Source organism: Rhinolophus sinicus, chromosome 8, assembly GCF_057876585.1.
Source record: "Rhinolophus sinicus isolate RSI-liver-muscle chromosome 8, RSI-T2T, whole genome shotgun sequence".
NCBI lineage: Eukaryota > Metazoa > Chordata > Mammalia > Chiroptera > Rhinolophidae > Rhinolophus > Rhinolophus sinicus.
The window spans coordinates 32,751,076-32,895,254 of NC_142508.1; the positions used below are offsets into that span (position 1 = coordinate 32,751,076).

General features: G+C 44.9%; 1 protein-coding gene, 1 long non-coding RNA gene and 2 other non-coding genes across 9 annotated transcripts; 1 reads left to right on the top strand and 3 right to left on the bottom strand.

Annotated features, from left to right (window-relative positions):
• Positions 1–7,954: 7,954 nt before the first annotated feature.
• Positions 7,955–20,649, bottom strand: LOC109437593 (uncharacterized). The gene is made up of 4 exons (XM_088800457.1): positions 20,263–20,649; positions 18,499–18,625; positions 15,139–15,228; positions 7,955–11,096 (listed from the first exon to the last, which is right to left on the bottom strand). The coding sequence occupies exons 1-4, from the start codon at positions 20,293–20,295 to the stop codon at positions 9,472–9,474; spliced, it is 1,875 nt and encodes a 624-aa protein (XP_088656583.1). The 5' UTR covers positions 20,296–20,649; the 3' UTR covers positions 7,955–9,471.
• A 129-nt stretch (positions 20,650–20,778) lies between these two features.
• LOC109437569 (uncharacterized) lies at positions 20,779–61,864 on the top strand. 6 transcript variants are annotated; one of them, XR_012490373.2, is made up of 8 exons: positions 20,779–20,921; positions 34,762–34,916; positions 35,678–35,786; positions 36,213–36,358; positions 38,657–38,771; positions 55,335–55,498; positions 56,535–56,802; positions 57,434–61,864. It is a non-coding gene; the product is annotated as an uncharacterized LOC109437569 (transcript). The 6 variants fall into 6 exon arrangements; XR_012490374.2 differs by having other exon boundaries at positions 56,535–56,767; XR_012490375.2 differs by having other exon boundaries at positions 56,535–56,767; positions 57,569–61,864.
• LOC141567591 (uncharacterized) lies at positions 41,655–49,514 on the bottom strand. The gene is made up of 2 exons (XR_012490381.2): positions 44,964–49,514; positions 41,655–44,187 (listed from the first exon to the last, which is right to left on the bottom strand). It is a non-coding gene; the product is annotated as an uncharacterized LOC141567591 (long non-coding RNA).
• An 80,589-nt stretch (positions 61,865–142,453) lies between the features above and the next one.
• Positions 142,454–142,559, bottom strand: LOC141567755 (U6 spliceosomal RNA). The gene has a single exon (XR_012490584.1). It is a non-coding gene; the product is annotated as a U6 spliceosomal RNA (small nuclear RNA).
• Between the last annotated feature and the right edge of the window lie 1,620 nt (positions 142,560–144,179).

Consider the following 144,179-nt stretch of genomic DNA (forward strand, 5'->3'; position numbering starts at 1 on the left):
CAGCCGGTGGCAGCTCACGCCAACCTCCAGCTGCTCCCAGCAGCCCAACTCCAGGGAGAGCTGTTGTTCACAATCCTAGCTGTAGAGGGCGCAGCTCACAGGCCCGTGTGAGAATCGAACTGGCGACCTCTGCGTGAGGAGCGCCGCGTTCCTACCACCCGTTTCGCGGCTGGCCCCGAAAACTTATTTTTGATTCCTTGAAATATCTTGCATCGTAAGAGTGATTTTTCTGCCTGAGTGTATCAGCCCCACTCTATCAGTTTGACCAGATAATTTATGCTAACATGTGACTCATGGTGAATGGTGGGCTTTGTATACTTGAGGGCCTGGGCTACATTATATCTTCACCTTCTGTAGGTATTGGAGACAACGTCCATGCTTGGTCACGCAGGAGTTGCATGCCTCAATAAAAAACAATCCGTGGACACCAAAGCTTGGGTGAGCTTCCCTCACTGGTGATACTTGAACATGTCACACATCTTTGCTGCAAGAACTGAGTCCCTATATGACTGACTGGGAGGGAACACCTGGAAGCTTGTGCTTGGTGTCTCATGGACTTTGCCCTACATGCCTTTTCCTTTTGGTGAGCTTGATCTGTGTTCTTGTAATAAACTGTAAATGTGAGTATAACAGCTCTTCCTGAGTCTTGTGAGTCCTTCTAGCAAATCATCCAGCCTAAAGGAGGTCTTAGGGAGCAAAGAACCATGAAGGTTTTTCTCTGGAAAAAAAAACACACATTATGATCCAGATGGATATTCTGGTAAAGGCCTCCCTGAGGGATAGGCGCTCACCCACTGGCCTAACTACATAAGGAAGAGCCCTGTGGCAGGTGGGAAAATGAAGGGGAAGGGAAATAGGAAAAGAGAGAAGAAAGGTAAGAGGTGTACAAGAGAAACGGTAGTAAATTAGGCACGTCAAACACCAGGTAAGTCTCCAGGGATGGGCCATGGTATGAACTTGATTTTTCTCCCAAGAGTTAAAGGAAGTCATGAAACACTTTAACTGTTTAAAGTGTTGTTTGGGATGTGGGGAAGTGAAGCGCACCATCTAATCTGAGCTGCCATCTCTGGCTTCAATGTGGAGAATGGGCTGAAGAGAAAGTATGGATAAGCTTGTAAGGTGAGGCAGAAGTGGAGGTAATAGATGATGGCAGTATGGTCTAGAAAGTAAGTAGTGGATTAGAGAGAAGGGGACTGACGTAAAAGGCATTTGAGGTAAAATTGGCAACTCTTTCTGACTGCACCTAGGGGTTGAGGACACAGAGGTGACCATGCTGAGTCAGGGACTTCTATCCTCAGTAAGTAAACACTGCCATGTAGCACTGAGAAAACAGTGTGTCAGAATCAGGGAGAAGTGGGAGACATTTTATGAATCCAAGTCATGTGGATATGGAATTATCTTTGAAACATCCACATGGAAACAGCAAGAAGACAATTGGCAATTCAGGTCTAGAGCTCCAAGGAGAAGTCAGGACTCAAGAAATAAACTTCAATTTCATTCAAAGCAAAGAAGATAACTGGAACCAAGAATGTATTATAGATAGGACCTGGGAAAGAGACCGCAGAGTGAGAAAAGGGCCTGAGTAAAGTCTTTAAAAATTTCAAAATTGAATGGCTGGCTAGAGGTGGATGAGTCAGCAAGGAAGGAAAAAAGAGAGAGAAAGGAGAGAGAAAACCAGGAGGGTGATATTATAGAACCAAGATAAAAGTGTATTTCAAGAATGGAGTGGTCAATGGGATCCAGTTCAGTCTTGAGCACAAGTGCTTAAACTTTATAAACTTGGGAGTGACTGCTTACCTTGGCCAGAGTGGTGTGCAGGGTGGCATTGTAGCACGGAGGTACACAAGGCAGGGAGGTTTGGGAAACAGGGAAGAATAGAGTAAGAGGTAAGTGTGAAGTGGAAATACTGCACAGAGTGGCAAACAGCCCGAGGGGTTCCTCACTTAAAAGCAGAGGAGAAAGAGACAAAGTAGACAATTGGAGAAGCTGAGATGTAGGAAAGATCATAGTGGTCATGTCTGACACTCAAGCCAATGTGCCAGGGGAAGTCAGAAAGGGTGTGGGACAAAAGAGCACTGAGATGAAAAATAGGCTTCTAGATGCCTGAGATGACAGGTAAGGCAAATGTCAGGTTGACACTCTAGATAGGGAGAAAGGGTGGTGATGGCTTAAGTGTGACTCCAGGGTTCAAGGAGACAGTGAAAAGGGAGCATTTCAAATGTGAGAACTCATTTCTGAAAGCAGGGACATGGAATGGAACTAGAAAGAGCCAGAGTAGTCAGCAGAAATGTTGAAAGATGACACAGCTGCCAATGCCTTAAAGGATAAGGAAAGAGAGTGAAGATTTGTGTGAGGATAATCAAGAGAACAATGATGCAGGCAGGACTGGGAGACAGCACACAGAAAGGCATTCTTCCTTTAAACCTCAGAAAATTGGAGAAATGACATAGGGAGAATATCTGAAGTTGTCACTAATGATTTTGCAGCCCTCACTTAGCTATGCTTGGTCCTGGTCAGAAGTGTGGGGCTCTGAGAGGGGCATGGGAAACCATCTTTCTAAAATACGACCCCCAGAGGAAATAACAGATCTAACACTATGGTCCTGGAATTCCTGCTGTCCACTTACCCACCTGTACAGCCCCTTGGCATGGATCCTTTCTATGGCTTATTCCAACTCCAAGATCACATCTGGCCGGGTGCGTTAACATCATTGTTTGGAAATGACATTGGACCTGGCTGGTTTGATTTGCTGAATTCTTGGAATTTATCTCCTTAACGCTTTCAGAGGTGTTTTAAAATGTAGGTCAGGAGACAACTACCATTGAAGAAACACTCAGTTCCCCTAAGAGGGCACGCCGTGTTGTACAGGGAAGCACCAGGGCAGGGTCAAGAGGTAGGAGGGCGGGCAAAGACTGCAATGCCACTTTTGCTATAAGGAATGGGCAAGGTGAGGTAAGCAGGCTAAGCAGGTTTAGGATTCGCTACTTTGAATAATTTCAGTGGGTTCCAGAGTGTAGGAACTGCCCTTAGTTGCCTGGTACCTGGTGCTGTGTGAGAACTTGATCAAGGCAGCAGGTGAGGGGTGTGGGCTCTAGAGCGGTTGCTTTGCATGTGAAAGGCACAGTGACAGGGTGGGGGAGGGGAGCGGAATGGTCCTTTGTTAGCACTAGGAATTAGCTAGCCCTGGGAAGAGGTCTCTCTGCAGGATCAGCAAGGTCCCAACCTCAAACACTTCAGAATAAAAACACATGGATAGCCACAATAAAGGGTAGCAGAGTGGACAGAATTTTCTACTCATCCAGCAAGGAAAAAAATGCTGAGAGAGGCAAATTAAGCTGCCCATTTACAATTTAGCTGAGACCATTCCATTGTGAGATGTGTAACATACCTGAGAGCAAACAGATTACAAATCTTGAACCCTCAAAACACAAGGATGACATCACTGAGGATTCCGGGGATACCCCAGCTTCCCATAACTGAGACAGGGAAGGTGGTCTGGGCCGGAAGGTTAAGTACAAAGGGGAGCTGCACACACTCCCAGAGAGCAGGTTCCCGTAGGTCTCTAGCATCATGTCCCTGTAGAAGGCCCTCCTAGCCTGGGCCACCTGCTCCCACACCTTCCAAGTGAAACTCACACACAGATCTGTGAACATGACTAAGCCTGCAGTAACACACTCCTCAATCTCAAGCACTGAACGATGCATGTAGTTTTTAGTTCTCTGTTGAAGCCAATGGCTAAGATTATCAACAGTGGGAACAAAGAGATGAGAAATTGTTAACATATCTGCTATGGAAACATACAGCATTGATCTGGCCTTTACATCTTTATAAAGGTGAACAATGAGCATGTGTATTTACGTAAAACTAATCACATATATATTAGGTATACACATTTATATAGTACATACATGTGGCCCTAAGTGGTACATATACACATATACATATTAAGAAAAGGCAAGGCTTTTTTCCACCAGATTTTCTCTGTAATTTGTCATCACTAAATTAAATCCCCGCTATTTTGGAAGAAGTCCTACAGTGACTGACTGTTTTGTTACAATGGTTATACTTATATATAAGCCTTCACCTCAAAGTTATGACTCAAATGAGGAGTGGCTCAGTGCGCCCAAGCTTTGTGTGTAAACAATGTGCTTATGCTGAATACCTACTATCCTTCTGGAGGTGTGGAATTTGCTATGTGCTAGAAAGAGTGCCTCCTAAAATCCCTGGGCACTGAGTCTCCAATAAACTTCTCTAGTACACATGTCAATCTATTGTCATAATTTTTTTCTTTTTTAAAGGAGGGCGCAGCTCACAGTGGCCCATGCAGGGATCGAACTGGCAACCTTTGTGTTATTAGCACCATGCTCTAACCAACTGAGCTAACTGGCCACCTCCCATTGTCATAATTCTTAATGGAGCTTAAATTAAGCTCGTCATTTGAGACTTTCGAGACAGGACTATTGAAGATTGTCGCTAGTTTCCTCTGGACGTCAGTCTTTATGCCTTTTCTCTTGACTGAGTTTGCTTTGATTCCTTTTGCTGTAATAAATCATTGCAGTCTTCCTAGCAAATCATCAAACCTGGGGTAGTCTTGACTTCTGACACAATCATTCATTATAACTTGTAGTCTTTATAGATCTGGCCATAAAAGCCCATGAAGATTCTCTTTGCGGTCCACATGTCATGTACTCTACCAACTATTCACATGGCTTTGTGTCAGCACTCTGTGAGGGATCCAACATTAGAATAAAAATACACTGCTGTGTGCGGCCATTCACTAAAACATATACATAAGGAGTGTCTACTAAGGGTTAAAAAGAAAAGGTAAAATGAACAAAATGAAACAGTGACTGGATGCAGGATGATGAAAGAAAAATGACTATGGGTGTCATTCTGGCTTGGACAACATGACAGAAGATAATGGGATTCACAAACATGTTTTTCAGGCACCCCAAACCACAACGCCAAAAACCAAATGCATGCCTCAGCCTTCCTTACCCCCACCCCAGCCTCAAACCCAGACATTGTCTGTATTTTCTATACAGTTTATGCAGCCATGAAAAAGAGTGACTTTGGTTTACCTCACTCAACCTAAAGGGATGGCCACAATGTATTGTGAAATGAGAAACGTAATTTGCAGATAAGCATGGTTTGATCTATTTTAGTAAAATGAATAGAGAGTTTTGTAAAACAAGCATTTGACAGTTGAGGCAGAATTATAACAGTATTCAATATGGCACTCAGTGTAGGAAGAAGAAACACTCAGAACAATTATATTAAGAATAAGGAATGTAAAGGAACCTAGTGGTACTAAGGTTTCTACACATCAAAATGCTAAGTTGCTGATAAAGTTAGACTGTAATGAGTTACGTTTGTACAATATTTAGAGTAACCACTAAATAAGAACTTAGGCACAAACTTAAAAAACATTATAGATAAGTCAAATGCAATTCTAAAAAATACTGAAGAAACCCACAGGAAGGTAAAAATAGAAAACAAAACAGAAAAGCACCCAAGTGAAGAAAAAAAAACATCAACCAGAAAACAACAGAGAAACAATATACAAGAAACACAAAAAAGTCTAATTATAAAATGGTACACTTAAGCCCTAACACATCAATTACTTTAAATAGAAATGTTCTAAATCTACAAATTAAGAGAAAGTGGCAAGATGGACAAGAAGTGTGGCCTGACTATATGCTGTTATTAGAAACTTACTTCAAATGTAACGATATCTATAAGGTTGAAAATAAAACTACAGAAAAATATAAACCATGCAAACATTAATCAAAACATGCAAAACTGACTACATTAATACTAGATAAGGTATGCTTCAAAGGCAAGGAAATGAACAGAAGTAAAAATAGATACCAAATAATGATAAAAGGGTCACTACATCGCAATGACACAGAGATGTTAAATGTGTATGCACCAAACAGAGCTTCAAAATACATGAAGTAAAACCTAATAGAAATTCAAGGACGAACAGAGGCCGGCGAGGTGGCTCAAGTGGTTGGAGCGCTGTGCTCCTAACACCAAGGTCACAGGTTTGATTCCCACATGGGCCAGTGAGCTGCACCCTCTACAACTAAGACTGTGAACAGCTCTCCCTGGAGCGCTGCCGAGGTTGGCATGGGCTGCTGTGTGCTGCCGTGGGCTACCGTGTACTGCCATGAGTGACCGGCACCCAGCGTGAGCTGCCATGAGCTGCTGTGAGCTGACCAACTGGTGACCGACTACCTCAGCGGGGGGCGGGGGGAGCGCAAATCTCATAATACCAGCATGGGGCAGGGAGCTGTGTCCTACACAAGTAGACTGAGAAACAATGGCTTGAACCGGAGTGCAGGGGGAGGCAGAAGGGGGGAAAAATATTGGCCACTATTATCACATTAAAAAAAAAGGAGGAAAAGACAACTCCACAATTATACTAGAGGATACGAGAAGACTTCAACACCCCTCTTTCAGCTACTGACAGAAATAGTACCATGTTTCCCCGAAAATAAGACCGAACTGGACAATCAGCTCTAATGCGTCTTTTGGAGCAAAAATTAATATAAGATTCGGTCTTATTTTACTATAATAATAGGACTAGGTCTATAATATAATATAAGGTTAGGTCTTATATTAATTTTTGCTCCAAAACATGCATTAGAGCTGAACATCCAGCTAGGTCTTATTTTCGGGGAAATACAGTAGACAAAAAAAAATCTGTTAAGTATTTAGAAAATCTGACCACCACCATCAATAGGATCCTGCAGACATTTATAGAAAACTGATTTAACGAGAGCAGAACACACTCTTTTCAAGCAGCCATATAGAACATTCAAGAACATAAACCATATCCTGGGTCATAAAAAAAACCTTCAACAAATTTAAACAATCAAGCCAAATGCAAAATAAACTAGAAATCAAAAACAGAAAGATAGCATGAAATACTACCAACATTAGGAAATAAAACATTAAACTTCTAAATAATCCATGGACTACAGAGGAAGTCTCTAAAGGAATCAAGAAATACTCAGAACTGAGTAAGTTGTAATTAAAATTTATGGAATGAAGCTATGAAGGAAATTTACAGTTAACCCTTCAATGCAGGTTTGGACTGCATGGGTCCACTCACATGCAGAAACTTGCCTTATTCAAGGGCCAACTGTATTTTTCGATCTATAGTTGGGAATCCATGTATGTAGAGGGCTACTAGTTTTATGTGGATTTTCAACTGTGTGTGTGTGTGGGGGGGGTCAGTGCCCTTAACCCCTGCATTGTTCAAGGATCAACTGTACTTAATGCCTACATTAGAAAGGAAAAAACATTTCAAATCAATAATGTCAACACCCATCTCAAAATATACAAATGGCAAAATATAACCAAAGCAAAGTAGAATAAAGGATATAATAAAAATCAGAAATTAGTGAAATTAAAAAATGATATAAAGTACTGGTTCTTCCAAATGATCAGTAAAATTGATGTCTATGAAGATTGACACATTTCCAAAATCAGGAAAATGGGATATAAGTACAGATCTTGCTGCCATTAAAAAGATAAGGAATACTGTGTTTCCCCAAAAATAAGACCTAGCCGGACAATCAACTCTAATGCGTCTTTTGGAGCAAAAATTAATATAAGACCCAGTCTTTATAATATAATTTTATTAATAAATACACTATATTAATTTTATTAATATAATAAATTATATTAATTTTTGCTCCAAAAGACACATTAGAGCTGACTGTCCAGCTAGGTCTTATTTTCGAGGAAACAAGGTACTTCAAATAAGTCTACAAAATAGAAAATTTAAATGGAACAATTACTTACAAACTATCCAATTTATCCAATATGAAATAGGTACTCTCGGTAGTTCCATACTTACCAAAACCAATGACAGTTTTAAAAAAAAACAATGAAAACTACACATCATCACTCAAGAAATTAGAAGAAAACTTGCTCAATAAAATATAATCAAATGGAATGCTTTAATATAGTATGTAAAAAGAATCATACTCCACAACTAAATGGGGTTTATTCCAAGAATGCAAGGCTGGTTCAATATTTACAACACAATTAATGCAATGCCATCATATCAACAGGCCATAGGGGGAAAAATCAGATGATAATGTCAATTAATGGAGATAAAGCATTTAACAAAATCCAATAGTCATAACAAAAGAAAAAATCTCAGCAAATTAGAAATAGAAGGAAACTTTCTAAATTTGATAAGAAAACTATGAAAACAACTTATAACTATCATAGTACTTAATGATGAAAAACAGTGTTTCCCCCAATATCAGAAACCAATCAAGGATATCCTTCCTTACTACTCCTATTCAACATCCTACTGGAAGTCCTAGCTAGTGTAGTAAGACAAGAAAAGGAAATAAGAGATATAGAAATTGGGAAGCAAGAAATAAAACTCTATTTGCAGCTGTCTTTTCTAGGTAGAAAATCCCAAGGATTCTATCCAAACAAATGGCCAATAAAAAATGAGTTCAGGTTGTGGATACCAGAACAATTATATTTCTGTGTACTACCAAAGATCATGTGGAAAATTAAAGTTTAAAAAACAATTCCATTTACTATCACTCAAAAAAAAGGAAAGAAAACAAAAACCTAGGTACAAATCCTAACAAAATTTATCAGAAACAGTATATTGAAACTTTTAAAATGCTAATGAAATAAATGAAGAATTACTTAAGTAAATGCAGTTATATCATGTATGTGTTCATGAGGCCAGTTATCAAATTGATGTACAGATTTAAATCAATTTCTATCAAAATGAGAGCAAGACTTTTTTTGTAAGACTAGACAAACTTAAGCTAAGATTTATATGAAAAGTCAAAGGAATTAGGAAAGTTAAGTCAATTTTAAATAATAAAGAGAAATGAACCACTTTACACACTTTAAAGATTTACAGTACAGCTACAGAAAACAACAGACTGGGATAAAGATGTATTAGGTTTTAAAATCCCATACAGAATGGTTTTTTTAAAAAACCAAAGCCTTAATAGTCCTAACTCATACAATAGAATATGCCCATTCATATGTGTATCCTTATGTTCTTAAATATCTGCCCTCAACCATCTAAATCTCCTGACACTGGATAATAATGAATGTACACAAGACACATAAAGGGTCAAGGCCCTTTACCCCTGAGACAACATTCCCCTTGCCCCAAGTAAAGTAATCCATGACAAAGTGCCATAGGCTTGACAAAGAAGTCTCATTGGATTTTTCTCTTCTAAGTCTCCTTGATTAAAAAAATTTCCTAAAAAAAAAAAAAAAAAAAAATTTCCTGAGATAACACTGCAGTGTAAACTAAGTAGAAAGATGTATGTGAAGGTTCTCCTTGGTGTACAGTAAGACTAGTGTCTCCCTCATGGTTGAATTCTCAGATGCAGAATAAGGCTCTAGGCTGGGTCAATTTCTGAAATGCACCTTCAAATGACAAGTAATGATCCGCAACAAAAGGCTTTCTCACAATGAAGATACTTGTGGAGTTTCTCTTTGGTATGTACAATCAGATGCTGTGGTAGATGTTTTCTCTGGCAAAACATTTTCCTCCGTGGTTACATTCAAAAAGTCTTTCCCCAAAAGGAGTTCTCGGAGAGTGACTGCAGTCTGCCCACTTGTGAACTGTCTTCCCACTTCTGTTACACTGACAGGGTTTCTCCCAGAATGCATCCTTTGATGCTGACTCAGGGATGAGCTGCGACTAAAGGCCTTTCCACACTCATTGCACTTATAGGGCTTCTCTCCAGTGTGGATGATTGCATGTCGAATGAGGTTTGTGCTCCAACAAAAGGATTTCCCACACTCCATGCATTCATAGGGCTTCTCTCCACTGTGAATCCGCTGGTGCCTTGTGAGGCCTGACCTGCGGTTGAAGGCCTTCCCACACTCACTGCACTCATAGGGTTTCTCCCCCGTGTGGATGCTGAAATGTCGAATGAGATCTTTCCTAGTGCTGAAGGCTTTCCCACATTCTTTGCACTCAAACGGTTTTTCCCCAGTGTGGGCCCTTTTATGCAAGATAAAAGTGGAACAGTGGGTGAAGGCCCTTCCACACTCAGTGCACACAAAAGGCTTTTCTCCTGTGTGTATCCGCTGGTGTCTCTTGAGGTACGACCTATGGTTGAAGGCCTTCCCACACTCAAGACACTCAAAAGGCTTCTCCCCCGTGTGGATGACATAGTGGTGAATGAGGGCTGCACTCTCACAGAAGGCTTTCCCACACTCACTGCACTCATAGGGCTTCTCCCCCGTGTGAGTCTGCTGGTGCCACATGAGGTATGATTTATGTTTGAAGACCTTGCCACATTCGAAGCATTCATAGGGATTCTCGCCATTGTGGATGATGTGATGTCGAAGAAATCCTGGCCTATGTCGAAAAACTTGCCCACATTCTTTGCACACAAAGGGTTTTTCTCCAGTGTGTCTCCTCTTATGCAGGACAAAATTGGAGCGGTGGGTGAAGGCCTTTCCACATTCATTGCACTTATAGGGCTTCTCTCCGCTGTGAATCCGCTGGTGTTGTGTAAGGTATGACTTGCGGTTGAAGGCCTTCCCACACTCCATGCACTCATAAGGCCTCTCTCCCGTGTGGATCATGTGGTGTTGAAGGAGGTGTGTACTCTTAATAAACGTTTTCCCACACTCTGTGCATTCATAGGGCTTCACTCCTGAGTGAATCTTCTCATGTCCAGCAAGAAGGTGTTTCTTATTAAAAACTTTCCCACATTCATTGCATTTAAAGATATTTTCCTCTTCCTGAACCATGGGATCTTTACCTGATTTACGTGAGTCATGGTCAAGAACGGCACGTCCTGGAGGGACTAGATCCTGAACAATCCTTGAACACACACCATCAGCTGTCCCTAAGCCATCATGTTCAGGGTTCCCAGGGACCTTCTCCTTCTGGAGGGCTATCCCTGATGTCATGTGTCCTCTCTTCAATTCCAATGGCCCATTCCGATCCTTGGTTTGGTCCACCTTGGACTCCCCTGGAACTTTTTGTGTTATTTGTTCCTGAAGTAAGGCTCCCTCACACAGGACTGGCTCACAACTGGTAAGTTCTGTGGTCTTGAATTTCTCTTTGTCACCTGAAATACAATACAGTACACAACAGGACCTGTTAGTAATCTCAACACATAACAAAATCAGCATCTCAGTTAAAAAAATAAAGATGAAAACAGTGCCTCTGTGCCTGCTATGTTTTGCTACCTCTGAATCCCAGGACTGCAATTTCTTTTTGTCCTGGTTCCTGGACTGTTGACACCGTGAAAATGGAAAACCAGGGGAATGGCTGGATGAGAGGACAGTGGATCTGAAGTAGAGACACTGCCACAATTCCAGACTGTACATGGCTAGAAAGAATAAAGATGCTGTGTGTTGCAAGTTTCCTCTGGACAAGGACATCCCACTTGCTACAACAATACTAGGAAAGGGCACCTAATGCAGCCCCAGTGGAAGACAGGAGTGTTTAATGCAAAATTAACATCCTCACAGAGAAGTGTGATCTTTGTCCCAATGCAAGGAAAGAACCTCTAAATTTTGGTTATTTCCAGAGTGACAAGAGTGTCTTTGTTATTCATGGTGAGCCCCAAGAAATGTACCTGCTAGTTTATGACAAAAGATAACTCATTATATGCCCCTAGATAGTTTATGATAAGGAGATGACTCAGGGTAAGGTCTGGCCACATCAGAAAGACCAACTATGTAATTAGAAAGTTGGGGCTTTGAGCCACAAGATATCATCTGGGCCCCAGCAATGGGAAGCTGGGCTGCAGACTGAGTCCCACTCACAAAGACTGGATCAATTGTGCTTATGTGATGAAGTCTCAATGAAACCTGAATACCGAGGCTCTGGTGAGCTTCTTGGGTGGGCAATACTCTATGCACGTCAATGCGAGGAGGTAACGAGCTGCTGAGGATACAGGGGTTTTGTGTTTGGAACACTTCCAGCCCCATATTCCGCATTTCTTCTAATTTGTATCCTTTGTCTATAATAGACACGACAGTGTGTATAATAGGTTTTAGAGCATTTTCTGAGTCTTTCTAGCAAATCATCAAACCCAAGTGTGGTTTTAGGAAATCCCTGAACTTGTAGCTGGTGTCAGAAGACCTGGGCAGACATGGCAGTCAAGAGTTCTGTGTCCTTAACCTTGAATTTGGCTAACTCTGTGAAGGCATAGGAGACACAGCAGCTTGGTCGTAGAAAGACAGAATATATATAGTAAAAGGAGCTGGAAAAATTGGTGACACTCTGGGAATGACAAAATCACATTCCTATCTCACACTGTACTCAAATGCTACTTCAGATCAAAGAGCTAAACGTCAAATGCCAAGTTTTAAAACTGTGAGAGTAAACAAGAATATTTTTTTGATATTGGGGGTACAGCAAGATTTTTACGCAAGACAAAAAATCATTAATCATATAAGAAACGTCAAAAATTAGACTACACTAAAATAAGAACCTCTCTTCAACAAAATATATTTTAAAGAGAGAAAATAAAATTTAAAAACAGAAAATTGTATCTGTAGCATCTACCGTGTTTTTCCAAAAATAAGACCTAGCCGAACAATCAGCTCTAATGAATCTTTTGGAGCAAAAATTAATATAAGACCCGGTCTTATTTTACTATAAGTAGAATATGTAAGTAAAATAGTATAATAACATATAAGTAAAATAATAGTAAAATAAGACCAGGTCTTGTATACGACTGGGTATAATATAACATGACATGACATAATACCTAATGTAACGTAATGTAACGTAATGTAATGTAACGTAACGTAATGTAACGTAACGTAATGTAATGTAACGTAACGTAACATACTGTACTGTACTGTAATGTAATAAATATAATATAACATAATATATAATACCGGGTCTTATATTAATTTTTTGCTCCAAAGGATGCATTAGAGCTGATTGTCCGGCTAGGTCTTATTTTCAGGGAAGCATGGTATAACTAATAAAAGCATAAGGAATGTACAAAGAATCCCTACAAATTAAAAAAGCAAACAAGTCAATAGAAAAACAGGCATTTATCATTAAATGACATTTCAAAGACAAAAATACAGCTTGGTGAACAATCCAATAAGATGCTAAAGACAACGAGATACAATTGCATGTCTACTTGAGAAGCAAAAATTAAGGAGCCTTAAGACTATCAAAGAGTGGACAGGATATTATCAATAGAAACTCCTATTCTTATTGGGAGAATTGTGAACTGGTATAGCCCCTTGAGAAAACAATGGCAAGTATTGTGTAAACTTGAAAATTTTCACAGCCTGTCATCCAATCATCCACTCCAAGAAACATCACGGACACCCCTAACCATGCGCAAGGTGACCAGTAAATATGACTGCTTTTGGCAATTGTTTATGAGTGAAAGGATGCAGAAAGTTAAACATCCCAAAGAGTGGATGAATTCAATGTGAGACAGAAGCATTTTATAATTTGTTTTCTTCAACTATAAGGACCTGAGCATATTTTTATGTTGAATAGAAAAAGGATGAAGTTACAAAAAAACCATATAAGCGAAGAATATAAGCAAAGAATTTCCCTGAAAAGGTGTGATCTGAACTCTGGTTCATGGCCAGGGCCAAGACCTCACCACCAGGTGAAAGGAGAAGTCACAGACACGAGAGTAAAAGAACGTGTCAGGGTGAGGGTCAGGCAACAGGAGGAGGTGGTAGTCTTTTCTTTTAATGTGGAAACTGGCTGACACATCTTGTTGACACCCTGAGACATGTGTGGGAAGGAGGCATTGTCTGGATGACTGGACGCAGGCATGGCTGGAGGTGGAGATACGCATGTTGGTTCACTGAGGCAGAGTCCAGTCTCTAACCTGCTTGAGTGGCAAAACCTTCACTGAAACTTGGTGGGAGGAGTGAGCCAGGCATGCTGACATGGGGTGCCTTTGAGGCTTTCAAGTGGAGATTTAGGACTGAGGAAACAGCAGAAGGCTTGGAGTAGACCGGAAGGGCTAATGATGGGCTACGTACAGAAACTCACAGGCTGACTGAGCAGCCCAAAGGACCAATAGAGGGGAGAGAACATGGCACTGCAGTGGCACCAATCTCCATATATCAAGGCCCAATATCCCTAGCAGCCCAGATGTGGGGCAAAGAAGGTCAAATATCACCTTGAGGTTTTTCTAAACAGGAGGTGCAGGAAGACATGGGGACAGGGAGTGCCTGTGTTTCTGGCTGACACTCAGAGGATGGGTGGATGGAGAAGGGGGACAGGCAGAGTAGATCTGGAGAGAATAACTGGGAGAGGAAGAAAGACCCCTCTCCTCAGAATTCAGAGGGAAATGTGAGCTACATCACTCACTAGGACTAACAGGACATGAAAAGTACCAACAACTTTTCATGAACCACTTCCTATGGCTCAGACACTGTGCTGAGCAGTTTTATGCATAAATGCATGATGTGCTTACAGCCCCAAACAACCCCATGACACAGAAAACGTGATTTACTAGCATCTTCCAGGAACACACTGAGTGTAGCAGACAACACTCACCAAACCCTGCGCTCCTCAAACTGGACACACAGCTTCACACTTCCACACACCCAAGTGGGCCTGAATGCCTAGTTCTCGTCAGGGGGATGTGAGGGGAACCCGATGTTTGTGGGAGTAGGTGTGACATTCCCCCTTCCTCTCTCCATTCTCCTCTGCCAGCTGCAGGATGTCAGGACAACATGAAAGCCACATGTTGATGACAGAAAGGACCTGGGTCCCCGATTAACTGTGTGGTACACAGCTCCCCGCTGACTCACATGGACCCACCTCAGGGGAAGTGAGAAAAACAGTTTCCATATGCTGAGCACTGAGATTCTGGAGTTTGTCTGATCTGGTAGCTAGTTTTAGCTTATATGAACACACAGCGAGATCCTGTAACTTCGCTCTGACCACAGAGCTGGGAGTCGGCAAGTCAGGCTTTGAGCCTAAGACAGATCTTAGCTCACACACCTCTGTCCTCCATGAGGTCAGAGGGCCCACGGATCAAAGGGCTACAAGGCTTCCAAACCACCAGACAGGCCACAAGAAGCTTCCCCAGGGATCCATGACAGTGGTCTCCTCGAGGTCTCAAGCCTGCAGGGTCTCCCACTTGCCCACATCTTGGCTCCTACCTGGACAGGTGCTTTGCGAGAGGTCTTTCTTCACTGTCCATAGCTCCTGCTCCAGCTGGTAGATCAGCTCAGGTCTGGGAACAGGACACCCTGTTCATGGAGAAAGAGCACATAAGGATTTCTGTGAAAAGAAACACAACCTGTCAGTCTAGTCAGGGACTTCAGGATGTGGACAAGACCTCAGAATGAAGCTGCTCCCATCCACGCAAAATGCTGGAAACCACAGATATGCCATACTGACATGGAGTTGTTATTCCTAATACTAAACCAAAAACTAATATATAGAGAGTACAATCATATTCCAACCAACTTTAATGAATTATGTCATTTCAAAATTGAAATAAATTTATGGAGTAATTTAAGCAATTGACATATTTAAAATATTGACTCTTTTCATTCAAAACAAGGTATGTGTCTTCATTGATCTAGGTCTTTTTTTAGATCCTAAACTAAGTTGTATATCGTTCTTCCTACAGACCACAGACAACATGAGGATTCTGTATCTCAGGATTTCCTCATAACATCCCAGGAAGTACATACTGTGATCAACACCATTTTATCACTGAAGAAACCAAGGCTCAAGCAGATAACGCGACTTGCCAAAGAGCGCGTAAGTGGTGAGTGGCGGAACCAATATGCAAGCCAGGTCTAGCCATCTCTGCTCTCTGTGCTATAACCTCAAAGCTACACAACTCAGCTCCAGAAGGTGCCGAGTCCAGACACAAGGACCAAAAGAATCTGATGAGAGTAACAGTAGTCGTGGTGGTAGCAGGGTTTTCAGTTGCTAACCTGCACACAACGGGATCACACCAGGTGTTCTGAGCCCTCTGCGTAAGTTACCCATTTACTCTTGCCACAGTCCTGGAAAGTAGATATCATTATCACCCCGTTTTACCAATGAGCACAGGAAGGCACAGACAGGTTCAGTAACTTGCCCAGGGCCACAGTTTTTAAAGAGCAGAGCTGGAGTGAACACCAGGGGTCTGGCTCCAGACCCTTGTCTCCCAAACACTCCATTACTGAGGAAACAGTGAACACCACTATGTGGGGCCAGCAGCCTGAGACCAAGTGCAGGATTGTGGGGAGGCAGGGACGTGAGCATAAAGATTCATCCTCAGAGAACGGGCCAGGGGAGGGGCAGACTCAGTGACTCTAGACTTCAGCATTTCATAACTACTAAAAAATAATAAAACTGAGAATGCTACATAGTGATATGGTCACATAAGGACATTTACAGGAACATCAAATATTATCTACTGTCTTCAACATTTCATTAAAAAAGGATTACTACAAAAAAATAGAGAGGACAGCTTCATGAAATGAAGTGTATATTCTATATTGGGTAAGTTAAGTGGCAATGGCCAAGTTTTCCTGACTTTGCAGCGGCCTGGCATGCCATGAAATTAAATGGGTGCAGAGGGAACAGAACCTGGAACAGGCCTAACATGCCACCAGTGCTCCACGGACCACAAGCTGTGACTATTAATCACTTTTCTTAAAGTGACCCAATTTTTATTTTTCTTAGACTGCTTCTAAAAGGGAATCCTGGGAGCGGCCGGTTAGCTCAGTTGGTTAGAGCGCAGTGCTCTTAACAACAAGGTTGCAGGTTCGATCCTCACATGGGCCACTGTGAGCTGCGCCCTCCACAACTAGATTGAAACAACTACTTGACTTGGAGCTGATGGGTCCTGGAAAATCATACTTAAAGTTTTAGAAAAAACTTAATTGATTTAAATAAATAAATAAATAAATAAATAAATAAATAAAAGGGAATCCTGGGAGGTGGCCGGTTAGCTCAGTTGGTTAGAGTGTGTTGCTGATAACACCAAAGTTGCCGGTTCGATCCCCTCATGGGCCACTGTGAGCTGTGCCCTTCTTAAAAAAATAAAAAATAAAAATAAAATAAAATAAAAATGAAATCCTGTATTGCGCTTAATAAATGGGAAACACTTTCCTTGACATATAAAGAGGTATGTGCATGGGCGCTAGCAAGAAACCCAGCATGACGGGCAGCGTGAGCTCCAGGAAAGCATGTAAAGGGGGTGAAGAGTCAGCAGGGCCAGATGGGGCACCTTTTATTTTAAAACTTTTTAAATATTTAATCTATCAAACTTTTCTAATTGTGTTTTATCTCTTCTGATAGACACAGGACATGATTCCAGTTCTGTAATAATAGGCATGCCTTACCCTGGATTTTCAGCCCTCCATTCCCTCAAGCTGAGTGGTCTGCAGTGACCATCTTTAAGCAGACAAAACACCTAAGCTGGTGTTTCTCGACCTCGGCACTCCTGACACTACGCTGCACAATCCTTTGGCGGGGGAGTGGGGCAGGAGTGGGGAGAGGCTGTCCTGTCCATTGCTGGATTTAATGGCACCTCTGGATCTACCCACTAGATGACATTACCACCCACCCCAGGGCGGAGCAAGCAAAAGTGACTGCACACATTGCCAAATGTTGCCTGGGGGATAAAAATGCCACTCTTAACTGTTCTCTCTTGTGCTAGGAGAGGACTTTGGCCCTGGACTTAGGAAACAAGAGACGATCATGGAGGCACACGAGAATAAAGAAGGCCCATAGCCAAGACCATGTTGTTCGGAACAATACCCGGTAGCAAGGAGGGCAAAGGCCTCCTGGGGGTCTGCCTGCTCACCCTCTTCTTGGACAACATCCCATCACTCACCGCCCTGAAAACTGGCCTGTAGGGGACGCTTGAGCTGAGCAGGCTGGCTCAGTCAGATCCCTCTCTGGAATGTGAAATAAGAACCACAGACAGGCCAGTCTGTGCTGGGCACTGGGGTGAGAGATCCCAGGAAGTATGGGCTCGGATGGCCATTCCTGCCTCAGGGATGCCCCAGGGAGCCCAGCAGCAAAGTAAGAAAAAGAAACAATATAAACGTGCAAAGAAGTACAGACAAGGAATCTGGGGCCACAGAGAGCCGAGACCGAGGTGGCCAGTCCTGTCGCAAACTCAATGTGGAGTAAAAGCCATTGTGAACACAGTGACATGAGCAGACCCAGAGAGAGAAGCCAGAAGAGGAGACCCAGGAGCCAAGACGTAGTCCTGGTGGTCCCCAATTCCTATACCAGTCTCTCATTGGGCCCGACTGGACATCCTGCCTTTGGGTTCTACAGACCACCCCCATTTCCTTCCACCACATTCTAGGAGCCAGAGGGAAATTGTTTCTTGCTCAAGTGAGACCAGGAGACCAGGCAGGAAGGAATGAGTTTAGAAAATAACTGCACCTGGTGGTAGGAGGGAGGGAGGGCTTCTGGGGCCTTCTTGACCAGCCAAGATAGAGCCAGAGGTTAGAATGAAGGAGGTGGCAGGTGTCCCCCATGGCAGAGTGGGGAGGACTTACCCAGAGACACGAGAAGCCCACAGTTTTCCAGCATCACTTCCTGGTACAGGGCCCTCTGGGCCGGGTCCAGCTGCCCCCACTCCTCCTGGGTGAAAGTCACAGCCACATCCTCAAAGGTCACAGACACCTGGAATGTGAAATAGAGGTAACAGAGTTGGCCTTCTGGCTGCTGCATGCAATCAGAGCTCATTCTGCATCATGGTGTAGCTATCAAGGCCCTAATCATCGAACACCTCCTGAGGGACGAGCTCCACGCTGGGCTCACGAGCAAGGTGGACAATGCTTTGGACATAACAGTGTAAAAGAGAAGCCTCCTATGTGGAATCCATTGAAAAGTCACACAAGACAGTGCAAGCGAAGTATGGACTATGAGATGCAGACAGTAAGGACTCTAAGATGTCAGAAAACTGAGGAAGCAATGACAATGATACCAACAATGGTAACAACAGCAACACCTGAATCGGACTGATCCTGCAACTGCCTGCCAAATGCTGAGGGCTTCACATCCTGGTTAAAGCGACTAATAATCTCTGGTGCCTTAGTCTCTCGTGGTTTGCGTTCAAATTCTTGAAACCTGACACTGGCCAACTGTGTTACTTTGGAGACATCACTTCATTTCCCGGAGTCTCAATACAATAATAGTCCCACTTCACCAATAACAGTTGTGAGATGTAGACAGAAATTATTCAATGCTCAATGTGCTTTGGGATTTTTATTCATTCTCTAACAGTGCCTTAGGCAAACATCTCATCACCTCCATGCCACGATAAATGACCTGAGGACAAGAGAGTTCCACCAGTTCTCCCAAAGTCTCACGTGTTACAAACTAGAGACAAAATTTTAGCACAGGTTACTCTCTACAAAGGTGTAATAGAGTAACCCGGCACGTCTCCGTTATCTAAGTGAACACACAGTAAGGAAGCTGTCAAGCATTTTCACCAGTTTTTGCTGTCAAATCTATTCCTGTCACCCCTAAAAATACATCTGTGAACATGGACAGAGGAGCAGAGCCTCACCAGTGACTTCACAGGAGAGGCACCTAAAAGGGTGGCACCTACCTGGGCAGTTGCAGGGCCTGGACCAGCTCCCCACAATCCCTAGGTCTCCCAGACTCCCAGGGAGATTCCACAATGAATCACTAGTGTTTTTCCTTCCTGAATCCTGAGGGCATTTATCGGTGAGACCAAAATACTTCAGGACCAAGGACCACAAATGGCTAAGGATAACACAGACTGTGGCCATGAGAAGAAGTCTTTGACTCCCCATAGTCTGTCCTGCCTCATAGGTGGGGCACCCTGCACACCGTCACCCTCCCAACACAAGTCTCAGCAGCCCCGCGAACCATGGCAACCTCACAGGCCCTCTTGGGCCTCCTTAAACAACCACTATGCCTCGCCTTTGTCCATGCACTTCTCTGCCTGGAAATGCCCCTCTCCTCTAACCCCGTTGTCCAAGGTCACCTGTTGGGAGGAGGACAGGTGGGTCAAAGAGGATCCATTAAGAACGCGGTGGGGGTTGAGATTTATTCTAATTATGACGGAACCCTTGAAAAAGGCGTCACCCATTCTTTCAACAACTTAGCATCTTTCAGAGGCCCAACATCGTTTAGTATTGGGGGGCAAACTAAGTGGCAATCCAACGCCACCGTCCAAAACACAAGACATCTGCGAAGACAAACCAGTGGATGTCTTGGTTCCCAGTCCCGTCGGAAACTGTGTCCACCCACAAAGAGAAGCAGAAATTCCGAAATCTTTGTCCACTCACCTGTGTCTGGTGGGTCGGCGACATCGCCATCATGAGAGCCTGTAGGTCGAGCGAGGCTGGGAGAGGCGAGCACCCGGGCGACCTCTACTGATCGTCGCACTCCGAGCCGCAGTGTCCTCCGCGGAAAGGGCGAACAACACCCAGGGGGCAGCCCTTGGCGACTACGGGGATGAACGGCGGGTGCACAGGCCCCGGGGAGGCCGCGGCCCGGTGGGCGACCTGGAGACACACCCGTTATGGGGAGTCGAGGCCCATACACAGGCTCGGAGGTGATTCCTATCCGCTTTCCCTGCTCGGAAAGGTGAGCCGACCAAATGTCTGGGAAGAGGCTCGGGCCAGTCGGGCGCCTGGAACCGAACCGCAGAGGCAAATGGCGTCCGCTGTGCAAAACCCGGAAGTCCCGCCCACGTACGTAAGCCGTCAGAATCGTCCCTGCCCTGGGCCGTTATTGGCCAGCGTTATTGACCCCCCCTTCCCCCACACACACACGATGCACAGCCTTCTGGGTAATGTAGTCTCCCACTCCAATATCCAACGACGCCAGCGGTGCCTTAACCAGGAAGTCTTCCTCTGCGTAGAAGATGCATGAGCCACCGGCCCGGAGAAATCGAGGCTTGGGAGTCACGGACGTTCGCCCAGTTCACACGGCAAATGTAAAGGTACGGGGTCAGGCCCTCGGATCGCCTGGTGACTTGCCCATTCTCGTTATCTGTTTCCTGCATCCTCTTGGGAGTAAACAGACGGAACAGTAGCTTAAGAACCCTCCTGAGGAGTGCGCCGGAAGTCCCGCCTCCATACGTTGTGCACGTGGGCACTCCCCTGGGCCTTGTGGATCCAGAACCTCCTTTATCTTATGAATGAACTTCTAAGTCACGCAATTGGCCCAGATCACCCGAAGAGGGGGTTTGCCATCCTTTGAGGTGGGGAGGCCGCAAGTGGAGGAATCCTGGAGGAAAACTCAGGACTCCCGTTTCCAGCATGATCAAATTGAAATGTCTGAAACCACAAAGTGTCTGTCACAGGCATTTCAACCTATGACTGAATATTAGCTGGAGCCTGGATATATAATTTGGGGGGTATCTTACACTGTTATTTCAAGTCATGATACTAGATGAGACCATCAAGGGAATGAGTGTAGACTGGAGAGGAGAATGGACAGAGCTTGAGCCCTGGACCAACCCGATTTCATTAAGTGGTTGACGACAAGAAACCAAGAAACTCATGTTAAGGGTTCTAATGTCCACCCAGAGGTATATTAAACAATCTTAGAAGTCACCTTTGGTGGGTTTCCCACAACTGGAGCTTAGAGAATAAAATGTATCTTTCATGATTTGGGGATGCAGAGGGATTGAGAAATGGAATTGGGGGGTACTAAAAAATGCCCTTAAGCGATTTAATATTTTTAAGGTGAGAGAGAAGTATGGTGACAGGACGTTAATTAGGTCAAGGAATGAAGAGTTCTGCAAAGAACTAGTAGGATATACATATTTTATAAATATTTATGTGTATATGTGTATGTACATACATGCACTTATGTATATACGTATACATATGCATGTACATACATGCATATGTATATACATAAAAATCACATATATAGTATATATGTGGGAGATTTATTTCAAGGAATTGGCTTATGCGATTGTGAGCCTGGCAAATCCAAATCCATAGGGTAGAAGGCAGGTTGGAAACTCTCCAGCTAGACCTAATGTTGCAGTCTTGAGGCTGAATTTCTTCCTCAGGGCACTCTTACTTTTTCTCCTAAGGTCTTTCAATTGATTGGATAAAGCCCACCTACATCATCAAAATAAAATCTTTTTGCTTAAAGTCAATTTATTGTAGATGTTAAGTATACCTACAAAATACCTGCAAAGCAACACCTAGGTTAGTTTTGATTCAATAATTGGGTAGTACAGCCTAGCCACCTTTACACATAAAACAAGCCATCATATTCTACCCTTTGTCAATTTGGCACTCATACATACCTCCTTAAACCATATTTCATCTCCAGGTAAAGATAGTAAAAGAGATGTACTTTTATCTAACCAGATCAAACCTGGTATTGGTCCATTGTTACATGTGACAGATTACATATGATGAATGTAGTATGATCCATTTGGAGCTATTGATCTAATGTTAAATTATCTGATGTTGGAATTGCATGCTCCACTTGTGGCTAACAAAGAAATTTGATTGGGGCTTTATACCTTTGAGTAAAGAACAATAAATATTAGATAGCCATCCAAGTTAGGCAGGAAAATCAATCAGAACAACAGAACTTTCAGAGGTTAGGTGTTATTTTTCCAGCTCATAGTCTACATAACTACTTTGTAAGCATTTGCTTGTGCAAGGCTTGAGGACTCTAACTACATCTGCTTTCCTTGCAGCTACCAGGAAATAGGAAATATTTTCTGCCTCTCATCTTTCAGGCTGCTTTTTCAGAAGTTTAAAGGGCATATAGTTTTGAAGAAAAATGTGGACACCCTTCATGTACTGGTCTGGAAATATCTCTAGGATATAGTGTTAGTAAAAATACCTAAAGTCCAAGACTGAATATTCTGTGCTACCTTTTGGCTAATAAAAGGGGAAATTCTAATGTACGTTTGTCTTTGCTCAAAGAAAAGTCACTTAATTTGGCTACTTATGAGTCGGAATAAGTAGGAATAAAACTTCCCACTGCTTATCAAGTCACAACATTTTGTTTTTATGCCATATGCATTTGTTTCCTACACAGAATTGTTTAATTCAAAAAATCAATTGCATTGCTTAAAAAATACCAATTTTTCAAGATTGTGAGGCAGGGTTCCATTATATCTTACTGAAATGTCTATAGTGTGCCTTCTTTGTGCTAGACATTATTTTAAATTTTTGGTTTACAGGAGTGAACAAAACAAAGACCCTTGCCCTCATGAGCGGTGTCTAGAGGGGAAGACAGAAAATAAACAATAGCTATAATAAACAAGTAAAGCATATATTAGACAAAGAAAATGAAAAGGAAGAAAAGAATAAGGTGGATGTGGGTGCCAGAGTTTGGGGTGTTGGTTTGCAATATTTATTAGGATGATCGGGGAGAGCTTACAGAGAAGGTGACATACAAACAAAGTCAATAAGGAGGTGAGGGGGCCATATGGAGATGGGAGGGGAGGAGGAATGTCCTGGCATAGGCTTTGTAGCATGCATGTATTCAGTCAGTGCATAAAACAGGAAGCTAATGTGGAGTCAAGCAGAAAGCAGTAAGAGACTATGAGGACTTTGGCTTTGCTTCTAAGAGGATGGGACCATTGCAGTCAGGGTTTTGTATAGAGGAAGACAACACTCTAAACTTACATTGTGTTACTTTCCTATTGATGTGTAACAGTTATCATAAACGTAATTGCTTAAAACAACATACGCATATTATTTTACATTTTCAGTGGATCAGAAGTCTAGTCATAGCTTAACTAAGTTGTCTGCTTCAAGGTCTTACAAAACTGTGCTCAAGTTGTCAGTCAAGCCCGAAGTCCCAAAAGAGACTCAATTGAGGGACTATACACCTCAAAACACATTCAGGTGATTGCTAGAATTTATGTTCTTGTGGTTGCAGGATTGAAGGCTTCAGTTTCTTGCTGCCTGTTAGTGAAGATCACCCTTAGCTGCTAGAAACTGCCTTCAGCTTCTTATGTGGGCCAATATGACTGATGCTTCATCTGTCTGTGAGGAAGAGAGAATCCAGCAAGATGAGTCTTACCATCTTAGGTAACATAATCACATATATACCTTTAGCATGTTCCATATGTCTAGAAACAGGTTATAGGTTGGGCCCACAATCAAAGAGAGAGGTCATACAAGGGCTAGAAAACCATGAGGCAGGGATATAAGGCCCACACTGGTCATCCTAGAGTCTGTCTGCCACACATTTTAAGAGGTTCACTAAGGCTATTGCAAGAACAGACTCTAGTAGGATGAGGATGGAAGCAGAGAGCATGATTAGGAAGCTATTATAGGAACTCAGAACAAAGATTTTGTGGCTCAGATCAGAATGACTCAAGTAGAGAAAACTCTCTCTCTCTCTCTCTCTCTCTCTCTTTCCATATATATATATATATATATATATATATATATATACATGTACACATATATATGTATGTATATGTATATATGTATATCTATGTATTTTACATGTGTACTTTATATACATATACTTTTTATTTGTAAATAATTTCAAAATTACAGAAAAACACAAAGAAACTCTATACCCTTGACACAGATTTGTCCATTAACATTTTGTCATATTTGCTTTATCATTCTCATTCTCCTCTGGTGAACTAGTGACATTTTGAGTCTCCTGGAATTAGTGTCAGTTCAGAGCCAGTGTCCAGTAGTTTCTAAAAGGTCTGATTTTATCCTTTTCCACCATGTACAGTTATCCTGGTAAAAGATCCCTTTGGGGAGAGCTGGGAGAAAGAGTAACGGTATAAATTTTCTGTAGTGTCTGGGGTCCTTCGCCAAGGGAACCTGGCCTCCGCTTCATAGAAGAGGTTCTGAGTCTGTAAACGGGTTCTGATCTGGGAATTGATTGACCATTCAGGACTCTCTGTTTTTATGATTTGAGTTAGATTTTGTTCACTTAACCTAGAACTTTTCTGTCATACAGATCAAGTAAGGATATATAGGTAATAGTAGTCTCCCTATATATTGCACTTATAGGAACACCATGATTAACTAGCCAGTGCTATAGGGCTGCGCACCTCAGGCTATTCTGATTGCTGCTATGACTGTTGTCCATCATGGTAGCCATACCCACCTTGCATTTGTCAGTTGAGTGCTGCCAGTTGGCCCCTGCTACCCTAGGATCCGATTACTCCTATTGCACTTAGGTTTTCCAATTCCTACTGTAAGATTTGGCCTACAGAAAAGAGGGATCACAGAGCTCTTCAAGGATGCTGGTGCTCCCCTTACAATTTTGTCTCAAAGTATGGGTAAAACGTATGTCTTATGGAGCCAGCTAGTGTGGGCGAGTAGATCTAACATTCAAATATCCCTCAGCCATTAAACATGGAAGTTTGGGCATTTCCAATTCACTCACCTTGGGCCATGTTTTGGTCCGCAGTTTAGCCAACCAACCAACCAACCAAACAGATCCCTTTCTAGGGTCATGAGGTTAGGTGAGAATCTCTTCTTTGTGAGCCCATACCAATATACTCAGCCTGATCCAACTTTATATTTCTTCCTCCATTATCCCACATCCTTAGTATCTGTTCCCACACATATTCCCCAGAAAACTCAAGTAGTTTTTTTGAAGTTTAATACACTTCCTCATGGGTCATACTTTGTACCTCCCATTTAGGGGTCCGCTGGGACTTCAGTATGGTCTAAACGCAGTGAGGAGTAGTGGGGGGAGGGGGTTCCTGAGCAGGAGCAGCATTGTCTTACATGGCAACTGCCTCAGGGAACTGGAATGCCATACCGTTTCCTCAGGCATTGCAGTGTTGATTCCCTCAGAGGTGGAAAGGCGGATACCACTGGGGTGGGGAGGTAGCTTCCACTGTGGAAGGAGAGACCTTTACCATTGGCAAAGAAAACTTCAGAATACAGGGTCTCAGTGTCCCCATTTTCATCAAGTTCTTCCCACACATCCCATGACAACTTACATGACCCCATTATTTCCAGTTAATACCCTTACTTTTATAGTGGCTATCCTGTGAGGCTGGGAGCCCAACTGTTTTGTAAGTCAATCACAGGTTGAGGTTTTGTATTTGATTTTCAGCAATTTCAGCCTTGTGTTTACAGGAGATAAGAGTCTCCTTCAGGGCACACAGAGAAGCTCTTAGGTCACTTATGGGGTGTGTGATTTGGGAATTCAAATCCCTGAGCTCATCCTTTTCTTCCACGCCTTTGTCTAGCAACACTAGAAGCAATCAACCAACACCATTATATTCCTTAGTTTTCCAAAAATGTTTTGAAAATGTCTTATACAGAGTCATTTAACTCCTTGCTTCTTACAAGTGGTTGATTAGATTCAATGGAGATATTTTGTGTATCTTTATAAATGGTTCACATTACGAATGCCCTCTTGACTACTGGAAGTAGAACAATTAGCATTTATAATTCATCCTTCATATACCGGGGTGCCAAAAAAATGTATACAAGTGGACACTTTGGTCAATGTTGCTCAAGCAGTAGTTAATCATAATCAGAAGTGTCTGGATGCTGATGGTAACCACTTTGAGCACCTCTTGTAATTGCAGAAGTCAGACATGACTTGTATTCATCTTTTGTTATCAGTATATGTTGAGTATTACAATTTCAATACAGTTTTCCTTTCTTAAAATGTGTATACATTTTTTGGCACCCTGTGTATGTATATGCATATGCATGTGTATATGTATGTATTCAGAATAAAAATTTAAGACAATATGCACAATTGGGCAAAGAGTCATCATCTGATGAGACTCAATAAATACAGTCATCCCTCAGTATCCTCAGGGGATTGGCTCCAGAACCCCTGAAAATACCAAAATCTGAGGATGCTTAAGTCCCTCATAGAATATGATTTGGTATTCGCATATACCTATGCACATCCTTCTGTATACTTTAAGTCATCTCTAGGTTACTTATAATACATAATACAATGTAAATGCTAAGTAAATAATTGTCATACTATATTGTTTAGGGAATAATGACAAGTATATACATGTAAATCTGAAATCTGATTTTATTTCACATCTGATGAAACTCGATATGTGAAATGTATGAATAAAGGAATGTTCATCTATTTTTCTATTTGGTTGTATGTCTTATTCTTAATTAATTACAGGAGATTTTATGTATTACCAATACTGTTTAATTTACACAGATGCTATGTAATCCTGTAGAAAAATCAGAAAATTAAACTAAACCAGACTGCAAAATTGAAGGGTGTCGTGGGGAAGTACTTACAATCTCACTCTCTAGAAATGATGAGTTTGAGTTGCAAATGGAAAATAAAATAAAGACAAGGATTCTTTGGAATAAATGAGCAAGTCATGATGCAACAGCTTGTCATTAGACTATTTTTTTAAACACCAGTCTTTTGAAAATCGTTGGCCTTCATGTAAAGTAAAATTGCTAAAATCTGCATCTTGTCCTGAGTCAGATACGTTTCTGTTAAAATCCTTACTATTTTATTGGGAATTGAAAGCTATAATGGAGGTTTATTAAAATTTATTTTAAACAATATCTTCTTTTTTTTCTTTCCTTTTCTTTTCTTCTTACTTTATTATTCATACTCATGTTCACTGGGAATTCTAGCATTCCCCTTTCTTAGTTATTTTCCTCACATGAGAAAAAGTTCTTTAGTTGACTCTGAATTTGATGACAATTCTACTCTAATAATGTCAATGTTGGATACTGGATCATTTTCAGTAGTGGGAGTACTGTTTTCTAGTCAAAATTATAAATGCTCCTTATGATTTTTGATCAATTTCTGCACTCATTTTTTCTTCTTTTCCTGAGCATTGTACTAGTTGGCTTTTTAGATGCCATGTATTTTTAAATTTTTTAGTATAAATTTAATATATGTATTTTAAAATACAGTATTTAATTGGAGCAAATATATATAAATATTTCAGTTATATTCATTAACTTAAGTCATACAAATTATATTTAACACCAAAATAGGTGTACATAAAAATTTGTATCAAAATTAGAAATATTAATAAATACAAACAGCAGAAAATTGTGCTCGAGGTTTCCATACAAATTAAGTGAAAAAAATTTCATAACATAACAATTTATCACTGTTTTAAGTCAATTAAAAGGGAAGGTTTCTTGTTAAGTAGGTTATTTTCCTGGTTAAAAAATTGTTTTTCCAGAGAATGTTTGATATTTGATCAAATTATTTGTTAAAAGTCAAATACATCAACAAATAAAATTTATGTCTTACCTAATTGCTCTTAAAACTATTTTTTAAATCACACAAACGTATATGTGTAATAAAACTTCCCATTTTATCCTACAGTACTGTGGGTTATAGCTATAAACAATCAGAAGGACTTGTCAATTTCCCTCAAGACCAATCAGTGACCTTAAGATTGCAAGAGACAACCTTTCATTCCTTGCACAGGAAACCCTCACTTGCATAACTCCTGCCAGTGCAGGGGAGGATCCTGTTTTTATTTACAATTTTTATATTTTTGTAAACGTGAACTTTTGCAATACATTTTTGCTTTTTAAGTATTGCATAAATTATTATTTATCTTGATCACAGAATTTTTAGCATCCCCTCAAATATTGCTCCCGAGGTGAGAGCCTCACTTGCCTTACTCTAATCCTGGTACTAATTTAAAGAACTCTTTTAATTTAATAGGAAAAGTTCATCACTTCGAAAGATAAATGAAGCGCATGAGAAAACAATTTTAAAAAGAATACATAGATATATAATAAACATCGAGAAAACAATGTGTATACAAGATAGCACTCAAAAATCTGTTGTGATGGTTTAGGTAGAGGTTGGTATAAATTATTAAATTTCTATTAACAGAAAAAAAATCCTATCTAGTCCTTCCTAGACTCTATCATTTCCTTCTAAGAAATGACAGAATTAGTCAAACTGGAACTTTAGGATCACCACTAAGGACTAAATAAATGGGAGGGGCTGATCATACAAATTAATGGGAGGGGATTGTCATATAAAACCAGCCTTAACCAGCCACTGTCTCCCGGTTGAAAGCTTCAAGACTATTACAACATGGCCCAAAACAACTTTCCAAACAGTAAGTTTTCCACGCACCTGACTGTGGTTTTCAGTTCTGTTGGTTTGGGGAGGAAATGGGGCTGAACATCTAGCGGGATTGACGGAAGCTGTGGGTTTTCCATTTTTCAAACTTTTAAAATCATTGTAGTGGGGGAAATCCAGTTTCTCTCACGTGATATGAAAATAAGCTGTTTTCTGTGCATTTGAACATTGAGAATTTCATAAAATGCAGACATTCAAGAAATAAAGAAGACAAAATCTTGCTTCAGGAAGGAAGATGGGAGGAAAGAACAGATGGGGAAAAGGAAAAGGAGAGAGACACATTCAAAGGAAGAAACTGGAAGGCATCAAAAAGTTCAGAGACCAGAATGTCTTTGGAATCAAAGTCGCTTCCATATTTCCTTCTTGACTCCGGTTTTTCATAACGTCTATCTAAGCAGGCTGGAAATTCTGTTGGCTTTAATCTGTAAATATTTTAGGAATCTGATTATTTCTCAGTCCACTCCTACCATTGTCACTCTGGGTTTTCGAAAGGTCCACCTAACTGATCTGTTTCAACCTGGCCCCTCATTCAATCTATTTTCAACACGGTAGCCTAAGTGATCTTATTAAACCTTCAACTAGATCATGTCTTTTATCTATTGAAAACTCTTCTGTGACTTCCCACAGTCCTGGGAGGAAAAGGCACATGGCCCCACCATGCCCCACCCTGAAGGCCTTGAACCTCATCTGCTCCTGGTTTGTTCCCTCTTCAGCATTTCTAGCCTTCTTGCTGTAGTTGAATAGGCCAGGCAGGCCCCCATTTCCTACCCCCAATCCCTGCAATATTCCTCTCCCAAATGTCCACGTTGCTCCCTCTCTAATCTCCTTCAGGTCTTTGCTTAACTGGATCCCACTGAGATCTTCTCTAACTACCGTATTTTGCCATGTATAATGCGCACTTTTTGCCCAAGTTTGTAAGGGAAAAATAAGGATGTGCATTATACATGGGTAGTACGAATTACGTAGCTCTATAATTTTTTAAAAAATTGGTGTATATTGGGGAACTGTGTTTTTCCATGACCCATCAGCTTCATGTCAAGTTGTTTTCAATCTAGTTATGAGGGTGCGCAGCTCATTGGCCCATGTGGGAATCCAACTGGCGGCTTTCTTGTTATAAGCACTGTGCTCTAACCACTGAGCGAAACGGCCACCCTATAAATGTTTTTAATTCTTTTATTTATGCTTATCAGTTAAAAGTGTAACTCTAGAAATCAATAACGATATCCGTATGCAAAATATTTTTATCCACTTTATTTTCCCAACCATTCCTATTCCTTCTCCACCTTGTCCGTAGGCATCCATCCATTCTAGTGTATTACATGTCCTTTGGTTATATATGTGTGTATCCTTGATAAGTACACAGCATTTTTTTTGGTGTGATACATTTTATTTAGATTAGATGATCTTTATTGAATAACTTGTTTTCCTCTAATTTTTTTAATCAAGAAATAACACATTCAGTAAAATGCATAAATCTTAAGTATGCAGTTTGATTAATTTTTATGTGTTCACCCATGTCGGCATATGCATTTTCAATTTATAGAAATAATATTGCACTACATAAACCTCATTCTACGTCTTTCTTGACCTAATACTATACTTTTGGGACCTATTATCTTTCTTCTTTGTCATTTTTTTCCCTCATTGTTTTGGTCTTATGCATAAAGTTTCATCATGGGCATCTGCCACTACCATTCTCCTAGTGATGGGCATCTAGGTTGCTTCAGTTGTTACTACAAACAGCATTCTGAAAAATACATCTTGGAGATCTGGGTGAGAAATGGATTACAACGTTACAATTACTTACTATACATAATTTTAACAAGCATAGCCTGATTGTCCTACAGATGATCTAGAATAAATTACATTCCTGCCAGCTCTCCAGAAGGGTTCTGATCTCCCGACTCTACCCCCATCATTGCAAGCATCTGACTTCCATCTGCTTTTCTAACTTTTGAACTGAAGGCTTCAATTATGGTGTGTTTAGTTCCAGCAATTTTTCCCATTACACATTTTGGTATGTTATTTAAGTCACTGTTTTCTATCTCAGTATAACATAGGTTTGCTTCTACATTATCTTTCATTTATTTTTACCTTTCACCTGTCTTTAATTTGTCACTTATATTATATATCATATATTGTGTGACCCAGGTTCATTTTCCTTCATATAGTAAGCCATTTTTTTTAACCCAACACCACCCTTTCCCTCTGATTTTGGAGGCTATAACTATCCCAAGTTCTCACATATAACAGGCCTGTTTCTTGGCTTTCTGTTGGGTTCCATTTGTCTAATTGTCTGTTTCTGCATCGTAGGGAAAAAAATTGTTTTTACTACTCTATTGTTTTATGTGGATGAGTAAATCTATCATCTTGATCCTTCTTTAACAAAATATCTTACCTACTTTGTGGGCTTTTATTCTCCCTATACATCTCAGGTTGCCCACAAAATACTATTGGATTTCTCCTCAAAAAACATAATCCTAGCCCAATCACGAGAAAAACATCAGATAAACCCCAATGAGGGTCTACAAAATGCCTGCTCAGTACTCTTCAAAATTATCAAGGTTGGGGCGGCCGGTTAGCTCAGTTGGTTAGAGCACAATGCTCGTAACACCAGGGTTGCTGGTTCGATCCCTGCATGGGCCAGTGTGAGCTGCACACTCCACAACGAGATTGAAACAACTACTTGACTTGGAGCTGATGGGTCCTGGAAAAACACACTTAAAATAAATAAAAGTTTAAAAAAAAAACTTAAAAAAATTATCAAGGTCATCAAAAACAAAGGAAGTGTGAGAACCTGTCAGAGCCCAAAGGAACCTAAGGAGATATGATGACCAAATGTGTTTTGTACACTGGATAGGATCCTAGAATAGAAAAAAGGATACTAGGTCAAAACTAAAATAAGTCTGAATAAAGTATGGACTTTAGTACTAATAACATATCAATATTGACTCATTACTTCTGATAAATGTACCATACTAAAATAAGATGTTAAATAAGGGAAACTGGGTGTGGAATATATGGGCACTCCCCATACTATCTTTGTAACTTCTCTGTAAATCAAAACACATTCTAGGGCAGCTGGATGGCTCAGTTGGTTAGAGTGAGAGCTCTTAACAACAGGGTTGCAGGTTCGACTCCCACATGGGCCAGTGAGCTGCACCATCCACAACTAGATTGAAGACAACGACTTGACTTGGAACTGATGGGCCCTGGAAAAACACACTATTCCCCAACATTCCCTAATTTAAAAAAAAAATTCTAAAATAATGTTTACTTTAAAGAGCTTACTGGTATTTTTATTTGGAAACGTGGTTCCCTAGTGAAAGATACTTAAAATGTTCTCTACAACCAACACTATGGTGGTGAATATTTATTTGCATTATCCGTATGCATATGTGTCAAATCTTATAGGGTGCAGACACAGTAGAGGAACTGCCAAGCTGCACCTCGTGCCAAGCTCCGTGCCCTGGAGCCAGAGGTGAAGTAGATCTTGATACAGCTCTCAAGGAGCCTTTTGTATATGGGGATAAAACATGTATCCTGGGTTGAAGAGATAGATCTTAATTTTATCTCTTTGCTTCCCTCGTTTATCTTTCATCTTTCTCTAGCTCTTTCTCATCTTCTCCTCCCTGCCCAGGCTCTACCTGTCAGTGTCTCAGGAACTCCTAACTTGCTTGTCCCCTCTCCCATGCCCTAGGTCTTAAGAGTGGGTACAGTCAAGGACCTATGAGCTGAAAAATGAAGGCATAAGATGGGTGGGGTCCAGTGAGGATTTTAAACCCAAGACCAATCTCAGAGCAGATCACTTTGCCATCAGAAAAATTCTATCACAGACTATTGGAACTTCTCTCTAAGCCATCATTTCTCTTAGTTTCTGATTAAAAGTGTATTGGTTTGGAGTGGGGGCAATTATTTTGCAGTTTTTAGGTAGTTTTAAGGGGTTTTAGATTTTCTTTGTGGGGGGCAGAGTTTTTCAGTAATTCAAACTTTCAACAAATGTTGGAGTAAATATTGTGCCATGCACAGTTGTCCAGGGCTTAGAAGGGGCCTGTGCTTGGTTTAATGCTCTGCTTTTCTATCTTGACATTGTTAACAAATGTTGAACAAAGAATCCAACATTTTTATTAGAATAGAATTTCATTGGAATATTTGCACTGGGTCCCAGAAATCATGTAGGGGTTCCTAATTCTGTTCACTAGGAATTTCATAGCGAACAAAACAGACAAACATGTCTTGTGGAACTTCATACCAGACGGAAAAGTCAGAAACAGGTGAACATGTAAAAGATTTCAGAGGGAGAGAAGACCAGTGAAGAAAATAAGACAGGGTGAAGCCAGAGAGCATGGCATGGAGTGTGGGTGAGCTTGGACTGGCGGGACAGGCAAGGACTCTGATAGTGTCCAAGCTGAGACCTGAGGAATGTGAAGGAGAGAGCTAGTCCATCATTGTGAGAAGGAGAGCATTGTGGAAAGAGGAGCAAGCACCAAGCTCTGGAGTAGGAAGAAGTTGGCCTGGTTGGGGAAAAGAAAGAAGTTAGGTGTGGTGGCTGGAGTACACACTTATTCTAAGGTGTAAAGCCAATTAGATCACCGTATGTGATGAGGTCAAAGAAACAGGTAGGGGCCTGGTTGACTAGTGAGATTCAAGAGAGTAAAAGGGTGATGTTCAAGTTAACCCTTCCCCTTTCAATGAAGTTCAATAGACCAGGAGGTAGTGGATTGGTATGCAATTGCAGATTTAGGCTTTCAGGAGGAACAAACATTCAAAGATCAAACCAAAAAGCACCCTCGTGGACTGGGAATACAAAGGAATTCTTTATTTTGCTGAAGGAATGTAATGGGTAGCCACAGCTGTAGTTTTTACTGGATCTTCCCTTTGCATAATGTGGAGTTTGACTGTCTGGGAATGACCTTAAACATTGCAAAACTGTACCAGAGGTAATAAAGAAATAAGATTGAACTTGTTTTTTATGAGGTGACAGTCAAAGCGACTCAGTACCTTAAAGTCTCCTGTACCTATGAGCATAGCTGTTGTACTTCCAATCGAACCTCTGGCATCCCCAGTAACTTTTCTTCTGCTCTCAGTTCACTAAGTTTAATTCTGCTACAAAGTCATATGTTCTAAAAGTGAATAGCCAAGTTTTCCAGATTTGGCAAATTCAAAGTGTCCCCTATCTAAAATCGTGTCATGTGGTATTTAATCCCTATTTGAAGATTCTACTGATAGTATGGAATTCCTTTTTCAGTTAATTTTGTTATCCCCATAGTGTTTTTAAAAAATATTTTGGGAACTAATCCTTTGTGTCTGCTATTGAGAGCAATGGACTTCAAAATGAATCAATATGCGTCAAAGAATTTAAATCAGAAACACTGAAAGGGGATTAATGGTGTCTGTATCACATATTCATTTGTAGGGGTTCAAATATTTATCATTTTAATGACATTTCATACATTTTCTTTATTCGTGTTGTTCTTGATCCATATGAAGAGTACACATCAATTTTTCATGGTTTTTGAAAATAGAAGGCCTTGACTCCCCAGTGAAGGCATTCAGATGAGCTGCAGAAGTTAAATAATCACCCTGGTGTGTTTAAGAGCTTTATAATTGCATGAGATTTCTTCCTAGTGTGTTCTGGTGGGTTCTAAATGAAGATGAAATGAGACAGTAGCTTGAACCTGAAGTTTGAATGTATGCGCATATAAGCTGACCTGTTAAATGCTTCTCTCCTAATCTTTCCACAGAGACCACAGCAAAGAATCACAGACGAAGCCGCACCAAATTCACAGAAGACCAATTGAATATCCTCATCAAAGCATTCAATCATACACCTTACCCAGGTTATGCTACCAAACAAAAGCTTGCTTTAGAAATCAACACTGAAGAGTCTAGAATCCAAGTAAGTTACAAGTTCTATATCACCAAGACAAGAAGCAGAAATCAGGGTCGGGGGACCATTAATTGAACACATATTACGTAACAGTGTGCTGAGGGCTTTGTGTGGAAATTCATGATCAACACACAGAATGAACTCATAAGGATGTTGCTCTTAGTCTCACTTCACGAATGTGGACACAGCATGAAAGTTCACAGGAGTTAGGAGTAACTGTGTAGGTACACATTCAGAGAAGAGGAAATGCTTGAGCTGGTTATCTTTTTAATGTATTGAAGTAACATTGGCTAATAACATCATATAAATTTCAGCTGTACAACTTTATAATACAAAATCTGTATGCTCCATTGTGTGCTCACCACCCAAAGTCTAGTCTCCTTCCATCATCGTCTTTTTGACCTCCTTTCCTCTCTTTATCCTCCCCCTACCCCTCTGGTAACCAGCATACTGTTGTCTGTGTCTATGAGTTTGTTTGTTGCTTTCTGTTTTATATCCAACAAAGTTATCCTTTGAACTGGTTCTTAAATGTATAATAATCACAGCATCTATTTATTAACATAAAAATATAATTATAGAAAATCATGTCGGGACCAGACTGTGAAGGGGCTAAATACCACTCCTTGACCTAAGACTTAGTTGAATGGGACAGGTATCAGTAATAATCCTGAGCTTAGGCCTGATGAGAATGACTCCCTTTGGGGAAAGGCAGTGATGGAGCTGAGATGACATAGACATGTTTAATTCTCTCGTTTTCTTTCCTCACTTAGATTTGGTTTCAGAATCGAAGAGCTAGGCACCGAGTTCAGACAAGATTAGAACCTGAGAAGGACTTAGAAGCAAGCCAAGACCAAGATCACCCTGAAGAGAAGATTCATGGTAAATAGCCTTCTCCAGTCCCATTCTCCAGCAGAGCCTCTTGGGTGTCCACGAACCTCTCTTCAGTAGTGGAGCCAACTACTATTCTGAATGGGAAAAGAATGTTCTCTCCCTCAGGGCCTCCTGGTCAGAGTCTTCTCCTGGCAAAGGATTCAACATAGCCCCTGAGAATTCTTCCCCACGTGATCCATGGGTTTTCTAAGAATTTCCCCTTCATACCCTCTTTCCATGGAAGTCCAGCAATGCAGCCATATACTGTGTTTCCTCTAGAAGCTTTCTCCTGGAATGGGCTGGGACAAGGCCCTCTCAAGGAAAGGCAATAGGTTCCAAATTAGATGGAGACCATGGGACATAGTTGGGTTCCTTGTCTGACTATGTAAACATCTCTGAAATGTTCCTTGACCCACAATCTTACACCTATCGTAGGTAGAGAAGATAGACGGTGTCGTACCAGCTATACTTCCTCCCAATTACACATCCTCATCACAGCATTTACAAACAACCCTTATCCTGGGATTGATTCCAGAGAGCAACTTGCTAAGCAAATTGGGGTTCCAGAGTCAAGAGTCCAAGTAAGTGATAATGAATTTGACTGTTCCCTCTCCTAGGGGTGTAGACGTATGAGAAGGGAAGCCATGCTGGCCTTGAGCTGTTCATCAGCATGCCAGGCACATCCCCACTCCAAGGCCTTTCATAAGCCGTTTTCTACGTCTGGTAGGTTCTACCCCCAGGAACTCACATGGTCTGCAACTCACATGGTCTGCTCTCTCCACCCGCTTCAGTTCTTTTCTTTTTCTTTTCTTTCTTTTTTTTTAAATGATTTTATTGGGGAAGGGAACAGGACTTTATTGGGAAACAGTGTGTACTTCTAGGACTTTTTCCAAGTCAAGTTGTTGTCCTTTTGATCTTAGTTGTGGAGGGTGCAGCTCAGCTCCCGGTCCAGTTGCTGTTGCTAGTTGCTAGTTGCAGGGGGTGCAGCCTACCATCCCTTGCAGGAGTTGAACCTGCAACCCTGTGGTTGAGAGGACGCGCTCCAACCAACTCAGCCATCCGGGAGCTCAGCAGCAGCTCAGCTCAAGGTGCTGTGTTCAGTCTTATTTGCAGGGGGCGGAGTTCAGTTCTTTTCTGTTGTAATCAATGTTGTATTTCTTGTGCTTTGAACAGTGCCTGGCACATGACACTCAACTTATTGAATGAAGGAAGGAAGGAATATTACTTCACACCGAATACGAGCCAGGCACTTGGCTGAAGTCTTTCTATCATATCCTTCAGCCTTTTTAATTATCCCGAGGTTCAAATTATGTGTCTGCTTTAGAGATTGAACATATAGCTCATCCAAAAAACAAACGAACAAACAAAACGAAACAGAAACAAACTCACAGAACTGAGAACAAACTGATGGTTGCCAGAGGGGAGGGGTGGGGATGGGCAGAAAAAGGGAAGAGGATTAAGAACCACAAACCTCCAGTTATAAAATAAGTCATGGGGATGTATAGTACAGCATAGGGAATATAATCAATACTATCGTGATAACTGTACGGTGACCTATTGCGGTGATCACTTTGTAAATAAATGTTGAATCACTATGTTGTACGCCAGAAACTAATAGAATATTGTATGTCAACTATAATTAAAAATAAAATTGAATTTTAAAAAGCCATAATCTAAGTAAATAAAGAGAAACAAACAACCCCAAAAAAACATTTAGCTCAGAGAAATGTAGCAGCCTACCTAAGGATTCATTGCTGCTGAATCCTAAAATGGAATGTAATTCTGCCAGTGGTGTGGGGGGGTGGGTCTGTGTTCAATACATAAATATGAGTGTTTGTAAAATTACATTATTATGTATAGTATATATAACATAAACATTTAATATGCATATGTATGTATAATTTATGGGTGCAAGCATGGATAGCAATGAATTATGTCTTGTAGGACAAAAAATTGTATGCTGGGTCATGTAAAAAATAGACATTTTTGAGAAGAAGATGGAAAGGATTCCAGGCACAGGGAAGAGCATGGTACTTTAGGGAGAGACCAGCACTTGTAAGGATGGGATTATGGGGACTTTCAGGATATGAAACCCATCACTTGATCATGAAGGTCCTAGGTGCGAGGTTCAGAAATTTGAGCTTTGGGGTGACCAGTTAGCTCAGTTGATTAGAGCACGGTACTCTTTTTCTTTTTTTTTTTTTTAAGGGGAACAGGACTTTTTTTTTTTTTTTTTTTTAAGGGGAACAGGACTTTTTTTTTTTTTTGGAACAGGACTTTATTGGGGAACAGTGTGTACTTCCAGGACTTCTTCCAAGCCAAGCTGTTGTCCTTTCAATCTTAGTTGTTTAGGGCTCAGCTCAGCTTCAGGTCCAGCTGCACTGTCAGTTGCAGGGGGTGCAGCCCACCATCCCCTACAGGAGTCAAGGAATTGAACCAGCAACCTTGTGGATCAGAGCTCACTGGCCATGTGGGAATCGAACCGGCAGCCCTCGGCATTAGGAGCATGGAGCTCCAACCACCTGAGCCACCGGGCCAGCCCGAGCGTGGTACTCTTAACAACAGGGTTGCTGGTTAGATCCCCACATGGGCCAGTGTGAGCTGCGCCCTCCACAACTAGATTGAAACAACTACTTGACTTGGAGCTGATGGGTCCTGGAAAAACACACTTAAATAAGTAAAAAAAGTTAAAAAAAATTTTTTGAGCTGTATCTTCAGAACTGGTAAATGTTCCTACATGTCATATGGACTATCAATTATTTTGGAATTGGGCCTAAAATGAACCACCTCTCTCTTCCCTTTTCCTTTTGAAAAAGAAGCAGTGGTGAGGCTTGCATGACATCAGTTGCTTTAATGAATTTTCTGTTTTATCCACTTAGATTTGGTTTCAAAATCGAAGATCTAGATTCCATGTACAGAAAAAAAGAGACTGTGATGAGCTCTAACAACAGAAACAAGACCAGGAACAAAATCTCTGAGACATGGGAGTTCAAGGTAATCAGCCTGTTGTTCCCATTTTGGCTAAAAGCAGAGCCTCCTGGTACCCAGCCCTTCCATGTGCTGGAGTCAACTCCAACTTTCTCTTGGAGATGAAAGAGTCCCGCTCAAGTGCCTTTTCAGGCTTCATGGAGTCCGGGGATCAGTCAGAATCCATGAAAACTCTTCCCAAGTCTGGGTCCTCCCAAGGAATTACATTGCCCTCTTTTCCAGCTGGATCTAGAAACCCCATCGGAATGTGAATTTTGTTCACCATTGCCTAGTGTTGTCATTGGAATTAACCCCTGGTCGTTCGCAAAAGGTGAACAAATTCACAGACTCAGCCTGAAATGAGGAGAGCAAGGAAGTTTATTCGAGAAGAAAGTTGTCAGCATAGAAGTTACTGGGGCAGAGAACTGCACCTAACTTCAGGTTAGCTTTTTCTTACATAGGAAAGGATAGGTAAATTTCCTTACTGCAGGAGATGTGATGTATAGACTGAGGTAATTTGACTAACATATGTTGGTTATATAACTATTTTCTTTCTGCACATGCTCTTACCCAGAATGCATACAGAAAAACCCACAGTGGTGGAGGGGGACCAAGCCTTAATGTTCATTTTATTTTTTTTCTTAATTTTTTTTTGAACAGGACTTTATTGAGGAACAGTGTGTACTTCCAGGACTTTTTTTCCAAGTCAAGTTGTTGTCCTTTCAATCTTAGTTGTGGAGGGTGCTGTTCACCTTCAAGTTGTTGTCCTTTCAATCTTAGTTGTGGAGGGCGCAGCTCAGCTCCAGGTCCAGTTGCTGTTGCTAGTTGCAGGGGGCGCAGCCCACCATCCCTTGCGGGACTCAAGGAATTGAACCTTGTGGTTGAGAGCCTGTGCTCCAACCAACTGAGCCATCCGGGAGGCAGCTCAGCTCAAGGTGCCGTGTTCTATCTTAGTTGCAGGGGGCAGAGCCCACCATCCCTTGCGGGACTCGAGGAATTGAACTGGCAACCTTGTGGTTGAGAGCCCACTGGCCCATGTGGGAATCGAACCAGCAGCCTTCGGAGTTAGGAGCATGGAGCTCTAACCTCCTGAGCCACCGGGCCTTGACCAATGTTCATTTTATTTTAATTGTATTATAATGAGGCTAGAGTTCAACTAACGGACAGATTTTAACAGTTTGCGCATGTGTGATGAACCAGTTAATACCAGTTGGGTCTTATCTCCTCTTTTTAGGAGTGTTTGGACATTTTGATTTATTTCCAGGGGATGAGGCTGGGTGGTTCCTGGGGAGGGGATAGAGGCCTGGGCAGTCCCCCTTCAGGTTCACTTTTATTAACCCTTTTCTGCCTTATCACCTGGTACATGGGAAACAATAAACTTTTGCGGGAGGTATGATTAAGTCAATGAAGAAATAAATGCTCAGGAGTATCCTGCCAGGGGCCAGCTAGTGCATGGTTTTCCCAGGAAGTAATAGGTTCCATGTTGGACTGGAAAGGTAGGAAAGAGTTTAACTTCCATATTTGTGTCTGTAAAGTGGCTTCATTGATTTTTCTTACCCCTGATCTTTCCTCCTAAGGTACAGAAATTACACCAAATGGCACCAATCTCATTAACAACTGTCTTATTTCTCTGAAGCCAGAACAGAATGGACCAAGAGATAAATTTGATGTCATCAGCCTGGGCTCCAAATCTCTCTCATCCTGGGAACATACCCTTCTAAATATACTGTCAGCTTCTTGAAAAGCTGAGCCTTCTGGAGATGGTAAACAGAACTTCAGGAGGCAGACAGATACAAGGCACCACACCGCCCTATCCAATGGAGCCTGGCTCCACTTCAGCAGATGTCAGAGAAAATGAAAATAAACTTATTCATATCATTTTTAAGTCATCACAGTATTGAGTGATACAGGGAAAAAGCAATGGATGTGTGATATTGTGATTTATAAGAAATACAGGTTTGCTCCTCATCTACAGAGCTAACGCCCTTGGAATTTCCTATGATGAGAGCAATAAAATCGCGCTTGTTATGTTAATGAGTGACTTGGGAAAAGCCCTGAAGGATGCCCAGAGGACAAACCATGTGATTAGAGGGTTGGAATTTTCTGTCTAATCCCTGGACCTCTGGGGAGGGAAAAGGGCCTAGAGATTAAATCAATCTCCAATTACAACGATTTAATCAATCATGCCTATGTGGTGAAGCCACCATAAAACCCAAAAGGGTGGGGTTCAGATTGCTTTGGGGTTGGTGAACACAGAGATTTAAGGAAAGAAAGAGTGGCATGCCTTGAGAGGACACGGAAGCTCTGAGCTCCTTCTCATATACCTGGCCCTGTGCATCTTTTCATCTGGCTGTGGATTCAAATCCTTTAATTTCCTTTGTAATCCGTAATCTAGTGAGTAAATGAGTGTCCTGAGTTCTGTGAACTGTTCTTACAAATTAGTAGAACCCAACGAGGAGGGAATGGGAACCTCTGATAGATAGTTTGTGCCTAAGATTGTGTCAATTTTCCTAAGAGGAAGAAGGATTATTTCTATATTTTCTAAAATATAACATAAAATTACCCATTTCAGTCATTTTTAAGTATACAATTAGTGGCATTAAGTACATTTACACTGTTGTGCAAGCATCACCACCATCCATGTCCATTAACTGTTTTCACCTTGCAAAACTGAAACTCTATATCCCAAACAATCACTCATCCTCTTTCCCCCAACCTTTGGGAACAACCATTCTACTGTGTTTATAAATCTGACTGTTCTAGGTATCTCATATAAGTGGGATCATCCAGTATTTGTCCTTTTGTGTCTGGTTTACTTCACTTAGAATAATGTCTTCAAGGTTTATTCATCTTGTAGTGTTAAGTCCGGGAATCTTTCACCCCTCAGAAAGACAGAGACACACACGATAATGCAAGTCACACAGCGAGGTTTATTTCCAGCTAGCTGGGGTCCCCGTCTCTGCCCGACGCAGCGGGTTTTAACAAGGACCCCTAGCCTACAAAGCTAAGGGTTTTTATAGCAGTTCTAAGGTGCTTAGTAATCACTAAAGTCTTAGGGAGTACAGTATGAACTTCAATTCTCACATAACTAAGACATTCTGTAATTTCTAAAGTCTTAGGGAGTGCAGGTTGTGCTATGCTTCAAAGGGTTTACAATAGATACGCTTCAAAAGCTTCCACATCAGGAGATAAAACATCTGGTCTCTATGCCCACATCTTGGAACTAATAATTAGGCCATTAGGTTGTTTTAAGCTCAAGGCTGTTAATCTTACTCTGACTTTAAAGTAGCAGTTCTCATGCTAACTTGAGCCCAGGGCTGCCAGGGCTGTTAACCCTATCTTAACCGTAAAGCGGCAGTCCTTATGCTAACAGTCTCTTACATTCCCCCCTGTTTGTTGTTCATAATGAGGAATCTTGCTCATTTATGGGCCAGCTGAGGTCTCCAGGGGCGGGCACTCTTTCATGTTGTTGTCTGAGGACCATGAGCTGGACAGTATTAACACGATCTTTTACAAAATTAATAAGCTTGTTTAATATGCAAGGGCCAAATGTTAAAATAAGCACAAGTAAAAGAATTGGGCCTACTAAGGTTGATACTAAAGTGGTGAACCAGGGGGATCTATTAAACCAAGTTTCAAACCAGTTTTCTTGAGCTTCTCTTTCACGTTTTCTCTTGGCTAGCCCTTCTCTAACTTTTGCCATAGATTCTTTTACTACTCCACTATGGTCAGCATAAAAACAGCATTCTTCCCCCAGCGCAACACACAATCCACCTTGTTGGAGGAACAACAAATCAAGTCCTCTTCTATTTTGGAGTACTACTTCGGATAGGGAGGTGAGCGACTTCTCTAAATGACTAATAGAGATTTTTAGTCTTTCTATGTCCTCATCTATGGCCACTCTCAGGGAGGTCATTCCTGATTGTTGAGTAGCTAGGGAAGCTATGCCGGTCCCAGCTCCGGCTATTCCTAAACTGAACAGAGTGGCAATGGTTAGGGCAGTGATGGGCTCTCTTTTACTTCTCACACTTGTGTCACTATCCCAATGTAAATACATACGCTCCTCAGGGTGATAGAGAACACGGGGCAATACAGCTACCAGGACACAGAATTCATTGGAGGCATTGAAGACCGAGGTAGATAGGCATGGGGTGAGGCCAGTCTTTGAACATATCCACCATCCATTAGCATTGGGGATGAACCATTTGATGTCACTTTTCCAACTAGGGGTGTGGTCTATGGAGGCACATAGACTTAGCTTAGCCCGGGGCACTCTCCCTAAACAGGTTCCATTGCAACCTTACTAGTTGCAGGGTTAAGCCAATTTTACGATCCCCCCATGAACACTGAGAGGGGTTCTTACTGTTAGAGGCGGTGTAAGTGGCATTAAGCCTAATTGCCTCATAGAACGGGGGCTTAACGTCATAGCACAACCAACAGGAAGTTGTGAGGTTAGGACTGGTGGCATTAAGGGCCTCATATACAGTGCGCATTAGTTTCCGTAATGAGTCTTCAGTAGCCTGTGTAACAGGGGTCGAAGGAGTTACAGGGGTCTCGGGCTGGGTTCCTTCGACTTTTCTTGTGGTGTCTTTATCCCTGGATATTCCCGGGGTCTTGGTAGGGATAAGAGGGGCCAGTACTTTATTTGGACCTACCTGAGTGCTAATTGTTTCGACCGACAGTCGAATAGTCAGAAGACCGCCGGGGTGGGGGCCCATCCATGCCAACCGACCTATATCTAATTGGAACCCCCAAGTTAATCCTGACAACCAACCACGCTCTTTCTGTGCCGCGTCTTGGTTAAATTGGACACGTACCTGGGGTACCTGGTTGTGGGGGTCCCTAAAGGAGAATTTGACAAGATCTTTATTCCCAACGTCCTACTGTCGAGGCCCGTCATAGGAGGTGACACAACTCCAGCTACCACAATAGTAGCGGTCTGGGCTGCCACAGGTTTTCCAATTGTTTCTGAGGTTCCCCGGACAAGCCCAAAACCCTTGTGTACTATGTCCTTGAGAGGTGTCGATTAAGGCCCGCTTGGACCTGACTGAGTAGTCATACTGCCGTCCACGTTTAAGGCCAAAAATGTCACGCAGGTCAAAAAAACAAGTCTGGCCACCAAGTATTGACTGGGGCAGTATAGGCAGTGCTATTAAGGGTAGTTTGGGTCTGTCCGTCCGTTAGGGTCCAGGTTAGCTTATGGGGTTGGTGTGGGTTGATCCCTGCGTGGCTTTTCTCCCAGATGTTGAGTAGAAGCAGGACTAGCAGCCACTCCATCGTTGGCGGATACAGGGGACTTGACGCTTCCTCGAGGCCTGAAGAGTTGCAGCTTCAGAGGGTTATCAGGGTGCTGCCGCGCAGTCCATTCTTCAGCTTGTGTCTGCTCCAGCTGGTTGGCTCGGCGCACGTGAGAGTGATGGACCCAAGGCCCGATGCCGTCAACCTTTAAGGCAGTGGGGGTAACCAGAATAACCACATAAGGACCTTTCCATCTTTCCTCCAGTGTTCGGGACCTGTGTCTCCTTACCCATACCCAATCTCCCGGAACGATGCCATGTTCCGGGTTTGGTGCGTCTTTAACTTCATACAGGGAACGCACTAGAGGCCAAATCTCATGCTGGACCCCTTGCAGGGCTTTTAAACTGGCCAGATAACTTGGGGCCACATTGGGGTCCAGATCCGAGAGAGTCCGGGAAATAATGGGGGGTGGTGCCCCGTATAGAATTTCGAAAGGTGTCAGACCATGTACATATGGTGAGTTCCGGACCCGGAAAATGGCATAAGGTAAGAGGGTCACCCAGTTTCCGCCAGTCTCGATGGCCAGTTTGGATAAGGTCTCCTTTAAAGTCCGATTCATTCTCTCTACCTGCCCTGAGCTCTGGGGATTATATTCACAATGTAACTTCCAATTGGTCCCCATAGCTTGGGCTAGCCCTTGTAGGACTTTACTGATGAAAGCTGGGCCGTTATCGGAGCTTAAAACTTCGGGGACCCCATATCTGGGAAAAATTTCTTCTAGTAACACCTTAGCAACAACTTGGGAAGTTTCCTCTTTCGGGGGGAAGCTTCTACCCAGCCTGAAAATGTGTCAACCATTACTAGTGAGTACTTATACCCACACCTCCCCGGCTTTACCTCAGTGGACACATTTTCAGGCTGGGTGGAAAAACTCGCGGACCTCCCAACTCCGTCCCGGCGCCCTTCCCCATACCCTCGTACCTGAATGTTGGGGTCCTTTTTTACTGGGTTTCATAGCCTGGCACCCAATGCACCGATCTACGATCTCTTGGATCTGAGCTGCTTGTCGGGGAAACCAGAGGCGGGAAGACTCGAGAATTGACAGCAACTTCTTTTTCCCCAAGTGGGTGGCTTGGTGCAGGTTGGAAAGAAGAAACAGTCCTAGGTGTGCCGGCAGTATCAATCTTCCTTCTGCATCCCGATGCCACCCCTGCTGATCAGACTCCGGACAGTGGTGGCTCTGGATCCAGTGCAGGTCTTCCGGAGTGTAGTCAGGTCGCGGTGGCAGGTGCGGGAGCTCGGGTGTGGGCAGGGTGAGGGCTAAAGCTGATGCTGGTGAAGCCATTGCCGCTATCTTGGCGGCTTTATCCGCTCGCCTGTTTCCTTCAGCTTCTGGAGTCCGTGCAGTCTGGTGCCCGGGGACGTGGACGACTGCAACTGCCCAGGGCATTTGCACGGCCATCAGCAGTCTCTGTATCTCAGGAAGATTGCGCAGAACTTTTCCTTCTGCTGTAACAAAGCCCCTCTCCCGGTAGATGGCGCCATGCACATGGACAGTGCCAAAAGCGTAGCGGCTATCGGTGTAGACAGTCACTCGTCTCCCTTTGGCCCGTTCCAGCGCTTCCGCCAGGGCAATCAGTTAGGCCTTCTGGGCTGAGGTCCCTGGGGAAAGCGAGGCACTCCGAATAATGTTCCCATCTTGGTTTACCACCGCAGCGCCCGCCCTCCGCACACCATCTGTAATGAAGCTGCTTCCATCAGTGTACCATATCAACTCACTGTTAGGTAATGCGGCGTCCTGGAGGTCGGGGCGCATCTGGGTGATTTCCGCCATGATCTCTTGGCAATCATGCAGAGGAGCCTCCAGATCCGGGGTCGGCAGCAGGGTGGCTGGATTCAGAGCGGTGGGTTCAGCGAAGATGATCCGGGGTGCGTCTAGCAAGAGTCCTTGGTAATGGGTTAGGCGGGCATTGGTCATCCACTTACCAGGGGGACATTTCAGGACCCCCTCTATGGCATGGGGGGTCACCACCTTCAGATGTTGCCCGAAAGTGAGTTTATCTGCATCCTTCACCATTAGGGCTACCGCCGCGATAATCCTTAAGCATGGGGGCCAACCTGCTGCAACTGGATCTAACTTCTTAGATAAATAGGCAACCGGACGTTTCCAAGGCCCCAGGTGCTGCATCAGTACCCCTTTCTCTATTCCCTTTCTCTCCTCAACGAAAAGAGTGAAGGGCTTCAGGGGGTCTGGCAATGCTAGGGCCGGGGCTCTTAAGAGGGCGACCTTGAGTTTCTCATATGCCTTCTGTTGGTCTGCCCCCCAGGCCCAAGGGACCTTGTCCTTGGTTGCATCATACAGAGGCTTCGCTATTTCATCATACCCCAGAATCCACAGCTTGCAGTAGCCTGTCGTCCCTAAAAACTCACGGACCTATCGGGCTGAGGTCGGGACTGGAAGTCTAAGAATAGTTTCTTTAATGGCCTCTGTCAGCCACCTAGTTCCTTCTTGCAGCTTATAACCTAGATAGATGACTGTTTGCTTGCATATATGGGCCTTCTTTGCACTGGCCCGATAGCCTAGCTGCGCCAGCTCTTGGAGGAGGTCTCCAGTGGCCTGCCGGCATTCAGCTTCAGATGGGGCCGCCAGGAGCAAATCATCTACATACTGCAGGAGCGTAACTGAAGTATGGCTCTGGCGAAACGAATCCAAATCCTGATTTAGGGCTTCATTAAACAGAGTTGGAGAGTTCTTGAAGCCTTGCGGTAGTCTAGTCCAGGTCAGCTGCCCGGGGGTTCCCGAATTGGCATCATGCCATTCGAAGGCAAAAATGTGTTGGCTGCTAGGTGCCAGGGCTATGCTAAAAAATCCATCTTTTAGGTCTAAGGTAGAATACCAAATATGTGAAGGGGGTAAATGACTTAGTAAGGTATATGGGTTAGGGACCGTGAGGTGGATGTCTTCAACCCTCTTATTCACTTCCCTCAGGTCCTGGACTGGCCTATAATCGTTCCCCCTGGCTTCTTAATGGGGAGGAGTAGGGTGTTCCAAGCAGAATGGCAAGGTTTTAGTATTCCAGCTTCCAGGAGATGGTTAATGTGTGGGGCAATCCCTTTTCGCCCTTCAGAGGACATGGGGTACTGGCGGATCCGGACAGGCTGAGCCGAGGCTTTAAGTTCAACTACTACTGGTGCTTGGCGGACCGCTCGACCTACACCCACTATTTCTGCCCACGCCTGAGGGTACGTTTTAACCCAATAGTCCATCTCATGGGGCCATCCAGAAGGGGGAAGGTTGGAGGGTTTGTCTTGCAGGGCAAACAGGCGATGTTCATCCGCAAGAGACAGGGTCAAAATATGGAGGGGCTGTCCTTGGCCATCTAATACCTTGATGCCATCCGGCTCAAAATGGATCTGGGCCTTGATCTTAGTCAGGAGATCGAGCCCCAATAAGGGGGCCGGGCATTCAGGGATAACCAGGAAGGAGTGGGTAACTTGGTGGCGGCCTAAGTCCACTTGGCGCTTACTGGTCCATCGATAAGCCTTAGACCCAGTTGCCCCCTGCACCAAACTGGTTTTCTGAGACAAGGGCTCTGTATGCTTGTTCAAAACTGAGTACTGAGCTCCTGTATCTACCATGAATCCTACTGGCTTCCCCTCCACATATGCAGTTACCCAAGACTAGGGGAGGGGATCCGAGTCCCATCCCCTCTAATTACTGTCCATTCCCGCCAGCAGAACTCGTGCATCCTGCCCAGTCTGGCCCTGGCGCTTGGGGCACTTCCTCTTCCAATGTCCATATTCTTTACAGTAGGCACATTGTCTCCTATCCAGTTGGGGGCGCGGTCTCCACGGTTGGGCTGGCCCGGCCGGATTCGGTCTTTCCCTGACTGTACCTTGTACGCCTGCCAACAAGATCTTGGCCATCTCCCTCTGCTGCCTCCTATTCTCCCTACTCTGATGTTCTCTGTCCTCCTTCCTGATTCATTCCTGTAATTCCTGATTTTCTTTCCTAATTCTATCTTCCCTTTCTTCGGGAGTCTCTCGAGTGTTGAAGACTCTTTCCGCTACTTTCATCAAATCCCGAATAGACATCTCTCTTAGTCCCTCCTGTTTATATAATTTCTTATATCTGGGGCGGCCTGGTTTATAAAGGACATAATTACAGCCGACTGGTTCTCCTCTGCTAGGGGATCCAATGAGATGTACTGCCTATAAGCATCATAGAGGCGCTCCAAAAACACGGCCGGGCTTTCATTTTCCCCTTGCATTATAGCTTTTACCTTGGCCAGATTGGTGGGGCGGCGTGCCGCCGCTCGGAGACCTGCCATAAGAGTCTGGCGGTAAACTCAGAGACGCTCCCTACCTTCTGCGTTTGCATAATCCCAATCCGGTCTGTTCAAGGGAAAGCGCTCATCGATCAGGTTCGGTAGAGTCGTTGGCCATCCATTGTCACCGGGGACATTCTTTCTGGCCTCGGTGAGGATCCGCTCGCGCTCTTCGGTGGTGAATAAAGTCTTAAGAAGCTGCTGGCAATCATCCCAAGTGGGACTGTGCGTGTGCATGACAGACTCAAACAGGTCAGTTAAACCTTTCGGGTCCTCAGAAAAAGAAGGGTTTTGGACCTTCCAGTTGTACAGATCACTGCTTGAAAAGGGCCAATACTGGTATGCACGCTCCCCATCTGGGCCAGTCCCTCCTAGGGCTCGCACAGGGAGAATCGGCGCCCCCGCGGAGGTGGAGGAGGATGGCTCCTCCTCTGGAGTTTCTTCCCGGTGTCTACGAGACCTCAATCCCCTCGCCGGTCCTTGGACTGGGGCAGGGGGAGCCGGTGTAGAGGGAGCCGTTGAATAAGGAAGCTCAGAAGTGGCAGCGGCCTCAGGCTGGAGTGGCGCCGGCGCGTAAGGGGCGGGGGGGTTCTCTTCAAAATCTAGATCTATCAAAGAAGGATGTATGTTTGACCCTTCCTGTAGGATGGGTTTTTGGGCCGGCTTCTCCGGGGGTTTCGGGCTAGCCGTGGGCCCCGCCGGCTGGCAGGAGGGTTCTGAAACAGTCAGGACCTTGGGGGGATCTTCCGGCTTATCGGGGACAAAGGGTTTAAGCCAGGAGGGAGGACTCTCCACTAAGGCTTGCCATACCAGAATATAGGGATATTGGTCCGGGTGGTGCCGATTAACAATCTCTCGGACCTTCTTAACGATGTCCGAGAAAAAGTCCCCTGGGGGGGCCAGCCCACATTAAAAGTAGGCCACTCTGCAGAGCAGAAGGTATTAAACTTACCTTTTTTCACTTCCACGCCATAATCACGAGCTTTGGCGCGGATGTCAGGAAAATGGTTCAGGAACAGAGTCTTAGGTGTTACTTGAGCCTGTCCCATAATGGTTATAAAGAGAAACCAGGAAAAGACAAAAGAAAGGACCGAAAACACAATGCCAGAAAATACACAACTTCGCACAGGACTTTTCAACACCCGCCGGCCGGTCAACCACACTACATCCACAGGCGCCGTTTCAATCACACCATACTCAGGATCCTTACCCCGGGCCTGTCCGAACGGCATCCACTGCGGACGTCGTTGGGCCACCTTCTCGTCGGGGACGTCTCCCACGACTTCCAGAGTTGGAGCCTTCAGGGTCGTAACCCACTCCTTCCTTCCCGTGAGAATTTTCAAAGAGACCAGACCAAGCAGAGACCAGACCAAGCAGAGACCTGTTTCATCCTCTGGCCGAGGACCCGTTTCAGCCCTCCCTGATTAAGACCGGGGAGCCCTGTTTCAGACTTCCTCCGGTCAGAGGTGGCCAAACCTCTTACCGCGGTTCCCTATGTAAACCTCGGTATCGGGAGTTGTCTGTTTCTCTGAGGGGGGGTGATCCCGGACGAGCCCCCAAATGTTAAGTCCGGGAATCTTTCACCCCCTCAGAAAGACAGAGACACACACGATAATGCAAGTCACACAGCGAGGTTTATTTCCAGCTAGCTGGGGTCCCCGTCTCTGCCTGACGCAGCGGGTTTTAACAAGGACCCCTAGCCTACAAAGCTAAGGGTTTTTATAGCAGTTCTAAGGTGCTTAGTAATCACTAAAGTCTTAGGGAGTGCAGGTTGTGCTATGCTTCAAAGGGTTTACAATAGATACGCTTCAAAAGCTTCCATATCAGGAGATAAAACATCTGGTCTCTATGCCCACATCTTGGAACTAACAATTAGGCCATTAGGTTGTTTTAAGCTCAAGGCTGTTAATCTTACTCTGACTTTAAAGTAGCAGTTCTCATGCTAACTTGAGCCCAGGGCTGCCAGGGCTGTTAACCCTATCTTAACCGTAAAGCGGCAGTCCTTATGCTACCAGTCTCTTACATTAGCAAGTATCAAATTCCATTGCTTTTGAAGGCTGAATAATCCATTATATGGATACGCATATATATTATATATATTTGTATGTATCACAGTACACTTGGGTTGTTTTCACCTGTTGTGAATGATGCTGCTATAAACATTGATGTACAAATATCTGTTTGAATCCCTATTTTTAATTCTTTGAGGTTTATACCCAGAAGTGGAATTTCTGGACCATGTGGCAAAGAATTTTAAAAATAAACAGATGTTACCAACCAGCGTATTTTAAATAGTAAACAATGGCCAAATAAATTTCTCCAAGGAATTTGTTAATTTTAAATATTTAATATTTTAACATTTCCTAACCAATTAATAAAGTTTCATTCTATGAAAATAAATATTTAAATCTATATATATAGATGGAAAACCTGTAAAATTTATATACTAGTATACACAAATGCATATGAAGCCATATGTGATATCTATACTTTAATTTTAAATGGGGTCACATTTTAGTACAGTCCAATAGAAATTTCTGTGCTAATGAAAATGTTCTATATTAGTGCTGTCCAATATGATAGCCACAAGCCACAAATGACTACTAAGCACTGAAAAAGTGGCTGGTATGACAGGAACTGAATTTTTATTTTTAATTTGTGTGTAGTCACATATGGCTAGTGGCTACCCTACTGAACAGCATAGATCTAGAAAGCATTTTGTGAACCATTCGATTTACTGGCTGTGTCTTCTCAATTTAGTAAATGTACTCCACAAACACTGGCACCTATTTATTTGATGGCATCAATAGGTTGGAAAGTGTAATGTAAAACTATAACTAAATCACAACTAAACTATAAAAAAATCACAGCAGAACTGAAACTATCAGGATACATTTTAAGAAAATGTACATGGTCCAAACGAAGGAGCTAAAATACACTAAGGCACTTTAAAAAACATTAATATTAGGAATGGTGGGCCACGTATTCAACTCAGAAGTTAAAAAAAGAAAAAAAAGCATGAATACTTAGGAAAATGTATGCGATGTGGGTGGTTTTGAGGCAAAGACTACTTAAAATAATTTATTCAGAAAGACATTTTCTGGTGAGGGGATATTTTGAACCAACATTTACGGGAGGAGAATGAATTGTGTGAGGACTGAAAGGAAAAGATTTCAAGATAAAGAGTAACTTCAAGAGTCCTGAGGTAGGAAATGAGCAAAAATCAAAGGCCCAGAAGAGAGACTGTCTGTCTGACTGGCTTGGATAAATCTATAATAACATATATCCACCATTATGTCATACAGTTTTTTTCACTGCCCTGAAGATCCTCTGTGCTTTTCACCCCCCCACCACACCCTGGCACCTGATCTTTTTATTGTCTCCATAGTTTTGCCTTTTCTAGGATGTCATATAGTTGAAATCATACAATGCGTAGCCTTTGCTGACTGGTTTCTTTTACTTAGCCTATACATTTAATTTTCCTCCACGTCCTTACATAGCTTGACAACTCATTTTGGTTTTTTAGTGCTTAATATTCCATTGTCTGGATGGATCACAGTTTATTTATCCATCACTTCCTAAAGGACATCTGTGTGTGTGTGTGTGTGTGTGTGTGTCCACGTGTTTGTGTGTGTCCTTAACAAGATTTTTAAAAACTTTAAAAAGATTTTTATTAAAACATGCTAACATACAACATTATATTAGTTTCAACGTACATCAAGTTATCCAACAGTACTCAGCTGGCACTATACATAGTTATCACTATATTATTGCTTATATTCCCTGTGCTAAAGAAGTGATCACCATGATAAGTCCAGCAACCATCTGACATTGTACCATACTATCACAATATTACTGACTACATTTCCTATGCTGTATATTACATCCCTAAGACTTATTTGTTTTATACCTGGAACTTTGAACCTCTTATTCCCCTTTACTTCCCCCCCCCTTTTTTAAATTTTTCAATTATAGTTGACATTCAATATTATTTTATATTAATTGCAGGCGTACAGCATAATGGTTAGATATTTATATAAGTTATGAAGTGATCTCCCTGACTAGTACCCACCTGACACTATACATAGTTATTACCATATTTTTTATATTTCCTATGCTTTACTTTATATCCTCATGACTATTTTATAACTGCCAATTTGTATTTCTTAATCCCTTCTCCTTTTTCACCTTGCTCCCAACCCCGTCCCATCTATCACCCAATAGATCTAGTACTCATATGACACAATGTATAGTCATTACATTATTGGCTATATTCCTTATGCTATACCCTACATCCCCATGACTACTGTGTAACAACAAATTTGTACTTCTTAATCCCTTCCCTTTTTCACGTACTCCCAACCCCTTCCCATTGGCAATCATCAAAATGTTCTCTGTGTCTATGAGTTTGTTTCTGCTTTGTTGTTTATTTTGTTCTTTAATTCCACTTATAAGTGAAGTCATATGACATTTGTCTTTCACTGTCTGACTTGCTACACTCAGCACAATACCCTCTAGGTCTACCTATGCTGTTGCAGATGGCAAGATTCTACTGCATATATGTACCACCTCTTTATCCACTCATCCATTCAGGGACACCCAAGTTGCCGTCATATCTTGACTAGTGTAAATAATGCTGCAATGAACATATGGATGAGCACGTCCCCTCGAAGTAGCATTTTGGGTTTCTTCAGATAAATACCCAGAAGTGGGATTACTAGGTCCTTCTTTGTCCCTTGTTATAGTCTTTGTTTTAAAGTCTATTTTATCTGGTATAAGTATTGCTACTCCAGATTTTTGTTTGTTTGTTTGCTTCCATTTTCATGAAATATCTTTTTTCCATCCCTCTCCATTCAGTCTCTGTGTATCTTTCAATCTGAAGTGCATCTCTTGTAGGCAGCACTTGTTTTCTTATCCATTCAGCCCCTCCTAAAAAAACAAACACATTTATTTTAAGTGTTTTTCCAGGACCTATCAGTTCCAAGTCAAATTATTATTTTCAATCTAGTTGTGGAGGGCGCAGTTCACTGGCCCATGTGGGAATCGAACCGGCGACATTGGTGTTATGAGTACTGAGCTGTAACCAACTGAGCCAATGGCCGCCTATAAATTGTCTTTTAAATATTGGAGGGGTGGCCAGGTGGCTCAGTTGGTTAGAGCACGAGCTCTGAACAACACTATTGCTGGTTCGATTCCCACATCGTCCAGTGAGCTGCGCCCCCCATGATGGGCCCTGGAGAAACACACTGTTCCCCAATATTCCCCGATAAAATTAAAAAATATATATATTGGAAAAAAGCCTAAAACATTTCAAGTCAAATAAAAACATTTTTTTCCTTTTTATTAAGTGTTTTTCTGGGACCCATCAGCTCCAAGTCAAGTAGTTGTTTCAATCTAGTTGTGGAGGGTGCAGCTCACAGTGGCTTATGCGTGGATCTAACTGGCAACCTTGTTAAGAGCACTGCGCTTTAACCAACTGAGCTAACCATCTGCAAAAGCATTTCTTGACCACTACTGTCACACACCTGGTCCACTGCCAAGCCCCAGGTGTGATAGTACCATGCATGTATCTATCTATTTTAAATATATACCCCAATCTATTTTTCCCCCCTTCTTCTGCCTTCCCAATCCCTCCCCACTCTGGTTCAAGCAGTTGTTTCTCAGTCTAGTTGTGTAGGACACAGCTCCCTGGCCCATGGTGGTATGAGCCTTGCACTCCTCTTGGCTGAGGCAGTCGGTCACCGGTCGTTGGTAGGCTGCTCACAGCAGCTCATGGCAGCTCTCGCCGGCTGCGGTCACTCATGATGGCTGCCGGCCACTCCTGGCAGCACATGATATACCCCATGGCAGCCCACACTGACCTCCAGCTGCTCACGACAGCCCAGCTCCAGGGAGAGCCGTTGTTCACAATCTTAGCTATAGAGGGCACAGTTCATTGGCCTTTGTGGGAATCAAATCTGCAACTTCGGCGTTAGGAGCACGGCACTCCAACCACCTGAGCCACCGAGCCGGCCTGATCTATATTTTTTTAAAAATTGTACCGGTGTTTTAAAAACTTGTCTCTCACTTTGTTCTGTGTGCATTTGAAATAGTTTTCATGAAACAGCACAATTAGATGAAGATTCATAAACTGATAAAAATCAGAATTGAGGTAAATTACAGACAATTCTAGGACCAGTGACAAGTTGCATATAGCAGATCCCTCACAATGTTTAAAATTCAGTCCGATGTTGGAATTTGATCCCTATGAGAACAGCAGGCTGGAATATACATGCCAATACAAAATTATCCTGTCTGAGATGACAACATGTGTGTGAGTGGTTAGATGTTTTTGTGAGTATGTGTTTGTGTGTGTGCCAAACACGGCCAACTCTTAGAGGCAAAAAGATTTTCAGTTGTCAACAAAAGAGTTGGCTTCACAAGTGTGATTTTCAACACTTTGGCAGCAACAAAATCCTGATATAAATCCAATATGGCTGAACAAAGATGGGAGCATGGAGTGACCCAAGCATGGAATGGGAATGTGGCAGACAATGCCAGACACCATGGTCCACATAAAGGATGGCTGCTCTTTCCCCAGAGCAAGGAAGGCCACTAAGTTGGGACACGCACTCTTCAGTTTCTACACTTGACTGGTAGGTCAGAAGGAGTCAGTTTAGATATAACTCAAAGAATTTGGAGGCTATTTATTGCCTTATTCTAAGTAAACAATACTTGTGTGGGTTAATGACTGGGGGGATAAGATGGAAACAATTGGGTAGGTCCGAGAGAGGCAGGAGTTAAAGTGATGGGACTGAAAAATGAATGAGGAAGGCAGAGAAAGATGGTGGGGTCATAAGTAAACCTTAAGATTATGACTTGCTAGCAAGGTTTCTCAGCTACAATTTATCTTCTCCCAGACTACAGCACACAATAAATGGTGCCGTAATACAATTCAAATTCAGTTCAGTGGAAACAATTTCCTATATCACAGGCCTCAGGGTTCAGGAGCATCTGTGTACTGATTGGGAATCTGTTGTTACAGGGGAGGGTGACCTCTGCGGACATCACTGTGGACTTCACCCAGGGGAAGTGGCAGTAGCTGAGGCCCAAACACAGAAACATGGACACTTCTAGGACCAGCGACACTGGACAATTTTAGGACCAGGGATGTGACACTGGAGAGCTGCAACAACCTGGTCTCCGTGGGTGAGCATGGCTTCCCAGGCAGGCCAACTCAAAACCTGAAGCCAGAGACTCATGGGTGCTCCCCCGTTTGGCTTCCTAGCTTCGGCTTTTAGGTGGTTTTTGCTTTGCATACATTCAGGGCAGGACCGGCATGATGGGGCATGTGAAGGGCACAGGTGCTCAGTTTAAGGAGCCCTCAGTCTCAGGGTTGTGTAATTATGGAGAGAATGAGGGCCTCTGTCAGTCATGTGGGTGGGCACCTCTCCCTCTATCCTGGTCCTGGCCCTGAGTTTTGGAAAAGCTCCATCCTCTAAGACAAAAAGCAATGCTTTTTGGAGGGGCTGCTCTTGGGTGTTCCGTGAAGCTGTGTCTTCCCCACCCACCCCTTCAACCAGTGGCATATTCTGTCACACAAACACACACCCACACAAACATTCACATACAACATCACACCCTCACAAAACAGCCACACAAACAGCCACCCACACACAAGCATTCCTTCACACACAATACACCCTCACGAAAACATCCACACACTCACCAACACCCCACACACAAACATACAATACCCACACACTACAAACACACTATCACATAAGCACACGGAATGCTCAGACTCCCATAAAATTATGCTCTCACACTCACAGCAGTCATGCAGACACATGCAAATACATACTCACACAGAAACACAAATACTACATCAACCCTCAGACTCACACACACAAACACTGACACACAACATCAACCTCTGGGGTGTTTTCTGTGAACAGGAGGAGAGGACACCATCAAATCTGAGGTGATCCTCTGGTTGGAATGAGGAGTGGAGCCGGGCAGTGGGAGACCTGCTGAGGGGCCGTCCAGGTGTGTGACCAGGAGAGCGCTGGTGGTGGGCCTACGTCACACAGGAGCCACTGAGTTTTGTTTTTTTTTAATGATGAAATCATTTGGCAGTGAGTAGGGGCAGTTGTGACTACCTCTGAAAGCTGAAATAAATCTCCAGGTATTTTTCTCCACATGGCACTGTTCTTTACATTTTTACCTGAATTTTTTTTTCCAGGTAAATTCTATTTCTTAGCTCTGCTCAAGAGTCTCCTTGGGCTCCCATTTTCTCCCCATGGCTAAGTCTCCTTTGAAGAGATCAGCAACCTTTCATCAGCTCATTTCCTTCTGTTGCCTTCACTCCTCTTGGTGAAAGATTTGATCTCCCTCGTCCCACCTCAGTCTCTCCATCATCTTGGCCATGAAACTTCAACCAGCCCTTCTTTCCCTACAAAAGCTGCTGGCCTGGATGTGAGTACTGGCTTCCAACTCCTCCCATCTTCAAGGTACAGAGTTCTTTTTCCCTCTGGGCTGACTTTTAGAGGACCTGGCTTTGCCCTGTTGCTCTAGGTAAGGGGGCTACATAATTTGTGTGCTCCAGTACAAAGTGTGGGGTGCCTTTTCCAAAAAGTAGGAAAAAAGTTCTAACCTTTTTTCTGTGCCACCTCACTGTCAAATCTTGTTAGACACCAGAGAAAAATTCACCACAGATAGGAACACCATGCACATGGGAACGCCACACTGGAACTCTGCAGGGAAAAAACATAGGAATGCCTTCACTTATTGGTTAGCCTGGAATAGCCACCCAGGGATTCATATCGAAATGGCCTGTAATGTAAATGCTGTATCTGAGGGCAGTGAGGATGTAACATACGGAGTTTTCTTTGAAGATTGATTTGGCTCTTGTTTAGCAAATATTTTTACTAAATGTCTTTTTTTTTTTTTTACGATTTTATTGGGGAAGGGGAACAGGACTTTATTGGGGAACAGTGTGTACTTCCAGGACTGTTTTCCAAGTCAAGTTGTTGTCCTTTCAATCTTAGTTGTGGAGGGTGCCGTTCAGCTTCAAGTTGTTGTCCTTTCAGTCTTACTTGTGGAGGGCACAGCTCAGCTCCAAGTCCACTTGCCATTTTCTAGTTGCAGGGGACACAGCCCACTATCCCTTGCGGGAGCCGAACCGGCAACCTTGTGGTTGAGAGGACGCACTCCAACCAACTGAGCCATCCAGGAGCTCAGCGGCAGCTCAGCTCAAGGTGCCGTGTTCAATCTTAGTTGCAGGGGGCGCTGCCCACCATCCCATGTGGGACTCGAGGAATTGAACCGGCAACCTTGTGGTTGAGAGCCCACTGGCCCATATGGGAATCGAACCAGCAGCCTTCGAAGTTAGAAGCATGGAGCTCTAACTGCCTGAACCACCGGGCCGACCCTACTAAATGTCTTTTGTACACCAGGAACTTCTTTAAACATTGGAGGTGTACCAATAAACCAAATATGCCTAAAACCATCATGGAGTTTTATTCCAGTGAATAATGTCTAGTGATATCCATTTCTTTAAAAATGTAAATACTTTCACTAAGTGGGGCTAAAATACACATCAGAAAATGTAACAACATTTCAGTGTTGCCTCACTCATATGTTCTGGATTGATTATATATTTTATCTAGGAACATGTTGTGTTAAGTAAATAAATTTAGAAACTGAGGAGAAATACTAATAAATAATACACATAAATAAATAACACAAAATAAATGAATAACACCTAGATGTCTACAATGTCAGGAAAGGAAGAGAGATAAATAGACACTTCTAACTGTAAAAGTCTCTGTCCTCTGCCCACCTCACTTAGTTTAAAAAAAAAAGAAAGTGTGAATAATTGATCTCACTTGATGAGTAGGAGGAAAAACTCAGGATGGTTGGCTCCAGCCATTCTGAGCTCCTTGATTCCTGGAATCAGTCTGTCTGTAGGATGCATACATTCTTGGTGCTCCCTGCCATGCAGAATCTTACTTACTCCTCCCAAGTGTCACATGTATATGTCTGCTTGAGAAAACCAAGACCATGTGTGGACCCTGGGATGCAAAGTAGACTGGACAATAACATTTTTAGCTCTCCCATCTTTACAACTCTGGAAGGTAAGCTAGATGATGATTAAAATGGGGGTTAGTTAGATCAAGTCTCTCCCATACTCCCTTCCACAGTCCAGCCCTTTGAAGATAAACTCCTTTCAAACTTCAAATTCCAAAATACAGCAGAAACATCTTCTTGCCTAAGATGATACAACCATCCCTCATCTAAATGGAAACACACAAAACCTCTTTCCGAATGGGGAAATAAAAAGTCTTCTGAGTCACTCCATTACTCTCTGAATTATTCCTTCTATATTTCGGCCACTACCTTGTCTTTTTATCTCCCCTCCCCTTTCACCCACCTCCTCTGCCCCCACACTCCGGTTTAAGCCATTGTTTCTCATTCTAGTTGTGTAGGACACAGCTCCCAGACCCATGCTGGTATTATGAGCCTTGTGATCCCCCAGCTGAGGCTGTTGGTCGCCAGTCATTGGTTGGACACTCACAGCAGCTCACAGCAGCTCTTGCCAGCTGCCAGCCACTCACGCTGGCCACTGACCACCCATGGTGGCACATGATAGCCCACAGCTGCACACAGCAGCCTGCGCCAGCTTCCAGCTGCCCACGGCAGCCCAGCTACAGAGAGAGCTGTTGTTCACAATCTTAGCTGTAGAGGGTGCAGCTCACTGGCCCATGTGGGAATCTAACCAGCGGCCTTCGGTGTTAGGAGCATGGAGCTCCAACCACCTGAGCCACCAGGCCGTCCCCTTGTCTTTTTATCTTGTGACCTAGGGAGTGAAATGAACATTGAAACACCAACAAACCACCATATATGCCATAGTAGGGGAAAGAGGTAAGGATAAAGTGAAATTTGGATAGATGTATAGATTGAGTGAGAGGTTGCTATGGTGTGAAGACATTGGCCTCAGAAATGGTGGCATTCCTTCTCATGGCATATAAATGCCTTGAGTTTTAGAGTTTATTGCTTTTTGTTACTTTCTCTGCCTTTTGGTAGTGTCCAAGAAGGTCAAACACACACACAGGAAGTAGAGAGAGCAAAGTAGATAAGGCAACACATTGACAAACATATTATTTTGGAGAGAAAATTATACAAGGTCTGACAATTAAGTTCGCAAACTTTGTTGCACTGATGTTGCTAACTTTTTTTGATATCAGAGGGATTATTCATTATGAATTTGTACCAACTGGACAAACAATTAACCAAGTTTATTATTTGGAAGTGCTGAAAAAGCTGCGTGAAAAAATTAGATGACCTGAACTTTTCACCAACAATTCATGGCTCTTGAATCACAACAACACACCAGCTCGCACAGCACTGTCTGTGAGGGAATTTTTAGCCAGTAAACAAATAACTGTATTGGAACACCCTCCCTACTCACCTGATCTGGCCCCCAATGACTTCTTTCTTTACCCAAAGATAAAGGAAATATTGAAAGGAAGACATTTTGATGACTTTCAGGACATCAAGGGAATACAATGACAACTCTGATGGCCATTCCAGAAAGAGTTCTGGTGTTGGCGTCGGTGCATAGCTTCCCAAGGAGAGTACTTCGAAGGTAACCGCAGTGATATTCAGCAATGAGGTATGTAGCACTTTTTCTAGGTTGAGTTCGCAAACTTAATTGTCCAACCTCGTATATAAACAAATTTATATATGATAATTATGTGTATGAGATTGGAAGAAAGTACACTAAAATAGTAGTAGTGGAATTATAGATATATTTTTGTTTCTTTTTTATAGTTTCTTTTCACCTTAAATGCTAAAATAATTTTAAAAATCTTGTACATATGGTTTTGTTTTTCTCTTTTTCATACCTACTCTGCTCACGTTTCCCCACATTTGATACATCACCAGGCTTTTCTTATCTTTCTGCATCCATAAAGTCCTTTCAATGTTCGCACATCTACTCATATGGCCTACAGACACTGGTACTTTATAGGCTGTGTAAGCCTTGGCCACAAGTTTAGGTTATACATTTATGAAGACTTATAGACTTATTCATATTAACAAACTACTCACCCAGAACACCAGCACCTTATTCAGTGTCTCAAAAATGAGCTCGGGCTGGCTGAAACAATCAAAGGAACTCATGGATGTACGTAATAATACAAATGTCCAATTGGAGGGCAGACATGTGGGATGCAGTGAGGTTCTATCCAGCAGCTCAAGCAATGTTGAAGAGAACTCAGTTTCTCTGCTTCTGTCCACACTCTCCCCTGTGTTGACTTGACCCTCAGTTTCCACCTGGTGGTTTTCCAGTCACCCCAAGTTCTGTCTTCTGCACAGCAAGATGCCATACCACTCCACGTTATCCAGGGGACAGGAGAGCAAGCATCTTTTTTAGAAACCCTAGCGAATGTCTCTTGTGTTCTCATCGATTCTCCCTGGGTTATGTATACTCTCTGGACCAGTCACTGGTTGGACTAGAGGTGGGGTGCCCTGACTAGTCAGACTCAGGCAGGTCTATTCTTAGAGGTGAGCATAGGTCAGTTCTACCCAGAAATCATGGCTGAAATGGAGAGGGACGGTTCCTAAAGGAAATTTGGTGCAATCTCATATTCGCATTCAACTAGTCAGTGATACCATGGCTCCATTAAAAAAATATATCCAGGATCTGATTGCTTCTCAACACTACTATCCTGATTTGAATTACTGTTTCCCCGCCAACTGGATTTTTTAGCAATATCTTCACAGTGGTCTCCTGTATCCACTTTTGCCCCTTACAGACTCAGAACGATGGCCAGAAAACAGAAACAAACCAAATGCCAATCACCTGGTGAATGGATAAATTGTGGTACAGCTATAGGGTGGGATACTACTCAGCAAAAAAAGAATGAATGACTGCTATTCACAACAACATGGATGAATCTCAAAATCACGATGATGAATAAAAGAAGCCAGACACAAGAAAGTATGTATCATACAATAGCCAAGATATGGAAGCAACCTACGTGTAAATTGATAGACAATTGGATATAGAAGATGGAATGTTACTTGGCCATGAGAAAATGAAATCTTGCCACTTGCAACAACATGAATGGAGGTATTATTCTAAGTGAAATAAGTTAGACAGAGAAAGACAGATCTCACTTATATGTGGAATCTAAAAAACAAAATAAACAAACAAACAAAACAGAAACAAACTCATAGATACAGAGAACAAGCTGATGATTGCCAGATGGAGGAGGTTGGGGAGTTGGGTAAAAAAGTAGAAGGAATTAAGAAGTACAAATTGCCAGTTATAAACATAGTCACGGGGACATAAAGTAAATCACAAAAAATACAGTCAACAATATTGTAGTAACTGTGTATGGTGTCAAATGCGTACTAGACTTATTGCGATGATCACTTCATAAATGAGCTCAAGATCATAAGTTATATAAATGTCTCATCACTATGCTGTACACCTGCAATTAATATAATATTGTATGTCAACTGTCATAGAAAGATAACAATTTTTCTCCAAGTACATACATAAAAAAGTTTAGAAAATACAACTAATCTATAGTGTTTTTCTGGGGAGGGGGTTGTGGGGGGACAGGTGGGAGGATTAAAAAGGGGCAGGTGGAAACTTCTGGGGGGTGATGGACACTGTCTTGATTGTGGTGATGGTTTCACCACACATATCAAAAAGCATCGAAACAATCAAATAATATTTTAAAAAAATCAAAATCAAATCAAACTAAAAAACATCAATATAAGGACAAAAGCAGCGATTAAGGAATCAGAAAATTGTGTAATGTGTGCGTACTGGATTTAACAGGACAGAACTCTGGGTTAGACAGGCAACCCCAAACCGGAGTCTAGTTTCTGCTGGAGACGCTTACAAAGACCCTTTTATTAGTTGGCTTCTACCACTACCTAGTGGCAACACAGAGAAACGACCACAGAAATTCGCAGACACTCAGGCTCAAACCGGAAAGCACGATAATGAAATAGTCAAAGGCATGTGCGTCTTCAGGAATGCCGAGTTATTGTTCTCAAAATTGCACTGACATTAAAGGTAGAAAAATGCAAACGTCCCAATGGGCTCATACTCATCCTATATGTTAGTGACTTTAATTCTTCCCTGAACAATGAAAGAAATTATAAATAAATAAATAAATAAATAAATAAATAAATAAATAAATAAATAAAAGAGAAAGGACAAAAAAGGAGAAAGAAAAAAAATGAATATGTATTATTTAGAGCAGAGACTTCTCGGGGTAACGTTCTCAGGCTTCCTAAATCAGACACTCTAAGGGGGGGCCCAGCACTCTGCTTAGAGCCCCAACTTCCCTCCTACCCCCACCCCCCGACTCCATCACAGCATTCTGATGCAACTCAATTTTGACATCCGCTGATTTAGAGCAGTACTTCTCACGCAGAGCCAGCGATTCTTCCCCCTAGTGGGCATTTTGGGGATGTCTGAAAACATTTTTGGTTGTCACAACTAGCATGGGTGGATCGGTGGGTCAGTGCTACTGGCATGTAGTGGGTAGAGGCTAGGACACAGGACAAACTCCTGGGATAAAGAATTACCCAGCTCCAAATGCTGATAGTGCCCAGGTTGAGTAACCCCACACTACAGTATGGAATTTACTTCCACGCTCCACCCACTGCCCCATTCTACTCTTACCTCTGCCAACTTTACTCATCCATAGGACCCTCATCCATGTGCCCGACCCTCAAAATATTTCACAGCCAGTAGGGCACTAACCAATCCTAGTGAGGCCCTAGTGAAACCAATAATATGGGCCCCAGCGGGCCTGTGCCTTCCAGCTGCTCGTCAGCCATGCATGTGGGCATTTGTCTTTTTAACCCTTGCTTAATCGTTAGCATGTCTCAGATTTAGAAGAAAAAACAAACCCAGGGGCACACCATAGCCACAATTTAGGGGAACTCCAGTAAATGACGGGGAGGAAGCCAAGATGGTAACATCCAGATGTCTGTAATATCAGCATCCTTATTTTCATTCCCCTGTTAGACATCAATTTGATGTCAAAAATGCAGGTTAGGCATATGGGTCCCGGGCAGAGCTGCCAGATAAAATACAGGATGTTCATTTAAATGTGCATTTCAGATAAACAACATATAAGTTTTTAGTATAAGTATGTCTCAAATATTGCATGAGACAAACACTAAACAAAAAATTTTGGAAGGAGAACAGACAAGTTTTTTGTACAGAAAATTTCCAAATAATTTATGTAGACACTCCGCCCTAAAGGAGGTGGAGTCTATTCTTTAACAGTGGGCTGTGCCTGGTGAAGTCCTTCCAAAGAGGACAGTGTGGAAAGGCAGAGAAAAAGAGGAACTTCATAGTGGAGAAACCTGACAAACACTACCTTATCCTGGTGATCAAGGTCAACACCAACAGTACATACCCTTGATGTGGTGTGATAAAAAGGACTTTTCCTTTGTGGTCTTCCCCAAAACCCATAACCCCACTCTAATCATGAGAAAAATATCAGACAGTCCCAGTGGAGGGAGATTCCACAAAAATACCTAAGCACTCCTTAAAACTGTCAAATACAAGGAAATACAATGAAAGTTTGAGAGGGGTGTAAATGTCTAACTATTACAATGCTTTTTAACTAGTTAAAAAAAAAAAAAAAAAAAAAAACACAAGGAAAGTTTGAGAAACTGTCACAGCCAAGAGCAGCCAAAGGAGATGTGACAACAAAGTGTGGAGTCCAGGATGGAGTTCTAGAACAGAAAAAGGACATTAGGTGAAAACAAAGGAAATGGGAATAAAGTATGGACTTTAGTGAATGGCAATGTATCAATATTAGTACATTAATTGTGATCAACCATATTAATGTAAGGTGCTAAAAGTAGGAGGAACTAGGGGTAGGGTTTGGGAGCTCTCTCTACTGCTTGCACCTTTTTTCCAAAGCCAAATCCGTTCTAACATTAAAAGTTTATTTAAAATTATTTGTTGTTGCTCTGAAATTCATATTTAACTGGGCACTCTATTTCTTATTCACTGAATCTAACAGCCCTATTCTGGGTTGTCTGACCCAGATATGTATTTTGGAGCCATCAGCATGTTTGTGAACAAAGCCACTAGCCTGCATGAGGTCACCAAGGGAGTGAGTGTGATTAAAGAATATAGTGTCAGGAGGTGGAGACATGGCGAGAGGGGGTGTTAGCTGTTTGAGTAAAGTGGTTGGGGGCATTCATTGCTATGAGCCAGTCTCTACAAGCCTCAGTTTCCTCATCTGTAAAATGTAGACGAGAATTTTGCCTGCTTCAGGAGGCACTTCATGAGGGGTGAGATGACTTTGACAACAATGAAAGTGAACTTATACCCGAGTTTATCAGTCCAATCTTCTTTATGGGTATGCCTCTACATATGTACACATAGACACACACACATAGGTAAGTATAAAATATAGCTCTACATTTTTAAAAAGAGGGTACAAGTAACACAAAATGTTTTATTCATTTCTTGATGACATTGGGGAATTGATTCCAGAAGCATCCCACTGAGCCCTGACTGTGTGCCGGACACCAGGATAAACACTTCTAAATACAGAAAGATGGCAGATGATAGAATTCAGTGTTGTCAAATTTGGATGAAAACTGGTGGACGATGGAATCCAGGGTAATTTGCAAAACAGGTGTGTTTTCAGGCAAATGTGATTTGAAACAGATGTGTCTGGAATACTGTCCCCATTGTATTGTGTCTAAGAGAAACCTTCCCCATCTTAATTACACGGGATGTATATAATTTTTGGAATTCAGCCCCTGACCTTTAGCTCAGTGGAAAATTCTGTTGATTATTTTTTAGCTGAGTTTTATCTGGCCACTGAAAAGATGATAAAATGTCCTGGCTCCTCTTTCTCCCTGAGCCCAAGCTATCTATGCTTTTATTATTTTCATGTTGTCTCTCACTAATATCCCTCCAATTCTTCCTCCATTCCCACTGCCCCAGAATGGTCTACACTGCCCCATATATCCCTTGAATGATTACACTAGCCACCTCACTCTGTCCCTCTTTTTTCCAGGCTGGCCCATGTCAGTAAATGCCACTGAGATGCACCAAGTTGCTCAAGATGAAAACCCAGAGGTAGTTCCTCATTTATCCCCTGGAACCTCTGCATCCAATCCATCTGCAGGTCCCGCTGAATCAATTTCATCTTCTCCTATTGCCTACATACATCTCATAAATATTGTGTACATTTTTTTCTCCCCTAGACCAGATCACCATCAACTGTGTATCAGTCTGGGTTTTCCAGAGAAACAAAACCAATAGGATATATATAAAATATCAATATCAATCAATTTATAATCTAAAACAATATCATATATTTCATGTGATATATTTTGTGTAATATAATGTATTTTATATATATTACAAAAACATGATATGATTTATGCTATATATTTTATACTATTAATATTAATGAATTATATATTACAATAATGTAATATATTTTTTAACCTCCCTCTCTATATACATACATATATATTTTATGTGTCTATGTGAATAGGCTATGGTCCCCCAGTTGTTAAACACCAGTCTAGATGTTTCTATGAAGGCATTTTGTTGATGTGATCAACATTTAAATCAGTAGACTTTAAGTAAAAATAAAGCCAGTTACCTTCCATACTGTGGATGGGCTTCATCCAATCAATTGAATGCTATAAGAGCAAAATAAATGAGGTTACAAGATTGGCCAGCCCCGCCCTGATGACTCCCAGTTTAGGGAAAATCAGATTACTAAGAGAATCTAGGGATGACAATTTACAAAAACATATCACTATTACTTATGTGTTTTTAGGTGTAGAAATGGACACCTCCACAATCTTGTCCCATTCCTTAGTTATATGGGTGTATATCCTGCCTGCAACCCAACCTGGTATTTAGCTCAATGGAAATTCCATGGATTTCTGGAAAGCTGAGGGTCCATCTAGCTACTGGGCCTCGTGAAAATCCTAATAGATTCTTTTTTCTGATCACTCATTCCTGACCAAAAGATGTGGATTTATTTTTTATGTTTAATCTGCCAGAGGCTTTATTTGATTGGAAAATGGCAGGCCCATATCATTAATAAACATAAAAATTCTAAACAAAATGTTGCCATATTCTATCCAACAATATAGAAAAGGATAACACATCATGACCAAGTTGACTCATCAGGAATGAAACAAACAAACAGAAGGTTTGATAGAGTCATCATTGATGAGACAAGTAAAGAGTTAACAGGAGTGGGCTTGTGAGCTGGCTGGATGGGACAGGCAAAATGTTAACATGAGTGAGCTAGTGAGCTAGAAGGAATGAGCTTAAACATTAACTGTTTGGCTCTGACTCCCCTGGCTAGCACTGCATCTGCAAGCTGACAAGCACCTTACGTCGATCATAGATGGGAACAGAACAGTTTCCAATCACAACAGCAACCCCCTGCAAGCTGACATCCATCACAGATGAGAACAGGCCAGTTCCCAGGAGAAGACAATTGTAAGAGCAGCCCCTCTGCAAGCTGACAAGCACCCTATACCCTGGAGGGAAAAATGTAAAACCCCAGCTAAACAGAAACCTGCATCAGCTCTCTCAGACTGCCCTGGCAAAACTCCTTTTGCCAGTATTTCTCTTCCAAACAGAACTCTCTCTGCGTGACTTTCAATAAACCTTTTCTTGCTCTCCTACTTTGTAGAATCTCATGAATTTCTTTACGTTCTGCGAATGACCAGGGGTTAATTCTACACCAACACAATCATCCATTAATGATGAAAAAATTTAGAAAACTAGCAATAAATTACAGCAAACATCAAAAGCAACAGTGAAGTGATGAAAACATTTCCTATGAGGTTGGGAATAAGATGATGAGGTTCACCCTAACCACTTCTGCTAAACATCGCATTCGCCCCTTTTTCCTTCGATCTCGCCAACATGTCTGATTCATTTTAATAATTTATATATAGAACCTTTGGATTCAGAAGTGGATTTCTAACTTCCTCCCTTCATCAACCTCAATCCACCCCATATTATTTCCTTCTACTAAAACAAACAAAAAAAAGAATCTATCCAGCACACTCACCAGCCTTGGGACTTCACCCTGGTCCAGCTCACCATTGTATCCACTTGGATGACAACGACAGTCTCTCAGGACCCCAGCTCCATCTTCCCCATCTTGCCTACCTCTAAATGTCACCACTAAGTCACTCAAGCCCCAAACCCTCCTGACTTGTCCCTCTTCCCTAAGCTCCCAACCCGGAGTCCTGTTGACTCTACATTGTCTGAAGCATTTACTGTCTGAAAGCTCTTTCCAAAAATGTCCACTAGGCTCTCTTCCCACAGACAAGACTGCATTCCTGCTCTAGATTTTTAACTTATCTCCTTCCCTCTTTTCAATCCCCTGACTGATGTTTTGCCAGGTGTGCAACATGTCTGCATTGATGTTCTCAAGAGATTAAATAAGGTACTAGACAGATGTATTAAATAATATTTAAATCAAAAAAAAGAAAAAATTTCCCTTTTAGTATTTTTTGGGCCATTGCATTACAGAGAATAATGTCTTAGTTTGGTTCAAATGTCTTTAGCAATATTAACATCCCTTTTCAACCAAAAAAAGGTAGATATTAGGCTCAGAACTTTGGCTGGTAATGTGGTAAGAGTGTCATTTACATACAGAAACAACATTTTGTGTATTTTCCTTGTATCTCTCTTTATTTTTATTTTCCATTTATGGCAAGTAAACTGGTGCTCCCATTCACAATAGTGATTTAAAATTCCCATTAAAGAGAATATTTATTTCAGGTATAACAGAGAATGATTTTAAAGAAAAAAAAGAATTAAGTGTTTAATAATAGAGCAAAGACACCAAGATGGCAACACTTATCAAGGTGGTACATGAAGGGCTGTGTTTTTACAAATATTATGCTCACCAATCCATTTTCCACACTTATAGCTTGAGTGGCCTTTCTAAAATGCAAATACAACCATATCACTTCTCTAGTCAAAATTCTGTCTTCAGGATAAATCCTACTTTCCCAAACATGACTAATGAAAGAACACACCTAGCACTCAGGTCCTGATTTCCCAATACTATTGTCAGCTCAAGAAAGCCAAGACTCCTTGGAGAAATGGCTGAGTCCAGGGCTGGGCACAGGACGTCCGAGTTGAGCCTGGGATGTCTTGTGCCTGAAAGGAAGGAAGGGCTCAAGAGTCCTTAAAAAAAAAAAAAAAGTCAAAAAGATACAGAAGCCAGCTTGAAAGAATTCCCACGACCAAAACTGGAATAGTTCCAGGGAAAAGTAAATTCTAACAGTAACACATTATAACCCATAGACTAAAAATAGAATCCATAAATCAACATCAAATCAACAAATGTGGGAAAAAGGAAAATACAGCTTTACAGAAGTATGCCAACAAATAAATATAGAACAAGGAGTGAAATTAGAAACTCATTATTTAGCAAACATCACAGTAATAACTATTTCAGGCAAGAATTATCAAAAGATACTATATATAACTCATGACCAAAAATATGAGGAGAAACAGACTATTTACATAGCCTGAAAGGATCTCCCCACAGATGATTAATTACAAGGGGAAACTTATACCTTTATAATGGCAGACACCACTTTAAATAAATCATGAAAACAAACATTATCAACATTAGGACAAACAGACACCATGAGCCCCTGATAGGATATGCTGAGAAAGAAACAAAATCACTCATGCAGCAAAATGCAAATCTTAAACTCATTATGAGGGAACATGAGACAAACATGAACTGAGGGACATTCTACAAAACACCTGTTCTGTATTTCTCAAAAATGTCAATGACACGTAAGATAAAGAATGGCTGAGGAACTGATTCAGATGAAAAGAGACTGGGGTGGAGACTGTGCGAAGGATATAAATGATAAATGTCTAACTATTACATTGTTTTGTGCACCCAAAACTAATAATAATAAAAAAAAATGTTAAAAAAAAAGAAAGAAAAGAGACTGGAGACAAGACAATTAAATGGAAAGCATAATTCTGGATTTTATCCAGGATCTGAAAGAAAAATGCTACCAAGGAAATTGTTGGAATAACAACTGTGTATGAATTTGAGCTTTATATTAATTATGCATTTATATTAAATTTCCTAACGGTAACAATTGCTCTGTGACTGTAAAAGAAAATGTCCTTATTCTTAGAAAGTACATGCTGAAATATTTAGGGGCAAAGAGGCATGACATCTGCAATTTACACAAAAGAGAGAGAGGAAGAGAGAGACAGCCTCAAATGTGGCAACATTAATCTGGGTGAATCTGGATGATGGTTAAATGGGAGTTCTTTGCACCATTCTTAAAACTCTTCTGTCAATTTGAAATTATTAAAAATAAAAGGTTATATCATCTGCCCCCCCAAAATTATATCTGGCCTTGAATAGCTCCCCAGTCTCCTCCCTCATCGCTGTCCTCAATCCATCCTACATTCCAAATTTATCGAAAGAATATCTATTAAAATAATAAGATGTATTAAAAAGCATCTGTCATGGTTAACTTTATGTGACAACTTGCCTGGGTCATGGGAATGCCAGATACGAGTATTTGGCGAAACATGATTCTGGACATGTCTGTGAGGGTGTTTCTGGGTGAGAGTAACATTTGAATGGGTGGACTGAGTAAAGTAGATCACTCTCCCTAACGTGGTTGGGCCTCACCCTATTAGTTGAAGACCTGAATAGAAGAAAAGCCTGAGTATGAAATCATTCTTTCTTTATGCCTGAATGTCTTTGAACTGGGACATCAGTCTTCTTCTGCATTTGGACTTGGACTGGAACTTACACCATTGGCTCTCCTGGATCTGGACTTCTCAGCCTCCATTGTGTGAGCCAATTCCTTATAATAAATCATGTGTATGTATGTCTATATGTGTATGTATATATATACTGGAGGTGTCAAAAAATGTATATACACGACTTGTATTCATCTTTTGTTATCAGTATATATTGAGAATTACAACTTTAATATAGTTTTTTCCTTTCTTAAAATGTGTACACTTTTTTTTTTTGGCACCCTCTGTATATGTATACTTCCTATTGGTTCTGTTTTTCTGGAAAACCCTGACTAACAGCATTTTTCTCTTGTTCCTATTTTGCCTGCAGATTAGCCATAAGCTGTACCTCAAGGTAGAGTTTCCGGAGATAGAGTGTTGGTTTCCTGGTGGAATTGTCCAAAAATTCTGTCTGCCACAGCCTACCGGCCTCCTGTGTGACACAGACATGGGGTTTGTAAGAAGATTAAGTCCCCAGTGAAACTCAGTGGCCACCTTGTCATCACGGATTTCATCACATCACCCAGAAGGTGAGTCTTGCTGACAGCTTATCCACCATTGAGCTCAGTTGAGCAACAAATATCCACAATAGGGTAGATTGTGTGTTTTGGGAGTGGGAAGATCTGCCATTCATTCACAAATAGCCCAGTGTGGGCACAGCTCCGAAGAGTGCTTTGGGCATTACATTTGTTTAGAACAGATAATGTATGTCCTCAATTTTAAGGTGTGTTCATTGTGTACTCATTTTACTCTTTTTTTAAAAAGATTTTATTGGGGAAGGGGAACAGGACTTTATTGGAGAACAGTGTGTACTTCTGGGACTTTTCCAAGTCAAGTCGTTGTCCTTTCAATCTTAGTTGTGGAGGGCGCAGCTCAGCTCCAGGTCCAGTTGCCATTGTTATTTGCAGGGGTCACAGCCCACAATCCGTAGTTGGAGTCGAGGGGTTGAACCGGCAACCTTGTGGTTGAGAGCCCACACTCCAACCAACTGAGCCACCTGGCCACCCGGGAGCTGAGCAGCAGCTCATTGACTTCATTCTAGTTGTGGAGGGCGCAGTTTGCTGGCCCATGTGGGAATCGAACCAGCAGCCCCGTTGCCCAGAGCTTGCGCTCTAATCAACTGAGCCACCCGTCCGCCCTTACTCATTTTTTCCCTATCTTTTTCTGTTTGTTTTCATTCATAACATCGCAGGAATTGGGTTGCCTATTAACAGTCAATGGCATGTCATAATTTATTTGACCATACCTTATTGGAAATGCAAATTAAAATCACAATGAGATACCACCTCACACCTATCAGGATGGCTATCATCAATAAATCAACAAATAACAAGTATTGGCGAGAATGAGGTGAAAAAGGAACTCTTTCGCACTGTTAGAGGAATTGTAAATTGTTGCAGCCACTATGGAAAACAGTATGGTGATTCCTCACAAAATTAAAAATAGAGCTGACATATGATCCAACAACTCCGCTTATGGGTATTTGTCTGAAGAAAACACTAATTTGAAAAGTTACATGCACCCCTATGTTCACTGCAGCATCACTAGTAATAGCCAAGATATGGAAACAAACTAGTTGTCCATCAACAGATGAATGGACAAAGAAGATGTGGTATATATACATAATGGAACATTATTCAGCAATAAAAAAGAAGACATTTTGTCATTTGTGAAAACATGGATGGACTTAGAGGGCATTATGCTAAGTTAAATAAGTCAGACAGAGAAAGATGAACACCTTTTGAATGCACTTACATGTGGAATCTAAAAATAACCAAAATGAATGAATATACAAAACAAAACAGAAACAGACCCATAGATATAGAGAACAATCTGATGGTTGCTAATGGGAAGGGGTGGGGAGATGGGGGACAATTTTTTAATGGACATAACAAATAAAAAATACAAATAAAAGCACATACAGTGGCATGTCTCCACCCCACTTGAGTGGACAGTGTTGGTGTGGGTGTAACTAACAACTTCTGAAGAATTGCCCCTGGCTGATAGGAGGTTACATCATCCCTCCCTCCTATAGGGGGCAGCCAGTGACTGTCAGGAGTACAAAAACTGGGTCCCCTTGTCTTGAGGCGAGACAACTCTGAGGTATGATTTATGCTCCAGATCCTCTCTGGGTCAGGCCCAGCCTAGACTTGACCTGAGACCATGGCATTGCTCAGCAACTTCCCCTTTACTATCCTCAAAGGTTTCTCTTGGCAAGCCCTCCCTCAGAATCATAAGCATCAAATCTCTGCCTCAATCTCTGCTTCTAGGCAATCCAACTGTCTTAGTCCATTCGGGCAGTGATAACAAAATACCATAGACTGGGGCTTATAAGCAACAGAAACATATTTCTCACATTTCTGGAGTCTGGAAGTTCAAGATCAAGAAGCCCACAGATCTGGTGTCTGGAGAGGCCTGCTTCCTGGTTCATAGGCATCCATCTTTTTCCTATACTCTCACGTGGTGGAAGGGCAAGGGAGCTTTTTGGGTTCTCTTTTATAAAAAAAGGATAGTAATCCCATTCACTAGGGCTCCACCCTCATGATCTAATCAGCTCCCAAAAGCACCACTTCCTAATACTATCACATTGGCGATTAGATTTCAATATATGAATTTGGGGATATCACAAACATTCAGTCCACAGCATCACCCTAAGATATCACCCCTGTCCACCAGCCACCCAGGGACCCACTCATGATATGACAGAGACAGTCTATGAATATACACATTATGTATATATTTTATATATCATTATATTACATACTTGAACATATTTCATAATTAGATAATGTTGTATTACATTACATATGTTTATAGGTATTATACGTTCCTTTTCCTCTTTTGGCAACCCTTCACGTTATTGTGCACTTCACTGTACATTTTGCTCTTTCAGTCACTAAAGAAGTTTACACCTTAGAATTTTACACCCCTGCATGGAATTCCACTGAATGCTCTCATCAGAATGTATCCAGCCAGTCCCCTCTTGAATAGTGAGTTTATTTCCAACAGTTTGTTATTATAAACTATGGTACAATAAAGACCAGGGTTGGTAAAAATTTAAGTTTGCATACGACACAAGCAGAGGGATGCCAACAGGAGTAATGAGTATGGTTCAATGTCCCTGGCTAATTATGACTCCTGCATATTCTGTATTTCAAAAAATCTACCAGCATGGATGTTTGTAATTATCTCTGAATTCTTCACTCTCTCTCTGCTTAGGATCATTCCACAAATTCTGTCTGAAGATAAATATTTTTAGTTTATTGTCTGTATACTCCTGCACAAATTCTCCTCTCTAAATCACCATTATCTACTTAGAATTATGGTATTTTAAAGCCAGGATGGCCATGCTTCTGGGGAAAAAAAAAAAAAAAAAAACTGTGAAAAGGCCTATTACCATTAGAAGAAAACACTGATAGTTTATACAGTTTCATGGAAAGAAAGCAAGAAGCATTTGCTAGACCAGATGGTCATGGCTTTATCCCCTGTACCATCTACTTATTAAGAATTTCCCCAGCCATCGAAAGTCCTATTGGGGAGCACCTGTCCTAAGATTTTGAATTGTGATGAATAATTGCAGCATCTTGAAACCAACAACAACCTGTTTCTGACTGCACCTCCCAAAACAATCTCCTTGCCCAAAACAATCTCCTTTCACAATTCCTCCTCACCCAGTCTTGAAAATAATGTAATTTGGGTTACAGTCATGACTGATTCCTCCCTTTCATTCAAGTTGTTGTTTCTTGGGGTGGTTGGGTGCTAATGGGTATCAGACGACAGGTGCCCAACATCTTTTGAAACAGCGATAATTGGAGTCCTCAGACTTGTGTTTCTTGGGGAGGAAGATAAGTGTAGCTTTTGAAGCATGGTTTTCGTTCCTTTGTAAGGGTTTTTGTTTTTTTTCCCAATTATATTCAAGTGCCTGCAATGTCTCGGGCATTCTTTCCACTTGTGTGGACGGAAGAATGAGATGTGGTTGAATGGTGAGAATAGATGATGGATGTGTCACTACCACCTGCGGCAGCTGCTTAACAGGAACCTGTGATCTCTTTAAGAGTCAGCAGGAGTTCGCATTGACAATTTTCTTTTTCCTTTCTTTCTTTTTCTCTCTTCTTCCCCCCCACTCCTTCTGCAAAAAACCCATCCAAATATACCTTTTAATAAGAACTAAAAAAGCTTGAGTGACCTAAACTATATGGGATGGGGAGGGACTCCAGGACTTAACCCTCTCCTGGTCACCCATCTCCAGTCCAGGCTATTCTCATGTCAACCGCTCCTCCCTCTTTTCAAGGATCCTCAACTGACTTTAGTGACAGAGACCGTTGCCATGGAAACTGCAGCTGGAGTGGGGGACAGAAGAGGATAAGGAAGGTGAAGCATGAGACTTGGAGACCAGAATTTTCCAGGCCCTCAAGTCACACAACGTGTGGTTGCAAAATTCTAGTCTAGGCACAGAGCAGGTGGTCAATAAATATCTGTAGTTATTCTTTGTGAATGAATGAAAATATAAGGTCTTTCGTAATTGATTTCGCCTCTCTGAAGCCTCAGTTTACGCTAATAGGGCTGTTAAGAGGATTAAGTTACTCTGCATCTACCCAGGCCTTCCTGCCCATCTGTACCTTGGGGATGCCCTGCCTCAGAATCACCTGGGCAGGTGAAGGCTTGTTGAAATGTAAATTCCTGGGCTACTCTCTAGACTTCCTGAAGCAAAATATCTTGGCTAAAGAGTCCCTCCACCTTCCCACCCCATGACATGGGGCCGGGCCTCACCGTCTGGTCTGGGAAATGCATGCAGACTCCTGGAGTAGTGGGTGCACAGACCCTGCCCCCCTCCCTTCATGTGATTCCCTTCGAGCCTCACTCTCCCAGCTCCTCCTATGTGGCCAGTCCGGGGCCCTGCAAGTGACACCTGACCTGTGGGGTCTGGCAGGTGCTGTCCCCTCAGGGTACAGTGCAAAGGCCTCCAGACTCAGTTTTCCAACCGGTCAGTCACGCCAAGGGTCCCGCAGTCCACACGTCTGCTCTGCCAGCAGCCATCTTAGCCCATTTTGGGGACAGAGCCAGGAGTGCAGTTTCCAGGCTCTCGGCCTCATGTGGAAGGGTGCTGGCTCACGTACGAAATGGCCATTGTCATGTGGGGTGTCATGCGGGGTCTCAGCTCCTGCTCCCCACACAAGAATACAGGATATGGTGAGGCCAAAAAGGAACACCCACAGAGCCATAGGTAGGGGAGTCACACCACTATAGTCTCACTGGAGGCTGGATTCACATGACGTGCGACCTGCTGTCCGCTTTTCTGCCGACTGACTGTCTCTTCTGTCTCCCACAGCCACGGCAGTTATACCAGTGGCCAATGAGCTAACCGGATATAGCTGACGGCCAACTAGCCACAGCCGAAGGCCATCTAGTACCCGAGCCAGCACCTTTCCACGTGAGGCTGAGAGCCTGGAAACTGCTCTGTGGGGCTGTCCCCACAGCCATCAACTGTGATTAGATGGCCATCAGCTGTGGCTAGTTGGCCGTCAGCTATAATCAGTGAGCCACTGGCCACTAATATAACTGCTGTGGCTACGCTAGAGGAAAAACGGGGGCTAGCAAGAAAATGGTGGCTGAGCTAGCAAGAGCGGATTGCAGTTAGCACTGTGGGTTGCAGCCAGCAAGTGAGGTTGGTTGGCTGAGACAAGTGGACAGCGCGTTGCGGAATGTGTGGCTCCTGCTTCCTGTGTCTCCAACTATTGTGTGGGGCAGCCTGCGAGGTCTCAGCTCCCGCACCCCACATAAGAATGCAGGATGTAGCTAGGCCAAAAAGGAACACCCACAGAGCCACAGATAGGGGAGTCATGCCACTATAGTCTTGCTGGAGGCTGGAGTCACACAACGTGCGACCTGCTGTCCGCTTTTCTGCCTGCCAACAGACCGACTCCTTGCTAACTGCACTGCGCGCTTGCTAGTTCAGCCCCCATCTTCTTGCTAGCCCCCATTTGCTGCTAGCTTAGCCACGGCAGTTATATTAGTGGCCAACGGATCACTGGTTACAGCTGACGGCCAACTAGCTACAGCTGATGGCCATCCAATCACAGTTGATGGCCATTTACTACCTGAGCCAACACCTTTCCACGTGAGGCCGAGAGCCTGGAAACTGCACTCTTGGCTCTATCCCCACACCAACCCAGCCTCCAGCGAGAGTATAGTTGTATGGCTCCCCTACCTATGGCTCCGTGGGTGTTCCTTTTTGGCCTCACCATGTCCTGCGTTCTTATGTGGGGAGCGGGAGCTGAGACCCTGCGTGACACCCTGCATAACACTCATAAACAGCTACAGATTGCGCCATGATGAACCCACTTCCACCAGCTTTTCACGTGGACTCTGTCTCAGCACCACTGAGGCATGGCACCGAAGCCTCCCATTTACAGCCCAGGCTCTGAACCCCCAGAGACACCCATTTTGTAGTCACCCCAACGCCCTCCCTCCAAGGACAATGGGTGACCCAGAGCTAGGGGTGGGTGGCCTCAGTCCCGGGTGGGAGGAATGGCACATGCAACAACCGTCTAGGCCCTCATGGTCCTGGAGGATGGAGCTTCCACTGGCCCCTGACCAGCCACAGACCCCTGGATGGGTCCCTTCCTGCTGAATCTGTTTGCTTGTCTCTAAGATAGGAGTGCGGGGCCTGGCGAGCTGGGCATGGCCTCGCTACCTGTTACTTCCCGGTCCCACTGGGGAAAATGAGGCTGGAAAGGGGACAGTCTCCATGGGCAGGACTGGAGCCCAGGCCTTTCATGTCCTGATTCTGGTGGTTAGGAAGCTGGTGCTGCAGGGAGGGCGAGCAGGCAGTTTCGGAAGGGCCAGTGGGCTCTGACCACCTCCCCGATTCCCCAGGCCGACCGAGTTGTGGGGGCAGAGCCCCAGAAAGTAGTTTACAGGCTCTCGGCCTCACGTGGAGGAGTGCTGGCTCGGGTAGTAGATGGCCGTCAGCTGTGGCTGATTGGCCGTCAGCTGTAGCCAGTTAGCCAATTAGCCGCTAATATAACTGCTGCGGCTACGGAGGAGAAGAGAGGAAGAGAGAGGAAGAACGGGGGCTAGCAAGAAGATGGTGGCTGGGCTGGCAAGTGTGGATGGCGGTTTGCGGACAGTGTGGATCCAGCCTCCAGTGAGAGTATAGTGCCGCCAGAGAGAATATAGTGGTATGACTCCCCTACCTATGGCTCCGTGGGTGTTCCTTTTTGGCCTCACCATATCCTGCATTCTTGTATGGGGAGCGGGAGCAGAGACCCCGCCGGACGCCCAGCACGACAAATGGCGCAGCGAGCAGGGTATGGTGCCAGCCAAAACCTACCGAAGCATGGTGGAGCAGTTTGTGCGTATGAACACTCAGTCTGAGGAAGACCAGGAGGAGCAGCTGCTGGAGAGCTGGACCCCCGTGGAGGGGTGGGAGGATGTGGACGGTTCTCCCACCAGCACAGGAAAAGCCATGCAGCTGCTGCAGAGATGGAGCCCCGTGGAGAGGTGGAAAGATGTGGATGGTTCCCCAACCAGCACAGGCCAGAGAAAGCAAAGGTCGTTGCAGCCCTGTGGGCCGGGGAAGTTCCTGCTCAGGCAGCCCTGATGCAGGACTTGTAGTCCCAGGAGGTAACGCTTGCTGAGTCCTCCGTGGGAGATAAGGGTGAGGTCAAGGTCATCCCTCACCCCCAGGACAGCCCTGGTGAATGACTATGGCTATGGGGAATTGCCTTCCATCCCTAACTTAATGGACCGCTTGACTGTTTGTTTGGGAACTGTTGTTAGTGGAACTGGGGGATATTTGCTTTTGTCTCTTGACTGGCTGCCATTGAGAATATGTAAGCACCTTGATTGTGAGTCGCTGTTGTTCCAGCAGGGTACCCTGAGAGGCACAGAGAGAGTGGCAGTGCCCTGAGAGCCCTGGCTGAGTCCAGGAAGTCTGGCTGAGCCGTGAAGATACCCTGGCTGTGCCCAGGAAGTCGGGCTGTTCCCAGAGAGAGTGGCAGTGCCCTGAGAGCCCTGGCTGTGTCCAGGAAGTGTGGCTGTGCCCACAGAGAGTGGCAGTGCCCTGAAAGCCCTGGCTGAGTCCAGGAAGTGTGGCTGTGCCCACAGAGAGTGGCAGTGCCCTGAGAAACCTTGGCTGTGTCCGGGAAGACAGGTGGCACCCTAAGAAGTCCAGGAAGTCTGGCCGTGCCCAGAAGCACTGGTGGTGCCCTGAGAAACCCTGGCTGTGTCCGGGAAGACAGGTGGTACCCTAAGAAGTCCAGGAAGTCTGGCCGTGCCCAGAAGCACTGGTGGTGCCCTGAGAAACCCTGGCTGTGCCCAGAGAGCCTGGCTATGTCCAGGATATTGCATTCACCCCCAGGCTCCTCGCATAGGTCCCCTCGCGGAAGACGCTTGTCGCGTAGATTGTGAGGCGAGAGCCTGTAGGGGTGGAGTGTGGGGGCAGAGCCCCAGAAAGTAGTTTACAGGCTCTCGGCCTCACGTGGAGGAGTGCTGGCTCGGGTAGTAGATGGCCATCAGCTGTGGCTGATTGGCTGTCAGCTGTAGCCAGTTAGCCAATTAGCCGCTAATATAACTGCTGCGGCTACAGAGGAGAGGGGAGGAGAGTGAAAGAGAGTCGTCGGTGGGTTGCAGACAAAACGGACAGCAGGTCGCACGTCCAGTGAACCCAGCCTCCAGTGAGACCGTAGTGGTATGACTCCCCTACCTATGGCTCCGTGGGTGTTCCTTTTTGGCCTCACCATATCCTGCGTTATGTGGGGAGCGGGACCAGAGACCCTGCAGGCCTCCCCGCACGACAAATGGCGCAGCGAGCAGGGTATGGTGCCAGCCAAAACCTACCAAAGCATGGTGGAGCGGTTTGTTCGTGTGAGAGCCCAGCTTCGGGAGGCCCATGAGGAGCGACACAGGGAATGGGAGGCGCGGTCTGCCTGGGAGACTCGAGCTTCCAGCTGGCACACCACCTTCTTGGGCATAGAAGGCGGTGTCCTCCTTTTGTTGGTCTGCTGCGGCCTTAGGATCCGAAGCTTGTGGATAGCTTACAAGGAGGCCTCCACCCACTCAGACACCTGCCACGGTGAGCAAGATTCCGACCAGGTAGGAATGGCGTCTGACTCTGGGCAGGAGGATGTGTGGCCCCCACACAGTGTATGGTGTCCAGTGGCCACTGTTCTCAGGAGTTGGACCCCCAAGGAGGGGTGGGAGGACATGGACGGCTCTCCGGTGAGCGTGGAGAGGGCCCTACAGGCTCTGGCTGAGCAGTTGCCAGAGGAGGAGAAGGCTACAGCCGGCCGCGTGGGCTGGATGTTCCTCACGGCTTTGAGTCTCAACACGGAAAATGTGCTTAATGCAAGGGCCCAGGTGCCTGACCAGGTGTCCCGGTTGGACGCGCTGGAAGCCCGGGTCCGCCTGTTAGAACAGGGGCCCCAAGGTGGAGACTCTGAGGCAGAGGAAGCAAGTGGAGAAAATGTACCTCCCAACCCCCAAGCCCGGCCCATCATGAAGCACAAGGTAAAGCATGAGCAAACTTTGGGCCCCGGGGGTGTTGCTGCCGGCAACCCAGCTGTGACTGAGTTCACTACCTACACCCCATACACTCCCACTGAGTTGCAGGAGCTGGGGAGGCGGTACAGACAGAGCCCTGGAGAGTCAGTCTCAGCTTGGCTGTTACGTTTATGGGATGAGGGAGCAGACTGCATTCTCTGCTCCCCAGGCGAGATGGAAAAGCTAGCCTTCGTGACAGTGCATCCGTCCCTGCGACAAAGGTTACAAAACTGCCATAGGTTGGCCAACAACCAAGGCAACCATTCTCTAATGGCGTGGCTCACGGCTGCGGTACGCACCGTATGGGAACAGGCTGGCGAGCTGCCAGCCACTGTGAGTCAATGGCAGTCATATACAGAACTTACGCAAATAATCCGTGAAATGGGTATGAGACATGCTATTTTTAACCTCAACATGCAGGGCCCAGATGACGAGCTTTTTACTGCCAGCATGAGAGATCTGGTTTTGGACACTGCACCTGCGAGTGCTTTTGGATCCTTGGTTGCTATTCTTACACCGTATGTAGGGCGACGGATCCATGAAGTTACAACTGCCATGGCCACCCTAGGGGATGTTGAAAGCCGGAGGTGAAGGAAGTTAAGACAGGAGGTCTGCACAGTTGAGACCTGGAAGCCCACACCAAAGGTAAAGGGGCGAGGTCGCGGGCCTCAGAGAGTAACACGCGCACAGATGTGGCGTGACCTCGTGGCAGCAGGGGTTGATCAGGAAAAAATAGACCAGCAACCCAATGCACTCCTGCTTGAACTTTGGAAACAGTTGCGTCCGGAACAACAATTCCGGAGAAACATAAAGGAGGAGTCTGGCAAAGCGTGACCCGTGTCCCTCCAGGACTTCATGCAGCCGCTTGAGGCCGACTCCTTGCAGCTTGATTAGGGGTGGGGCCAAGGTACCCCGTCAGAGGGGACGAGCAGGGACCGGACGCCCCACGTGGAACTGTCCATACATTGGTCCCCTTCGAATGTACATAGGGCTTTGGCTCTAGTTGACACCGGTGCTGACTGCAGTCTCGTTTATGGGAACCCAGAACTGTTCCCCGGACCAGCAGTCTGCATTGATGGCTACGGGGGAAAAACTGTGACTGTAAAAGCCGTTTTCTTACCACTGGGTATAGGAAGGCTCCCTCCTCGTACCTACAAGGTTTATGTCTCCCCTGTTCCGGAGTATATTCTAGGGGTGGACGTGCTACATGGCCTCAGCTTACAGACGTCGGTAGGAGAGTTCCGTCTCCGGATCCGGGTGGTGAAAGCGGTGACACGCGGGCATGCTCACCACCCTCCTCAAGCGTTGCCACAGCCCTGGCGCGTGGTTACAGTGCGACAGTATTGCCTGCCAGGAGGACAGGAGGAGATTGGTCGTACAATATTGGAATTGGAGAAGGCACATATTGTGAGGCCAACGCACAGTCCCTTTAACTCCCCAGTATGGCCTGTCAAGAAGCCAGATGGGACCTGGCGAATGACTGTGGACTATAGGGAGTTAAATAAGGTGACGCCACCCTTGCATGCTGCAGTGCCTTCAATTCATGATTTAATGGATCGTCTGACTGTCCGCCTGGGGACATATCACTATATAGTGGACTTGGCCAATGCTTTTTTCTCCATTGACATTGCACCCGAGTGTCAAGAGCAGTTTGCTTTTACGTGGGATGGGCGTCAGTGGACTTTTCAAGTCCTTCCGCAAGGATACTTGCACAGCCCCACTATCTGCCACGGGCTTGTGGCCCAGGATTTGGCACAGTGAGATCACCCATCCTCTGTGGCCTTGTTCCATTATGTTGATGACATTCTGTTAACCTCAGATTCTCTTTCTGATTTAGAGCAAGCAGCTCCCTCTCTTCTCCACCACCTGAAGTCACGCGGCTGGGCGGTGAATGAGGAAAAGGTCCAAGGCCCTGGCTTATCCGTCAAGTTTTTGGGTGTTGTGTGGTCGGGTAAGACAAAGGTTATACCTGAGGCAATCACTGACAAAATACAAGCCTTTCCCCGGCCGAGCAAGGTCTCCCAACTGCAGACGTATTTGGGTCTGCTAGGATATTGGCGGGCATTTGTACCCCATTTAGCACAAATGGCAAGGCCCTTGTACAATATGATAAAAAAAGGGGGCCTCATGGGATTGGACAGAGGCTATAGAGCAAGCCTTCATTGCCACAAAACGGGCAGTGCAGCAGGCACAGGCTCTGCAAGTAGTGGACCCCGGCCGCCCATTTGAACTTGATGTTCATGTAACCCAAGAGGGGTATGGATGGGGCCTCTGGCAATGGCAGGAGCGTCTCCGGTTGCCAGTGGGATTTTGGTCCCAATTATGGAAAGGAGCGGAGGCCCGCTACTCTCTAATAGAGAAACAGCTGGCTGCTGTGTACGCAGCCCTAGTGGCCACAGAAGCCATCACAGGAACGGCACGCCTGTTGGTTCGAACAACCTATCCTGTCCAGGGGTGGGTCCGTACATGGACCCAGGGACCCAAAACGGGGGTGGCACAGACCACCACCCTTGCCAAGTGGGGTGCCTACTTGGAGCAACGTAGCACCCTTAGTTCAAGCCCTTTGAGCACAGAGCTACAACAGGTCCTGGGGCCTGTGGAGCTTGTAGCCCAGGCTGAGCCAAGTGCTCTGCCTAGAGGGGAGGACTTGGAGCCCTTGCCCTACAAAGAAAGACAGTCCCCAGTACCTGAGGATGCCTGGTTTACCGATGGTTCTAGCCGAGGGGCTGCAGCTGTTTGGACGGCTATTGGTGTGCAGCCCAAAACAGACACCATTTGTTTTGATACTGGGACGGGCCAGAGTAGCCAGTGGGCTGAATTACGGGCTGTGTGGATGGTGATCAGCCATGAGCCTGGGCCCCTAGTTATTTGCACTGACAGCTGGGCGGTGTTCCGGGGCCTAACGTTGTGGCTCCCTACATGGAAACACCAAAACTGGTTGGTGGGACACCGTCCACTGTGGGGTCAAGCCATGTGGCAGGACCTCTGGGACCTAGGGCAAAGAAAGGAGGTGACCTTAATGCATGTCACAGGTCACTCCCCCTTAGTGTCCCCAGGTAATGATGAAACAGACGCCCTAGCACGGGTACGATGGTTAGAGCGGGCTCCTGCCACTGATGTGGCCCATTGGCTGCATAGGAAATTGCAGCACGCTGGAAGCCGAACCATGTGGCAGGTGAGCAGACGCTGGGGCCTGCCTTTGAAATGGCAGGAGATAGCAGATGCCTGCTATGACTGTGCCGTCTGTGCCCAGGACAGCCCCCAAAGGCGGAGGCTCCCCTGGGAGACACAGCAGATTACGCGAGGGAGGGTGCCCCTCACTCGCTGGCAAGTGGATTACATTGGACCCCTGCCTAAGGCCCGCAATGCGATATATGCATTTACAGCAGTGGACACTGCTACGGGGTTGATGTTTGCTTGGCCCTGTCCGGCTGCGGATGAGCGACATACAGTGGTCGCCCTTACATGGCTGTGCGCCCTCTATGGGCGCCCCCAAGTCATTGAAAGTGACAGGGGTACCCATTTTACAGGGCAAGAAGTGCGGCGCTGGGCTGCCAGGATGGACGTGCAATGGTTGTTTCACACCCTGTACAATCCACAAGCAGCTGGCATGATTGGACGTTATAATGGTCTTTTGAAGCAAGGTCTCCGGGTGTCAAAACACCCTCCTACGATGCGTGACTGGGCCTCGCGTCTATGGGACGTCCTGAGAGTCCTGAATGAGAGACCACGGAAGGGAGGGCCCGCACCAGTAGAAGCTCTGCTACATCGAACGGCCGCTCCCATTCAATTACAAGTTACCACCAGTGAGACTCTGTTAAAGCCAGGCTACGGCAGAAATGGGAACATTTTGCTGCCAGCACCCACATGCTTGAAAGCAGGGGAACGGCAGCAATGGACTTGGCCCTGGCAGGTCAAAAGCCCCCACTGTCGGTGGTTGGGTCTGATAGCCCCATGGGGGGCCGGTTTTACTCATGATTTGCAAGTGACGCCAGGGGTGGTGGCTGAGTGGCCACCACAAGTGACTGTAGTATACAGAGGTCCCGATACCGGGATGATTTTGCGAGGAAACTATGTGCTCTCACTATGGCCTATTATGGGGTCCCCTGTTCTGTTACATGTTGAAACTATGCAAGGGACCCCAAGCCCTGCCATAAAGGTTTGGTACCATAAACCGGGAAAGGTGCCAGTGGCAGCAACCCTCCTTTCCCAGGACAAGAAGCTGGCATGTATCCTCCCAGATGGAAGGGATTTGCCATTGTTGGTTCCTAAGACTACCGTTTCTTTTCGTCTGTAGGTGTCAGTAGGCTAATATGGCACAGGGACCCTCGCGGAAGACGCTTGTCACCTAGATTGTGAGGCGAGAACCTGTAGGGGTGGAGTGTGGGGACAGAGCCCCAGAAAGTAGTTTCCAGGCTCTCGGCCTCACGTGGAGGAGTGCTGGCTCGGGTAGTAGATGGCCATCAGCTGTGGCTGATTGGCCGTCAGCTGTAGCCAGTTAGCCAATTAGCCGCTAATATAACTGCTGCGGCTACGGAGGAGAGGGGAGGAGAGTGAAAGAGAGTCGTCAGTGGGTTGCAGACAAAACGGACAGCAGGTCGCACGTCCAGTGAACCCAGCCTCCAGTGAGACCGTAGTGGTATGACTCCCCTACCTATGGCTCTGTGGGTGTTCCTTTTTGGCCTCACCATATCCTGCGTTATGTGGGGAGCGGGACCAGAGACCCTGCAGGCCTCCCCGCACGACAGACCCCTATATGGGAGTGGGGGTGCCGTGCCAAGCGGACACTCACCTCCGAGCCCAAGTCCCAGGAACGCGGATGAAGAGGGGCTGCTATGGGACTCACTGCCGTGGGTGTCATCCCGGAGGTCCCGCTGGGTTGGGGAGAGAGATTCTGGTCGCTCATAGGCCAGGTGTGAGACCTGAGCCTCCAAACCAGTGTGGGCCAGGGAGCCGGCATGCCTTTCCTGGTGGCTACTGGCAGGGGGCACATCATGTTGAAGTCCAGGAGATCGCTGAGCGCCTTGTCCAGTGCCCACGGGCAAGGGGGTGTCAGTCTGCCCCCAGGAGCCCAGACCTGAGGCGCGGGGCGTGCCCGCCCCAGGAGGCCCAGGTGCAGCCTGGGCGCTGCCTGGTCTTCCAATACAGCAGTTTTTATTTTATTTTATTTACACTTATTTTTAAATTACAGTTGACATTCAATATTATATTAGTTTCAGGTGTACAGCATTGTGGTTAGACATTTGTATACCTTACCAAGTGATCCATCACTCACCTGGCACCATCAGTAGTTATTAAAATGTTGCTGACTATATTCCCTAAGCTGTACTTCACATCCCCTTAACTGCTTTGTAACTGGCAATTTGTACTTCTTAATCCCCTGCCCCTTTTTCACCCAGGCCCTAAACCCTTCCCATCTGGCAACCATCAAAATGTTCTCTGTATCTATGAGTCTGTTTCTGTTTTGTTTGTTTGTTTATTTTGTTCTTTAGATTCCACATGTAAATGAGATCATATGGTATTTGTCTTTCTCTGATTTATTTCATGCAGCATAGTATCCTTTAGGTCCATCCATGTTGATGCAAATAGCAAGACTTCATTTTTCATGTCCAAGTAATATTCCATTGTATACATGTACCACATCTTCTTTATCCAATCATCTATTGATGGGCACCAATCATATCTTGGCTACTGTAAATAGTGCTGCAGTGAACATAGGGGTGGGTATGTCTTTTTAAATTAGTGTTTTGGGTTTCTTTGGATAAATGCCCAGAAACCCACAGCAGTTTTTAGATCTGTGGTTTCTAATAAGGTAGCCACAAACCATTTGTGGCTATTGAGTGCTTGAGATGTGGCTAGATCCCAACTGAGATATAATATAATTGTGAAACATATACCAGGCTTCAAAAACCTAGAAAAGAACCCATATAATATCTCACCAATTTTTTTTTTTTTACATTGGTGTCACTGGTTCAAATGGTAATATTTTGCATATGTTGGATTCAATAAAACCTAGTGTTAAGATTAATTCCATCTGTGTCCTTTTACCTTTTTCAGTGTGGCTACTGGAAAATTGAAAATTACATACAGTATGCATTTGTGGCTTGTATTATAGTTCCATCAGACAGATTTATAGTCTTTTTTTTTAATTTATTGGGGTGACAATTGTTACTAAAATTACATAGATTTCAGGTGTACAATTCTGTATTACATCATCTATAAATCCCATTGTGTGTTCACCACCCAGAGTCAGTTCTCCTTCCATCACCATATATTTGATCCCCTTTACCCTCATCTCCCACACCCCACCCCCTTTACCCTATGGTAACCACTAAACTATTGTCTGTGTCTACCAGTTTTTGTTTCTCATTTGTTTGTCTTGTTCTTTTGTTGTTTTTGGTTTATATACCACATATCAGTGAAATCATATGGTTCTCTGCTTTTTCTGTCTGACTTATTTCGCTTAGCATTACACCCTCAAGATCCATCCATGTTGTCACAAATGTTCCTATGTCATCTTTTCTTACTGCCGAATAGTATTCCATTGTGTATATATACCACAACTTCTTTATCCATTCATCTATCAAAGGACATTTTGGTTGTTTCCATGTCTTGGCCACCGTAAACAAATCTGCAATGAACGTTGGAGCACACGTGTCTTTATGTATAAATGTTTTCAGATTTTTTTGATAGATACCCAGGAGAGGGATTGCTGGGTCATATGGCAATTCTATTCGTAATTTTTTTAGGAACCTCCAAACTGCCTTTCATAGCGGCTGCACCAGTCTGCATTCCCACCAACAGTGTACGAGGGTTCCTTTTTGAAATAATCTTGCTAATTAATTTCTTAATCATTTTCTTTCTGCATCCTTGTAGGATGGTGAACGTTCTATGAGATAAAGACCCAGTATATCTGTTTATCTTATATTCCCAACACCTAGAACAGTTAAATCCCCATAGCTGATCTCCCAATATATATTTGTTTAATGACTCCTTTGGGTCTTAGAGAAAGTGCCGATTTCTTTATGTTAGGGCTGTGATCCAAAATTGTCCCAGGAGACTCGTTCAGATTTGGGGTTTTGGGGAAAGTGTAGGTACAGCCTCTACCAACCTTTCGTCAGGAATATCCGGTCCTTGTAAGTCCCCTAATCTCCGCTCTCACCTAACATATCTCCTGGCTCATCACTCTCTGTGCCTTACTGCAATATACTACTCTCTAGAGAATGTAAGAGTACCGTATATATATGTATATGCATGAATATATGCATATACACACGAATGCATCACATATATTTACATATAGTATTTCTATATAAGTAAATCTATATATTTGCATTTACCATGTCTCTGAAGGCTGTCTTGGATGCCCACCCAGAACAGTGTCTGGCAAACAGGATGCACTTGTAAGTATTTTCTGCATGAATGAACCAGTCAAATAACTAATTACTGGCAAGAAAAAAGACTGTTTATGTCATTGTGCTGGTGGCCACTGTGGAACAGAAACCTGTGCTTTCTACTCGTGTCAGCAAAGGCAGACACAGACAGTTTGGTTTTTCTCCCCTTCTGCAAAGACACCGTTTTTCATGTGCCCATTTAAAATTGCGATGCACCCAAAAGGCATGCCCCAGTCCCAGATGGGGGTCCATCAGGCTTGGGTCTTCCCCAGACCTCACCCTCTCTCTGTCCTGGCATATCTTATTCTCACTGGGTTTTTGCCTATCACCATGGGAACTGTGACGGGCTGGTGATGGGGAGCCTGCTGACAGGCACTGAGAGGAGGACGCTTTCCAGACTGTGTGAATCTCAGCCTGCTATACTAATGGTTCTTAACATTTGTTGGGGGGATTGAAAAAAATATGGGATCATGGAAAAGTGACTTCACCTTTTTGAGACTCGGTTCTCTAAAAGTGGGGAATTATTTTTTCTGAACCCCTGGATTGTGGTGAGGATTACAATGCTTGTAAATTACTTGGCACTGTGCCTGTCATGTTGTAGCTAGGATTTGTAAAAAATGTGTTCCTTACCTGCATTAGAATGGGGGCAGGGGGAGATGAATGATAAAGAATACAGAACCTGGGTTGCCCTCCAGATCAACGAAGGCAAAAGGGCCCACTCCCTGCTCCCTGCCCTCACTTCTTCACTAGCCTGCATTGGGACACAACAGGGAATGGTGGGGGTGTGTGGCAAAGGGGAGGGTGTTTTGCTGAACTAGGTAGCTGCTAGCAGACACCATCCGTGGCTTCTATGCATTAAATTAAACCTAATGGTCTTCTGATTTTTCAAAAGAAACTGAAAACCCATATTTTTATGTTGGAATCTCCTGGGATTTCAATGCTGCTTCAATGTTCATACGTGACTGGTGGTCATACGAACTGGCACAATCTTTATGGTGGGCAATTTGGCATTGCCAAAGCAAACTCTAAGGGCCTATCCCCTTGGACCCAGCAATCCCACTTCCAGAAGTGTATTGCATGGACACAGTTGTGTGCTCACTTGTGAAATAACATGTGTATACAGCGAGTCAGAGCAGCGTTTTTTGTAACAAAGGGCTGGACTTAACCTCAATATGCAAGAGGAGGGGACAAGTAAAATAATTTATGGGACATCCACAGAATGGGTGTAGATACTCTGAATCTGTATGGAAAATGAGCACACTGCCTAAGAACTGATATGGAACTATCGCCAAGATTTGCCTGGTTTATTTAATGCATCTCCACTCTAGGTGCTTTGCACATATTAACTCCTGCCATCCTCCCAGCAATCCCCATTTCAAATCTGAAGAAATGGAGGCACCAAGAGATGAAGCAGCTGGCCCTGAGTCCCACTGTAACAAGTGGAGAAGCTGGGAGTCAAGCTTAGACAATCGGATTCAATCCAGTCAATGCTTTCAACCACCACACTAAGCTGTCTTCACATTCTATGGAACACGGAAAGTTGCAGGAAAAATGGATGCAAAAATTACTATTCTGCTAAAAAAAAAAAGGGGAGGTTTGGGGAGGCTGACAACACAACGTGCTTAGAGTTACTCATTGGAATGTGTCACAGATGTCACTTCCAGGAAGGGGACAGGGTGCCTTGGGGCAAGGGAGGAGGGTAGAATTTTCATTGCGCAGTATTTCCCAAAAGATGATTACGTTCATGGAATTATAATATAATCACCATTCAAAATATACTACCATTTAAAAAGGGGGAAAAAAGGGAAATTCAAAACAATATTAGCGGCTTTGTCTTCCCAGAGCTTATCCGTGCCTGCCATCATATTATATATTGATTTCCTCAGGCATGCCGCTGCATCTAAGATGCAAGAAGCATCATTAAAGAGGGTATTGCAGGTTTTCTCTTCATCCCGGTGGTGTCCCTGGAACAATGCCTGAAGATTAAAATAGGTATATTAGGCCGGCCCACCCACGCATTGGCTCAGGTTGTTGGAGCACCGTGTTCCTAATGTGGAGGTCGCTGGTTGGATTCCCTTATGGGCCAGTGAGCTGCACCCTGTACAGCTAAGATTATGAATAACAGCTTTCCCTGGAGCTCGGCTGCGGTGGGCTTGCCATGGGCTTGCCAGGGGCTGCCATGTGGGGCGACCGACTGCCTCAGCCGGGCTTGAACCGGATTAGGCGGAAGAAGGGGGAAAAAAGTGCAAAAAGATAAATAAAATAAAATAGGTATATTATTAATACATTACTACAATTATCTATGTTCATCATCAATTTAATCAAATAAATATTCGTGGAATAAATAAGTAGTTTAATAAATGAAAGCATAAATTGGAGAACAGGTAAAGTTTACATCACTGGTTCTTTAGGGCAAGTCGGGTTTCTATCAGAGGCTGCAGAGACCCTCATAGTCCCTTCTTAACCCCCACCCCGTTTTTGCAAAGACCTCTGTCTGAGGGTGCATTTTAATTACCTAAAAGCCATGAGGGGACTAATGGGCACCCTGGCCCCAGTCCTCCCCATCCCCTCACCAGGCTACTTGGGCAGTTAATGGCCTCAAGAGTTGTCGGCAGGCGACATCCGTTGCTATGGAAACCACAGCCAGCCAGGGAACAGGAGGGGGCTGCGAAAGAAGCAGGGAAGCCTGGAATTTTCCAGGGCTCTGTGTATGTGTGGGTTTAAAACCTCAGCCTGGACTCCGGGTTCCTTAGAGGTTTGTGGAGGGGATTACTGGGAGGTGGGGCTACCGGCTGGTGGCTTCTCTCCCCCACTCTGAATCCCTCAATTCCTCACCAGATGCAGAAAAGCAGTAGTGTACCTGGGGCCCTGGTGACAACGAACTCAGCGGGCTATCCAGCATTTAGCCCCCCTCCTACCGGGTCCTGGCCAGTGTTTCTTAATGGGGGCCCTAAACCCCCTCCTGCAGCATCACCAGCCAAGGTGAAGTTTGCTAAAGGGCAAGATTCCTGGGCTCTACCTTAGAAAAAATATTTCTAGACTCTTCCACCGTCCTCACCCCAATCATTTTCCTGTCTTATTTTCTCCAGATGACCTGTCTGTATCTGCAATCTTATTTTTTATTTGCTTGTGAGACAGGTTAGCTAGCATGTCGGTAGGTAGACAGGGAGGTCCCTGGTGGAATAAACAAAGACAGTCATATCCTAAAACTCCGGGTTTTGAAATCACTCTTTTACTCCAGAACATAATGTAACAAGGCCTTGAGGTTAATCATAAAATTCCTTTTGGCCTGACAAATGGAACAGATTTGATAGATAAGAGTGGGTTATTTTGCTAATTCCTTCAGTATGGGCAAGCAGAACAAGCCTGGTAGACGAATTTCATTAGAAGGCATGTCATGCGGGGCAGCCTGCGGGGCCTCTGGTCCTGCTCCCCACATAAGAACGCAGGATATGGCTAGGCCAAAAAGGAACACCCACGGAACCATAGGTAGGGGAGTCATACCACTATATTCTCTCTGGCGGCTGGGTTGGAGACACATGCAGTAGTAGCCACATGATCCGCAGTCCACCATTCACTTCTCTGCCTGCCAACCAACCAACCAATCAACACTGCCCTGCAGTTACATCAGTAGCCAATTGGCTAACGGGCCACAGCCGATGGCCAACCAATCACAGTTGATAGTCATTCACCACCTGAGCTAGCACCTCCCAACGGGAGGCCTAGAGCCTGGAAACTGCTCTCTGGGACTCTGTCCCCACAAGGCACCAGCTCCCCTTCCCCAAACAGGCAAGGGAAGGTATAAAAGTAAGAGCTTGTCATGCGGGGCGTCCGGCGGGGTCTCTGCTCCTGCTCCCCACAAGAGAACGCAGGATATGGCTAGGCCAAAAAGGAACTCCCACGGAGCCATAAGTAGGGGAGTCATACTACTATAGTCTCGCTGGCGGCATCCACCTCTCTGCAATCCGCTCTTGTTAGCTCAGCCACCATCTTCTTGCTAGCCCCCATTTTTTGCTAGCGTAGCCACAGCAGTTATATTAGTAGCCAATGGCTCACTGGTTATAGCTGACGGCCAACTAGCCACAGCTGATGGCCAACTAGCCACAGCTGATGGCCATCCAATCACAGTTGATGACCATTTACTACCTGAGCCAGCAGCTTTCTATGTGAGGCCAAGAGCCTGGAAACTGCTTTCTGGGGCTCTGTCCCCACACTCCACCCCTACAGGCTCTCGCCTCACAATCTATGCGACAAGCATCTTCCACGGGGGCCCTGTGCGAGGAGCCTGGGGGTGAATGCAATATCCTGGACACAGCCAGTCTCTCTGGGCACGGCCAGGGTTTCTCAGGGCACCACCAGTACTTCTGGGCACGGCCAGACTTCCTGGACTTCTTAGGGTACCACTAGTTTCCCTGGACACAGCCAGGGTTTCTCAGGGCACTGCCACTCTCTCTGGGAGCAGCCCGACTTCCTGGGCACAGCCAGGGCATCTCAGGGCACAGCCAGACTTCCTGGACTCAGCCAGGGCTCTCAGGGCACTGCCACTCTCTCTGGGCCTCTCAGGGTACTGTGCTGGAACAACAGCGACTCACAATCAAGGTGCTTACATATTCTCAATGGTGGCCAGTCAAGACAAAAAAGCAAATATCCGCCAGTTCCACTACATGGTGGTATGTTCCCAAACAAACAGTCAAGCTGTCCATTAAATTAGGGATGGAAGGCAGTTCCCCATAGTCCATAGTCATTCACCAGGGCTGTCCTGGGGGTGAGGGACAACCTTGACCTCACCCTCATCTCCCATGGAGGACTCAGCAAGCCTTTACTCCTGGGACAAGTCCCGCATCCGGGCTGCCTGAGCAGGAACTTCCCGGCCCACAGGGCCACAATGACCTTTGCTTTCTCCGGCCTGTGCTGGTTGGGGAACCGTCCACATCTTTCCACCTCTCCACGGGGCTCCAGCTCTCCAGCAGCTGCATGGCTTTTCCTGTGCTGGTGGGAGAACCGTCCACGTCCTCCCACACCTCCACGGGATCCAACTCTCTGGCAGCTGCTCCTCCTGGTCTTCCTGAGACTGAGTGTTCATACACACAAACTGCTCCACTGCCCTTCGGGGAGCTTTGGCTGGCACCATATCCTGCCGACTACGTCATGTGTCGTGCGGGACGTCTGGCGGGGTCTCTGCTCCCGTTCCCCACAAGAGAATGCAGGATATGGCTAGGCCAAAAAGGAACACCCACGGAGCCATAAGTAGGGGAGTCATACTACTATAGTCTCGCTGGCGGCATCCACCTCTCTGCAATCCACTCTTGTTAGCTCAGCCACCATCTTCTTGCTAGCTCCCATTTTTTGCTAGCGTAGCCACAGCAGTTATATTAGTGGCCAATGGCTCACTGGTTACAGCTGACGGCCAACTAGCCACAGCTGATGGCCATCAATCACAGTTGATGACCATTTACTACCTGAGCCAGAAGCTTTCTATGTGAGGCTGAGAGCCTGGAAACTGCTTTCTGGGGCTCTGTCCCCAGAGAGCTTTTGCCTCAGTCACTGGGCACCTCTATTCGGGAACCCCTCCCACTCGGGAGATCTGACCCTTTGCTTTCAATAAACTCTCCTTTTTTTAAAAAAACCTCTTTGCCTCTCCTGGGTCCATGTTTCCATTCTTGGGTCTCACGAGACACGATCCCGGCACTCACTCACTCACTCCAAAGTCCCCTACATCATTTGGGGACTCACAGAGACATATTCCTACTTCACTTGTGTTTGTCTCTCTTTCCTGTTCAGTATAAGTAAATCTGAACTGGGCCATGTCTGTCTTCATTTCCTTTGAACTCCCAGGGTCTTCAATAGTGCTTGTCATATAGTAGGCCCACAGTACAGATAATATGGCTTGAATGAATGAATGACTGAATGGGTGGATGGATGAATTTATGCTTTCCTGTTATCTCACAATCACCTAAATGACTGGAGTGGAGCATATTCTGAATTCTTCTGGCCTCCAAGGGAGATAAAATGTATAATCCTGGCCTCCACCTCCTTCATACTCCTCTCCAATCAGGGGAATCAGATTCCAGGACAAGGGGCACATTTACCACCAATGAAGAGCCTGGATTCTTTTTGTTGTTGTAGTTCCAGCTTTATTGAGGTATCAGTACAAATTAAAATTGTATAAATTTAAGGTGTGCAACATGATGATTGGATATACAACTACAATGCAAAATAGCCATCACAATCAAGTTAATTAACATCCATTATCTCAGTTTTCTTCCTTCCTTCCTCCTTCCCTCCTCTCTTCTTTCTTTCTTTCTTTCTTTCTTTCTTTCTTTCTTTCTTTCTTTCTTTCCTCCCTCCCTCCCTCCCTCCCTCCCTCCCTCCCTCCCTCCCTCCCTCCTTCTCTCCCTCCTTCTCTCCCTCTGTCTTTCTTCCTTTCTTCCTTTCTTGTGAGAAGACTAAAGATCTACCCTCCTAGTGAGATAGAAAAACCACAGGTAGTCAGGGACATGGCTATGGTGGAGGGGATTAAGGCCGAGACCATAACAAAAGCCAAAGGAAATTACTTTAAAATAGCTAACAATTTCAAACTGCAAGGCCCAGCCAGAATAATCAGCCCAGGTGCAAGGGGCCAATCAGCTTGTAGTTAACAGTTTCAAACTGCAGAGCCCCCCAAGGTTAGCTGCCCAAGTACAGGACACCAATCAGCTCTGACTCAGAGGCATTATAGTTCCTACTGTGTTTCCCCGAAAATAAGACCTAGCCAGACCATCAGCTCTAATGCATCTTTTGGAGCAAAAATTAATATAACACCTGGTATATTATATTATTATATTATATTATATTATATTATATTATATTATATTATATTATATTATATTATATTATATTATATTATATTATATTAACCCGGTCTTATATTACAGTAAAATAAGACAGGGTCTTATATTAATTTTTGCTCCAAAAGATGCAGTAGAGCTGATGGTCCGGTGTGGGGACAGAGTCCCAGAGAGCAGTTTCCAGGTTCTCGGCCTCATGTGGAAAGGTGCTGGCTCGGGTAGTAGATAGCCATCAGCTGTGACTAGTTGGCCATCATCTGTTACCGGTTAGCCCTTAGCCACTGATACAACTGCCGTGGCTGAGCTAGCAAGCGCGGATTGCAGTTAGCAAGAAGTTGGTTGGTGGGCGGAGAAGTGGACGGCAGGTTGCGGATCGTGTGGATCCTGCTTCCTGTGTCTCCAACCCAGCCACCGGCGAGAATATAGTGGTATGACTCCCCTATCTATGGCTCCGTGGGTGTTCCTTTTTGGCCTCACCATATCCTGCATTCTTGTGTGGGGAGCGGGACTAGAGACCTCACATGACACCCTGCATGACATCAGGCTAGGTCTTATTTTCGGGGAAGCACAGTAGCATAGCCATGTTCGGGGGTGGGGGGGCATTCCATTTTCGGATCTGCCCTCTCTCCAGAGAGCTTTTCTCTTGTGCTTTACAATAAAACTGTACTGCTTAAACCTTACCTCTCCTTCCGAGTCCGCGTTCTCATTCTTCAGGTACGTGAATCCACGATCTCCGGGAACACACCAAAATCCCTAGCAAATTTCAAGTAAACAATATAGTGTTGTTAGCTATCACCATCATGCTGTTCATTAGCGGGAGATCCTGGATTCTTACAGGTCAGCTTGAGTGCAGGGCATACTCTTACCTCCCTTCCATTAATACTATGCCTGGATTTGAACCTGGCTGAATCAGCTGTGTACCCCAGGGCCAGTCACTTAAATTCCCTAGGCCTCAGTTTCGTCATCTGCAAAATGAAGATAATAATAATAATGCCGATCCAGTCAGGTCATTGTGAAGATTGAAAAGGAAAATGAATTTGTGCTTTCCTGAGAGCTTGTGGTATAACAGGAAAGCACAAACTCATTTTCCCTTTCAATCTTCACATAAGCTCTCAAAGAGCTTTCACATAATGGGGGCTCAGGTAGTGTCCTGTGGAGTTATATTTCATATATATTTTAGTACATAATCAATGATCAATATATTATATATATAAAATCAATATATGTGTGTGTATATATATATATATATATATATATATATATATTATATAAAAACTCAGTTTTCAAAGGGTGATTTTGCCCCTTTTCAAAGGGACAATTTGTGAATGTCTGGAGACATTTTGGGTTGTCACAACTGGCATCCAGTGGGTGGAGGCCAGGGATGCTGCTCAACATCCTACAATGCACAGGACGGCCCCTCACAGCATAGAGTGTGGGCCCCAGATGTCAGTGGTTCGGAGGCTGACAAACTCTGGTGTGTACACATCATTTATAATAGTCCAGACCAATGAGAAATAAAGACATATAACATAATTTAAAATTTCCTAGTATCCTCATTAAAAAAAGTAAAAGAGAAAATGGTGAAATCAATTTTAAGACTATATCTTATTGAACCCAATACATCCAAAATATTATCTTGTAATCAACATGGAATCAATATAAAACATTGTTAACAAGACATTTTACATTCTTTTTTCAAACAACGTCTTTGAAATCCAGTGTGTGTTTTATGCTTTGCAGCACTTGTCAATTTGCACTAACCACATTTCAAGCGCCCAACCACTGTGTTTGGCTGGTGCCTGCCACGTTGCACGGCTCACGATAAACCATTATCACATGCTGAAAAGAATGGCCAGCAGAGGGCGTCATGAGAATATCATGGAGTTCCTTAAAAAATCCTTCCTACGAAAGAAATTTATCCAATTCCAGAGCCTGAGGAAGAAGTCTAATGGGCATAGACTCCATCCTTTCTTCATGGAGGCAGAAGGGGAGCAGAGAGGAGGAGAGGCAGGTTGCAGTCTCCTCTTATGTGTTGTTTTCTCATCTTGCAAGGGAGATAGAAGCAGTTGACAGCAAAGCCTACCATGCCTGATGACTTGGATCCAAATCGCTCTCCTCTCTGTGCAGGCCCATCCACACTACTGACCCCAGCCATGTCCACTCTTTCTGCATGGGTCTTCTCCACGGCCTCCAGTCTAGCCTAGGTGACCTGCTGGCAGCCAGAGTCATCTTGCTTAGACACGTGTCTTGACCATGGCCCTCCCTTGACTAATGTTCATCGGGGGCCCCCTACTGCACACAGGGTAAAATCCAAGCCACTGACTGTGGCCTAAAATATATCTCCTGATCTGGCCTGCACCAGGCCCTCCAGCTTCATCTCACAGTTGCCTGACCCACCCGGGTTCCAGGCTATTATACATTTAGTTGTGTCTCCCCAAAATTCATATGTTGGAACCCTAACCTTACTACCGCAGAATGTAATTATATTTGGAGATGGAGGTCTTTAAAGAGGAGATTAAGGTAAAATGAGGCCATATGGATGTCCCTAATCCAATCCAAAATGACTGGGGTCCTTATAATAAGAGGAGATTGGGACACAGACACACACAGGGGCACGACCATGTGAGGATACAGGGAAGAGACAAACATCTATATGGCAAGGGGAGAGAGGCAGGAGAAACCAACCCTGCTGACACCCGGATCTTGGACTTCTGGCCTCCAGAACTGTGAGGAAACACATTTTCTTGTGTAAGCCCCTCAGTGTGTGGTACTTTGTTATGGCAGCCTAAGCAAATGAATACAATCATTCATTTAAAAAAAATTGTGTCCAAAAAGCAAATAACATTCTGGAATCATGCATGTATAATTAACACTAAAACAAATCATTACTTCACATATTAGAAATTCTTTTTTTTTTTTTTTTTAAAAACCCAGATATGTCAAATGAAAAATGGACTATGGAGACCAATCAGTGAATCCTAACAGAAATGCAAATCAGCAAAGGAGCCGACCCTGTTTAAAATCCTACTCTCCTGGAAGAAGGATCCATTTGTTCACAGTGCTTACATAGCTCTGGGTCCTCTCTGAAGGCTTCTTGCTCATATCCCTCTCACTTCTATTCTGCCAAGACCCCCTCTTTGGAATCGAGTGAGAAAGAACATCTCAGAAAACATCAGCAATATATTCCAAGTGAATTTCGCACAGAAATTCTCAAACCAGCAGCTCTTTATCATGTATGCAGCCTGCCTGTCATGTGCATGAAGTGTTGTGTTTCTCTGGGTGCCTTCATTGTCACTCCCATCGTGAGTCTCAGGACTCACCAAAGAAGCGTGTTCTCCACTTTTCCTCAGCCCATGAGTTCTACAAGGCAAACCTTGGAGATTATGCTTCCCAGAGGCGGACATACCTGAGCCATTTGTCACAGGATCAGCTTTCCTTACAGCTAATCCTCCAACAGCTGTGGGCCCTGGGGCACCTCGAGCTGCCTCTGCCAGCCTTGATCACAGCCAGCTGCTGCCAAATTGTGGACTAGGGGCTCTGTGAGATCTGTCACAGAGGGAAGCAGCAGGCAGACACTCCGTTGTCTAATCTGAAAGGCACCTCATGAAAAGGCAGGGAAATCGTTTGGGACTTCTCGGACGCCTCTCCAACACATCCTGTAGCAAATGAGTCCACCCAATGTAATGGTTTTACAACACACAAGCATGTTTTCCAGTTGCCACGCAGCAGCCTACCCATCTGTCTCCTTGTACCTGCCCCTAAGAAAGGAGAGTCTGTGAGACGGATCCTTTCAGGGACTTTGCTTCACCTTTGTGCTTACACCTTTTATCTCCCTGTTTGGCCCCAGAAAGATGGCTGGCTAGTCAAAGATGGGTATGACTCCCCACGGGGGGGCAACCCAAGCCAGACACAGCCATGTGGGGACCATCTGGGGAACTCGTGGGGTTGATAGAGGTGGGCACAGCCCCCCACCTTCCCCGGGCTAAGGAGAGCCTCTGCCTCTGTGACTTCATTCCTTCCCACAACCTGCAGGGGAAGTGATTCAATAATGTGCTCTCCGTCTATTCATATGCATAAAGGTTTTGTCCCTTGGGGAAGTACTTATCCTGGGACTTATGGTTCAGCTGCCTGTAGACAAGGGTGATTGGCTTGAATCAGTTTCCATTGTAATGTGTGGGATTCACAGATCTTGAGATTGACAAGCTTTACTTCTTTTACTTCCACACCTAACTAATAAAAGCTATGCGTTGGCCTTATTCGGGGCTCAGTCCTTGAGGCTGGAGTCCCTAGGCCCCGTTTGCACTCTATTCTTGTCTGCTGTCTTTCTTAACCTTGTGCCGCCCTCCTCGCTCCCCACAACTCTTGTCATGCTGGACGCAACATTTTTCTAAAACCAGGGGCAGGGCTCAGCAGCCTCTTTCCTGAATGGAGAATGTAGGATTCAGGCGACATCTCAGGTGTCCTTCCAGTAGGACAGAGCCCAGCAGCAGAGCAGAACCATTATAACAGAGTCCAAAGTCCCCAGGCTCCCTGTCAAGAGTGCCTCTGTGGTCTCTAAGAGCGGATCTTGGCTTTCAGTGTGTTCTACCAGTCCCTCCCCAACCATTTGCCTCTGTAACCATTCACCTGAACACCCCATCCATTTCCAAATCATTCTGTGCAGTGCCTGAAACACATGTGAGGAATTCACGCTCCCTGGCCTTTCAGGGCTTCCATTTCCCCACCTCAGACAGGGATAAGGATTGTCCCACCTCCAAGGGTTAAATGAGGAACAGGAGGTGTTGTGCTTAGCATAGAGCCACAGCTGTGGGTGAGAGAGAGTGCGACTGGTGTGTAATTGTGTGTGTTCATGTGCGAGTGTGTGAGTGTGAGTGTGTGTGTGTCTGTGTGTGAGTATGTGTGTGTGTGCATGTGTGTGAGTATGTGTGAGTGTGAGTGTGAGTATGCATGTGTCTGCCAGGGGTAGGGAGGCAGGAATGAATGAGTAGGCGGAGCACAGAGGATGTTTAAGGCAGTGAAACTACTCTGTATGATGCTATAAGGGAGGTGTCGTGCGGGAGACCCTGCTCACTGCGCCATTTGTCGTGCGCGGAGGCCTGCTCGCCACGCCATTTTTCAGGCGGGGCAGCCTGTGGGGTCTCTGCTCCCGCTCCCCACACAAGAATGCAGGATATGGTGAGGCCAAAAAGGAACACCCACGGAGCCATAGGTAGGGGAGTCATACCACCATGGTCTCACTGGAGGCTGGGCCCACTGGACGCGCGACCTGCCGTCCGCCTTTCCGCCAACCGACCGACCGACTCTCCTCCACTCTCTCGACTCTGTTCCTCTCCTCTCTTCCGCTCTCTTCAGCTCTGCTCGGCTCTCCTCCGCAGCCGCAGCAGTTATATCAGCGGCCAATTGGCTAACCGGCCACAGCCAACGGCCAATCAGCCACAGCCGAGCCAGCACCTTTCCACGTGAGGCCGAGAGCCTGTAAACTACTCTCTGGGGCTCTGTCCCCACACTCCACCCCTACAGGGTCTCGCCTCACAATCTACGCGACAAGCGTCTTCTGCGAGGGTCCCTGTGCCTTATTAGCCTACTGACACCTACGGACGAAAAGAAATGGTAGTCTTAGGAACTAACAATGGCAAATCCCTTCCATCTGGGAGGATACATTCTAGCTTTTTGTCCTGGGAAAGGAGGGTCGCTGCCACTGGCACCTTTCCTGGTTTGTGGTACCAGACCTTTATGGCAGTACTTGGGGTCCCTTGCATAGTTTCAACATGTAACAGAACAGGGGACCCCATAATAGGCCATAGTGAGAGCACATAGTTTCCTCGCAAAATCATCCTGGTATCGGGACCTCTGTATACTACAGTCACTTGGGGTGGCCACTCAGCCACCACCCCTGGCGTCACTTGCAAATCATGAGTCAAATCGGCCCCCCATGGGACTATCAGACCCAACCACCGACAGTGGGGGCTTTTGACCTGCCAGGCCCAAGTCCATTACATAGTGATATGTCCCCAGGCGGACAGTCAGACGATCCATTAAATCATGAATTGAAGGCACTGCAGCGTGCAAGGGTGGCGTCACCTTATTTAACTCCCTATAGTCCATAGTCATTCGCCAGGTCCCATCTGGCTTCTTGACAGGCCATACTGGGGAGTTAAAGGGACTGTGTGTTGGCCTCACAATATGTGCCTTTTCCAATTCCAATATTGTACGACCAATCTCCTCCTGTCCTCCTGGCAGGAGGTACTGTCACACTGTAACCACGCGCCAGGGCTGTGGCAACACTTGAGGAGGGTGGTGAGCATGCCCGCGTGTCACCGCTTTCACCACTCTCCTACCGACGTCTGTAAGCTGAGGCCATGTAGCACGTCCACCCCTAGAATATACTCCGGAACAGGGGAGACATAAACCTTGTAGGTACGAGGAGGAAGCCTTCCTATACCCAGTGGTAAGAAAACGGCTTTCACAGTCATGGTTTTTCCCCCATTGCCATCAATGCAGACTGCTGGTCCAGGGAACAGTTCTGGGTTCCCATAAACGAGACTGCAGTCGGCGCCAGTGTCAACTAGAGCCAAAACCCTCTGTACATTCGAAGGGGACCAATGTATGGACAGTTCCACGTGGGACCTCCGGTCCCTGCTCGTCCCCTCTGACCGGGTACCTTGGCCCCACCCCTAATCAAGCTGAAAGGAGTCGGCCTCAAGAGGCTGCATGAAGTCCTGGAGGGACACGGGTCGCGCTTTCCCAGACTCCTCCTTTATGCTCTCCGGAATTGTTGTCCCGAACTCAACTGTTTCCAAAGTTCAAGCAGGAGTGCATTGGGTTGTCAGTCTATTTTCTTCCTATCGACCCCTGCTGCCACGAGATCACGCCACATCTGTGCGCATGTTACTCTCTGAGGCCCGCGACCTCGCCCCTTTACCTTTGGTGTGGGCTTCCAGGTCTCAACTGTGCGGACCTCCTGTCTTAATTTCCTTCGCCTCTGGCTTTCTACATCCCCTAGGGTGGCCATGGCAGTTGTAACTTCATGGATCCGTCGCCCTACATACGGTGTAAGAATAGCAACCAAGGATCCAAAAGCACTCGCAGGTGCAGTATCCAAAACCAGATCTCTCACGCTGGCAGTAAAAAGCTCGTCATCTGGGCCCTGCATGTTGAGGTTAAAAATAGCATGTCTCATACCCATTTCACGGATTATTTGCGTAAGTTCTGTATATGACTGCCATTGACTCACAGTGGCTGGCAGCTCGCCAGCCTGTCCCCATATGGTGCGTACCGCAGCAGTGAGCCACTGCATTAGAGAATGGTTGCCCTGTTTGTTGGCCAACCTATGGCAGTTTTGTAACCTTTGTCGCAGGGACAGATGCACTGTCATGAAGGCTAGCTTTTCCATCTTGCCTGGGGAGCAGAGAATGCTGTCTGCTCCCTCATCCCATAAACGTAATAGCCAAGCCAAGACCCAGGGCGCTGTCTGTACCGCCTCCCCAGCTCCTGCAACTCAGTGGGAGTGTATGGGGTGTAGGTCGGAACTCAGTCACAGCTGGGTTGCCAGCAGCAACGCCCCCGGGGCCCAAAGGTTGCTCATGTTTTACCCTTTGCTTAAAGATTGGTGGGGCTTGGGGGTTGGGAGCTACATTGTCTCCACTCGCTTCCTCCACCTCTGCCTCAGAGTCTCCACCTTGGGGCCCCTGTTCTAACAGGCAGACCCGGGCTTCCAGCGCTTCAACCGGGACACATGGTTCGGCACCCGGGCCATTTCATTAAGCGCATTTTCCGAGTTGAGACTCAAGGCCGTGAGGAACATCCAGCCCGCGCGGCCAGCTGTAGCCTTCTCCTCCTCCGGCAACCGCTCAGCCAGAGCCTGCAGGGCCCTCTCTACACTGGCTGGAGAGCCGTCCATGTCCTCCCACCCCTCCTTGGGGGTCCAACTCCTGAGAACAGTGGCCACCGGGCACCACACACTGTGTGGGGGCCACACGTCCTCCTGCCCAGAGTCAGACGCCATTCCTACCTGGTTGGAATCTTGCTCACTGTGCCAGGTGTCTGAGTGGGTGGAGGCCTCGGTGTAAGATGTCCACCACTCTCGGATCCTAAGGCCGCAGCAGATCAACAAAAGGAGGACAACGCCTTCTATGGCCAAGAAGGTGGTGTGCCAGCTGGAGGCTTGAGTCTCCCAGGCAGACTGCACCTCCCGTTCCTGGTGTTGCTCCTCATGGGCCTCCTGAGACTGCGTTTTCACACGCACAAACTGGTCCACCATCCTTCGGAGAGTTTTGGCCTGTGCCATACCCTGCTCACTGCGCCATTTGTCGTGCGGGAGACCCTGCTCGCTGCGCCATTTGTCGTGCGCGGAGGCCTGCTCGCCGCGCCATTTTTCAGGTGGGGCGGCCTGCGGGGTCTCTGCTCCTGCTCCCCACACAAGAACACAGATTATGGTGAGGCCAAAAAGGAACACCCACAGAGCCATAGGTAGGGGAGTCATACCACCATGGTCTCACTGGAGGCTGGGCCCACTGGACGCGCGACCTGCCGTCCGCCTTTCCGCCAACCGACCGACCGACTCTCCTCCACTCTCTCGACTCTGTTCCTCTCCTCTCTTCCTCTCTCTTCTTCCACTCACTTCGGCTCTGCTTGGCTCTTCGGCAAGCCTCAGCAATCCTCGGCTCTCCTCCGCAGCCGCAACAGTTATATCAGCGGCCAATCGGCTAACCGGCCACAGCCGACAGCCAATCAGCCACAGCTGAGCCAGCACCTTTCCACGTCAGGCCGAGAGCCTGTAAACTATTCTCTGGGGCTCTGTCCCCACAGGAGGTTACATGCCATTGTATATTTGTCTGAATCCGTAGAATGTGCAATACCGAGAGTGAACCTAATGTAAACCGTGGTCTTTATGTGACAATGACGTGTCACTGTAGGTTCATCAATGGTAACAAATGTACCATCTATTGGGGACATTGATTATGAGGGAGGCTGTGCATGTGTGGGTGAAGTAGGAATATGTCTCTGTGAGTCCCCAAATGATGCAGGGAATTTTTGAGTGAGTGCCGGGATCGTGTCTCATGCGACTGAAGAACGGAAACACAGACCCAGGAGAGGCAAAGAGTTTTAAAAAGAGGATAGTTTTATTGAAAGCAAAGGGTTAGAGCTCCTGAGTGGAAGGGTGTCCCGAATAGAGGTGCCAGTAACTGAGGCAAAAGCTCTTACTTTTATACCTTCCCTTGCCTGTTTGGGGAAGGGGAGCTGGCGCCTTTTAATGAAATTCGTCTACTAGGTTTGTTCTACTTGCTCATCCTGAAGGAATTAACAAAATAATCCACTCTTATCTATTAGATCTGCTCCGGTTTGTCAACTGGAATTTTATGATTAACCTCAAGGTGTTGTTATATTTTGTCCTGGAGCAAAGGAGTGATTTCAAAACCTGAAGTTTTAAAATATGTCCATCTTTTGTTTATTCCACCAGGGACCTCCCTGTCTACCTAAATGCTAATTAATCTGTCTCATGGGGACAGGGGGTGATGAGAAATCTCTGCACCTTCCTCTCAATTATGCTGTGAACCTAAAACTGCTTTAAAAAAAAAAAAAGGTCTTTATTTTTAAAAAAGGTAACAGTGAAAACAAAACAGTGTAAACGAGGCTGGCTAAACCAGTGGTTCTTAGTTAGGGGACAGTTGACAATGCCTCAAAGTGTTTTTGGTTGTCACAACATAAGTTGGGGGGGGGACACACCTACTGGCATCTAATGGATAGAGACTAAAGATGCTGCTGAACTTCCTAGAGTGCAAAAGATAGCCCCAAATGTCCCTAATGTGCAGGCTGTGGTCCCCTGGGCCACTTGCTCTTGCCTGCCAGGGACCTGAGCAAAGCTCGCCTTTGTTTAGAAAATAATTAACGAGTGCTATGAGGTGCAGTGCTGAAGGCATGCCAGCCCCTGGTAGAAATGTCCTCTGGAATGAAATGGAAAGAATGGATAAGGGAATAATGTTTATATGGTGAAATCCAATTATCTTTAAAGTGGAGCCATCTGAAATTACATCACAAAAGTTCCATGGGTCCCATATTCTGAGAAACTCTAGGCAGAGAACAGAAGAGTGGTGGGAAAATAGAATTCAGTTGCCATAACCCAAACCAAAGGTGGAGGCGTGGGGACAGGGCAGTGTAAGCAGTGTAGACAGTGGGAGATGACGATGAAACAAACAGGAGTCTGTGATGGGTGGGACGTGGGCTTTAGGGAAAAGGAATGAAAGGAGAATTAATGCTTAAACTGAGCGGGAACAGCTTGGTAGGTGGTGTTAACATTCATGAGAGGGACAAGACTGGAACACGGAAGGGATGGATAGGAGGTGGCTGTTGTCCAAGCCAAATACGCTGGCAGAAAGGATGAGGATAGTGGCACTGGGGATGGAAAAAAGATCTGAGAACCATGTGCACAGTGGGAGACAATGTAAGAGTGACTAGGGTGAGGCAATTGAGGCATTCACCTCGAGTGCAAAATTTAAGGGAACTGCAACAATTAAGATAATATCTTAATGCAGTATTTTTTAAAATAAAAAATAGTGCAAAAACTCTGTGATGCCCACAACAAAAGTTTTACTCGGGACAGAATCGACTCTGAGCCTCACAGGGAAGGCATGTCCCTCTCCCCACTTTACAACTGGAAAGCTTGAGATCAGAGAGTTTCTGACACCAGCAGGAAGGGGCAGAGCTAGGCTGTGGACCAGGTCTGCAGGACACCAAGATGGTCCCCATAACTAACTCACTCACCTCACCCTACTCCCAACCCTGTCAGATCCTGTCTTTAGGCAAAATGTTGATATTTTGTCCATCATCAATCTTTTGCATTAATTTTGAAATTTTAAAGAAATGTTGCCTCAAATATTATTTCTCTTGATAACTGAGATGCGTGCACCCCACACTTACACTTTGTACCTGAGCTGAGCACCTTACTCGCTTTAGCCCAGTCCCGCGCCCTGGTGAAGGGGGACAGATAGAAACATTTTCGAGTGAGAAACTATTAGAATTTTCATGCGAGTGGCCAAAATGGATCCTTGGCTCTCTAGAATGCCATGGAATTTCCATTGAGCTAACGGCCAGGCTCCCTTCCAGGCAGGAAATACATCCATGTAGCTAAGGACCGGAACGGCTCTCTTGGATCCAGCTCGGGACAGACTGCATACTGGAGACAACCTTTTTCAAAACATGGAAAAAACTTAATATGAACCATCTGTTTGGCAAAACGTTATCACTACATTCTGTTTCTAAGCAGTTTTTTTCTCTACAGTTGGAGAACTCGTCAGTTCACATTATTTTCTAAGGAAGTAACATTTTTTTGTGTGTGTGTGGGGATCTAACCGGCAACCTTGGTGCTATTAGCATGACGCTCTAACCAACTGAGCTAACTGGCCACCCCCTAAGGAAGTAACTTTCTATCCTACAGATCCGTCAGTGTGTGTGGAAGCTAGTAGGTGTCAATTAAATGCTTAATGAATTCCACTAACATATGTATTAGAATGAGGAGCGTTTTCATCTGTGTGGGAGTCTTGCTCGCTCTCTCTCTGTGAAGTTTAAAAATATCTTTATGTATGTCTTTATATATATATATATGTTCATAGACACATGGATAAAAGGATTGGATATGACAGCTTCAGGTAATATAATATGTTATGGCATGTGCATAACTAGTGTCAAGCGCTCTGGGGATAGATCAAGTCATTTAATTCCAAGGGCCTCAAGAGCCAGCATTCCCATCCCCCATCCCTGCTTTACAGCTGAGAAGCTTGAGATCAGAGAGGTTCTGACCCCAGCCGGCAGGGACAGAGCTAGGCTGTGGACCAGGTCTGTGTGACGCCACGGTGATCCCCATAACAAAATGTTCATTGCAGCTTAAGAACTGCAGACTCTGTCGTGAGGGTCTGGGGCCAGGAATTCAGGGACTGGCTAGCTGGGTCTCCTGCGTAGGGTGTCACCAGGCTGAAGTCAAGGCGTTTGTCTTATCTTGAGGCTCAGGGCCCACTTGCTAGCACACACACACACACACACACACACACACACACACACACACACACACTGGCTTTTGGCAGGATTCCTTTGTTACAGGTGTACGACCGAGTCCCCTGTTTTTGCTGGCTATCAGAGGGGAACTGCTTACCTTCAGTTCCCACAGGAGGCCCAGTTTCTTGCCACATGCCTCCCTTAGGCAATTCACAATGTGGTACTTACTACTTTTTTTCCAGGCCAGAAGATAGCATGTCTCTGATTTCCTCTGTGACCAGCTGACCAGCCAGAGAAAATGCTGTGCTGTTAAAAGCTCAGCTGATTAGGTCAGTCCCACCCAGGGTACGTCCCTCCCCATGTCTGCCATAGAATGTAACATAATTACAGGAGCAAGATCTCATCATAGTCACAAGTCTCCCTACACTCAAGGGGATAACACAAAGGTGTGTCCACAGCGAGTGGGAACTTGGGGACCACAATTGCTGGTTATTTGAATAATCATGGTGTCAGCCTTTAATTCAGCTGGAAATCAGTTTGGTGTGAGCTGAAAGACTGGACTCTAACTGAACTTTCTTTCACTAGCTAAGATTTTGTGGGTACTCTTGCTCATGACATCTTTAAGTTTTAGAAAAGCTGACACATTTGCACATTAGCATGAGAGAAGGGGGAACAGAGAAACAAATCTACCTTCACACTGGCTCACTTGTCTTTCACTCTCCCCTCCCGTGGACAATTTTGTTGTGTGTCTTCCCAAAGATATTCTTTGAGTGTGTGTGCACATTTATTTCTAGCCACAATTCTTTTTAAAATATATTTATATATATAATAAATAATTGCATTTTCATATATATGCTTTAAGAGCTGGCTTTTACAATTAATTTTGGAGATCATTCTTCAGCACAGTAGAGCGCAGGTGTCCACGGCAACAACCTGAGCCTGCCACCATCCCCTACAACTGGGAGAGCTCTGGGGGTGAATGTGGGCATAGGAATAATGGACCCCCAAAGTGGCTGACTGGGGGTACAGAGAGGAGGCACGGACTTGAGACTTGAATCAGTGTCTCAGGCTCATGTTTAATGCCTGTTAAATTGCTTCTTTGGCCAACAGCTTTGCAGAAGGGCAAAACTGGAATGTGTTTGGCTTCTGCAGGCTCAGAAATCACAATTTTCTAGCAGCTGTGCAAGTGTCTGAGGCATGACAAGTACCTGTTCTCACTGTTCACAAATTTACTCCTCCATCCCTTCACTCATTATACAAATACTAATATCTTCACATGAGCTATTCACTCTTGTGTGTCCCAGGAACAAAACTGCACGTGACCTCCTATTCAATGGCCAAAAAGTCGAAGTAACCCAGTGTCCACCAACGAATTAATGGACAAACAAAATGTGGTCCATCCATGCAATGGAGTGTTATTCAGCATTAAAAAGGAAGGAAATTCTGATTTGTACTACAACACGGATGAAACTGAAGACATTGTGCTAAGTGAAATAAGCCAGACACAAAAAGACAAATACTGTGTGATATGAGGTCCCTAGAGGAGTCAGATTCATAGAGACAGACAATAGAATGGTGGTTGCCAGGGGCTGGGAAGATGGGGATATGGGGAGTTAGTGTTTAATGGGGACAGGGTTTCAGTTTTGCAAGATAAAAAAACTTCTGGACAATAAAAAGAAGGAAAGAAAATTTCTGGAGATGATGGTGGTTATGGTAGCACAACAATATAAAAGTACTTAATGCCACTGAACTGTAAACTCAAAAATGGTTCAGATGGTAAATTTCATGTGATGTGTGTCTAAATTAAATTAACCATGCTTAAATTAAAATACAAAGAGAAACTTGAATCGTTACAATAGATGGGAAAAACCAGTTTCATTTGCCATCAGTGGGAGGGAAGGAGAGATGTGGAGAGTGAAAACGAAAAAAGAAAACAGATTCCTAAATATTTTGATGGGGGAACTGACCTAAAATGCAAAGAGAGAAGTCCCCAGCCTAAGCCCCAGCCCACTTCCACATAACCCCCTCCAAGCCACACCCCGAGCCAATCACCAGACGACACCTACACCTTCCCCAACTCAAGAAGTTCCCAACCCATAAAAACCTGTTCAAAACCTTGCTAGGGGCTCAGTATTTGGGAAGGATCCCGCTGAGCCCGCCGGCACAACAAAGCTGACTCTCCTAACTCTCTGAGTGCCGCTTGGGTTCTTTCCGGTCCTGGTATCCGTAACATTCTTGGTTCCCTGACCGGGAAACCCAACCGCGCTGGCCCCTTGAGCGACCGGTTTGGGCAGAGGCGGGCTGCAGGGTGGCGGGAGAGCCGAGACAGGGCTAGGCGCTCCCTGCTGATTTCAGCAGGCCCGGAACCGGGGACCTCCCACCAGCTCTGGCCTGTGACTCCCTGCTGGACCCCCAGTAGAGAGAAAGGACAGACAGTCAACCAGGATATCGGACACGGTAAGACCCCAGGGCCCAGACCCAGTTAGGCCTGCCTGAGGGCAGAAGGGGAGCCTGATCACCTCCCGCTGAGTTCCACTTCGGACTCCAGTTAGGGCCGTTCCAGTGGAGGGCGTCTTTCCTCCCTGAATGAATGTGTGTGTGCTTGGTCCTGAACGGAATTCTGTGTGGATCCACGGCCTGTCAGCTAAGGAGCCCGAGTGAGCCCCGACCTGCATTTCCGTGGTAGTGTCTTACGGCATAATGGTGATTCACACTCTCGGAGTGCGACCTGGCTGGGGGCTTATACGGGCACACCTTAGCCAAGATGTACCCAAGTTTCCCGCAAGGGACATGGCCAGGCGTGGGCCCGATTGAGACCCTTCCCTTGTCTACGTGACACCGAACATCATGGGAGGGAGTCACGGGAAGTCCACGGTTCTAGACTGCATGTTAAAGAATTTCAGGAAAGGTTTCGGAGGTGACTAGGGGTCAAAATGACCCCCGGAAGTCTCCACACTTTATGTGAGCTGGAGTGGCCAAGTTTTGACATGGTATGGCCCCCAGAAGGCACTCTTGACTTCCCCATGATTCACTGAGTCTACATAGTTGTCACCGGGACCCCAGGGCATCCAGATCAGTTCCCTTACGTTGACTTGTAGTTGGAAATAGCCCGAACCCTTCCTCCTTTGGTACTGTTCTGCTCAAATAGTAAGGGACAGTCCAGGATCCTCGTTGCACGGAACCCATGAGGCCACGCCCAGAAAGACATGACTAGGACCATTTACCAGGGCGACCCTGACGAAGAGCCACCACCACCTCCCTACGCACCACGGCCAACGGCTGGCATGGCCCCGCTGCTTCCAGACACTCCGCCCCAGTTCAACCCCCTCGGACCGACACCCAACCTCCCAAGCCCTCCCCAGGGAGCCCCTGATCCTACACACCAACCCTCACCGGGGCCTGCTAGTCGACTTCGGTCCAAAGACCCGCCTCCCCTTCAGTTGCCCCTCTGGGAGACCAGAGGGCCAGACCAAGTGGGAGACGATGGGACCCTCCAGCCAGGACGCCCCGTCATCTACTACCAGCCATTCTCCACCACTGACCTGTTGAATCGGAAACACCATACCCCAGCTTACTCAGAGGAAGCACAAGCCATGATAGATCTTATGGAATCTATTTTCCACACTCATCGCCCAACCTGGGAGGACTGTCAACAGCTCCTCCAAAAGCTCTTCAACACTGAAGAGCGCCGACGGATCCTACAGGGGGCAAGGCAGTGGCTAGAAGAAGTGGCCCCTGGGGAAGTCCTGGATGCTGCCACCTGGGCGACCGAGGCTGCTCTGGATGCACGGCCTGATTGGGACTTTAACACTGAAGTGGGGAGAGGCACAATCCGCCAATACCAAGATGCTCTCCTACGAGGGTTGCGGGCAGGAGCCCGAAAACCAACCAACATGTCCAAAACAGCCGATGTGACCCAAAACGGCGAAGAAACTCCTGGCGACTTCTATGAATGTTTCTGTGAGGTGTTCCGGGTCTACACTCCATTTGATCCGGAAGTCCCCGAGAATCAGAGGATGATAAACGCAGCCTTTGTCGCTCAGGCAGGCCCTGACATATGCTGAAACCTACAGAAACTCGAGAGGTTCGCAGGAATGAACATCACCCAGCTCTTGGAGGTGGCTAACAAGGTCTATCGGAACCGTGAGGTTGTAGCTAAACGAGAGGCCGATGTGAGGATGAGAGAAAAAGTAACCCTCCTCTTAGCTGCTCTCCAACAAGGAGGGGATAGGCCTGGAAAAAGAGGGCCTCCCTGTCAGCAGACAGGCCCCCGTCCTGGTGCCCCGCTAAAAGACCAATGCGCGTATTGTAAAGAACTGGGCCATTGGAAAATTGAGTGTCCCAACCGTCGGAAAGGGAAGCCTCATCCTCCCCGTGGTCACAACCCAACCAGCCCGGAGCCGACTTCATAGGATTAGAGGGAGCCGAGTCGGACTGAGGGGGACCGGGCTCGTTTGAACTCGGCCCCCACGAGCCCATGGTTGACTTACATGTAGGGGGCCAAACAGTGACTTTTATGGTAGATACTGGAGCAGAACACTCGGTAGTCACCACGCCAGTGGCACCGCTTGGGGACCGCAGAGTCACCATAATGGGAGCCACTGGGGATCTAGCTAAAAGCCGACCGTTCTGCCAGGCTCGGACTTGTAAATTGGGAGGACACACCGTGTCGCACGAGTTCCTCTACTTACCAGACTGCCCAATCCCGCTCCTGGGACGCGACCTCCTTACCAAGCTAGGGGCGCAGATCTCCTTCGAACCATCAGGTCAAGCCACCATGTCACTGCAGCCCCCAACAGAAGGACTTATTCTATCACCACCCCGAGGGAAGAAGAATGGAGGCTTTACAGGACCGGCAGTGTAGAACAAAACCCGGAAGCCTACAGGGCCAATTTCCCAGAGGTTTGGGCTGAAGATAACCCGCCTGGGCTAGCAAAACATAAGGCCCCAGTTTTGGTGGAACTGAGACCGGGAGCTCAACCCCAATGGCTACGCCAATACCCCATCTCCAGGGAAGCTCAGGCAGGGATTCAAAAACACCTCGCCCATCTCAGAGCAGCAGGGATACTCGTGGAGTGCCAGTCGCCGTGGAATATGCCCCTCCTGCCGGTAAGGAAGCCTAGTGGAGAATACCAGCCAGTACAAGATTTAAGAGTGGTAAACTAAGTCACAGTCTCCCTACACCCCGTAGTCCCAAATCCGTACACTCTCCTCAGTCAGCTGCCCCCGGAGGCCGGATGGTTCACCTGCCTGGACCTGAAAGATGCATTCTTCTGCATTCGGTTGGCGCCCCAGAGCCAATCACTGTTCGCCTTTGAATGGACTGAACCTGACACCGGCCAGCAGCTCCAGCTGACATGGACTCGGCTCCCACAGGGCTTCAAACACTCCCCAACCCTCTTTGGGGAAGCGCTAGCCTCAGATTTAGCCACTTTCCCTCGAGAAGAATACCGCTGCACTCTATTGCAATATGTGGATGATCTGCTCCTGGCCTGTGCCACCAAGACCGAGTGCCAAACTGCAATGCGGGCACTCCTGTCCCACTCAGCCGAGACGGGGTAGAGAGTCTCCTGGAAGAAAGCCCAGCTCTGCAGAAACAAGTACAGTACTTGGGCTTTGTCATCTCCAAAGGACAGCGGGCCCTCAGCACTGAGCGGAAGAAAGTCATCATCTCTCTCCCTCAGCCCACCAACAAGAGGGCGCTCCGTGAGTTCCTCTGGGCCACCGGCTTCTGCCGGATCTGGATTCCTGGCTTTTCGGCAATAGCCCGGCCCTTATATGAGGCTCTAGCTGGTCAAGAAAAACCCCCATTATATGGACAGAAGATCAAGAACACGCCTTCCAGCAGCTCAAGAGCTCACTTGGACAGGCCCTAGCCCTCGGGGTACCTGATGCTGAGAGGCCATTCCACTTATTCGTCCATGAAAGAGACAAAGTAGCCTTAGGACTGCTGGCCCAAACAGTTGGACCATGGCACCATCCTGTCACCTACCTCTCAAAGAAACTAGAGCTGGTAGCAGCGGGTTGGCCACCATGCCTGCGGGCCCTAGCAGCCACTGTGATTCTCATCAAAGAGGCAGACAAGCTCACCTTAGGCCAGAGACTCATAGTTAAAGTACCCCACTCGGTCACCACCTTAATGAACAGTCAAGGACCCCGATGGCTGTCGAATGCACGGCTGACTCAGTATCAGGGGCTACTCCTGGAAAACCCTCGGATCTCGTTAGAAACTGTGCATGCCCTGAACTCAGCCACTTTCCTGCCAACGAAGAAAGGGGATCCAGAACATGACTATATAGAAGTTATCAATGAGGTCTACGCCACCAGACCTGACCTCCGGGACAGCCCACATCCTAACCCGGACCTTACTCTGTATACTGATGGCAGCAGCTTCCTGAGGGACGGAAAACGTCACGCAGGGTATGCGGTAACTACCACAGATGAGGTACTTGAGGCAGGGCACTTCCATCGGGATGGTCGGTCCAACGGGCAGAACTATGGGCACTTATAAGAGCCCTTACTCTATCCAAGGGCCAAAACATCAACATCTACACCGACTCTCGGTTTGCCTTTGCAACCGTCCATATCCATGGGGCTATATACAAAAAAAGAGGCCTTCTGACCACGGACAGAAAAACTATTAAAAATAAACAAGAAATCCTTAAGCTCCTACAAGCCATTTGGCCTTCCCGGCAGGTTGCAGTTATCCATCGTCCAGGTCACCAGAGAGGCAATGAGCCCTCAGCAGTCGGGAACAGGCTCCTGACACCACGGCCAAATCAGTGGCGATGGGAAGCCCTAGTGAACTACTCTTGGTCACTGACACCACCACCACGTCCCTCCCGCGGTACACAAAAGAAGAACTCAGATAAGCAAAGTCAGAAGGGGCCACCAGATTGCCACAAGGGTGGTGGCAACTGCCCGACAGAAGACTCTTCATCCCAGCCCTGCTAGGTTCTCAAGTAACCGCTGAATATCACAAGTTAACCCACTTAGGAAAAACTGCTCTCGAGGGCCTCCTAGCCAAAAACTTCTACATTAGCCGGCTGTCAACTCTTTGCAAGTCCATCGGAGAACGCTGCCTCACTTGTGCAAAGAACAATCCAAAGTCCAGCCCTAGCCCCACCCCTGGGATTCAGAGAAGCGGTATCACACCTTTTGAGGACCTCGAAGTCGACGTCACTGACATGACAAACTGCCTTGGTAGTAAGTACTTGCTGGTCCTGGTCTGTACCTACTCTGGGTGGGTCGAAGCCTTCCCCACTCGGACTGAGAAGAGCCGCGAAGTAGCGAAGGTCCTCCTCGGGGAGATTATCCCCTGCTACGGGATTCCACTTTCAATCCACAGTGACAACGGGCCAGCCTCCATAGCAGAACTCCTCCAGATGGTAACCAGAGCCATGGGCATCAACTGGAGACTTCATACAGCTTACAGACCACAAAGCTCAGGGCAAGTTGAACGCATGAACCGTATCCTCAAGGAGACATTAGCTAAACTCCACCAGGAGACCTCCCTAGGGTAGGTGGACCTCCTACTGCTAGCCGTCCTTTGGGCACGCTGTACCCCTGGCAAATCTGAATTCTCTCCCTTTGAAATTATGTTCGGGAGGCCCCCTCCCCTGCTAACCAGCCTCCCTGGCGACATTTGCCAGCTGGAGTTCTCCAGCCTCCAAAACCATGTGTTCGCGCTAGGCAAGGTCCTCACAGATGTACGTGCTTACATTCTGGAAAGGGCCCCCATTTCTTTCGGGGCTCGGTACACCCCTTTACCCTGGGAGACCAGGTCTGGGTCAAAGATTGAAAGTGCGAGCCCCTCCAACCCCGGTGGACAGGCCCTCACATTGTCATACTTGTTACTCCCACCGCTCTTAAAGTTTCAGGCATCGCTCCATGGATCCATCACACTCGGATTAAAAGAGCCCAGCCGGAGGACGACACCTGGATCGCCCAGGCTGACCTGGCCTGTCCACTCCGTCTAACCCTCAAGAAATAGCCTGGATGAGCCTCGCCGTCATCTGCCCAGCCTCCATCTTTGCTGTTATTGGACTCCTGTTTCTAGCCTTTGCTGTTCCTCTTGGCTCCTACCCCTGGCCGGCCCACTCCTCATGATCCTCCCCCTTGCTACCATTGGGCCATGCATAGTTAATGCTGTCATATGTTTCATAGAGACCTCCGTCACCCACTGGGCTACAGCCCGGATCCTTGCCCTACGAGGTTATCGTCCTCTTAGCCAATATGATGATCTCTAAGTTGTTATCACTTACGATCATCAACAGGGGGACATGATGGGGGAACCGACCTAAAATGGTGGCCTGAGCAGAGAGAGAAGTCCCCAGCCTAAGTCCCAGCCCATTTCTGCATAACGCCCTCCAAGCCACACCCCGAGCCAATCACTAGATGACACCTACACCTTCCCCGACTCAAGGAAGTCCCCAACCCATAAAAACCTGCTCAAAACCTTGCTAGGGGCTCAGTATTTGGGAAGGAACCCGCTGAGCCCGCTGGTGTAATAAAGATGACTCTCCTAACTCTCTGAGTGCCGTTTGGGTTCTTTCCGGTCCTGGTATCCGTAACATTCTAACAAATAAAAAGATTACTATTTTACAGAAAAAAATAAACCATGGCATATCCAGTCTGTGAAACGATAAAGAACAGCAAAAGGATTATTATTATGAATGTCAGGATAATGGTTATCTCTGGAGTGGGTGGTGGTGGTGGTGGGAAGCCAATCCCCCTTTATTAACTTGGGAAATTAGTCACAGTCATGTGTGGACCTGTACAAATGTTCTTCATTTTATATCTCACAATGAGAAATGTTATGGAAATTTTAAAAAATTGTGAGGGCTCCCTTGCTGTAAGAAAAGACAATTCCATGACACAAGAAAGAGAGAGAGAAAAAAAGGTGAATATTTGCCTTTTTAAAAAGATGGAGAGAAACCACAAGATGGCCACGGGGTTTTGAAAATGAATTTGGGGAATGTAATCAATAATGTTGTAAAGATTTTGTAGGGTATCCGATGGACACTTGTCCCATTTGGGAGACCACCTCAGGGATGATGTAGATGCCTGATCACTGCACTGTACACCTGAAGCTGAACAATAATGAATGCCAACTATAATTTTATATATATATATATAGGTATATATATGTATGTATATACTTACAAGAAGCGGAGTACAGCATTAGGAATAGAGACAGTGGAAATGTAATGGCTCTGTGCGATGTCAGAGGGATAGTGGATGGGGGGAGGGGGGTTCACACAGTGTGAGGGATATAAATGATAAACGTCTAAGTATCACTTTGTCTTATGCACCTGAAACTAATAAAATAAATAAATAAATAAATAAATAAATAAAAAGCAATAAGAAACCATAAAAGAAAAATAAATAAAAGCAAACTAAAGCAAACAAAACAAAACAAAACAAAACAAGAAACAGAATAAAACAAAAAGATGGAGAGAGACAAAAATAAAAAGACGGAGAGAGTTTCTCTTCGGTGGCAGCTTTGCAGAGCTGTGCCCTGTTGAGAATCACGACTCAAGAAAGATGAGTCACTTCCCAAATTATATGAATGAGGCAAACAGGCAAGGCCCTCAGGTTGGAAATCTGCAAGTGAAAACAGCTCCTAACAGTTCTGTAGAAATGACTTTTTGTGCTCGGTTTTGAGAAATGACATTTAAATGTCAATGTGTTATACTGGAATGGCTCAGCCAAATGGCAATTACTGGGAGGACGACGCAACCCAGACTGACAGGAACAGCATGCGGGGTGGGTGGGAGGGGGATTATACATCTGCTTTATCAAGTCCTATATTTTTTTCTCAATATACTGAATGAGCTCTCATTTCTTTTTTTTTCTCCTCTTTGACATTTTATATTGGAAAATAAAATGCACAGTCTTAAAAGTGCATAAAATGTCAATGTGTGTATGTTATAACAGGCATAAATAAACATACATATGAATATCATCTTGGTTAAGAAATGTAATTTTGCCAGCATCCTCTCTTCCTACCAACATGTATGAAAACATCATTCCTCCTACCCAGAGGTAACTGTCTTCCTGTTTGTTTTTTATTTATTTGTTATTATTATTATTTTTAATTTTTTTCAATTATAGTTGATGTACACTATTATACTTGTTTCAGGTGTACAGCACAGTGGTTAGACATTTATATACCTTACTAAGTGATCCCTCAGGTCCAATACCCACCTGACACCATGCATAGTTATTACAATATTGTCACGTCCAGTGCAACACGGGCAGTAAGGGAGCGAGAAGGCTCGGCGTTAAGTTAAGTTTTAAGAAAGAAAGAAACAGAGACCTGGCGCAGTTAAATCTCAGAAGGCCAGGGCGTCTCACAGCCTGACAAGAGACTGGAGCCCAGAATCAGACCAACTGGTGGCTTTTATTGATTATCATACAAGGAAGTAGCATTGTCTTTTCCACGGTCTGTGAGTCTCACACATCATACCAGAAAAATGATTCAAACCAATCATCCTTGCCTGTAAACGGCCGAAACAGAAAGTCCCATGATGTCTTAACAATGATGGTATGTGCCTCCTTAGGGACAGGTCGCTCATGCTGAAACTTAATTGTAGGGTTAGAGGGGAGAGCTGATATTATCGCTCTCATGACTTCTCTCACAATCAGGTGAGAGGGGAAAGCCAGAGTCAGCAGTGGCTTTTCCCAGGCAGGGGGAAGGGGAGGCAAGGCCCCTTCCAAGGCAGATCATTGGGGGTCCCCACACGGTTCTGCCTGGCTTGAGTTGTTCCCCCCCTCCGTGGGGAATCTTACTCGTCATTGGCTGCAAACCATCTTTTGGGGACCAGACAGAGAGACATGAGGTGTGAAACATCAAGATAAAACAAAGTCTCAAAAGGCACAGTCTCACAGACCCTTTTTTCCTCAAAGAAAGACACGGGGGGACAGTCGGCTAGGCTGCTGTGTGACAACACAATATTACTGACTATATTTATTTTTCAAAGTAGTTCAGAATTGGGATGATATAAGCTACATTCTGGATCTAAAATGTCCTGAGCAGATCGTATTATCTTGGAAGGGAGGCAAGGAGCTTCCGACATCCTCTAACATCTTCACACCTGTAGCATTATGGTGAAGAAGGAAGAGGAAAGCTGATTTCCGTACATGGGAGGATGTGATTTACGAGATTGGACAACCGAGAAGTAAGATCAAATGGAGTGGGTGGTGGTGGTTGTCGTAAATTCCCAAAATACTGATGCGATTTACGAGCTTGGATCAACCTGGAGAAGAAAACCAATAGCTTTCTGGGCCCAGACATGTCAGATTTCCAGGAAGTTGTATGTTAGTTGGTTTAGAACCTACTGTCACGCAAATACAGTTGTAAGTTTGGGGCAGTGGGTCAGAGTGAGAAGTTAGTTATTGCAACAGAAAAACCTTGTGCTTCGGTTAAGAGGTAACTGAAGCCAGATTCTTACTGAAGACATGTCCCTCAAATGTGTTTATCTACTAAGAGGAGTGACCCCATTGATACAAGATAGTTAACATGTCCCTAGGTAGACAGGGAGGTCCCTGGTGGAATAAAGAAAAGACAGCCATATCCTAAAACTTCAGGTTTTGAAATCACTCCTTCGCTCCAGGACATAATGTAATAAGGCCTTGAGGTTAATCATAAAATTCCTTTTGGCCTGACAAACGGAGTTGATCTGATAGATAAGCGTGGGTTATTTTGCTAATGCCTTTAGGATGGACAAGCAGAACAAACCTGGTAGACGAATTTCATTAGAAGGCCCCAGTTCCCTTCTTCAAACAAGTTCCCTTCTTCAAACAGCTCCCTTTCCCCAAACAGGCAAGGGAAGGTATAAAAGTAAGAGCTTTTGGGGCCGGCCTGGTGGCTCAGGCGGTTGGAGCTCCGTGCTCCTAACTCTGGTTCGATTCCCATATGGACCAGTGGGCTCTCAACCACAAGGTTGTCGGTTCAACTCCTTGAGTCCCACAAGGGATCCGCCCCCTGCAACTAAGATTGAACATGGCACCTTGAGCTGAGCTGCCGCTGAGCTCCAGGATGGCTCAGTTGGTTGGAGCGCAGGCTCTCAACCACAAGGTTGCTGGTTCGACTCCCGCAAGGGATGGTGGGCTGCACCCCCTGCAACTAGCAACGGCAACTGAACCTGGAGCTGAGCTGCAGCCTCCACAACTAAGACTGAAAGGACAACAACTTGAAGCTGAACGGCACCCTCCACAATTAAGATTGAAAGGACAACAACTTGACTTGGAAAAAAGTCCTGGAAGTACACACTGTTCCCCAATAAAGTCCTGTTGGAAAAAAAAAGGGGGATGGATATGTGAGATAATAAAATAATAAAATGAATCCATGTGTGTCCACCACTCTGTTTAAGAGATAAAACATTACCATTGAAACCTGCCCCCTCCCATGTTCCCCTTTCCAACCCCAACCCCGATCCTCAAAAACAAAAAAAAAGTAAGAGCTTTTGCCTCAGTCATGGGGCACTTCCCATTCGAGACCCCCCTCCGGCTCGGGAGCTGCAACCCTTTCTTCTGCCTCTAATAAACTATCCTCTTTTTAAAACTTTTTGCCTCTCCTTGGTCCGTGTTTCCATTCTTCAGCTTCACGAGACACGATCCTGGCCCACACTCAAAAACTGCCAGCAGATCCAACATCACCTACATCACCATCAGAGGGAAATTGCTGGTAGAGAAAATTGCCCATTTCTATGTAATCTCGTGACACCATTCATGTTAGCTAAATGTGCTGGTTGATGGCAGTTTTGAGGAGAGGACAGAGGGGACCTGGCATAAAGGCTGCTGTGTGCATGGAGAGGATGGGATATGTCAGGATTCCATGCAGGAGATGCTCCAGGAGCCGTGGAAGTTGTCTAGGGAGAGAAAGTGCACATGAGACTAAAGGTGGTTACCGTGGAGACAGTGCCTGCACTGATGGGTTTCTGTGAGGTATGAATGATCCTGGATGGCAAAAGTTCCAAAGAAGGCAGGACTTTTCAGGCTGAAATTCCTTCCCTGAGTAGAAGCCATTAGAACATTGTTCCAGGCCAAGGAGTGCGCAAGGGAACTTGGTCTAAGCTGTGACAGAACATTCTCCACACTCATGATGAACGTGTGCCGAGAATTCAGTCTGTATATGTATACACACTGCCATTTAATGAACAGGAAGAGGAGGTGGGCTTCACAGAAAAGGCACAATATGCTCAGTATTCAAGAGCTGCCCTCTTCCCAGTGTAAGATTGTGCGGCTGATTGTTTCCATGGATATCACTGGCTGCGATTACATAAAAATAAAGGACAGAGACTGAAAACCTGTCTTTTGTTTTCTAATGCAATGGCTTGGAATTCTGGATGCTGATGGCAATGCTTGGCACAGAATTAGTTATCCATAAATGCTCCTTGCTCTGATTTCTTTTTCTTTTTTCCCCCTTTCTTCCACTCACCGCCCGCCCCCCCCCCACTTGTTTCTCAGTCTAGTTGTGTAGGACACAGCTCCCTGGCCCATGCTGGTATTATGAGCCTTGTGCTCCCTCCCCCCAGCTGAGGCAGTCAGTCGCCAGTCATCCGTCGGAGGCTCACAGCAGTTCTCGGCAGTTCTCACCAGCTGTCTGCCGCTCATGCTAGCCGACGGCCGCTCAGGGCAGCACACGCAGCCCGTGGCATCCAGTGGCAGCTCACTGGCCCATGTGGGAATCGAACCAGCAACCTCTGCATTAGGAGCATCAGCGCTCCAACCACCTGAGCCACCAGGCTGGCCCCTTGAAAAATAAATGAAAGGTATAAAACAACGGGGGGGAGTTTCATTTTTCTTACTTTGTAGCTCCATGTATAAATACACAGAGACACACACATACACACACACACACTCACAGAGATATGCACAGATACACAGTAATGATATTGTTTTCTTTTTTGCAACAATGTAGCATGAGAGTTAAGGTAAAGCAAATGAAGTTTCAAGATATATCCCTAACCTCCCACTTCTTTTGAAATATTGCCTCCCCCAAGTTCCCCACACAGGAAATTCTGTGCCCTCCACCCCGCCCCCCCCCCCGCCCCCCCCAGAGGACACAATCTTCCTCTTTATTGCATGAACAATAGCAATGCACTGAGGGCTTTGGGCTCATTGTCACATGGTCAGATGGTCCTTGGGAAAGGGTCAACCTTGTCTATGATGGGTCCCTCCTCCGTCACCCCCACCTTGTACATTCCTTTTCAAATTGTATGTAGTCGGATTCATTAATCTATTCTTTCATGCTGACGGCTTTTGGGTCATGTTTAAAAAGACCTCTTACATACTTTGATTATAAAAACACTCATCCGTATTTTCCTGTGGTGAACGTCCTAGTTTTCAATTGCTGTGTCACAATAACGACAAGCTTAGTGGCTTAAAATGGCAACAATCTCCATGGGCCAAGGGTGCAGGCACTGCCGAACCGCGTCCCCTGCTCAGCGCCTCGTCCAGCTGCAGTCCAGGGCCAGCTGGGCTGTGTTGTCAACTGGAGCCAGGACTGGGGAAGGATCTGCCTCCAAGTTTACTGCTTGTTGGTAGGATCCGTTTCCTGTGGCTTTAGAACCGAGGGCCCAGCTTCTTCTTGCTCACAGTCCACTGGATGCCACTCTCATCTTCTAGAGTCCACCTGTGGTTCCTTGCCATTTGAGCTCTCCCAACATGGCCAGTTTATGAGGCAGCAAAAAGAGTCTAGAGAGAGTCTGCTGGCGAGATAGTCTTATATGATGTAACGTAATCGTGGGAGTGACAGCTCGCTAGCCTTGTCATATTCGACTTGTTAGAAGCAAGTCACACACCCCATTTGCACTCAAAGAAATGGCTGTGAACACCAGGAGGTGGGGGTCCTTAGACTCTGTTCAATGAAAGAAGGCAAAGCCCTGTTTTCCATCTCAGACATTGTCCTTCCACACACTTCACAACAGGCATTTACCCCATCTGAAGTGGAAAAGAAGATTCGGATGGAAGAAACATCTGACATAAGCTTATGGTGCCCAAGGAGATGCAGTTAGAATGTCAAGACTCAGTCTAGTTGCCGGACAAAAACTCGGCCCGACAATTCCCAGTGAAATTTTCCCCAGAGTGATGAGCTAAAGGTTCAGAGGAGGACTAGGAAAGAAATGTGTTTCCCCAGAACTCAGGAAGAGAGTAGTTTCTCTCTTCAATATGGCCAGTGATGCAGTGCTGTCCATTTTTAAACCATCCAAATATTTAAATTGCAGCTGTCTGCTTTGCAAATTAGGTCCCTAGATGCTGCCGAGAGCCAGTTTTTCCCTAATTTCCTGGGGCCGGCTGTCTTTTCTCCTCACGGTCTGACATAACAGATTCCTGTCCTGCGTGCCTGTAAGCCGGTTCAGCACACAGCTAGCTCTCGTGTGAACACATTTCACATTTCAATCTTGTGATGCAAATCTCTTTTTAGATATGCTCGTGGAAGGAAATTCCATACTGTAGCGTGGGTTTTCTCAGCCTTGGCACTACTGACATTTCGAGCTGGGTCACTCTTTGCTGCACGGAGCTGACTTGTGCGTACAGGAAGTAGTGGGGGCTGGGACAGTCCGGAGGGTAGATGTGGACTTGTGGAGGGAGGTCAGCAGTACACATGGTCCCGAAGCAGAAGGAGACCCTTCTCGCTGCAGTCGCCTGCTGTCTGAGCAGAAGCAGCCATGGAGTCTGACCATGGCCTGGTGACCTCCTGAGAATAATAGCCGTAGTATCCAGGAATAATACCCAACCAGCAGCCCCCCTCAAGTGAGCCCCATCGTGCACTCAACGCCTAGCTGGAGGCTCCACCACAGACTCAGCCTCTGGCCAGGCATGCGCTGTGGTTCTGTTTGAAACCACAAACCACGTTCAGAAGTCTGGAGGTGCCCATTTCTAAACCATGTTTGTGTTTTAAGCACCAGTGGTCTGTGTGGCTCACGTCCTCTTGTGTCCTGTCCATTGTGGTGTCCTGATAGACAGGTGCTTCTTCTGAGCAGCCATCCAAAGCAGGCAGATACAAAGTGAGGAACTGGCAGTCTCCAAAATGCATATGGCGTACATCCCCGTGTTCCTGGGAGCCACTGCGATTGTTTAGCACCCCTGCTCTGTGCAGACATGGATGCACCTCCTGACAGACCAGGGGTTTTAGACCTGGGAGCCCGAGGGCTGTGGCTCAGGCAACTCTGACTCAGTGAGGTGCCCTCCAGGGACGCTACCCCATGTCCACAAGGCAGCCGCCATGTTCCTCAGCTCTTTCCGGAGAAAATACTCTATGATGGAAACTCCATCTCAAGATCAGCCAGATTTGGAATCTGGGCCACGGAGGATCTGCCTTCCTGACCTTTGGGATACTGACTCCCCTCCTTTATTAGTGCTCCTCACAAGGCCCCTCAAAGAGAACAACATGAACCTGACCCAGGGCCTTTGCACGTGCTGTTCCTTCTTTCTGGAATGGTCTCCTCTGAGCATCTTCCCAAGGCGAGCTCTATCCAGTCCACATGTGTCAAAACTCTCTGGGCCACAGTTTACTCACTAGTAAATGAGAATAACTCATTGAGATGTGCCTGTGAAACTCATGAGTTTATAATCGTGCTTAAAATAATAACCAAAAAGCATTGCCATCTGACTTCCTCTTACAGGATTCTAATAAATAGAAATAAGGTTACTTCTATACTGGGATGGAAGAACTTACAAATTTCTGTCCCCAAACTGGGGCAGATTCTCTCAGTTCTGATAAAACATGTGGTAGAGATTTCTCGAGGCTATTCTTTGAATCATTAAGTCAGCTTTTATGAAGGGCCTACTGTGTGCTGAGCCCTGATTTTAAGTATCCCTTTTCCCCTCCCTCACTCCAGCAGTTTTCATGCCAACACCTGAGCCTGTCATAGTTCCCACAGCAGGTCATCACCTCCATGGGAGGATGGGTGGATGGGCAGACATCAGACCAGCCTGGCTGGGGAAGCCTCTCCATCAGAGGTCCCTATAGAACTTTATGAACATTAACGCGTCACAAGCAGCATCTCTCTCTTTGCAGCAGGAAAAACTGGCTGCCCCAGCCTTTACAGACAAGGATAGAAATCTGAGTGTCCCCTGAGCACTGCTTTCAGTGAGCCCTACTCAGTCAGAATATTGATGAAGCCCCTCCTGTGTGCCAGAAGCTGTTCTGAACATGTGGAATAAAAGCAAGCCCCAAAGAGTCCCCTCTGCGTCCCTTCCTGGAGTCCAGGGACTGTCAGGAGAGACAGCTTCACCCTCATTCATTCATTCAAAAAGTCATTCACATCCATACATAGAATATTATTCAGCGCTAAAGAGAATTGAACTGTCAAGCCATGAAAAGACTTGGAGGAAACTTAAATGCATATACTAACTGAAAACAACTATTCTGAAAAAGCTAGACACTGTATGATTCTAACTCTGGGAAAGGCAAAACTATGGAGACAGTAAAAAGACTGGGGGTGGCCAGGGGTTAGGGGGAGTGAACAGGCAGAGCACAGAGATTGTTTAGGGCAGTGAAACTCCTCTGTATGGCACTATAATCATGGATACATGTCATAATACACTTGTCCAAACCCATAGAAGGCACAACACCAAGAGTGAACCCACAGCCACACAGACAACTGGTGCTTAAAAAACATGGTTTAGAAATGGGCACCTCCCATGGAGCATGGTTTGTGGTTTCAAAGAGAACCACAGCGCATGCCTGGCCAGAGGCTGAGTCTGTGGTGGAGCCTCCAGCTGGGCGTTGAGTGCACGATGGGGCTCACTTGATGGGGGGCTGCTGCCTGAGCGGTCAGGAGGTCACGAGGCCATGGTCAGACTCTATGGCTGCTTCTGCTCAGGCAGCAAGTGACTGCAGTGAGAAGGGTCCGCTTCTGCCTCGTGACCATGTCCACCGCTGACCTCCCTCCACAAATCCACATCGACCCTCCCGATTGTGCCTCCCACTGTCCCAGCCTCCACCACATCCCAATGAGTCCTCCTGCCTCCACTGCCTCCTTTCTCCCTCTCCAGTCCCTCATCATCCCCACTGGAGCTGCAATTTCCGTGGCAGCAGCCTGAGCCTAGGCACACTGCAGAGGTGGGCTCCTGAGCTGGAGGGATGAGACGGAGGGGCGACTCAGACTCACGCCGCGGGGGACAGCGCTGCCACACTGTGTCCACACCCATGGTGTGTCTGCATGTTTTGTGTGTGTTGTAATGTGTCATTGGTACCATCTTTGCAGGAGAAAAAAAAAAAAAAGAAATAAAAAAGTGGCCACCGCAATCTCTACCAGTTCATATGGAAATTATGAATCTATTCTAGGCAGCAGTGACATAGCGGTTTTGTTCTCACATTCGCCTATTCTGTATATATTGCTATTGTATGTGAACGTTGACATTAGATGGATAAATACACCTACGTGGATTCATGGAGACACTCTGTCTTACATGCGCTATTCCAGATCTGGAAAATAAAATGGGAAAGGCCCAGTTTCTGACCTCTAGTAAATCATTCCTTCATCCCCAAATTACTCTGCAAATATATATTGAGGTCCCACTATGGATCAGCACTGACTGAAATGTGATACATAAGTAGGAACCCAGGCAAACCCTCCTTATGGATTTTTTATCTATGGGAGGATTTCAATGAATAAATAGGACTTAAATAACAGGGTGATAAGTTCTATAAAGTGGAAGCAGGGAGAGGTGATGGAGAGTGAATGAGAGGGTTCTTTTAGATCAGCTGGTCAGGGAGGTCTTCCTGGAGGCTGTGGTATTTGAGCAGACCTGAAGGAAGGAAGGCTACGATCCTTCAGACTGTTAGGGAAATAATCATTCTGGACAGATGGCTTAGCACGTGGACACATCTGGAAGTGGAGCATGTTTGTCATGCTTGAATAACAGTGAGGAAGCCAGGGCATCTGATGGAGAGTGAGCAGGAGGAAAGTAGATGGAGGTGCATCCAGAGAGGGAGCTGTGAAGAGATCATGCAGTGCCTCTTAGCTTATATTTAGTGAGTAAACACATAATTAAATTTATCATTAAGGTGTTCACCATTTTTTTCCCTTAGAGATGTATTTCCTTTCTTTGTTGGATGGATGGATGGATGGATGCTACAAATAAAATAGACACTCTTTTTCTTTTCCGAGGGTCAATTCTGAGTTCCAGAAGTCCCCCTTGCTTTCTATCTAGTAAAAATAATGACTTTGGCAGGTGTGTGTGTGTGTGTGTGTGTGTGTGTGTGTGTGTGTGTGTGTGTGTATGATATTTGAAAGATAGTCTCCTCTTTGCATGCAAGCACCTGTGAGGTTGGTTGGGTCATATTTTCATATCTCCATCCCCAGCCCCAATCTCCCTCCTGAGTTTCAGAAACATATATGTTCACGTGTTAACTGGAAGTTTCCCTGGGATGATATTCAGCACAAACAGTGCAAATTCAGAACTCATCTAACCATCCACAAACCCAGCCCACCAGCCAAAGGTCAAGGTGCCCCAAAATATATCTCTGCCCCAGGCCACTTCTCCTCAGTATATCTTTCAAGTCCTCCCAGATTTCTCACCCTCCATAGCCACTACCATCTCTCAGCTTAATCAATGTTGTCCAAAATGGGGCACTGTGGAAAGAGGTCTAGCATGCTATATTTCTATTCTTAAATTTTCCTTTTAAAATGATCTATTTCTTGTGAATGTTTTACAACACATAGACCACATTGCTGCAGTAACATATCATTTATACATAACTAGCTAAACCTCCTTGGTGGTTCCGTGGTGAAAATCTTGTCAGAGAGTGGTTAACTCATGTCTAACATTATGGGCTTGTGCCTCAATTATCCCATCTCTAAAATGGGTGTCAGCCCTTAGAGGTCTACCACACAAGGGCAGAGCCCGGGCCCAAGAAACCTGACTGTGGAGTCTTGCTGCCTGGGTTTGAGTGCCAGCCTTGCTACTTACTAGCTGTGTGAATCTCCATAAGTTATTGACTTCTCTGTCCCTCTGTTTGCTTCTACGAGGTCTGACAATTAATTTCGTGAACTCATCCTAGAAAAAGTGCTACACATCTCATTGCTGAATATCAATCACTATAGTCACCTTTGAAGTACTCCCCTTGGGAAGCTATGCACTGATGCCAGTGCCTAGTCCACCCTTCAAAGCAAATTTGGAACTCTTTTTCTAGAATGGCCATCAGAGCTGTCATCGTATTACCCTTGATATCCTGAATGTCATCAAAATGTCTTCCTTTCAATATTTCCTTTATTTTTGGGTAAAGAAAGAAGTCATTGGGGGCCAGACCAGGTGGATAGGGAGGGTGTTCCAATACAGTTATTTGTTTACTGGCTAAAAACTCCCTCAGAGACAGTGCCATGTGAGCTGGTGCATTGTCGTGATGCAAGAGCCCATGAACTATTGGCAAAAAGTTCAGGTCATCTAACTTTTTCATGCAGCCTTTTTCAGCACTTTCAAATAGTGAACTTGGTTAACTGTTTGTCCAATTGGTACAAATTCATAATGAACAATCCCTCTGATATAAAAAAAAAAGTTAACAACATCATTGCAATAAGTTCGCGAATTTAATTGTCTGACCTCGTATGTAATATTTGGATAATATTAGAACATACCTTGAGTGACCATTAAAGTACAAATTTACAAGATTGAATGGCATAGGGTAAATGCCTAGTATTGCTTATTAAAATCACCACACTGTATTTTGCTGTGTATAATGTGCACCCACGTTTTTGGCCCAAGTTTTCAGGGAAAAAAATCTTTTGTTTTAATTTTTTTAAACTTTTGTTTATTTAAGTGTGTTTTTCCAGAACCCATCAGCTCTAAGTCAAGTGGTTGTTTCAATCTAGTAGTTGTGGAGGGCGCAGCTCACAGTGGCCCATATGGGGATCGAACCGGCAACCTTGTTGTTAAGAGCACCCTGTCTAAACAACTGAGCTAACCCGCTGCCCTGTCATTTTAATATTTTAATTCAAATTTTTATTTGTTTGTATTTAGGTACTTGTTTTTTTGTATTATAAAGGAATTTTAACGTTTATTTTTTAACATATTATGGTACAAGAAATTTTATATAACAAATAATTACAAAACACAAGAACAGATACAAGGTACAAGAAATTTTATGTATGGGTAACAAATTTACAATATTTATGCATCATAGAAGGCCAAGAACTCTTCGTCACTGTCAATATCAGAAGTATCATCTTATTCAATTTCTATATTACTAGTGTCTTCTGAAGAGTCACTTTTCTCATCCCGGTAAATTTTACCGTCTTCTGTTCCATCCATTGTGTTGTTGATGCTGCATTTTTAAACGATTTCACAACCACTTCTTCTTGACACCATTCCACGATCTTAGGATCCGATCACAAACCTGGGCGATAGATGCGTTCTTGATGTTGCTTGTAGGTGTTAAATCATTACCAATTAACTGTATCCATGACATCCACTCTCTCTTCATTTGGGCCTTAAAGGGCTTGTTTACTGACATATCAAGAGGTTGCAGATGGCTGGTTAGCCCATCAGGTATCAGAACAAGTTGGGTTTTCAAGTCTGCTGCGATTGCTTTTGCACTTTGTGTAACATGGGCTTTGAAGTGATCAAAAACAAGCAAAGCTGGTTTTTAAAATAATCCTCCAGGCTTTTGTGACCAGACTTTGTTAAACCAGGTTTTCATGCCTTCTTCATCTATCCGTTCTCTTTCATGCACATGGACAATAACTCCACTTGGAATCTTTTCTTGTGGAAATGTTTTTCTGTTAAAGATGATCATAGAAGGTAGCTTTGTCCCATCTGCACAACAGGCTAAAACAACAGTGAAATGTGTTTTCTCATGCCCACTAGTTTTTACAACCACGGTATTTACTCCTTTGCCGCCCACAGTTCTGTTGGATGGCACATCAAATAGAGTGAGACCTCATCCATATTGGCGATTTGGAAGAGCTCAACATTGTAAGTCTTTTGAAGATGGAAAACATAAGAATGAAACGTTTCATTTCGTTGAATTGTTGGCTGAAATTACTTTCATTGCAAATTCATCGTAGGTTCAACAAAGCCAATTACTGTATTCCAGGGTATTATTTTGCTCACGGATATCAGTATTGATTTCTAGAGATCAATAATGGGAACCAAAGCTTTCTTCCCATGGGCTGCTGCTGAAAGTTTTTGGGCAAGTTTCGTTCGTGTCCTCATGCTCCAACCTTCTCTCTTCATAAAGTTAAAGCACCATTTAGGTGTCTCTGAGATATCATCAGTGCTTTTTTTTTCATGTAATCCTTTTACCCTCTTCTTGTATAATCTTAGTTGAAACCAAGATCCCAGTTTGACACTGCTCCAGAATCCAGGTCTCCACCTCCTGCTCCACCTGCGGCCACTTTGGAGGTTTCCTCGCATTGCCTTCTTCTGTCTTGGCATCTGCAGAAGTTTTTCTTCCTGTTGCCTCCACAATCTGATGACACTCTCTGGGGGAGGAGGTCCAAAGTGTCTCTCAGCAGCTCTGTGGCCATGCTCTTTAGCATATTTAGTAACTGTTAGTTTAAGCTTGTAGTGTATGAAAACCGTTTCAACATTTTCCAAGGGATTTTCCAAAAATTTTTGTAAAAATATCAGCTAGATTGCTATCTCCCACCTAAAGTGTATGAAGAGAAATGTACTATTCACCCTGTGGTAATAAAGTCGGCACACCTATCTTATCAAGTAAGAGTCACTTATTCTGTGGACAACAACACGTCGCTCTTCTTTCATTTCATTGAATTGTTGGCTGAAATTACTTTCATTGCAAATTCGTCGTAAGTTCAACAAAACCAATTATTATATTCCAGGGTATTATTTTGCTTACGGATATCATTATTGATTTCTAAAGATACACTTTTAACTCATAATCAGAAATAAAATAATTAAAAACATTTATATAGATACAGAATTAGTACTACCCATGTATAATATGCATCCTTATTTTTCCCTCACAAGTTTGGGCAAAAAAGTACATATTATACATGGCAAAATATGGTAATACAATAAGTCCTCACATAATTTCGTCAATAGGTTCTGTGACTTCAAGTGAAATGACATATAACAAAACCAATGTTACCACAAGCTAATTGATGCAAACAAGAGTTAAATTCCTATGGCATGTCATCACTGTTATAATGAAACAATGCTGAATGAAATGACATTATTCGAGGACCTGATGTGCATAATTTCTATGATTATTCAGTGGGTTCAAAATTGGAATCTGTGAAAACAGTGCCAGGCCTGCAGTAAAGGTTGCCTAAAAAGGTACCACAAATCATCTTATGATAAATGGCAGAGCTGGAAACCTATCCCTGTGAAGCTGTTTATTGTGGTTAAAACTGGGGAGTGGGGTGGCTGGGGGGCACAGCCCCTGTGGAAAACAGTATGGAGGTTCCTCAAAAAGTTAAAATTAGAATCACCATATGGTCCTGCAATTCCACTTCTGGGTATGTACCCCAAAGAATTGAAAGTAGGGTCTTGAAATGGTATTTGCATGCTCATGTTCACTGCAGCGTTATTCACAATAGCTAAAGGGTAGAAGCAACCCAAGTGTCCACTGATGGATGAATGGATAAACAAAATGTGGTCCATCCATACAATGGAATAGTATTCAACCTTAAAAAGGAAAGACATTCTGACACATACTGCAACATGGATGAATCTTGAGGATATTATGGTACATAAAATAAACCAGTCACAAAGGGACAAATACTATGTGAATTCACTTAAATGAGGTACTTAGAGTAGTCAAATTCATAGAGACAGAAAGTAGAATAGTGGGTTCCAAGCACTGGGGGAAGGAGGGGAATGAGGAGTTATTGTTTAATGGGGACAGAGTTTCAGTTTTACAAAATGAAAAGAGTTGTGGATATAGGTGGTGATGATGGTTGTAAACATGTGTATATATTTGTTACCACCTAACTGTATGCTTAAAAATGGTTAAGAGGGGGCTGGCCCGGTGGCTCAGGCGGTTGGAGCTCCTTGCTCCTAACGCCGAAAGCTGCCGGTTCGATTCCCACATGGGCCAGTGGGCTCTCAACCACAAGGTTGCCGGTTGGATTCCTTGACTCCACACGGGACGGTGGGCTGTACCCCCTGCAACTAAGATTGAACACGGCACCTTGAGCTGAGCGGCCGCTGAGCTTCTGGATGACTCAGTTGGTTGGAGCGCATCCTCTGAACCACAAGGTTGCCGGTCCATGCCCCCTGCAACTAACAATGGCAACTGGACCTGGAACTGAGCTGCGCCCTCCACAACTAAGATTGAAAGGACAACAACTTGACTTGGAAAAAGTCCTGGAAGTACACCCTGTTCCCCAATAAAGTCCTGTTCCCCTCCCCCCCCAAAAAAAAAATGGTTAAGAGGGTAAAATTTATCTTCTGTATATTTCACCACAATAAAAATTTGGGGGAAAAATTGAGGGACTTGGGGAGTGGGAGCTGGAATCGTCCAGGTTTGGTGTTTTACCTAAGGAGTATGAGAGGGCGTGGGTGGGTGGGGAAAGGTGACAGATCTATCTATCTATCTATCTATCTATCTATCTATCTATCTATCTATCTATCTATCCATCCATCCATCCATCCATCCATCCATCCATCCATCCATCCATCCATCCATCTATCATCCAGGGAATTTCCAAGAGTGGGAGAGGAGGAGTGGGCCCTAGCCTGTCAAGATGAAAGGAAGGCTGGAGGTGTGATGGATGCTGAGAGACACCTGGGACTTGTAGAGGAGTAGAGGAGGTCCCAGGGTTGAGCTCATCGTCTTACTGCAAAGCCTGGCAAATTCCACTCTTTGCAGCTCTCTGCACCTTCCCGGCCCCTTGCCTCCTAGAGTTTCCATGGCAACAGCCTGAGCTGTTGCATCCTTGAGAAGGTGGGAGCCCCTGTGAGGGGGGACCAAGTGGGGAGAGGAATAGAGAGTCTTTGCATCAGTGGTTCCTGTGCTTATTTTGTGCACGTTGAAATGCGTTATTATCTGCAGGCCCCCGCAGGGGAGAAAACTGGCATCAGGAGTCTCTGTGGATGTGGCTAGAAATCCTGAGTATTTTCTAAGCACCGGGGTTTCATGTTCCCAGAATACTGATTGATCAGAAATATTGACTGTGTATGGGGCATGGAGAATAAAATGAGCAAAACCAAGGCCCCTGTCTGTTCCCCTGGAACTATTAGGAGGGACAGCTTTCCAGACCCTCGTTTACTCATTCACCCATCCTTTCCTTCAAACAATATTTACGGAGAGTGTGCTTTGTGGCAAACCCTGAATTAAGTGTGGTGGACCCAGCAAAGAGCCAACAGACAAAGCTCTGGTCCCCCAGAGCTCATATTCTGATGTGTGTGTGTGTGGGGGGGGGGGAGTATTTGAACATAAAGTAAGATTTCAGCTGGTGGGGAGTACAAAATAGAGAATAAGACAGGATCACAAAATAGGGATTAAGACAGGATCTAAAGGTATAGAGAGCATATTTAGATTGAGTAGTCAAGGAGGGCTTCTTGGAAGTGGTGATATTTAAAAACCTATATGGAGGGAGGGAGCAAGTCCTGGGACTCTCAAGGAGAGCAGTCCAGATGGAGGAATTGACACATGGAAAAGCCCTGAGGCTGGAGGTTGCCCTGCTTTAGGACCAGCAAGGGGACCAGTGTGGCTGGAATAGAGAGGATGAGGAAGAAAGCGGGTGGAGACTTGGTCAGAAAGGGAGATAGGAGAGCACTGTCATTCATGATGGTTGGCAATTTCGTGCAGGAGTTGATCAATTATTTGTTTTGCAAATAATTGCAAATTACGGTGTTATTGGAACACAGAGACACCCACCATTTATGTGTTGTCTCCAGCTGCCTTTGTGTTTTAAAAGCAGAGCTGAGATGTTGTAACCTTGACAACATGAGGAGTAGAGGAGAGATGGCCAATACCTCACCCTTGTTTGGACTCTCCTCCATTCTGACAGAACAGAAAGACATGATCACAAGGACACAGAGACCAGTAAAACAATTAGGAAAGGAGGTGCTGCGAGGGTTAACTGGACTTTATTTAATTTTAAGTGTATGTCATTTAATGTTTACTGAAGGATGTGCTTAAATTCACAAAGTTCCTGAAATTTCCCAAGCTGGCTCCAGCAGACTGCTGACGACAGCACTCTGCAGTTATGTCTGAATTCTGCTGTTGAGCCCAGAATGGGGAGAACTTAGAACTAGTCCCCCCATCACACTGACTCGCAGGCCTTAGAGAAAGATGTCTGGTGACAAAGGACCTCAGTCCACACAGAGCAGAATTTGCATGACCCGAGACACTGCCCCTCTCTCTGCTCTGTGCCAGGCAGCAGTTGAGAAGGCTGCCTGGGAGGAAGAGGGGTCTTTATGCCTTAGAATATCTTGCTTGAATCCCCCCTTTCTGCAGGGGGAGCTGAGCAGTGGGGGGTAGGGGGATATGTCAGGGATGGGAAGGAGGGGCCATAAAAGAGTAAGAGAGGAAGGGAGGACCTTCTCGAGGTTTGAGCAGCAGTTCTGAAAGCATGACTGTATGCTTGTGTAAACTTGATAAGCTAAGGCTTTCTGACAACATCATAAGTGTGTAGCCATCACGATTCTAAACATTTTCACACACAGGAATTCATTTTCTCTTTCTGACAACCTGTAAGATGGGACACCTGGCATTGCTGTCTGCATCCAAGATGGAAACAGGCTCAGAGAGGTGAGGTCATGTGGGAGGAGGTGGCAGATGAGGGTTTGACTGCTTGTCACCTTTGTCCTTTTTTCCTTTTTTTGATATGTAAAACACTGTACTATTTATTGTGTACAACTCGATGAGTTTGAGGGTGAGTGAAATCATCACTGTCAAATCAAGGCCATAGACTTGTCCATCACCTCCCAAAGTTTCCTCCCGCCTTTTATTATTATTATTTTCTGTGGGTGGGGGCAGTAAGAGCACCCTCTAGGCAGATGTGAAGCACACCATACAGTGTTGGTAGCGATCGGCAGGATGCCGTATAGCAGCTCTCCTGTGTTCTTAACCCATCTTTTCCACACATTCTGCTTACAATTTCCAGAATCTTCCCATCTAGCCTCCTAGGACACACCCATGGCTGCTCTGAGAAAGAAGCACCCACATCCCTGTGGCCTCAGACAGCTGCTTGGCACTTAGCCAATGCTGAAACTGCTTCGTGCTGGATTTCCAAGTCCTACTTTCACCAATAAATTTCAGTGAGCAGAGAAGAAACAAGGACACCATTGTCCTTGTATCGGCCTCACGAGGAAGTTTATTGTCTCAGTCCAGATGCACTCAGGACGGGAAACACCTTGAGACACACGCATTTCTTCTTCCAATAAGCATTTATTAAGCACCTCCTGTGTGCCGGACTGAGGGATTGAACCCCAGATCCTGGGAAATTCCACTCTCACGGGCTCACTCTATTTGTTCCTCAGTTCCCTCCCTCCCCTACTTCATCCTGCTGCGGTTTCCATTGGGACAGCCCAGTGGCCTCTGTGGTCCACACCAGGTGGGGGCTCTTGTAGGAGGAAGGGGGGCAGGGACGGAAGGGGACAATTGGGAGATGACTCAAGCCCACCGTGCCTCCACCAGGGGTCACGCACCCTTATGGAGCACGCCCTTGAACTGAGATCTGCCAGAGGGTGTGCAGGTCTGTGCAAATGGTTCCTGTCCTCGCGCAGTGATGTCAGCACCGTCCCTTCTCACCACACACCCACTCCTTCCACACAGGTCGCTTAAGTCCTGGCATTGTTGTGCCAGGAACGGTTCAAGGTATGGGCCCCTCGATGATCATTAGGGGTAAGTCGGCTCTACCCTTTGTTAGGGGCTCAATTGTGTCTCCCTCAAAAATTCATTGGTGGAAGCCCTAACCTGCAGTACATCAGAACAGAACTGTGTTTGGAGATGGGGTTTTTTAAGAGGTGATTGCATTGAATGAGGTCATATGTGTGAGCCCTAAGCTAGTATGACTGGTGTCCTCATTAGAGAAAGATTAGGACACAGACATGCACAGAGGGATGATGTTCAGGACACAGGGAGAAGACGGCAATCTACACGCCAAGGAGATCAGCTACAGAAGAAAGTCCTGCTGATACCTTGGTCTGGGACTTCCAGCCCCTATAACCGTGAAAGAGAAGGTTTCTGTTATTTAAGCCTTTCAGTCTGTGGCAATTTGTTATGGCAGCCCTAGAAAATTCACACGACCCTTGTATCTGTTAGAGTCCTATGGGAGAAATCTTTATTTAAAAAAAATATATATTTTTTTTACTAGTGCATCCAATAAATATTCCAGTAGTGCATCCAAGAATGCCTGCTGTGTTCCAGCCAGCCTGTCCAGACCCACCTGTAATACTCCTCAGTTAAACTTTGCTTTCCACATACACCACCTTTTCTCCATCTTTCAGACATTCAAAGCCCCCCTCTTACCATATTTCCCCGAAAATAAAAATGGGTCTTATATTAATTTTTGCTCCAAAAGACTCATTAGGGCTTATGTTCAGTGGATGTCCTCTTGAAAAAATCATGCTAGGGCTTCTTTTCCAGTTAGGCCTTATTTTCCGGGAAACACGGCACCTCTGAGCATCTGCACTGGCTGTTCCGTCCACGCCCTGCTCTGTCAGGAGTTTCCCACGGCCGGGTTCTTCTTGACACTAGAGCTCAGTTGATACCACATCAGCTTGCTTGATGTTCTCCACGGCGTGGGCAGCTCTTAGAAATGACTCTTTTATGTATTTGCTTCTCTGCTGATTGACTTCTCTTTTCCTCTATGGGAGTAGAAACCCCATGAAAGCAGGGAATTTGTCCTGTCTATTCACCACTGTACTCCCAGTGCCCAGCACAGTCAGTATGAGATGCATGAAAGAGTAAATGAATGAATGAATGAGTGAATGAATGCATGAAGTGAGAGCTCACAGAGCACTCTGTGACTCCTGGCTCTTACAGGCAGAGCTCTGAAAGCAGGCTCACTCTGGGGGAAAATCAGAGGTATTTCTTGAGTCAGGGAGGATGCAAAGCAGCCCTCTCTCTCCCCTTCCCCACAGTGGGCACCCACCTGGGAAGGACAGGTTTGGGCAGAGGGTCCTCTCCCTGCTGTTCAGGTCTCACTGTGCTGACGCTGGGTGTCCTGAGGGCTCTTTACCACAGTCCTCAGGCCACATAGTATCAGAAAACGTGTCTCCCCTCTGCTGGGGAGGGGAAGGTGGCTTCTGCTCCTAGTTCCAAGTTTCAGTGGAGGGTGTTCGGAGCACACCCAGCCTGAATTTCTCTGGAGGGCTGAGGGCCTCAGCAGGAGCAGCGAGAGGAGAGGGGTGGGGAAGGAGTGTGCTGAGCTTGGGCAGAGGCTTCTGGCCTGTGCAATTAGCGAACCGACATTTATAAATTGAGGGTGTAACAATTTCAGTCAGAAGAAAATAATGGACTTCGTTTTCTAAAAGAACGTTTTTTGAATCTTGAAGAATTGCTCATAAAGACACATCTTGGGGGCATACCAACTTTCAGACCCATTCATTCAGTGTATCCATTCCTGTAAATCTTAACACTTTCAACTAAAAACAAGCAAACATAATTTCTCCTAAGTGTTTCCAGCTGTGAGATGTCAACTTTTACAATTTAGTTTCCAGATGTGCTGTTATAGTTAATAAACTTTAAACTTGAAAATGTAAACTTTGAAATATTGAGTTGCATTTATTTAAAAAATTAAAACTGTCTTTGCCGTCTACAGCTAACGTTTTATAAAGCGGAAACACACATCTTTCATTATTCAGAGGCTGAAAGCTCTTGTTCAGATAGCTCGGGTTTTGAACAAGAGTTCAGGTTTTGCTTGGGGTATACCCTATTTTGGGGAAAATGTAACATTAGTCTCTGTGTTTTGGAAAAGCTATGATTCGTATTTTGTGTTTATCCAAATTAATGATAGTTTCTCTGTATATAATGCAGTAAGGTTTCCACTATAATTTAAAATTATAAAAGCAAAACTATAATACAAGCTTTCAGATTTTTTTCTAAATTACTCAAGAGTCGATTCACGGCAGATATTCTTTGTTTCTTTGTTTGTTTTAATGAGCTCATTACAAAGTATATTAATTGTCATTCGTGGGGAAATGTAAAGAAATTTCTTTATACTTAAAAAGAGTTACAGTGATTTAAAAAAACCCAGCCCTCTTTTTTCAGAAAATATTTATGAATTAATTTATTACAGAATTCTCTAATTATCATAATTGGGTTGCCATTTAGGCCAATCCTCCTTTTAAAAATGTTACATATTTTTAAAATGCTATTACTCTGTAAAAAATTGCTTTATATGCTTATATCTTCTCTTGTGGTAAAGCTTTCATTCTGAAATTGTTATAGTCCAATACTCTGAAGACATTTAAAACAAATCTCTGTTTGCCGCAGAGACTACAGAAGCTAATTCATTGGTTTTTGTTTTATTTTGTTTAGTGCCACAGATTTTCAGATGCAAATTATTTTAGTGACAACTATAAAACAAAATCATTGTCTACTATATTATAGCAAAGATGTTAAAATCTGAAAAAAATATGTTTTAGAATAAATGAATCCCTCTGTGATTTTGGGCACTGGTATTTTGACAAAATACTTGTCTGAATTTTGATACTGTAAAATTCTGCATCATATATGTGTTCATTTTAGCAATGGTAATAATAAATTATGAAAACTCAAAAATTGTTGTTTGTCTGAAATTCAAATTTAATTAGCATCCTATATTTTTATTTGCTAATTCTGGCAACTTTAAATAACAGTAATAATAACATTAATAATAATAATAATAGGCTCAACTGTTTATTAAATACTTACTGATTACCAGGCCAGCAAATGACCTGTCTGGGATAGATTCATGTTATAATTTAAGTTTAAAAAAAAGAGAGCAAGACAGGAAGCCAAACAATATAAAAACATTATGAGCCCTGCTTTTCAGAAGCGAAATTCATTACTTCATTCATTTATTCTTCAACAATTATCTATTGACTTCCTACTAAGTGTTAGGAGCTCAGTGAGTTATGAGGATAGACTGGCAGGCAAAACGAACCCTCCAAATCAGAGTGATGGCCTAGACAAGAAAACAAAACAAAAAGAAGCAAAGCTGTGCAAAAAAGGAATAAAAGATCTCATTTATTCTAAGACATATTGTTCAGATTTTAACATTTTTTGCCATAATTTAGTGGGCAGCATTTTTCTTTTATAATGGTGCCTGAAATAATTTGCCCCTCAAAATTCATAGTCTCAAAAAAAATCCCACAACAGCAGCGAATGAATGAGATATTTCATATAAACATTTGATTAATTCAAACAGATATCTTACTGTTTGGGGGAGAAAAGCCATAGCATTTTAGATTAGATTTTTTTTTCATGGTAAAAGTGTAAGTGAAATTCGGTAAATCAATAATGCAATTAGACTTAGCTTGTTTGCAGTTTGACTCACCGCATAGCTTGCTATCTAGCCACTTACAGTTAGACTTAGTTTGGAGTTAAATCCGCTGTTTTCTCTTTGTTCCTCCCCTCACTGATTAACTGAAGAACTCTGTTTTGTTCCCTTTCTCAAGGCTACCCATGCCTCGTTAATCCATTTAATCAACAGAATCCTAACCTGGAAAGGGCAATTTCTTAATCCTCAGGCACCCAGACTCTGGAACACACGGAAAGTCCCAGGCCGCGGTGGCCAGTCCGAGACTAGTCCAGAAATAACATTATCCTAAAACAGATCAGACCCCAGGAAAGATGTCAGCCCTCGGACCTGCCTGACCGACTCCCCCTTTCCTTTGTTCTTCTTGTGTACCTATGAAACCTTCTGACCCATCTAGGAACGGGCAGATGACCTGTGGACAGGAGTCCACCATCCTCCCCGAATGCCGGCTTTCTAAATAAACCTTTTCTTTCTACCAACCATGTCTCTTGATTTTTAACTTTTTCAAGCTGCAGACAGCCGGACCTTAGAACAGCATCAAAAGGAGGCAGAAATAAAGATGACACAAAAAGACCTGCATTGAACGAGGTGATCAGAGGGAAGCCTCATGGAGGAAATAATGACATGGGAAGAAAGCTATAGAAAAGCTGGTGAAAAATATAATCCCAGGAAATAATTTGCAAACCAGATGACTGGCATTTTAAAGAGTCAATGGTTTGCAAATGGGTGGGTCTCTGGGACCCTGACCACATTGTGCTGTGTCCATGGCAATCATTCTCCTCAGTTTCATGGCAACTATGTGGAATTCCACTTGGCTTTGGGGTAGGACTGGGGTCCACTGCATGAAAGAGTCATTGAGCTGAGGTTCTGATGAGCTCAGGCTGCCATCATAAAATACTTAGAGTAGGGGGTTCTTCAGCAATTGGGAAGTCCCAGACCAGGCACCAGCATGTTCAGGCTCTGTTGAGAATTCTCTCTTTTGCTATCCTTTTCCTGTGTCCTCACATGGCCGAGAGATCATCTCTGTGTGTCTCTTCTTATAAAGGCACTGATCTCATCATGAGGGCTCCACCCTTGGGACCTAATCACCTCCCAAAGGTGCCACCTCCAAATACTATCCCGTTGGGTGTTAGGGCTTCAACATATGGGTTGGGGTTGACACAAATATTCAGTCCATAGCAAGTCCTTAGGCCAGGGTCAGTGCTCTATAAAAATTTTAACACTTGAGTGTTATGGTTTTGAATTTCACTAAGAAGAAAATTGAAATAAAAGAAGACTCGATGAGTGCAGCTGTCACTGTTTCAAGGCTCAACTCACTGCCATCTGCCCAGCAAAGGGGTTTATTCCCTCATCAGAGATGAAAAGGGTAGTGGGGGTGAGACAGGGAACTCCCCACCATACATCTTGAGGCTCAGCCATTCATTCTTTCAATAGATATTTTATGAAGGCTTACTGGATACAAGACCAGGAAAATTCAAAGCCTGGAAAATCCTAGTTTCCAGGCCTCTCTAAACCCCTTTCTCAGTCTCTCCCTCCTCCCGGGCAGCTGCGGTTTCCATGGTGATGTTTTGAGTCTCCCTCTGTTGCTAAGGGAAGATCAGTAATCACGAGAGGGAGCAGCCACATGGGTTGACTAATCTCATTGATAGATGGCGGTGGGCAGGTGACAGGTGGGGAGGGTGAGATTCAGAAGGGGCTCAAGTCAGCAACCACCGCACCAGTGGTCCATGCACATCTTTGGGTACCTTTCAATGGGGGGTTGCAGAAGCACAAAAACACTCATGTGAGGGTCACTGCAGAGCCCTTTAGAAATCATGCTTCTCCTGCAGCCTCCAGTGATAACAGCTTTATTTGACCTCAGAATCCATCAGGTTGTTCAATAAATATTGATCAAGTCCAGCTGTGTAACAAACCCTTGTCTCTGGGCAGAGAAGAAATGTCAGGCAAACCGGCACAGCCTCTGCTACTCTGTGCTTTGTCCCAGAGAGACGCATTTATTCATTCCAAAACTTCAGTCCTTTATTTAACAAGATGTTGGGTATCTTCTAGGAGAAGGCAGGTATCAGTTTAGACCTTGGGGGCCAGGGAGCAAGAGGAGCCAAGCCTCTGCACTTGGCAAAGGCAGCATTAGTGCAGGGGAGACAGAAAATGAACAAAAGTATTAATATGACATCATACATTTACCGCCTTAATCATTGTCCGAGTACATTTCAGTGGCATTAAGTACATTCACACTGTTGTACAACTATCACCACCATCTATATCCACAACTCTTTTCATCTTGCAAAACTGAAACTCTGTCCCCATTAAACAACTCCCCCCTCCCCTTCTCCCCTAACCTCTGGCACCCACCATCCTACTTTCTTGCTCTATGAAATTGACCTCATATAAGTGGAATCCTACAATATTTGTCTTTTTGTGATTGGCTTATTTCATTTAGCAGATGTCCTCAAGCTTCAACCATCTTGTAGCACATGTCAGAAATTCCTTCCTTTTTAAAGCTGAATAATATTCCATTGTACAGATAGGCCACGTTTGTTTATTCATTCATCTGTCAATAGATGCTTGGGTTGCCTATGCCTCTTAGGTACTGTGAATAATGCTGCTATGAACATGGGTGTACAAATATCCCTTCAAGTCCCTGCTTTCATTTCTTTTGGGTATAAACCCAGTAATGGAATTATTGGATCATAAGGCAATTCTCTGTTTATCTTTTGAGGAACCACCATGCCATCTTCTAGGGCAGCTGCACCGTTTTACATTCCTATCATCAGTGCACAAAGAACCCACATTTTTATTTACTCACAAATAATGAATGAGATACTCGAGGATTCTAGGCTGGGATTTTACACATACACTCCGTCTGGTACAAGATTCCTGAATATTTCATTTTCTGATATTTCATCTGCTGATTTTCAGCCACCTTCATCCACTTCCTTGGTCCTAGCAGAAGTTTCCATGGCAACACACTGAGTTTGCCTGGGTTGCTAAGAAACCAGAGAGCCCTAAAGAGAGACTAGGCTGGTGTGACTGTATTCCATCCAGCCTGGCTTGGGGATGGGGTGGCCTGGGGAGGCTCAGTCTGCAGCCCCACCTACAGTGGTTCATGTATATCCTCTCTGCTTGTCTTCTGACAGCGTCTTTGTGCAAGGGCAAAACGTTGGCTCTGAGTCTTTTAGAGTCTTAAAAGCTCTACATTTTCGCAACAGCAGTGGCTAATGACATAAATATTTAGCATCCACACCATATTTTCATCTATTCTCAAACACTTATCAATTTGTTATTCATTTAACAAATATTTATTGAATGCCTACTCTGGGAAACCAATGTGCCAGACCCTGGGAATACAATGGTAAGAAAAGCACAGATATGATGCTGAAGGGCAGCAGATATGCCACCCCAAAATATGACCATAGGAGTTCAGGACATGCCACCCAAAATATGCTGCTTGGGTATATTTATTATTTTGAGATGTAGGCACCTGAAAAACAACAAATGCAGGAAGAGACTTTCTCTGAACTGCCCTTATCTGCCAGGGAACAGATACTCCAAGAGTAACTCAATTGTTGTAAATCTTCTCTCAGGAGTTTCACAAACCCGGGAAGATTGGTTCTTATCACTGGAGAGGAGACAAAAAGTCAGCTCCCCACTCAGACACACTTTGTCACAAACTATCATACCTCCCGTCTATTCTTCTAAGGTCTCATTCATCTTTTCTAAAAATCATTTCCTTTCTCTTAAGAGACTTACATCCCTTTTCCCCTTCTCCTGTTAAGATGGCATTGAAGCCTGAGTTCTAGGCTATTTCTTTGAGTTACTCATTTTTTTCCTGGGTCTCTCCCTTGTGCACATGAGATATACACGTTGTTAAGCTTCCATTTGTTTTTCTCTTGTTAATCTGTCTTTTCTTGCAGGGTCTCAGCCAAGAACTCAGAAGGATAAAGGGAAATTTCTTTTTCTCCCCTATAGTGTTTTTTCTCATGGAGATTAGAGTCTGCTTCCATTGGAGAATTTCACTGTGGGTCCACCCTGTGCCAGACACTGTTAGAGAAAAGAGAGAGAAACACAACACAGCCCCAAGATGACAGGTGGGGTGGGGCCAGTCTTAGTCAGGTAACCAGCATTTCATCAATGACTCACAGGCATTTAACTTTGTATTACAATGCATCCTTGTGCTCGCCTACATCTCGAATTTGGTGCTGATTACACAGGCACATGCATTTGTCAAAGCCCATTGTTTGTATGCTGATAACAAGTGTATTTTATTGTATGTCAGTTACACGTCCATACGGTGGTTTTTTAAAAATACATCCTTGGGCACCATTAAAAATGTATTATTCGGGTCTTTGTGGATTCCTAAAGAAACAAGGGTCAAAAAGAGCCACTGATGTCAGCAATATCTGTTCTTTCCCTTTACCCTCTGACTTGTGATGAGGGCCTGTGTGCCCTCCAGCTGGAAGCAAATTGACATTGCCCTGGAAACTGGGTTATCATGTAAGACAAATAGTAATATTATGATGTCAGGGGAGGTAAGGGCTTTGGGGCAAAGGAGAATGGAGTGAAAGGAAGGGGACTATGCTGGTTAGATCTGGTAGTCAGAACAAAGACCTGTATGATGGAGGAAACGCGTTATAGGGACATCTCAGGAAGGCCAGAGCAAAGGTCTTAGTATGTCAGTGGGTGGGTAGATGGATGGCAGGTGGGTGTTGGGCGTCTTCTCATTTGTACCCACAAGATATTAATTTACATGGGTCACTGAGTGATTACAGAGAGGTTAATGCCACTGAAAGGTTTTTATTACTTACATTCCCAAAAAGAGCGGGTAGCCATGCAGGCCCCATGGGGAAGCACCAGGGTGGTCAGGAGTCAGAAGACAGGAGTGAGAGAGTGTCTAGGGCAGATCCTTTCTTGAGGTTTCCATGGAAAAGGCAAGTCAGGGCAGGGTGGGCAGTTTGGGGCCGGCTAGTTTGAATAAGTCCGGTGGCTTTGGGCTACAGGTGTGCATTGTACTTGGCCCTGGGTGATTTGGGGCAGGCGAATAGAGAATTGGTGTGTGTCAGATGGTTGGGGCTATAGGCTCACAATGAGTTGGTTTGCATACGAAAGGCGTGCTTTTAGGCAAGTGAAAGGAGACTTGTGTTTATTTATTTTCTTTCTTTTTTTTAAAAAATATGGAACACTTCACAAATTTCATGTCATCCTTGCGCAGGAGCCGTGCTAATCTTCTCTGTACCATTCCAATTTTAGTATATGCGCTGCCGAAGCAAGCACTGAAAGGTGTACTTTTAGGCAAGTTGTTATTATCTTTAGGAATTAGCTGGGGAAGGCAATCTCTCCCAGGGTCTGTAAGCTCCACCCCTCCTCTCACTGAGAAATGTCAAAACATCAGAAACAAAATTAAAAAATATAAAAAATACAGCTGGGCGGATGGGACAATGGGCAAGCAGATGGATGGTTAAGTGGTTGGGTGGATGAATTCAAATGCTGACTATATAGATTTCCACCCCTAAAATGAGAAGAAAAATTTTCCAAGTATAAGTAGAAATGAGGTCTGTGACACCCCTCTCCTACCCACAGGGCACCTCCTTTGAGGCAGTTATTCATTGATTCATTCATTCATTCATTCAAAAACATATATTAAGTTCTTAATATATGCTGGACCACGATTATTAAATCACATGCAATCTTTAGGCAGATCATGGGACATTTGAGTCTCCTAGGTTCTCTGCCTCCCTCCTCAGTCTCCTTGGCTCCCCAAGGCTAGCTGTGGTTCCCATGGCAACAGCGGATCACAGTTCCAGGAGAACAGGCTCATTTATCAGACTTCCAGCCAAGATCCCGGGGGATTGAGATTTACCATAAACTCTGGAGGCTGCTGGCTGGACAGCAGTGGTTCATGTAAATCTTTTATGCACATTAAAATGCAAAGGGATGTTGCAAAATGATGCGGGCAGGGAGGAACGGCCAGGTTGCCTCTGCATACTTCTTTTTAGGAGCCACTAGTCTTCCACAAGTCCCAGTGGTATGAATGCTACCCGTTGTCATCATTTACTCATTGAGTTAGTCAACAAATACAGACTGAGTCCCATGTGCCAGGCACTCTCCTAGGCATAAGGAATGAGAAGGGAAGTAAAAGCAGGCACCCTCTCGACTCCCACAGGTATTAGGGAATCAGAAGAGGCATGTGTTCATTTACTCCTTTAACAAGTATTTGGTGGTCACGATTTAGTCTACAGCAGGTACCTTGAGGGGACCAGGAAAACTCAAGCCCTGAACTTTGAAGTAGTCCCCAACTTAGTGCCCACATGTCCACAACAGAAGCAAATGCAAATTCTACTGCACAGAAAGGCAACTTCAAAGAGTCTCCACAAATGATTGATGAGCCCGAGAAGACGTAAGCCGCCATGTTATGAGAGGGCCACCTAGCCGAAGATGACAGGGGCCTGTAGTTGCTGAGGGCCAGCAAAAAAGCAGGGACCTCAGTCCTGGAGCTGGAAAACTGAATTCTGCCAACACAAGCGTGACCTTGGAAAAGGACACAGAGATCCAGAAAGGGAAGCAGCCCTCAGACACCTTGACTGTAGCCTAGGGGACCATAAGTGTGATTTCCAGTAGCTCAGTTTGTGACGATTTGTTATGCAGCCATAGATAACAGCAACATCAACTGACTGAATGGATGAACAATTCCTTAAAAAGATGTTATTTTTGGTCCACAATTAGGGTCAACATTAGATAAACTAACTGAAACAATTTGCCCCAAATTGCACTTGACTTGAATCTCAGTGGTACGAAACCTGTTTTTAGAAGACGACATAGTAAGGAGGAGAGCACTCCTGGTTTTATTCCTTTTCTAAAGACTTTTACTCAAAGAAAATTAGCTGGAGAGACTGT

Coding starts and splice junctions, on each gene's coding strand:
- LOC109437593 (XM_088800457.1), bottom strand. CDS start 20,295: ATGATGGCGATGTCGCCGACCCACCAGACACAG. Junction 15,229..18,498: donor TGGGCTTCTCGTGTCTCTGG/GTAAGTCCTCCC, acceptor CTCCATGAACAG/GGTGTCCTGTTCCCAGACCT. Junction 11,097..15,138: donor CTCGCAAAGCACCTGTCCAG/GTAGGAGCCAAG, acceptor ATTGTATTTCAG/GTGACAAAGAGAAATTCAAG.